This window comes from Rhododendron vialii, chromosome 8a (assembly GCF_030253575.1).
Source record: "Rhododendron vialii isolate Sample 1 chromosome 8a, ASM3025357v1".
NCBI classification, from domain to species: Eukaryota; Viridiplantae; Streptophyta; class Magnoliopsida; order Ericales; family Ericaceae; genus Rhododendron; species Rhododendron vialii.
Genome location: NC_080564.1, coordinates 2183253 through 2311337, shown reverse-complemented (window position 1 = coordinate 2311337; position 128085 = coordinate 2183253). Strand labels below are relative to the sequence as shown.

The 128085-nt window shown below is 38.9% G+C and overlaps 10 protein-coding genes, 1 long non-coding RNA gene and 3 other non-coding genes across 20 annotated transcripts; 4 read left to right on the top strand and 10 right to left on the bottom strand.

Annotated features, from left to right (window-relative positions):
- Nucleotides 1-11895: 11895 nt before the first annotated feature.
- On the top strand, nt 11896-16421 carry LOC131298333 (ras-related protein RHN1). The gene is made up of 8 exons (XM_058323723.1): nt 11896-12074; nt 12167-12244; nt 12756-12923; nt 13434-13482; nt 13863-13936; nt 14195-14288; nt 15210-15329; nt 16252-16421. Exons 1-7 carry the CDS (start codon nt 12036-12038, stop codon nt 15308-15310), a joined length of 603 nt encoding a protein of 200 aa, XP_058179706.1. The 5' UTR covers nt 11896-12035; the 3' UTR covers nt 15311-15329; nt 16252-16421.
- Nucleotides 16422-19197: 2776 nt separating this feature from the next.
- Nucleotides 19198-21445, bottom strand: LOC131298332 (trans-cinnamate:CoA ligase, peroxisomal-like). Its single transcript, XM_058323722.1, has 2 exons — nt 21129-21445; nt 19198-20948 (listed from the first exon to the last, which is right to left on the bottom strand). The coding sequence occupies exons 1-2, from the start codon at nt 21324-21326 to the stop codon at nt 19407-19409; spliced, it is 1740 nt and encodes a 579-aa protein (XP_058179705.1). The 5' UTR covers nt 21327-21445; the 3' UTR covers nt 19198-19406.
- Nucleotides 21446-26810: 5365 nt separating this feature from the next.
- Nucleotides 26811-31517, bottom strand: LOC131336237 (uncharacterized). The gene is made up of 2 exons (XM_058372019.1): nt 31352-31517; nt 26811-27328 (listed from the first exon to the last, which is right to left on the bottom strand). Exons 1-2 carry the CDS (start codon nt 31515-31517, stop codon nt 26811-26813), a joined length of 684 nt encoding a protein of 227 aa, XP_058228002.1.
- Nucleotides 31518-35878: 4361 nt separating this feature from the next.
- On the top strand, nt 35879-36712 carry LOC131298331 (uncharacterized). The gene is made up of 2 exons (XR_009190491.1): nt 35879-36177; nt 36275-36712. It is a non-coding gene; the product is annotated as an uncharacterized LOC131298331 (long non-coding RNA).
- A 4253-nt stretch (nt 36713-40965) lies between these two features.
- Nucleotides 40966-46110, bottom strand: LOC131298329 (glutathione S-transferase F12-like). The gene is made up of 3 exons (XM_058323721.1): nt 45702-46110; nt 45104-45152; nt 40966-41662 (listed from the first exon to the last, which is right to left on the bottom strand). Exons 1-3 carry the CDS (start codon nt 45846-45848, stop codon nt 41217-41219), a joined length of 642 nt encoding a protein of 213 aa, XP_058179704.1. The 5' UTR covers nt 45849-46110; the 3' UTR covers nt 40966-41216.
- Nucleotides 46111-51911: 5801 nt separating this feature from the next.
- Nucleotides 51912-55867, top strand: LOC131298328 (protein SET DOMAIN GROUP 40). Of its 3 annotated transcripts, none has more exons than XM_058323719.1 (6): nt 51912-52132; nt 52283-52430; nt 53388-53483; nt 53593-53733; nt 54003-54302; nt 55065-55867. In XM_058323719.1, exons 1-6 carry the CDS (start codon nt 51990-51992, stop codon nt 55722-55724), a joined length of 1488 nt encoding a protein of 495 aa, XP_058179702.1. In that variant the 5' UTR covers nt 51912-51989; the 3' UTR covers nt 55725-55867. The 3 variants fall into 3 exon arrangements, with proteins under 3 accessions (XP_058179702.1, XP_058179701.1, XP_058179703.1); XM_058323718.1 differs by having other exon boundaries at nt 51913-52132; nt 53352-53483; XM_058323720.1 differs by lacking the exon at nt 51912-52132 and having other exon boundaries at nt 52304-52430; nt 53338-53483.
- Nucleotides 55868-56460: 593 nt separating this feature from the next.
- LOC131298325 (exocyst complex component SEC5A-like) lies at nt 56461-77161 on the bottom strand. Of its 4 annotated transcripts, none has more exons than XM_058323713.1 (22): nt 76929-77161; nt 75843-76353; nt 73982-74130; nt 73206-73300; nt 72104-72298; nt 71784-71911; nt 71527-71685; nt 70618-70722; nt 68654-68728; nt 68165-68302; nt 67875-68069; nt 65923-66066; nt 63996-64122; nt 63710-63920; nt 61222-61337; nt 60901-61135; nt 60422-60515; nt 59262-59339; nt 59113-59169; nt 58745-58894; nt 57441-57656; nt 56461-56941 (listed from the first exon to the last, which is right to left on the bottom strand). In XM_058323713.1, exons 2-22 carry the CDS (start codon nt 76263-76265, stop codon nt 56717-56719), a joined length of 3315 nt encoding a protein of 1104 aa, XP_058179696.1. In that variant the 5' UTR covers nt 76266-76353; nt 76929-77161; the 3' UTR covers nt 56461-56716. The 4 variants fall into 4 exon arrangements, with proteins under 4 accessions (XP_058179696.1, XP_058179698.1, XP_058179699.1 ...); XM_058323715.1 differs by having other exon boundaries at nt 67875-68066; XM_058323716.1 differs by lacking the exon at nt 73982-74130.
- A 4334-nt stretch (nt 77162-81495) lies between these two features.
- On the bottom strand, nt 81496-81590 carry LOC131299336 (small nucleolar RNA Z103). The gene has a single exon (XR_009190720.1). It is a non-coding gene; the product is annotated as a small nucleolar RNA Z103 (small nucleolar RNA).
- A 1209-nt stretch (nt 81591-82799) lies between these two features.
- On the bottom strand, nt 82800-82893 carry LOC131299333 (small nucleolar RNA Z103). Its single transcript, XR_009190716.1, has one exon. It is a non-coding gene; the product is annotated as a small nucleolar RNA Z103 (small nucleolar RNA).
- Nucleotides 82894-83096: 203 nt separating this feature from the next.
- On the bottom strand, nt 83097-83193 carry LOC131299334 (small nucleolar RNA Z103). The gene has a single exon (XR_009190717.1). It is a non-coding gene; the product is annotated as a small nucleolar RNA Z103 (small nucleolar RNA).
- Nucleotides 83194-84571: 1378 nt separating this feature from the next.
- Nucleotides 84572-90063, bottom strand: LOC131298326 (NAC domain-containing protein 54-like). The gene is made up of 7 exons (XM_058323717.1): nt 89935-90063; nt 89485-89816; nt 87917-88200; nt 87026-87379; nt 85895-86332; nt 85496-85574; nt 84572-85351 (listed from the first exon to the last, which is right to left on the bottom strand). The coding sequence occupies exons 2-7, from the start codon at nt 89639-89641 to the stop codon at nt 84762-84764; spliced, it is 1902 nt and encodes a 633-aa protein (XP_058179700.1). The 5' UTR covers nt 89642-89816; nt 89935-90063; the 3' UTR covers nt 84572-84761.
- A 2592-nt stretch (nt 90064-92655) lies between these two features.
- LOC131298324 (PH, RCC1 and FYVE domains-containing protein 1) lies at nt 92656-102869 on the bottom strand. The gene is made up of 9 exons (XM_058323711.1): nt 102517-102869; nt 100989-101075; nt 100127-100216; nt 99857-99943; nt 99545-99739; nt 96878-98983; nt 95863-96009; nt 94795-95210; nt 92656-93642 (listed from the first exon to the last, which is right to left on the bottom strand). Exons 1-9 carry the CDS (start codon nt 102565-102567, stop codon nt 93558-93560), a joined length of 3264 nt encoding a protein of 1087 aa, XP_058179694.1. The 5' UTR covers nt 102568-102869; the 3' UTR covers nt 92656-93557.
- Nucleotides 102870-118666: 15797 nt separating this feature from the next.
- On the top strand, nt 118667-122152 carry LOC131298322 (protein ALTERED XYLOGLUCAN 9). 2 transcript variants are annotated; one of them, XR_009190490.1, is made up of 2 exons: nt 118717-120106; nt 121916-122152. XR_009190490.1 is itself a non-coding variant. In XM_058323709.1 (1 exon), exon 1 carries the CDS (start codon nt 118880-118882, stop codon nt 119981-119983), a length of 1104 nt encoding a protein of 367 aa, XP_058179692.1. In that variant the 5' UTR covers nt 118667-118879; the 3' UTR covers nt 119984-120351. The 2 variants fall into 2 exon arrangements, 1 of the variants encoding a protein (XP_058179692.1); XM_058323709.1 differs by lacking the exon at nt 121916-122152 and having other exon boundaries at nt 118667-120351.
- A 129-nt stretch (nt 122153-122281) lies between these two features.
- Nucleotides 122282-126907, bottom strand: LOC131298323 (expansin-A13). Its single transcript, XM_058323710.1, has 2 exons — nt 126284-126907; nt 122282-122855 (listed from the first exon to the last, which is right to left on the bottom strand). Exons 1-2 carry the CDS (start codon nt 126793-126795, stop codon nt 122546-122548), a joined length of 822 nt encoding a protein of 273 aa, XP_058179693.1. The 5' UTR covers nt 126796-126907; the 3' UTR covers nt 122282-122545.
- Between the last annotated feature and the right edge of the window lie 1178 nt (nt 126908-128085).

Genomic DNA, 128085 nt, shown 5'->3' with positions numbered 1-128085 from the left:
GAAAGGGTGATAGGGTAAATGTAGGAGAGTGGGGGAACATCCCTGCCGAATGTAATCATCAGGGGAACTGTAGCCTACGTCAGGGTGGCACAAAAGTCCCGCCCAAGTGGCTGAATAAAGTTGATTTGACTGGGTTTGACTGGCGTGCGCCATTTCTTACTGGCGTGCGCCAGTATAAGCTGGACCACTGGTCGATGACTGACACGTGGCAGCTTACTGGCGTACGTCACCAAGACACTGGCGTATGCCAGTTGGGTTTTGCTGGGGCCGTTTGGCTCTGGTTTGAAAGGTTTGAAATGGGTTTTGGACGCTCAAGGCTTAAGCACACCCTTGTCCTTGATCTGTTTTCGACTATAATCATCATTGGGGAAATAAAAGATCGACAAATGACATTATCCGGACAGTCCAGAATGGGGTGTCTACAGAAGCCCCCCTTTGACGGCACTTGAAGCACCATTGACTGGAGACAAGTAACGTCAAAGGTTTTCTAGACACCCTCTTCGAGGCTATCCAGAATGCATGAACTTTAAAGGACCTGTTTGATTTGAAGTTGGGGCGGACAGACCGCTGCTTTGTTGTCTTTGACCGATAGATCACACAATGCGAACTCTCCTGGGGAACAATCTTTTTTGCAACAGCATCGACTCTGTTGGGGAAAAAGACTGTGGGACGGATAGATCGTCGTTGATTTGAAATTGGACGGGTGGACCGTCGTTGATCTGAATTTGGACGAGTGGATTGTCGTTGATCTGAATTTGGACAGGTGGATCGTCGTTGATTTGAATTTGGACAGGTGGATCGTCGTTGATTTGAATTTGGACGGATGGACCGTCGTTGATTTGGATTTGGACGAGTGGATCGTCGTTGATTTGATTTTGGACAGGTGGATCGTCGTTGATTTGAATTTGGACAGGTGGATCGTCGTTGATTTGAATTCGGACGGATGGACCGTCGTTGATTTGGATTTGGACGAGTGGATCGTCGTTGATTTGATTTTGGACAGGTGGATCGTCGTTGATTTGAATTTGGACAGGTGGATCGTCGTTGATTTGAATTTGGACAGGTGGATCGTCGTTGATTTGAATTTGGACGGATGGACCGTCGTTGATTTGGATTTGGACGAGTGGATCGTCGTTGATTTGATTTTGGATGGATGGACCGTCGTTGATTCGGATTTGGACGGGTGGACCGTCGTTGATTTGAAGTTGGACGGGCAAACCGTCGCTCGTTTGATTTGAAAGTGGACGGGCGAACCGTCGTTGAGTTGAGAGTTGGACGGGCAGACCGTCGTTGATTTGACTCTGCTTAGGGAAATGGTTTAATCGCGGAATGATGAACGTTGTTGGGGACCAAACCTTATCCGGCACACAAAGAACTCCAACAATCACGGGTAGGTCGCGTCAGGGAGGTTAAATTCCATCTGTTGGGAATCAGAGCCAATCTCCTTATCAAGGACCATCCGAGACAGAGCAATAGGACTGCTGGAAAATGTGCTCTAAGCTGGTCTGAAATAGAGGTAGTCATACAGAATGGATGGACCATCGTTGAACATGGATAATGGATCATCGTTGAGGATGACTCGGGAACTATCGTTGATTTGAGACGGTGGGTCATCGTTGAGGACGACTCGTTGAACCATCGTTGATTTGAGACGGTGGGTCATCGTTGAAGGACGACTCGTTGAACCATCGTTGATTTGAGACGGTGGGTCATCACTGAAGGACGACTCGTTAAACCATCGTTGATTTGAGACGGTGGGTCATCACTGAAGGACGACTCGTTGAACCATCGTTGATTTGGGACGGTGGGTCATCGGTGAGGATGACTCGTTGAACCATCGTTGATTTGAGACGGTGGGTCATCACTGAAGGACGACTCGTTAAACCATCGTTGATTTGAGACGGTGGGTCATCACTGAAGGACGACTCGTTGAACCATCGTTGATTTGAGACGGTGGGTCATCGGTGAGGACGACTCGTTGAACCATCGTTGATTTGAGACGGTGGGTCATCACTGAAGGACGACTCGTTAAACCATCGTTGATTTGAGACGGTGGGTCATCACTGAAGGATGACTCGTTGAACCATCATTGATTTGAGACGGTGGGTCATCGTTGAGGACGACCCGTTGAACCATCGTTGATTTGAGACGGTGGGTCATCGTTGAGGACGACTCGTTGAACCATCATTGATTTGAGACGGTGGGTCATCACTGAAGACGACTCGTTGAACCATCGTTGATTGATTGAAAAGACGATATTCTGATCATTGTTGATTGATTGAAAAGACGATAGGACGACATGGCTGATCGTCGTTGATTTGATTGAGAGGGACGACATGGCTGATCATCGTTGATTTGATTGAGAAGGACGACATGGCTGATCGCCGTTGATTTGATTGAGAGGGACGACATGGCTGATCGTCGTTGATTCGATTGAGAGGGACGACATGGCTAATCGTCATTGATTTGATTTGAGAGGGACGACATGGCTGATCGTCGTTGATTTGATTGAGAGGGACGACATGGCTGATCGTCGTTGATTCGATTGAGAGGGACGACATGGCTAATCGTCATTGATTTGATTTGAGAGGGACGACATGGCTGATCGTCGTTGATTTGATTGAGAAGGACGACATGGCTGATCGCCGTTGATTTGATTGAGAGGGACGACATGGCTGATCGTCGTTGATTCGATTGAGAGGGACGACATGGCTAATCGTCATTGATTTGATTTGAGAGGGACGACATGGCTGATCGTCGTTGATTTGATTGATGGCTGATCGTCGTTGATTCGATTGAGAGGGACGACATGGCTAATCGTCATTGATTTGATTTGAGAGGGACGACATGGCTGATCGTCGTTGATTTGATTGAGAAGGACGACATGGCTGATCGTCGTTGATTTGATTGAGAAGGGTAGCATAAGCCATTGCTGCTTTGAATTGTATTCTGATTGCCAAAGTGTGCTCCAAGTGCTAGTGGAGTGAGACAGTGAGGCTGTGTGCTTGACATTTGCCATGGAGAAATAGACAAGGAGAACAGCATGTGGCACCCCCCCTTACAATTGCACTTTCCCAGAGCAGCGGCTTCGGCTCCAGTTCCAGTAGTGACTAGATCCCACGTATGAACCCCCAAAATCCTGATTACTTGCTGCTTTCGATACTGGACAGGCATGCTTTGACACTGGATAGATTTTCCTGTTTTCAACAGTTGATATACAGTATGCAATGATATGTATGGAATTGAATGCATAAATTGAAAATGCAAGGGCAGACTATGGCGGCTTCTAGAGGATGGTGGCCTAGAATGGCCACATAAACAAGAGTTACAGAAAGTGGTACTGTCACCTTAGCCACAGCTCAGAGACACGAGAGCAATAGATAACCAGCGGCTAGAGGTGTGCAGTTGAAAGAAAGGCCCATAGAAAGGGTGGCTCGCGCCAAAGAGTTTTTTAGAGGCCCAGAGAGAGAAGTCTGAGAGATTAAGAGAGAGTGAGAGAGAAATAGTCCATCAGCGAAAGCCTCCTCAGAAGAGGCGGATGGGATAGGAGCCCCAGGTACTCAAGGAGATCAAGAGTGACGACAACGACGAGAACGAGGCTGAGCTCTACCACTGAGGACTACCATTGAGCCTCTTTACTTTACTGTCCTTTGCTTCTGAGATGTGTCCTTAGATAGATAGACGTTGAGCGGGCCAGCATGCCTCAGTTGACATTTAGGAGTGGCATTGGGTCGACGTACCCCTTTTCTTTGATGCTGGGGCGGATGAGCCCCATAGATAAGCTTTACTTGGCCTTGAGCCGACATGCCCTCGCTGCTCACAAGACTCCACTGCTTGTGGACCACAGATGGTGGAGTAGCAATGTAAATTGCATTTTTCAGTTTATTTGACTCTCTTTTGAGAATGTCTAAAAGAATGCATAAACCAATCACTAATATCTAATTTGCATTGACAAGCGAACTGAATCGACAAACACACACATATGTACAGACTCGCCTAGCTCAAATGAGAAAGGAAGAAGAGCCCCGGATATGTCACGGACTCCTAAACATATGGAAAACAATGAAATTTTGGGCATTAATGTGCCAAAATTCACAGTATCCCTTAGACAGGTGAAACTGACACTTGCATAAGGTCCAATAAATGTACATTGACCTGTACAAATTGGTAAAACTAGGAAAAGCATCCCGACATGACAATGGATTGAAGAACTAGAAACGTGTCGCAAAGATGGACAAAAGACGCAAATGATGACTCATATAGGCCCAGACTGAAACCGACACCCCTGTGCAGCCACGTTAGGACCATATGACCTGCACAGCATGACAAAACTTGGCAAAGGCCCCTTGAACGAGATTTGAGGTGCTTTGAATTTGAAATGTACCCCCATGGGTCTAAAAAAATCTCTTTTAGGCGTGGTAGTTGCCTACCGCTGTCTGATACAGGAATTGAAGAAGCGCGCGCAGGCTTGAGACCAACGCGCATCACTTTTGTACAAGTGCGTGTGAACCTCAGACTAGCGCGCGAAATTGTAAAGCTGCTGCAGCCGCTTAAAATAAACGTTGCTGAACCTAGAATAAACCGTGAGCCGTTAGGCCTTATAAGCATTTCGTTCTGTTTTTGATGCTTCAAAATATTTTAAGACTTTTGCTCAGCCTTGAAATCGAAGTAGCAGCTTGCATTAAACTTGAAAGACGAATGGTTTCCCCTGTCTGTTTCTCCAATGAAGCTTGTCTTGTTCTCGACTTTTCTTGACCCTTGATGTGCACCAAAACGTCAACCTTGGATCCAATTGATAGAGTATGACCGAGTCTCGAAGAGAGACTGCCTACGTATCCCTTTCTGGGAATCAGGTCAAAACGTAGTTCAGGAAAAGGTTCACTCGTGTGTTCTACCTCTCCTTTTATGCTCTAACTTTTGCCTAGTACCGCCTTTTCAGGTTTTCGGTCTAGCGAGCTTTCGACTTTTCGCCAACTTTTGCCTAGACCGCCTTCATAGGTTTTCGGTCTAGCAGGCTGCTCTAACTTTTGCTTGGAACTGCCCACCCTTGGGGTTTTCAGTCCAACGAGCTTCTCTCAGGAAAAAGCAACACTTGTGTTGATCCATGTTGACCGAGGTATTGATGTGCTACCGTCGAGGTCGATGATCTTTGATTGTAGCCCCAGATAGAACGGCTTTGATAGTGAAAGGGTCCTGACTGCTACAATTGGGAATGCCTCGCTCTAGGCCACTTTTGTACCTCTTTAATGTGTGTTTGATGGAACACTGTTGTTATTGTTTTGAGCATGGTACGAGGCCTGGAGCCTTCTGAGCTTCTGCTTTCTGGCTTGGCATCCGGCGGCAGGGGACTTGATACTTCTTTATCCCATGATCAACGCCAAGCGTGGCTTTGTGAGACCATGCCAAGATATTGTTGAATTCTTTGAACAAGTCTCAACGGGCGCAATACTCCTATGGGGACAGCGCTGAACCAATTTGAACCATCCGGGGGTCTGCCCCATCTTTCAAGTTTATTTGAAATTACTTCTTCTTTTTAGAGGCTAAGCATGCCTTTCGTCTTCCCTTTCGGCGAGGGAACACATTTCCTTGGGGATGATCCCATCGAAATCTATCCCTTCGTCGTCGGGGTCGACACGGTTTATTCAAAAGCCAGCAAACTACTTAAAAGCAGGATAATGCATATCATAAGAACCCTCGGGGTTGCCAAGTACAGCAAAAAGACTCAAATTGAGAATAGAAGCGACGACATGGAGGGCCAAGAGGCACGAGCTCCGACTCAGAGCTAGACTTTAACAGACACTGCGTCAGACTCAGACTCGAAAGTGTCAATGCAAAAGAGACGCGATTTGAAAATGCAACTTTTATAGTTATCCTTGACTTCCTCGCAGAGAGGTGGGAGCTAGAGGACAACAGGCTCGAGCAACAGCACTTCGGCTTCTTCAGCTTCTTCGTCCAAACCCACCTGAGAGAACTCCTTGAACAACAGCCCCAAATTCTCATGATTGAAGGGTCCAAGCCAGTCCGTTTTCTCCTTTGATTGATTAAGCTTCCTCTTGAGTTCTTCCTTTGTAGACTGCTCATCACTGTCAACCCAGGTATCGGCGGTAAGGACCTCGATTGCACCTATGGCCATCAGGTTAACCTCAAGTTCCGATGGGAGAGACAAAGTTGGCTTGGTTTGATTTTCTGGGCTAATAAAAAGGGTTGGGTTGAATATGGTGGAGCTAGGTTTGATTTGAGTGGAGCTTGAGTTGATTTGAGTAGAGTTGATGGATATCTGGTTAACACATGGGTTTGAAACGTGTTGGAGCATGAAGTTGGATATGACGCTGGGCTTTGATGGGAGTGGAGCTTGAATGGTGCCATTGTCAATGAGATTTTGAACTTCATGTCTAAGGCGGAAACAGGCATCGGTGAGATGGCCAGGCATTTGATGGAAAGCACAATAGGCGTTTGGGTTGTAGGATGCCGGGAATGTTCGAGGCGAAGGAGTTGGAAGGAGTGGCTTGAGGAAGCCAGCTTCGAGGAGCTTCTCATAAACCGAGGACAAAGGCGTGGAGAAACGGGAGAAGGTCCTTGGTGGGTTTCGGCGATTGGATTGGGGGTTCAAGGTGGAGCCTTTGCTTGCTTTGTAGTTGCACAACATTGCACCATCAACAGGGTGCACTCTTTTGCCCTTGGGATTGATTTCTTTGTCGCACATATCCTCCCTTTCGGCGTTGGCTTTGAACAAGGATTCAACATTCTCCTCCGGGTGAGTCCTGGCTTTATGAAACTCAACCAGGTCTTTGAACACGTCTTTCGAGCACAGCTTGGTTCCAACCGCAGGAGCGTGGCGGGCCTGAAGAGGTTCTTTGACTAGCCCCAAATCTGTCTTTGAAATGACAGAGGCAAAAAGGTCAACCAGTCCCTGGACCATAGCCATTTGTTTGTCCATTTTCTGGTTCATTTCTTGAACAAACCTCTTTAGCTCAGCCAGCTCTGTTTGTGCTGCCATTTTGGATTAATGGTTGAGGAGGGCGATATGGCTTTGGAAGTGACAGTGAAATAGCCCTGGCAGACGCTCCCAAGTAGGTTTGGCTCTCTCCTTCAGTGAAATGGCCTAGAGCTTTTGACAGTAAAGTAAATGAGAACTCAGTGGCGTTCCTGCAGCAAGCTTTTTGAAAGAATTTGAAGGAATGCAAAGCGCATGTCATCGTCGTCGGTGTCCTCCTAGACTCTATGACTAAAGAGTGTCTATCTCATGACATTTGGACGTTGCCATGAATCCTCGGATATTCTTTTCGAGGGTGTATCCTTGATTGAATCGACTGTCACTAAGAGATGCCAAAACAGCCTAAGTCTTTGACTTTTCCCTTATCGAAGTTTCAACTTCGGAGTTTTCTGTTTGAAACCTCGATCGGGCGTTTAGACAAGGACTTAGAAAGTCTTGATTTCCCAAAGTCTCGTTGATCCAAGGACTTTGAAAATTGAAAACATGCACCATCGAGATGCATGACTCGTCATCGGGCCAAGGCAACGTCGAATGGGCGCAAGACAGACTCGACAAAAGATATCCTAGAAGCCGCCCTAGCATGCTCCTACGCAAAAACGGTCATGAATGTATGTACAAGCATGCGATAGGAAAAGCAGTAACACATAAACAGGATATGGGGTTAGAAACAAGTAATCCTACCCTGCGGGTTCCTGTCTTATGTTGAAAGGTTCTAATGCTTTGTACACGCTGTAGAGGCCGGTTTTGGCTTAAAGGGGTTCCTCTGACTAGAGCCGCAATATACCTCCCATTGCAACGCGTAGAGCAAAGCAATGGTCGAACGGTAGTACGACTCATCATCGTCCAAGGTTGTTGGGCGTTCGAGGACCCCGGGCTCCAGTAAACTGTGCCGGTTACCCAAAACACCTCAACGGGGTTGACCAACCATCAATACGAACGGAGAACACCGAAGAATGATTAAATGAGAGAGAAATGCAACGCTTTGAAAACAAATGCCTTTTGAAGCTTGGCCCACTTTTGTTAATTGATACTTGTAGAAAACTACACAAGAGAACAATAATGAAAGCCCCAGTTCGGACTGGTCGGATGCTGAGATCCTGTTACGTTACCATTCCGTTCTTCAGCAGCGCGAAGCGTGCTGTTTTGACAAGCTTTTGAGAATTGTTCAATTATGTATTAATCGCCAAATATCAATCAACGCAATCGATCCCCAGCAGAGTCGCCACTGTGGGCACGCGCCCCGAAAATCGTTCGATCTTTGGGTTCCCTTTTTAAAGACTGAGCGCGGCCCATTTTGGAAAAAGCGCGGCGAAACGCCTCGATTCAGAGTCGCCACTCGGGTTTTAGCGGTAGGAACACCCAAGGAACCGAACTCGAAAACGTTTTTGCTACGTTTGTTTGATTTTGAAAAGGCGTAGACCGGTCCGTCGTCACCTTCGATATCTGAGGTTCGGGAGCCAGGTTACGAGAGGGGAAGGGTTTTATGGCACCCCCTCTCGCCCAATCCGGAGATCGGTCTCTACTCGGGCATTTCATGAAAACCTTTGCATTTTTCTCTCATTTTATCATTTTTTTAGCCAGTTAGGGCGGGGGAACAGTTAATGGGGACGAAAGCGGTAACAAATTGCAGTTTATGTGACAAAATGCTTATGAATGATTTGATTGCGATGCTAAGTATAGATTGAGAACAAGCACTGAGCATCCCGAGCAAACTGCAGTACGCTGTCACAAGGTGACGTGAGCAGATTCTGCCAGCATGCACTGGTCGAGCCACTGCATGGTGATACAACCTGCGCACGCCACATATAAACTGGCGTACTCCACTTGTTGGATCTCTCAGTCTTTGTTTGCAACCCTCTGGGCTCTGGAAAAGGACCAGCGCACACCCAGGGCAAACCACGCAGTTTAATATAGAAGAATATACACAGTCACAGGCAAAACGAATGGCTTTAGGCCATGAAAGAAAGCAGAACACCCCAAAACAGTGTGGGACAAAAGATAGGCCTAGCTTTCGCTTCAGATGCAAGGGCCAGTCACTGGACCCAGAAGCCTACTGCCGTACGCCAGTATATTACTGCCGTACGCCACTTTGCCTTTGATTCCAGTGTTTGGCTTTGCATCATCTGGGTTCTGGAACATGACCAGAAGGATCCCAGAGGCCTTTACATGACAGAGATGAAAAAGATAGGATAGTACCACTAAACAGTTCTAAATATGGAAAGCAGTAAACCGGTTATTAGCATGCTAAGGTGATCGACAGAAAGATAAAACAAAAGGAATGACGATCCATGATCCCCACGCCAGTTGTGCTCATACTGCCATGACTGGCGTACGGCATGTAGGAACTGGCGTGCGCCAAGTATCGTCGCATACGATTGTTGTATTTTTACCAGTTCAAGGCCAGGACTAGTATTGTTTACCAGCCTGGGCCTTGCTGGTTCCCCTCAGGGGCCGAAAACAGAAAGGAATGCAAAGGTGGTATACCTTTTGGGTGTTGAAGTTTGAAGGTGGTTTAGAGCCTAGAGGTTGAAGATGGATGTTGTATGGTGACTGGATATCAGTGGAGGTATGTGGAAGTGGGCTTCTTTCCTTTCTCTTTCAATGGAAGAAGAAGAGAGAAAGCAAGAAAGGAGGAAGAAGAGAGAACTTTTCTTCTTAATGAGGCCAACCCTTTTGTGAACTTGGTAACCCTTTGCAAGAGTGTGAGGGGGGAGTATATATAGAGGAGAGAGGGGTGTAACCAGCCAAGTAATGGCTGGTTGGATTGGTTGGTTTTTGGAGGGAAAGCTTGAGAGAGAAGAAAGGGTGATAGGGTAAATGTAGGAGAGTGGGGGAACATCCCTGCCGAATGTAATCATCAGGGGAACTGTAGCCTACGTCAGGGTGGCACAAAAGTCCCGCCCAAGTGGCTGAATAAAGTTGATTTGACTGGGTTTGACTGGCGTGCGCCATTTCTTACTGGCGTGAGCCAGTATAAGCTGGACCACTGGTCGATGACTGACACGTGGCAGCTTACTGGCGTACGTCACCAAGACACTGGCGTATGCCAGTTGGGTTTTGCTGGGGCCGTTTGTCTCTGGTTTGAAAGGTTTGAAATGGGTTTTGGATGCTCAAGGCTTAAGCACACCCTTATCCTTGATCTGTTTTCGACTATAATCATCATTGGGGAAATAAAAGATCGACAAATGACATTATCCGGACAGTCCAGAATGGGGTGTCTACAATCCTCACATATGTGAAATTGTAATTTATGACTTCAATCAAGTGGCCATTCTAGTGGCCGTGGGACGTGAAGTGGTGACCATTCCGTTCCTTCTTGAAAGGTTGTGGCTCCCAAATCAGGACCGCTCATCAGTAGTATAACAATTCGGATCCTTAAGCACCATGATATTAAAAAGATTACAATCTGTCTTTTATTTCAAAAATCATATAATTTACAACTAACTCTAAAGTAGATAAACAACAACACACCCTTGCAGCAACTTAGACAAGCTCGCATCACCAGCACCTGACCCGCTAACTACCTTGCAAGCTGGAGTCCAAAAGGACCCCAGAAGTATGTGAGACTTAATAACGTGTACAATATCAATACTAAATTAACTGCACAACATCAACCACCACGTACTAACACCAACCACGAATATAACACATTCCACGTAAATGGAATCACATATCCAATCCCTCCTCAGTATGTGACGGGTGACGTACCACCTCACTAGCCTCACCATAGCCCATTGGCCAATTTGTCTTTTGGCATAACTTATTAGTCTAGTCATTCTGTCACATGCATACCAAATAGTTCCACGACATATAGTTACCGCACATAACACAATTAACAAAAACCCAACATTAATACTGTACAAAAAAATATGTATCTCACACTCGCTTTCAAATCGCTTTGCCATCACGCTCCGAAATCGCATGCAACACCGTAAAAGCTTCGCGTCCAACTCCCAAGTACTTGGCCTTCTAGCTCTTGGCAGAATCTCACCGAAAACTTATTTGTCCTTAAAAGAAATCCTTTGCTCTTGTTTTTACACCACCTGCTCAGTAAGCTCACATGCAAGGTGTCTAATCAAGACACTTGTCCATCCACCACTTAATTCATTTCCTTGTCATTTTATACCATAGATGTTAAGTATGTGCCTCACATGCATGCACCCGCGTACAAAATCACCCACCAATAATCTTTTTTCTCTTTTAATAGTAATTCGCTTATCTTCATCTTTTAACTTCTCCTTATGTAAAAAAAAAAAATTCATATGAAAGACATATAAAGAAGAACTTATAAACAGTAAATGTATAAATTAACGAAAATGTACAATGGGGTATTACAATAAGATTGAATGGTTCAGATTTTCTCATACACTTTTATCAGTAAGAATACACTATTACACGTAAAAAGTATAAAAATACATCCAAACCGCTGATTGCAGCAAATGAACGGTCTCGATCAAGACTTCATTGGTAGATTTAATGATTTGGATTTTCTCATACACTTTTATACACTCTTACCGGTAAAAGTGTAAATACATCCAAACTGCTGATTGCAGCAAATGAACGGTCTCGATCAGGACTGCATTGTTAGATTCAATTATTCGGATTTTCTCATATACTTTTATCGGTAAGAATACACTCTTACCCGTAAAAGTCTAAAAATACATCCAAACCACTTATTGCACCAAATGAACGGTTTCGATGAGGATTGCCCTCCTCCAGTCCAAAACGTGGACTAGAAAGCATCCATTTCCATCTTGAAATCATTCCAGCAGGAAAACCAAACAATACACTGTAGGTAAAAGAAAAAACGGCTTGTTGCACATTTTAGAAACCTTAGGGCAACCAGTGCAATTACCCCGAAAGCAACCGCCATAAATACAGTTTAGCCCCCCACGCTTCGTACCAAAAACAAACCCCCCCCCGGCAGTTACACGTCTTCCGTTTCCAAGCCAAAACCTCTCTCTCTCTCTCTCTCTCTCTCTCTTCAAATCAAACTTCTTGAAAACGAAAAACCTCTCGATCCGTCGACCTCTTTGATCCCATGGCGACAACTGGGCACAACAGTCTCAACGCTAAACTCGTGAGTTCCTCTGCATAGCCTATACGGTGTACGCGATTGTATGACTCAAATTGATCGTTTTTTGAATTCCGATGGCGATTTTGATCATTTAGGTTTTGCTCGGCGATATGGGAGCTGGTAAATCGAGCCTAGTCTTGCGCTTCGTCAAGGGCCAATTCCTTGAATTCCAGGTATTACTTGATTGCTCTTATGAAGATCTTTTCTTTTGACTTTCTAGGGTTTTGATTGACTTGGTCTTTTTTATAAAATTTCGAGGTTATAAAAAATCTCTAATTTGATGCCAAGCAACCTATCCATAGCCACCCTCACCCCATTTAAGCCCCCAACTATTCTTAACCGTATAGAACAAAATGCCCCTAAACATCCCATATCCAACTATCACAACAGCATGAAAACATTCAGTTGTGATGTCATTCAACATTCAAAGTAGTTGCGATCCCAAAGTAAACTACCTGGAAAAAAAATATTAAACATCAGTTGCGTAACTTTTGTGATTTTTTTTCAATCTATTTGAAGACCCTTACCGATCTGTGAGCCAGGATAGACTTGTAACATTTTATCTCCCCTGTCATGGGATGTTTTCGAATTTTTGCAAGAATCGCTGCTGCCTGGTGCTCTTCCTTATTCTGCTCGTATTTTTGTAATTGGATATTTGGATGTTTGGATATTATGATGGTTTAGGAATCAACGATAGGAGCGGCGTTCTTCTCGCAGACGCTGGCAGTGAACGACGAGACGGTGAAGTTTGAGATTTGGGACACCGCTGGACAAGAGAGGTACCACAGCTTAGCCCCAATGTACTACAGAGGTGCAGCTGCTGCTATCATTGTTTATGACATCACTAACACGGTTAGACTATCTCCCGCTTTTGCGAGTGCATACAAATGCATTTTGTATATGTTTATACATATATGGACTTCAAACTTGTAATGGGATGCTGTTATTGAAAATGAGATATTTGGTTTGATTCAGTATATAGCGCCTGCCGTAGCAGGGTGGTGAAGAAGAATTCGTGTAACCGACCCTTACTAGTCGGGACACGAGGCTCGGTGTGGTTTGGTGGTATTGACTTGAAACTAGTTATGAGTTTGGAATCTTTGGATAGTATAAATGTTCTTCTGATTCCTTTGCCAGAGTATTTCAATTCCTATCCTGCATTGTGGGTACTTGAATGAGAAGTACTTGCCACTTCTCTTTATTTGTTGGGTACTTTTGTTAAAGCTGGTCGTTTTATCATCTAAGTAGATAGTGTCTCTAGGACGTGGGTGCAAGAACCTGCCCATATGTGTCTCTCAAGTTTGATATCTTATTCTTATTTTTCATATCGCTTAACTATTTCTGCCTTTTTGAATTGATTAGGATTCATTTGCGAGGGCTAAGAAGTGGGTGCAAGAACTTCAGAAGCAAGGTGCTTATGCTGGGACTTTGTTGAGTTCATTTAGATAGTGTGTAGAGTAGAGTGTAGTGGGTTTTGATTTCCCTTCCGCACTAGACCTATTTGCTTCAAAGGAACCGTTTAGATAGTGTGTAAAGTAGAGTGTAGTGGATTTTGATTTCCCTTCCGCACTAGACCTATTTGCTTCAAAGGAACCATCGGTGAAGAATATATGAGTCTCTCCTTAGACAAACCAAAGCCTTAATTTAATTATCTATTGACTTAACATGTTAGTGTTTCTTTATGGACGTGAAGCCGGCTATTATTATCCTGTTCATATAGACAGGAATACTTCTTCTGGCTTAGATCTTTTTATATCACAGTCATGTGACCATTTTATGTGGTTAATATAGGTAATCCTAACATGGTGGTGGCACTTGCTGGGAATAAAGCTGATTTGGAGGATAAAAGGAAAGTGACAGCAGAGGTAAGGTCTACATGGTGTGGATGGAAACCATCATAACTTTGCAATTGTTTTCCACCGCCCTTTTCATTTTTTAGCACTTTCTAACTCTACGGTTCTCATTTGCTCTATTATTCGACGCCATCATACTTTATAAACAGTGACTTGCTTAACTCTTTGTAGCAAACATCTATACAATGGAAGATTTGATTTCCGTGCTCTCTTTTACTTGTTACTGTTAGAGTTGCATGTTTAATCTGTTTGGACTAAATAACTTTGCAGGAGGCACGTGTGTATGCAGAGGAAAATGGTCTATTTTTCAAGGAGTCCTCTGCCAAAACTGCTGCTAATGTCAATGACATATTCTATGAAATAGGTTTGTTTCTAAGTCTCTTTGCTGCTGAATGGGGACAGGCCCTTATTATTGGTTATGGACCTTAGAACTGGAATTTGATGAGGAGCTGTGTAATTACTGCTATACTTTCTGGATCTTACTTGAAATTTGTTTGACTTATTTTAGTTCTTTATTAAGTAGTCCTTAGTTGTGCTATTTTGCTCTGTTTTGTTGTTATAAGGATTGCACTATAGGTGTGCTACTTTAATTACAAGGAGAACATCCTTCGTGCATCCTCTGTTAATGGTCAAGACAGGAGAAGAGTTTGCTTGCCTGTTTTTTTTTTATTATGGATTAGTATAACACAAGTATACATTGCTCGAATGCATCATTACACCTTCTCCTCTGTCCATTGGTCAGCTGATATTAGAGCTGCAAGTTGTATTATTCGTCTACTGGAATTGAATTACCCTGGTTGGAGAAAGTACCCTTTTTTTCTAAATGTAAAGGAACTAAGGCACTGAAAGAGAGCTGGGAATATTGTTTTAGGTCATCATGATGCTTCAACAAGGAGTAAAATCCGATTCAGAATTTGTCTGGTTGGTGTGCTTAGGTAATTTTATTTGGCTAGGAGATTGACGAATTTGTGGTGAATGGATCATAAAGGTACAATCATAGCATTTACCTATGCACCAGATTGAGTTTGCTATTTCCTTCTTTAAAAGTCATAGTTGGATATGACGTTGAAGCTAGTTCAGAATTTACCGTTATTTAGAGGATCTATTATAACCACATCATCAACTCATACGTTATTGCCCAGGATATGATTCTGTATGATTCTGACATTACCTGTAGCCTCCTGTTAATATTATTTCTCGCAGTTTGATGAGGTGAATGTTCTTTCTTAACTTTTTTTGGTGCCATTGATCCGCTGATTGGAATCGTTGTCGTTCTTGTAAATAGCCAAGAGGTTGCCTAGAGCTCAGCCTGCTCAGAATCCAGCAGGGATGGTTCTTGTGGACAGACCAGCAGAAGGATCCCAAGCTGCCTCATGCTGTGCCTGAGGATAGTCTTACAAAGCCTGTAATCTTCTTTCACTCATATTTTTCCCCGTCTTCGTTTTTAATTATTGTCTTTTTGTTTTGGTTATTCATCATCCTATAGATGTATGGTTTTAGAAATGAGTCATGCTAACAACTACCCACTAGTCGGTGGTTGAGGTGCAAATAAAGCCTGAAAGTTAAAATTTCGATATACGCTTCAAACCTTTCAATTCACTTTCAAGCACGTCAGTATATTTTATCAAATTCCAACACACTTTTTGTACCGTAAGTACCACTGCTGCTGTGCTTAGCATTTTCCTTTGAAAATCAGAGTACTTTGTATGATTTACTTACAATTGCAATCATTTTCATAGGAGAAAATCGCATGGTTGGCGATTGTGCTCTACCGTCTGAAATGCACTTCAAGTAATGTATGTATCTTGGCGAAGGTGGCATGAATGGATGATTAAATAAGAGTTGTCATGAAACATGCGTCCTGCAAGTGTTGGGGTGTCTGCAAGTTTGCAACTCTGCATTTTTTTTTCTGATTTTGGTTGATGTATAATATTGTAGTGTATTTCTTCAATCAAAGAAATATAATGCTATCTCCCCACTTGATGCGCAACATGAGTGTACCTGCATAAAATTTGTTTGTCGTTTTGCCCCTCGCTTTCCTGGCAAATAACTCGTTTACGAACTAGCAATCTCGGTCCTAGTCAGGCTAGAGACTTCCGAGTGCAGAAGTGTTGCTAGATTCGTAAATGTTGAAGGTTTAGGGTGGGTGTAGAAGGGTCACTATTTACCCTTTTAGTTTTAGTGAGAATGGTTTGGTAAGAACCTGATTGTTTATTGTATGATTTCAATTACTTATTGTGGGTTCTTTGTGTATCCTTTTGTTCCCATGTGCTGAAAAAGCTCTTCTTTCTGGGTCATAACATGATCAACATTGCCTTGTTTGGCAGGAACATGATGCTCTACGTTTATTATACACAGGAATTGCAGAAATCTCGGTCGCCATTGCTGATCACTGGAAATGGTTAGTTGCTTTGTGTGTATGAATGACTGGGTAAGGAGTTGTTGATGTAAACTATTGGTCATAAAGAAGTCGAGAAACAATTTCATTCTCATTCCCCTGTAGATGACATGTATAAGGATTTTTATGGATGCTTTCATCCTGAAATCTAAAAGTTAAAAAAATCTCCTCTCTCTCTCTCTCTCTCTCTCTCTCTCTCTCTCTCTCTCTCACGCACGCACACACACACAAACAAGCGCGCACGCGTATTTGTGGTGATAAAGTTTCAGACTCTCTGCAGTCTTTACATGTCGTAAAGCTTCAGCACTTAATATGTACTCAATATAGGAAGTAGTCAGTAGAAGTATTCAACATTTGTTCTCTCTTCTTTGTGGACCTGTTTTGAACTTCCACAGAGGAAGGTGAATGAAATAATTTGCTGTCTTGTTTTCCACACCGTGTGGCGGCATGGAGATCAGGTATTGGCTTTGGTGGTGGTATATTAATACGTTCAAAGATCGAAAGTTGAAGCAAACCCAAGACTAGTAATTGATGCGGTAGCTGGTTTCATTGACCTTGCCACTCGCAGTCGCAGACCAGGGCAGGACCAGGATCGGTAGCCTCAGTGATGTCGTAAGCGCGAACAAAGTGGAACCCGAGCTGTCTAACCTTCTTGAGAAGCGGAGCCGGTGGAGTCACTCCACTAGTGAGTATCTGCAAAGGGGTAGTCATATCCAAGAGCTTGTTAAGCTTGGCCGCGAGGAGGATGTGGAAGAGTATTGGCGCACAACACATATACGCGTGACTTTGTGCATTGCTATGTTCGAGTAGGCCGTGGTGGTGCGCATGCACACCTTGGTCCCATCGTGTGTTGCCCCTCACCGGTACAGGGCCACCAGTTGCAGTGGAACATTGGGAGCGACCATAAGTTAAGGTCCGCTTTCCTATTTCCCAACCTTAAATCAGGCATACAGTGCTCAGGTAGGCACCTCTACAACTGTAGACATCTCCCTTCTGAGCTAACGTTGTCCCGGATGTGTAATTCAGGGTCATTGGGTCTCCCACCCATTATCGATCTCGTCCGGGATAAAAGATGGATTGCCACATTTGACCAACTGCTCGTATTCCAACTCTCCAAAGCAGACCCCGGTGGGCGATTGTCAACGGACATAGTAAAATTGACCGCCGGGTGACCTTGCAAGTCAGCTGTCACAGACAGCCACGCATACTGTAGTCGACGCATAAGACCTTAGCTTCAGAGTGCTCGAGAATGTAGGCAATTTTCTTAGCATCTAGTCTGGTGTTCAGGACTGCCCCAGCCAATGGGTACTGAAAAATTCATCTCATACATTGCTGGAGCATTTGGTGCCAGTATTGATATCTATATAAGGAAATCACAAAAAAAATTGTCCAACAAAAGCAGTAATTAAACAAAGATTCCATAACAACTATTCCCTCCGTTCCTAAATGAGAGTCCCTCTTTGGAATTTCAACTTTTTTAGGGGACATGTAATCATTACAGCTACTTTCCATCATTACCCCTATATTTTACTTATTTTGCACCATTTGTATTCAAATAAGAGGGACACTTTTGGAATTTTATCAAATTTCCACTTCTATTTTTGGAAAGGGACAATCATTTTGGAACATCCCAAAATAGAATAAGGGACTCTCAATTTGAAACGGAGGGAGTAGTAAATAAGAACTTATAGTTAGTTATACCTCTTACAAATCTTTTGTGGAATATTTGAATATTGAGAGCAAGAGGCTTTGAGAGCCCAAGGATTTCTGTCAAGGCTTCCCCTATTGCTCCATATTTGTCTTATTTTCAATAGATTTTGTAGAGATTGCCCAGCAAAGTGTTGGGGTGTTTTTGTGGTGGAGATTTGAAGTCAAACTTAATTGTATAGAGTGCTTCGAGTCAATAGAACTTAATAGTCAGACAAGCTGTTGTACTTTCGAGGAGACAGTACTGCATTGGTGGAAAATATTCATTACTGTATTTTGGAAAAATATTGTAATATCCATTGTGATTATTTTGAAAAAATATGTAAGTGGATATCTGTACGGAATCACACTAAGGTAATTCCGTTAGACACCTATGATAAGTTCATATTATCTTATACAGTCAATGTAAGGATATCTTTCTAAAAAATGAACGATTTGCATCACATATAATGTATATATGATGCTTCAATGACTATTATTAGCATCATATAAGACCACAATAGACTTTGGCCAAACTATTATTCTTTTTAACGAAGGAAAAGCTCAAGACATAATTTAATTAATAAGTAAATACATATGCACATAACATTATTCTTCACACTTTTACGAACAACACGCAACAACAAAAGTAGACTCCTCTTGAATAGTGTCACTCCAAACTTTAAATTCTGGCTCTGCCACCGACTTAGATTTATTAATTCTAATGGATGATGCTTTTGTGGAATAGGCAAATTTGGCTAAAACCCAATTTATCCGTACCACATAAAAATCTTGGTGTGTTCTTGTGGTTTGATGCATTGGCACAATATTTATCAGACCACCAACAGGACCTAATGTCTCTAAGGAGTACAATTTTTCCCCACAAATTTTATCTCGATTATTTGATTAGGACATGGTAATCAACTAGTGCCATAACTCCAGTTAAAAAAAAAAAAAAAAAAACTAGTGCCATAGCTGTTAATTTCTGAATGAATGGATGCAAGACAATCTCATGTCCTGCCATTGAATTGGTGGACTTTTTTCATTACAGCGCTGTTCAATGAATGTGTCAAAGTCACGTAAAGCGGCATCTACTTAAACGTGGTCGTCGTAGCATTGCCCGGCAAGTGAACTTTAGGTCAATCGTAACCGTCGTTTCCCCAATTTTTGTCCTGCTTAATCAACCAACTAGCTTAATTCGAACTTCAATAAAGTCTTGAAAAAAACACTGCTAGTATATGTTAATATCTTACAAGTTACAACCAAACTTCCCTGGAGAAAAAGGACAATAAGCCTCCCCCTTATGCTACAATCTAATACCACGTAAACATATAGAACAAGCTCTGTACACTCACTTATTCCAAATATTGCTTTAAATCTTGCAGTAAATATGGGCTTTCAAAGGCGGGACATCGCTAGAATCTGTTCATGAGGTTGATCCCTGTAATGGGTTGGTTGAGATCCCCTGTTTACTTGAGTGGAGGATTTCCTTTTGGGCAACTCATTGCTCTCTGTAACCACTAGTGTCTTTGCCAAAACCCTTAGTTCGAATTTCTGAATCTTGCCATTTGCATTCTTGGGCAGCGCTTCCATGAAATGCACTTTCTTTGGCATCATAAACCGGGCGACGTTTTTCTGGAAATGCGCGAGGATATCGTCCTTCGTTACGCCGGAGGAGTCCTTCTTTAGCGCCACGAAAGCACAAGGGCTCTCCCCCCAACGAGGATGCGGCATAGCCACCACTGCCGCTTCGAGCACGCTCGGGTGGTGGTATAGTACCGCCTCCAACTCAACGCTGCTGATGTTCTCGCCGCCCGATATGATCACGTCCTTGGACCTGTCTTTTATTTCCAGGTACCCATCGGGGTGAATGACACCGACGTCGCCAGTAACGAACCACCCCTTGTGGAAGGCTTTCGAGGTTGCTTGTTCGTCCTTGAAGTACCCTTTCATGATGCTGCTACCCCGAAGGACGATTTCTCCCATCGTTTTGCCATCGCGCGGCACGCTCTGCATCGTATCCAAATCCTTCACGTCAACATCGGATAGCGTCAGTATGCTTATCCCCTGCCGCGCCTTGATTTTCGCCTGTTCTTGGCGCGGTAGCTGGTTCCACTGGGCCTGCCACTCGCAGACCAGGGCAGGTCCAGTGGCCTCGGTTAGGCCATAGGCGTGAACGACGTGGAATCCTAGCTTCTCGATCTTCTCGAGGAGAGCAGCTGGTGGCGGCGCCCCACCGGTGAGCACTTCCACGGGGGTGGCGATTGCCACACGCTCGTTAGGCTTGGCCTCCAGAAGGATGTTGAAGACTATTGGTGCGCAACACATGTGCGTAACCTTGTGCAGTGCTATGCTCGCGTACATCTCTTGGGCCGTCGTGTTGCGCATGCACACGTTGGTCCCGCCTCGTGCTGCCACTCCCCACGTGAAGGTCCAACCGTTGCAGTGGAACATGGGGAGCGACCATAGGTAAACAGGTGCGCTCCCCATTTCCCAACCGAGAATCAGGCTCAGAGTGCTCAGGTAAGCACCTCTATGGCTGTACACAACCCCCTTGGGAGCCGAAGTAGTCCCGGAAGTGTAGTTCAAGGCGATAGGGTCCCACTCGTCTTGAACTTCGTTCGGGACAAACCTCGGATCACCGCTAGATACCAGCTGCTCGTATTCCAGCTCGCCGAGGCGGACCTTGGTGGGCGAGTCTACATCGTCGATGACGACAACAAGGGGCATGGAAGACTCGGCAATCAGCCGGAGGGCGTCTCTTGCCAGTGGCACATACTCGTAGTCCACGAAGAAGATCTTGGCTTCAGAGTGCTTGAGAATGTTGGCAACGGTCTTGGCATCCAGCCTGGTGTTGATGGTGTTCAGGATTGCCCCAGCCATGGGCACTGCAAAATGCATCTCATACATTGCTGGAACATTTGGCGCCAACACTGATACCTATACAATAAAAAAATCACTTACCATCAGGAATTTTGTCCAAGAGGAATGACATGTTGGATTTTTATTTTTTTTTGAACGACAAAGAAATTTTTATTAACCAGAGGTTAAAGGAAAAAGTACTCAAGAACTTATATCGACGGGCAAAATTCGATTTGGATATGTTAGAAAGAAACTTACGACATCGTTCTTGACGATGTTGAGGGCCCGGAGGGAGGAAGCGAGGCGGAGGCAACGGTCGTAGGTTAGCCGCCATGTGAAACGCGTTCGGCCGTATATGACCGAGGTCCGCTTGGCGTAAACCATAGCGGCTCGTTTCAAGAAAGTGAGAGGAGTGAGAGGCACATAGTTTGCTTCACATTTTGGTAGCCTATCCATTACAGAATGTCTTTGGTCCTTTTTTTGTTTGCCTATTTGGTTCTCAAGAGTTGCAAAGAAGATTTGCGAGAGAGAGAGAGAGATGGGAAAATAGTTTTGTGAGTGAGATGGAGAGGGAGGGAGATATATATACACAGAAAATTATGGTGGGAATTTATAGGAAGGCAGCAGTGTGGGGCCAGTGCCACGTTATTCCTGAGGGGGGAGATCTGCATTGTGTGGAAATTGAGGGGGAAACTGCTATGATAGTTACAAGACAAATTGATAGTGTTTTAACAAAGACCATTTATGAGTACAAAGAAAACAGTGGTACATGGGTTCCATAAGCCAGAAGCATTATATTAAGTCCGGTTGGTTAGTGAATTTGCTTCTCATTCAATTGATCATAATTTGATTCTAGGAGTCCTACTGTAATAAAGTACTAACTTCTTATTAATTCTGTAGTCACGGTATGGCCTGCCATTTGACCGGATCGAAAAGGTGATTAGTTGAAGTTTGCGTAAGTTGGTCCCGGCATCCTAACTATCGAAAAAAAGAGTAGATAAATGGGTTCCCACTTCCCATTCCCCCATTATGCCACGGGCTGCTTGACTTGAGAGACTTCACCCTTAATTCTTTTTTCTTTTTGAACCGAGAGACTTCACCCCTTATTCTTTTTATTCGGAAGTTGCAAACAAAATATGAGTAGTTACAAAGTGGAAGCGACACCACGTTCAAACAGGAAATGGTGTAGAAGTTGAAAAGAAAGTAGTTGGGACTCTGCTTGGAACCTCCCCGTTGCCCTAATAGAATTTTCAACCATAGGAAAATATAGAAAGACCGACGCAGAGGTAATGAGTCGTGTCCAGGGAATGATCCAGGAATATACCCTAGTGGGGGGCACTTGTTAATTACAATGGCTAAAGTTTATTTTTTTTAGTCAACCATAGTAAGATCGTACAAAATTAAAACATACATTACTAATTACAAAAGTTTATAACGCGTACTTTAAGATAAATTAGGTGAAAATGAGCACAAAATTTTTGAAGTATGATTTAAATGAACATCAACAAATTTTAGAATGGTCGAGCTAGTTTTGTTAATGCCTTTATTTCAAAATATTTCTCTCAGACGGTTAAAAATAAAGAGAATCAAGAAAGAATAGCTCATAATAGACAAACAATTCGTAACATAACAAGTATAAATGCATCATCTGATGAAATTCATGCATAAAACTAATTTTATATGTGTATTTTTAGGATATATACAGTGTGTATGTTTATATATTAGTACACTTTCATAATTATGCTAATTTATGCATAAATATTTTCATAAAACTAATTTTATATGTGTATTTTCGGGATATAGACAGTGTGTATGTTTATATATTAGTACATTTTCATAATTATGCTAATTTATACATAAATATTTTGAAAAAATATTTTAATTTCGAGCGGGGGCACGCATTCGAGTGGGGCATGTGCCCCCGCGTGAATCGGTCCCTGGTCATGTCGTGTTATTTTCGTGCCTATGGTGTTTTTTGTCGTGCCAAGGTTGTCTAGAAAAAGAAAAAGTAGGTTGTCTAGCTAATGGGCACACCACAAGCCATGTCATGTCGTGCCTAGACGTATCATGTAAAGGTAAATTGAAAACTAATACACACTATGAACAAATATTTCAACTCAAATATTTTTCTTGGAAGTTGGAATAAATAATTTTCAAATATGAAATATCCATTGTCTCAATTATATTAGAATGATTAATTTTGAACTTTATTTTATTGTTTTTCAATCGTGCATCTCGAATTACAGTTATGATGATGCAGAAGTAAAAATAAATAAAAAAATCAATGATTTAAAACTATTTTTTTTTGAAAGGGATTTAAAACTATTCAAGTTATCTGTCTATCATTTTTTTTCACTTTAAGGGGTTGTTTTTTCTAACACAAGCTTTAAACCACAAAAGCAAGCAACTTTAAAGGATCTCGATTCACAATTCATAGCTCATACATACAGTTGTAAAAACTGCAGTCTGTATGCGCCAGTATATGTTTGCGTATAGATTCGGACATCGATAGTCATTTTCAAATGAGGAGGTTCTTATTTTAGTTAAAATAAAAACCTTCTTATTTCTCCTATTTTTCGATCGAATTTCGATGATCCGAACCGTTTAATGTGTACAGAACATGATTTTAAAGGTACCTTCAAGAAATATGCAAAACAAATTACCAGAAAGAGCTTTATCCGAGCATTTTTTTGTTTGAACCGTTCGATAAAAAACAAACAAAAACTGCTCGGATGAAGCCCTTCCCGGTCTTTTTTTTTTTTTTGATCTCTCGCAAGTACCCTTAAAATCACATTCTGAACGCATTGAGCGGCTCGGATCATCGAAAATTCGATCGGAAAAGGAAGGTTCGCATTTTATTAAGTTAATATGGTCTTTACAGGAAGTGAACTGTATATATAGAATGGTTCCTACAAAAAAATTAAGAGTTCGGGTAAATTGACCCGTTACAGAATATGTCTCATCCGTATCTCTATCCGTATCCGAAATCCAAGTCCCAATTAACTTTCATTGATCCAAAACTCTAGTCTTGCTGGAATCAAGTACTAGTAAAAACAGTAGAATCCCAACTCATGGCGTGGCGGCTTGACCCGCAGAGATTTTATTGCCTTTTTCATCGTCTTTCTGTTTGGTACTGTATTATATAAAAGGTGCTTACTCCAATAATAAATACACCGACCACGCCACAGAGTAAAAACCACATTCTGCCGCATAAAAAACATTTTTAACAAGTGGGATTCTTCTCTCTGTACGTCTCTCCTCAAAATTTGTGGTCAAGAAAAGGATAGAGTGAACGATGAAGAGAGGAGTACACCGGCCTCATTAATTCATTCATTCACACAGTCCTTATATATAATAATGGTCGTTCTCGTACGTATATACTTTGTTTGTGGCCAACACTCACGTACACGTACCTTGACGTGGATTTCTTCAACATTTTTGCTTAACAGACTTTTGAATTTTTTTAGTCTACTAGTACTACAACACACAAGTCTTGGGGAAATGTTGAGGAAATCGTGATACATGACTATTGTTGAGGGGAAAACTTCCCAGAACCTTGCTCGAAGAAAATGGCATCATCATCACTTAACTGGAGTATTTTGTTCTCTTCTCTTTATTTTTTTTTACTCTTTCTGTTCCAAAATGAGTGGTCTTTTTGAAAAAGCGTGTCATTTTCAATTGTTTATATCTTTTAACATGAGTGTTAAAAAATATGCAATATGTATCTTGTTTGATAGATTTTAATTAGTTCAATTAAACAAAGTTTTCAAAATCATATAAAACTTCATAAATCGAATGATAAAAGCATTTTAAAATGGCACGGAATCCCAAAAAGGCCACTCATTTTGGAACGGAGGGAGTATTATTATTTTCCATTGAGTTTCTTCTTCAACAATTAGAGAACAAAAGAAAATTAATGCATGCAACTTATCTCTTTTCTACAACTATGTTTCTTCCTGGTAAAGAAAGAAAAAGTAACATTGAGCATCAAAACCTTGACCATTTGTTATTGGATGGTCATATGGGTTCAGTTTATATGGATCAGCTTTGTTCTAACTTTCCTCGGGCCATCTGCTAGTAGACCGTAAGTTTGGTGATCCCTCAAAATTCGTGGTCGATAGCTGGCCCGCAGAGGAACGCGCACGCCAAAAAAAAGTTGTTGAGGTTCAATTGTTTTCTAATGCTAATTACTACTATTACTAAAAAAAATAGGTCCAAGGAGTAAATTGCAGTTTGGGTGCGCTTGATTAACTAGTTTTTTGCTTGATACGTACAAGTACAAAATAAGAAAATTCTCTTGTTTGAAAATTCTCGATAGTATGAATAAGGGTTGGGATTTTCACTAGTCATTTTGACTGGACTGGACTAATTCAAAAATCAAATGAAAGGAGTTTTCTCAAGAGACACCACACCTTTTTCTAGTTGTGTGTCTTTTCATTAGTTTACATATTTAATTTAGAGCTGTGCTACGTGCACAGACTGCTGTGCACAGCAGCTTTTTTCTCCCGCCTCGGGTCGCACAAAGATGATCGGAGCCGCTCATTTTGTTCAAAATATATCGTTTAAGGTCTCTGTAAAAAATGAGCTTCGTTCGATATCGTTTGAGGCGTTAACAAAACACCCAAAATCACTTCCTAATTTGTGCACAGCAGTCTGTGCACGAATCATTTCTGTTTAATTTATACTACTACAAAATAGTACTATATTTGGTTGGTTTACGATTTAACAGATCTTAGAAGTTTTTTTAATATTATTTTTTGTCAATATTATAAATATCAGCAGGGTTTATGGAGAAATTAGTAAGTTAGTTCGCAGAAAATTCAAAAGCTATCCAAAGCACTGAACCCACAAACCGTCCACAAGGCCACAACGGAGCTTGAACTATAATCTTCCACAAGAGAGAGCCATTGGTGTTCTTAGAAGTTGAGCCCGTTACCTTCTACAATTGCCATGGGATTTTTAAAAGTCTACTGTTTCCTTATTTTCCATATGGGTTTTTATTATAAATTAAATATTAGTACAGTACTAGTTTGCAGAGATCACAAAAGGCACCATTGACAGGTTTCACATGTACGTACATGCAGTAGTTGTGATGGTTTTTATTTTGTTTTTTGCCATCTTAATTTTATACTCCTAGCAATCTGTGCATGTTTCAGTTAATTTGTTGTCCTAATGGTGATTAACAACTTTTTACATCCAGAACCTTGTTCTTGATTTCTTCTTCATCTTCATAAAAATTCATGAGTACAGAGTTGACACTGCATTACATGGACCCAATATGCATTGAACGACTCATATCCACTTAAAATAATAAGTCTTGCAAGTGGTGAGCCATATGATTATATATATATATATATATATATATATATATATATATATATATATATATATATATATATATATATATTAAGGTCTAACTTTTTTTTTTTTTTTATTAATCCGATGTGGGACTCAATCCTTCACGCATGTTCTCAACACTAACAGTCATGTTTGGTAGTGCTGAGATGGACTTCGGTTAGATATTGAGTATAGTAGTCGGGCTCCGTCATAACACATGAATTACTTAACTCCACGCATAAGGAGCCCTATGGTACACTACCCACCTAATGAGCAGTATGAAGATTACACGAACTTTAGTTATTGGAAACCCAATTAATTTCATTTATTGTATTCAGTAGGATATAATCAAGGGGCAAACCATTGTATCGAAACTCTTTTTTTACTATTTTTGTTTTGTACTTGGGGAATATTATTGTATCCAAACTCTTGTTTGATTACATGGACTATAAAGGGAGGATTGGGATTGGGAACATGGGGACTCACATGTTTCCTTTACTTTTTTTTTTTTTCGGTCAAGCGGAAAATTCAATAAAACTTAAAGAGAGTACCACATAGGAGTACAACCAGAGTTTTAAAAACTAGAGCACAAGAACTCGCAACCTAGTCAAGCACTTGCCTGATATTCAGGCTATCTCTAATTACAAATTCCCTTATCGCGATGGGCATGTCCATGACAAACACGAGCTCTTCGGTGCGTTCCGCACCCATCCTGGCAAGGTGGTCGGCGCATTGATTGGCCGAACGATAGATATGCCCAATCGTAGTGTTAGTCTGAGTCAGAAGGGCATGGATTTCATTGATCAGCACACTCTGGGGGTGGTTGCCTGGGTTTCCTTCCATGGTGAGGTTCACCGCTACGAGAGAGTCAGATTCAATCTTCACATTTTCCAGCTTCCTTTCTAGTATGACTTCCAGCCCCTTGTATATACTCCATAGCTCTGCCTCCAAGCTTGAATGAAAGCTTCGCTTGCCATAGTATCCCATGATCCAATCTCCCATATGATTTCTAAATAATCCTCCAAACCCTCCTGTTCCATTCGATTCATACCAGCATCCATCCGTATTCAGTTTGACATTTCCTGCAGATGGGTTAGTCCAGTGTGTGTCAAAAAGGGCGACTAGATAGCACCAGTTTATCTCATGAAATCTTGTTTCGTAAATACATTATTTTTAAATTTGAATATTACAAATAAGTAGTACTTATTTTTTAAAAACTCTTAGCAAAAGAAGATCACCAAGTGGGGATGAGTCATTATTGTTTCTTTTTTTGAACGGTAGTCGGTAGAGGATTAATTATTCAATGATCTTGGGGCACCACCGGTGGATGAAGGGTGAGCTAGCTCACATAAATCTCAAACACAAACTGCTTAATTTCATGGTCACTGAGGATCAAATATGGAATTAACATTGACACTATATATATTTTTACGATTCCTTGTATAAAACCTTAATCCTATCACTACCTAAAGATAGTAGTTAAGACAGGTCGGGTGCCGGCTTTTAGGTCAATAGTGACAAAAGTATTTTCAAAAATTTTCGCATATGAACCACTAAATTTTAAAGACAATTTATTTTGGTTGAAAATTTATCGGGCCTAATTTTTTTTTTGTTTTTTTTGTCTCATTAAGCTATATGATAGACCTACTCACAAGTAGTGCAACCGCCCTTGGTAGGTAACTAGGTTAATTAAAAATGTGCTCTTGCCTTGTCGTCAAGTGAATTAACTACATGCTCGAAAGTTTCTCCAAATTGCCATTCCCACTCACCAACCAAAAATACCAAGAGTGTTTCAATTCTTTAATCTCAACGGTGACTAGTTTTTAGCTGATCCCACCAACGAAAACTATGGTGATTAATTAAACCCTTAGAATTGACCAAGTTTCTACAGTCAAAAATAAGATAAATTATGTGATCCAAATTGAACTGACACATATGTAGTCCCTACAGAGTACTTCAGTAATCCTCTGAACCATTCAATTGAGATATACTAGAGACAATTTTCTTTAATTTTAAATCAAAAAAGTAAAAGATTTTGTTTGTCCAAAAAGATTTTCTTGATGTTTCTATGTGGCAGTTACATAGAGTTAAAATCAATTACTACTAATTTAAACCCTCTAAGAATCCAATTTCACGAAAAAAAACAAACAAACAAACAAACAAACTAAAAACCTCTCTACAAATCCAAATAGTTTTACGTTTGGACTTGGAAGCAATTTGTCTTTAACCAGAACAAATTCTACTAACTTTTTTTTGTCTTTTGATTTTGCGATTTTTGTTCATTTTTTTCCTGAATTTTTCTTAGATTGGTGTTGTATTTCTTGGATTATATCATTCGTCTCATCGAAAGAAATCTAAAAAGTAAAAAATTATGACAAAAAAAAAAAAGGTTCACCGAAGACAAATATAAATAAACATTTGTCTTTTTGTCTAAAATGTCGTCTAATATGAACTTTTTTCACATTCGGTTTACATTTTTATACCTTTTTGGTTTCTCTTGTCGTGATGAATGATTATTTATCCTAAAAATTACTACGAAAAAATGAAACAAAAAAGTAAAAAAAAATACCAATTGTTGGATAGGAATTATGTGGATTTTACTAAAGTTAGCAACAAAAGTAGTTGGGTTTCTTCATTGATTGTGACCTAAGTACCCACTTTTTAAAAGTTGTACACTTGGGGCCTGTTTGGATGGAGTAAAAAAGGGAGGGAAAAAATAAGAGGGGTATAAGAGAGGGGTCCACCCTTTTTCCCCCCGTTTGGCAATCCCCCCCCCCCCCCCCCCCCCCCCCGCCAATTATTTTTTACCCCCTTTTAGTTTTCCCCAGTTTTAGGAATTCCCGGGTATTAATTTTGGGCTCCCTTTGAGCTCCCCAAAAATAATCCGAGTTTGGAGGGGTATTTTGTGGACAAAAATACCCCTCGTTATCCCCTTTCTCCATCCGTCATTCAACCAACTTCTACTCTCCATTCTACCTAAAATCATATTTTCCATTCAAATTTATCCGAAAACTTCTTATTTAGTTTCAGGACTCTCTTCGGATGCTCATTGAAAGGCCTTAGAGCTAAAAATCCATTATGACCATTTAAGATAAAATGATCAAAAAAATAAGATCTTCGCACCGGTTCAAACAGATTGAAAATTAGAGCACTTAATTTTTAACCATATTTTTTATAATACATCAACGGTGTAAAAATTAAGTGTTCCAAATTGCAATCCGTTTGAATCGGTGGAAAGATTTTAATTTTTTGATCATTTTATCTTAAATGATCATAATTAAATTTTGACTCTATGGCTCTCGTTGATTAGCCCTAAGAGATATTTGATTCTACGACTTTCTTAAGACTAATCAATGAGAACTCTAGAGTCAAAATTTAATCATAATCATTTAGGATAAATTGATCATAAAACTAAAATCTTTCCACCGGTTCAAACGAATTGAAATTTGGAGCACTTAATTTTTTTTTTTACAAAAATCAAATTTTATACCAAAAAAATTGTTTAATAATAATAGTAAATTAGTTAATTTGTTAGTAGAAATAAATATTACGGCTTAAATTGTGAAAGAATAATTAAATTTGCTTACATATAATACGTAATACATAATAATTTAGGGACTGCACAAGGGCAAAAGGGTCATTTGATAGTTTTTTTATATCATCCACCCTCCTTATACCCCCTATTAATCCTCCATCCAAACGAAATATTATTTAATCCATATTCTCTAATACCGCATCCAAACAACCTACTATTTAATCCCACATCTATAAACATCACATCAATGTGGGTCATCCCTTATTAACTAATACCCCCTACTATCTTATCCCCCTTATTAACTAATACCCCCAATTTTTTTCCCGCGTCCAAACGGGCCCTTGGGATCCTAAATTCCAAATTACTGTAAAACATACAACCTCAGTTCTCGTATTTTGTTCCATGTGCGGTAAGCTAATTTAACATAGCATTCTTTTAAAAAGGAGAGGGGATCCTCGTAATGCGCTGACGTAAAGGAGCATAATCAAAATTTCATCGTCGTGATCTGAATTGTTCTGTTTACTATAGTATATATAAATCGCTGAACACTACATTTGAACTTAAAAATCATCGTCGTGATGAATGATTATTTATCCTAAAAATTACTAAGAAAAAATGAAACAAAAAAGTAAAAAAAAAGTACCAATTGTTAGATAGGAATTATGTGGATTTTACTAAAGTTAGCAACAAAAGTAGTTGGGTTTCTTCATTGATTGTGACCTAAGTACCCACTTTTTAAAAGTCGTACACTTGGGACCCTAAATTCCAAATTACTGTAAAACATACTACCTCAGTTCTCCTATTTTGTTCCATGTGCGGTAAGCTAATTTAACATAACATCCTTTTAAAAAGGAGAGGGGATCCTCGTAATGCGCTGACGTAAAAGAGCATAATCAAAATTTCATCGTCGTGATTTGAATTGTTCTGTTTACTATAGTATATATAAATCGCTGAACACTGCATTTGAACTTAAAAATCATGTTAATCATACATTGATTATATCATATAATAATCAAGGACAATATAATTGGTCATAGAAATTATGGTGGCGGTCAAAAATAAATTGGGTGACTTTGACCTAAAGACAGAGGAAAATAGGCCTTGCTAGTCCAAAAGAACTATAAAAGTTGCACTAAACCTTTCGGTCCTCATCTTTATCATCTGCTGTACTAATAGTACTATGATGCCTTCCACCCAAGAAAAGTAAAAATAGTTCCAATTTCTAAGGAGCGCTACGCAACAATATATGTTAGTACCACATACTCCTCCTATGTGTTTTCTTATGACGTTTGAGATGTTGTTTCTGTCAGAAATTAATGTTGTTTGTGACAGAAATTAATCTGTGTTCCAAGTTCCAACCACCAAAGATCGATGTCCTTTTTCAATCCGAAGGTATGAATAAAAGTTTGGTAAGGCAAAGGGAATGCAATTAAGTATTGATTTATAATCACGCACAAATACACAAACTCTTCTCACTTGAGAAATGGAGCCCCACAGACAATTGAGGAGTTTGTGTATTTGTGTGTGTAAGTGTGCGTGGTACAGCGTGTGTGGGCTCCACTTCTCGTGTGAAAGGAATTTGTGGAGTATCTGTGTGCGTAATAAGTACGTGTGGTTGTAGGAGAGTTAGAAATGAATGGTAGAGAAAAGTTCATGGTGCCCTTCTTGAATAACGTGGGGTTGAGTCTCCATTCCACGCCAATCTCACCATCGGGGTCTTTCGTGGAACAACCATAAAATATTGGGATCAGATTTCCATCATGCAAAAAGAACATGTCTTAAAATTATGTCTTAAAAAAAATTATGCATTCTACCGGTTCCTCGTCCTCCATCCTCCAATTTTGCGGGCTCATTCCAGACCCACAACCATTATTCGAATACTGAATTCCCGTTCAGAATAATGGTGATCATTTTTTTTTGGTACTTCAGAATATTATAAAACTAATCGATGGAAATGTTATGCATCAAATGTGTGAGCATAGTTAAATTACCACCGACGTAGATGTCTAGCCCTAACTAATCAAGGAGCTGCCTTCAATTAATTGCGATCACAAAGCCAGAATTCCCGAGGGGTACGTAGTTTGTCCATCGAAACCACTAAGTCTTCATTCTGCTCAGTTTCTAGCCTTGCCAAATGGTCAGCACATTGGTTTGCCTCCCAGTATATGTGTGTTAGCGTTGATTCTGTCCGGCTTAGGATAGCATGTGCGTCATCGATCGTGACCCTCTGAGGGTGGTTAACCGAATAACCCTCATCAATCAGCTTCACGGTAATGAGGGCATCAAATTCAATGGTGATTCCTCCAGACATGCTTTTCTCTAGTATTATAATCAATCCTCTGTAGATTCTCCAAATTTCCAAGCTCGTCTCGCATAGAGTCTTGCCATAGTATCCCAATATCCATTCTCCCTTGTCGGAGACACTGATTGCAATCCGTAATTCCTCTACGAACTCCGAGGAAATTCGTAGGCAGTTTATTATTCAGCAAAATCAACCACACAATAGTTATAAGAATTTCCAGAAGCTGTGGAAAACATGGGAATATTAGCACCGAGGATAATGGAGTAGTAATTCTATCGATCATATCATCTACTGTAGTATACGATCGAGCTGTATTATCCACATTCCAGCTCCCATGCATTCTCAATTATTAATTTCAGAAACACTTTACGAATGGGATTTATATTCCAAGGAAAAACTCTCAGCCAATGGTTTTGTGGTCACACCACCAGACACCATTGAGTACGGTACTCTTGATCATTATAATTTGTTGATACTACGTAGTATTTTTCAACACTAAAAGACACCCATCATTATTTATTTGAAGTTCCGGTACTACTCAACTCATGACCAAACCTGATCCTTTCCAAATGAAAGTGAAGTATCCTCCATGCAATGAACATATGACCATGTTGTTTTTGATGGATTTGGACCACATATTCGGTGGAACGACAAGACAATAAATATGTCCAGGAAGTATATACTTATTTCGTTTTAATTTGTTTATTCAATTGTCGAAATTCGTATCTTTTAAAAATATACTTATAATATCTTACATTTTATAATATTTTTTATGATTTTAAAGATTTTGTATAATAAAATTAATTGAGATCTACCAAATAAAATTTATATTGCACATTAAAAATATTATGAATTTAAAATTATAGATAATTTTTTTAAAAGTCAAAAGTTCTAAAAAAGTTGAAAAGGAGACAAACAGGACGAAATGAGTAGTATTCAATAATTGTGCGTCAATTTCTGACGCAGATCCTCTATGCAACTCTCTCTGCCCCATCCTCCAAAACCTGCCACGTTACCCACTCTCGCTCTCTTTTACGTAACTTCGAATGTACTCTGCCCCACTCTACAAAACCTGCCACGTTTTCCACTCTCCCTCTCTTTTCACTTCGAGTTCTGCTACAAGTACAACAAAGGCTGTACAACAGTCGTGTATAGATTTCTTTTGTGCCAGTCGTGGGTCCTGCACAGATGATCGGAGCCGCTAATTTTGTTCAAAATATTTTTTTTAGGATTCCCGTAAAAAATTATCTCAATTCGATATCGGAAATGACGCTTACGAATCATCTAACTTTGCTTCAGAATTTAGGCTAAATTTTAAACCAAAGTTGGATGATTAGTAATTGCGCTTACCGATATCGGACTGAGATGATTTTTTACAGGAACCTAAACAAAATATTTTGAACAAAATGAGCAGTTCCAATCATCTTTGTGAGACCCAAAACGAACGCAATAGAGATCTGTACGCAGTTGTTGTACTCCTATCTTTACTGTTTAACTTCCCCTTAACTCTCCAAGTTAACCCAAAAGAGTATCCACAATACTATAATAAAAAATAAATTTTTTTTAAAGTTATCAATGTTTGTATAAAATATGACTCACAATGCTATAATTAAACTTAATAACCTCCTTAGAAATAATCAAAATTTTGGTTTTGAATAATCAAAACTAACAACATTTTGACAATAACCAAATTTAATAAACCATACGTATTCTCAATCAAATATACCAATTAATCATTATACAAAAATGTTCTATCTCTCTTCCCTCTCTCTCTCTCTCTCTCTCTCTCTTCGAACAATATTTTCGGAAAAAAAATATTTTATGAAAAAATATTTTTTTTAGAAAACAGTTTTTTAAAAATAGTTTTTTTCCAAAAAAAAGTTTCAAAAACTATTTTCCATATTTCTAGTAAATAGTTTTTATTAGTTTCAAAATTATTTTAAAAAAAAATTATTTTCTATTGTTCACAGTTTTTGGTTTTTATAGTTTAAAAAGATGATGTGACAAGTTTTAGTTATCCAATTTTGATTATGCCATTGTAAACATATACATTGCTAACCTTAGCAATATCTTAAATGAATAATCAAAAGCTGATGTGACAATTTTTGATTATCAATTTTTTATTATAGCATTGTGAATACCCTAACTCTATTCCCTTTTAGTTCCCTTATATATCATATTACTATACATATGACGAAATTTCCCTTTCACATTTTTTTTTTTGAAAATGATTTTCACACCCCTTTTTTATTTCTACACTTTTTTTTTTGTTCTTTTAGCAAATATATATATACACTTTGACACTAAAAAATAAAAAAGAGAGTGAAAATCAAAAAAGGGAGTGTGAATGTGTACGAAAATTTTTGGAGACAAAAGTCTTAGGCTAAGGCCTATTTTGGCCTAAGAATCCAAATAGATTATTTTGTCCTTATTAATTTTTTTAGTATTTGTTAATTTTGTGTCAATTTTTTGAGGATTCTTATTCAATTTTTCGCATTTGTTAATTTTGCGTCAATTTTTGGAGGATTATTGCTTCGTCATGACGATTCGAATCTAAAATGCTAGTTTTTTGGGCTTCATCTTGGATATTTTTAAAAATTATTTGCATAAAATTATTTTTTTTTTTCTTTTCCGATTCGTTCTGACAAGACGAATCAATAATTCAGAAAAGATAGGCGCAAAAATAACAAACACGAAAAAAAAAATTGAATTAAAACCAAACAAGAAAAAACCCAAAAAAATCTTTAGCCGAACTTAGCCGCAGTTTGTTTCTCTACGGTTTATCAAAGTTTTAACTGGATAATGCATGTGTTCAGTTCTTTTTTCGGTAAATAGTGCATAAATGTTCAGTTGAGTAATTAGGGGTTAAGTAGAAGAGTTAAGGAGAAGTTGAAGAGAGGGAGGGTGGGGTGGTATCTCTTACGCAAAACAACAAAGAAACCCTTTCAAGATAGACATTTGAGGCCCAAATCTCTCTTTTCTTCTACGCCTATTTTGGTACATTAGGCCCAAATCTCTAGCCCGCAATATTTCGGGCATTCATGTTTAATGAGGGGTTCTGACTAGCCAGCTCTATTTTGTCACATTTTATATGTCCAAGTCCACAGCATATCAAGTCTATCTTGAATGAGCCCTGTTTTAAGTAAATTATCGAAAATATCCCAGCTATTCAGATTTCTTATTGTCCCGCACGCATGACTTAATTGTCCTCTACTACACCACTTGCTTTACGAAAATGCCCCTTGAAATCATTCCGTTTATTTTGCAAAGCAGGTGGTGTAGTTGAGGACAATTAAGCCATACAATAAAAGGTACACCTTGAGTTTTGGCAGAAACAAAAAGGGTTTTGGCAATATCTAGCTCCCTAAAAATTTAAGCACTAATAACTTTTGTTGTGCATATCCAATTTTGGGAAAAAAATATTTGTCCAACCTATTCGATGAGATCTTTCAAATAAGATCCATTTTGAATATGAAATTGTGTACACGTAAAAAATTTATACCTTTGATCAATAATTCACACCCCATTTCTAAATAATTCACATCGTCAAAAATGAAAAAATTTACACATCTTAAATGTAGAATTCACACATCTTCTACACAACTCACTCTCCAAAATACACAATTAACAATCCAAAATGCAGATTTCACATCCCCTATAGTAGGTAATTCACACCCTATATAATAGATAATTCTCAACTCTTCCCTAAACTCATGTTGCACACAATTCGCTCATATTCAAACAATTCAGACCTCTGTTATACACAATTCACCCTTAAATAACAATTCACACCATATATAATTGATAATTCACACCACTTAAACTTCTCTTGTACACATTTCACACACCAAAATGCAACATTCTCACCCCTAGTAATTTCCCGGTTTAATGACATGAAGGCCCAAAATATCCATGGGCCTCATCTATCTAATGATAGATTTCCTGACACAAGAATCGAATTCGAGCCCGCTCAAATTCTAAACCGTTCGCTATAAAAAATCTCTCACTATTTTCTGGCACCACACACACACACTGAGAGAGAGAGAGAGAGAGAGAGAGAGAGAGAGAGAGAGAAGCATGAAGATATTTGGCAAATACATATTCCCGCGGCAAATTATACTCTTTGGTTCGGGGTATTTATCCTGTCTCTCTGAATTCTGATAGGGTATCCTGGATTCCATATCTTACTACTTGTATCTATATATACGCAAAAATAAATTGATGATACAGGGTTCTGTTCTTGGCATCAACGACGTACGACGTGCACAGATCCATCAAGAACAACGAAACGCCGACGTCCAAGGAGCAAATCGAAGGGCTGGAAGATTACATCAGGTCCGTCCGTCGATCTCCTTGATTGAAGGTTCAGAACTCGCCACGTCCGTCTTCGTACCAAAATAATCTGCTGCTACGTACCGAATCTTGTCCAGGTCCCAAATTCATGAAATTGCTCAATTTTACAGTACGACTTTGGAAACGATTTACTATGGGGTTAAAAAACAATGAAGAAGAGGGTGGAAATGCAAAGAAGAAGACGCTTCTCTTGTTGTATATCCTGTGAATCACTCGTATGATGAGTGGTATATATGTTGTTGCCTATCTATCAGCTTGTTTGATTCTATCGAATTTTGGATTAGAGTTTTAAGCAGGTTTATTGGTTGTTAGAAAGCATTCCTAATACTAAAAAAGATCATGAATCGAAAAGGTTGGTTGAGTAGGAGCATAACTGCAAGTAAGAGTTTTAATGTTTCCAAATTGTTCGACTCTCACCGCCAAGGATATTGAAGGTTTTGCATGGTCATTATTAACTTCATGGACCCTGAGATTACTATACTACCGACTCGTTAAGATGAGCACAAGCTGGCAAACTCTTAGGCTGTAGAAAAGAAATTGCTGAAATGATAATGGTAGTAAACCCTTGCAACTCTGTTCAAAATAAAACTAATTGCCTTCAATAACCCTAAGGATTTGGCTGGATGGGCATGACACAGCAAATAAAGGGTTTGCAGGAAATTTAGGAGCCACTAAAAGTTTGTTTGATCGTTAGGTCCTCAGGATTAGTTGAGATATTTCTTTTCTCTTCTATATCTATTGCGTATATCTTTTAGTAATCTATAGTGTTTTTCATGATTTCTCCACATTCAGCAACAACAAAAAGACAAATATAGAATGAATGTGATCTTACCAAAAAGCCTGAAATCGCCATCTTCTATGGCATGCAGGAACTTGTCCAAAGGGCTACACAAGAGGAAATAGTTTCCAAATTAGTACTATAAGTAAATTAAACTCAACGGGAAGCAAGAATTCAGCTGGCTCTACTAGGGCAAAACAATATATCATGAACTCACCTTTCTAAACTGCTTAATTCTATGAAGAGTAGTTTGCCATTCGTTTCGAACGAAAAAACTTTTCCCTAGAGATCGAAAAATATAGTATACGAGAGGTATTATGCAATGCAACAAGAATTTCTCTCTTCTCTCGAGCAGGAAAATCCTTACTTGAAAAAAAAGTTAAAAAGAGGAATCATAATTTGTAAGGAGACTAAGAAAATGAGAGCTTTGTACAGTACTTTAGTACAGACAATATGGAACAATAATAGTACTTGGTTATGGCCTAATTAAGGAAACCCTATCCGTAGTCCCAACGAGGTTGGTTGGGTGCCAACTTAGTTGGGATCATAGGATGCTTCTATTTGTTGTAATCATGCGCTTTGCTCCTTTTCCTTCGATCTTATAATTTCTTTAAAGAATAATAAAATCCTTTTTTTTTTTTGGCCTTTTTGGAATAGTCCCGAAGCATATGTAGCATATACGCGCTTAGTTTTAACTAATGAAGGCACGTAAAAGTAGAAGAGAGACATTGGGACGACATCTTTGTTTCATCCTTTCGATTATCAAATGATCCTAGCTAGCTAGCCAGCCTAAAAAACTATTTCTGAAATAATTAATCTCGGCACGGAGACACGAAAACTTATACGTACCGAAGAATTAACTCTCACCTGACAAAGAAGGAACTCGGGTTTTTTATGCTCTCCAGATTCAAGATCCACTGGAATAAGCTCAAAATCCACTCCCATTTCAAAAGACAAACCATCACCCTCTGTGGGCATGCTGCCCTAATTGAGCCATATACTTTAACAACCATCTTCTCTCCCCAAAAAGCTCACTTATTAAGAATATCACTCATCACATTACTTTTTAAGCTAGAAATTAAGAGTCTGAAATGTGTATGAACTAATTAATAGGATGGAGACGGTTAAAAAAAAACACTACAGGATGGAGTGTGTATATATAATACGTATATAGTTGGGGCCATGAGGGATCTGTCCTCACAATTAAACAGAAATTCTTTTGAGGAGCGGGCCTGAGTGGCCCGAGATCCTCTGTGCAGAAAAATAGTACTTTACCCCTGCATCAAGTGCATTTTCAGCTGTTGGACCATACAAAAATTTTAAGACATAAAGAAAGCTCACACAACTCAATGACCCAAATGCACTCTGCACATCATTTTTCGGCACAAAGCATCTCGATCCTGAATCTGAACAAAAATGCTATTCACACAACCGCTGATGTCAGCACAAAACAACGTCGTTTTGGTATAAATAAATAAAAAAAACAGGTAGCAAACAGAACAACTTTCCCTTCCCCTTTTCATGATCGAAATACAGATAGCGAGAGAGGGGCTACCACCACAGTCACCACCAGCGACGACGCTCCACGCTTCCCACCTCCACCACCAAAACCCAACCCCAGTGCTCCCAACCGCCGGCGACTGCCACCACCACCAGCTTCTGGGCAGTTCGATGTTGTTAATCCCACCACGAAGGTCTCTCTCTCTCCTTGAACTGATTGCTGAGTTGCTCCACCATAAATTGAGTTTAGGTCTCTCTCTCTCTCTCCTTGAACTGATTGCTGAGTTGCTCCAACATAAATTGAGTTTCTTGAAGAAAAAAAACCCCTAATTCAAAAATTAGGATTTTGGTTTTTTGCTAATCATGGGCTTTGATGATGGAGGAAATTTCTGTCATTCTGCGTGTGGTTGTTTATAAATGATTATCTTGCGTTTGTTCATATGCATACATGAAAATGAATGCCTTTTTTTCAGTTGGGAATTCATGCTTTCGTTGAAATGTAGGTGTACGTGGTGGTCGCCGGAAAGGGAAAGTTGTTCTGTTCGCGTTTTTTGAATGCTTCCTCCGTCCCTAAATAAGTGTCCGGCGCGCAAAACTAGGCCTTACAAAATATGCATATTTTTCATTAAAAAATTTAATTTTTTTTCACAATCTAATAGAACTCATTGCTATCTATTGATTTGTGAAAAAAATTTGATTTTTTTAACGAAACAAATGCATCTTTTTGAAAGCCTAAGTTTGCGCGTCGAATACTTATTTAGAGACGGAGGGAATAGTATTTTTTGAGTTTGAATTCTCTGGAGTCCGGACAAAGCGGGGGTTGCCACGTGAAACTGTTTGTGTTTCTCCTATGATTTACGGAGTAAATTGTTCTGGTTTTTCGGTTGGGATGTTTTTTTTTTCCTTGTACATGGTAGCTTTTGGGGGTTGCCACGTGATTAATCAATCAGAAAATAAATGCTATGCATGGGTGAGTAGGAGAAGTCGCGGCCCACCCAACTTTGAGGTCCCGTTTGAGCTTTTTCTTGTTTTTGTTCGTATTTATATTTTTTTTTAAATTTTTAGTTTTGCGTCAATTTTTTTTTACTTTTTGATTTGTCTCATCTCGTCGAGACAAATCGAAAAAGTAAAAAAAAGTTATTTTTACCTAAATATTTTGAATAAGGACCACTTTTAAACTAAAAAAGTCAAAAAAAAGTCGACTTTTTAAGTTTAAAAGTGGTCATTGATAAAAATATTTGGGTAAAAGTAGAAAAAATTTACTTTTTCGATTGGCGCAAAACGAACAAATGCAAAAAAAAAATTAAATAAAAACAAATATGTGAACTTTTAGAAAAAGTTAAGTGGAACGGGGCCTCAGGGGCTTGATAGAGTCCCTGACATGAAAACATAAAAATCTCCTTGATATAAAAATGAACGGTTTAGATTCACAACACTTTCCAATTTGAGAACCAAAAATGCACCTTTAGCTTCACAAATGTGCTATACTACATCTACTTAGTTACATACACAATATTGTGGGCTCCCACACCTAGATGTGTGCAATGTGTGTAAATGGGTGTTGTGGCACCATTTTTGTTAGCTTTATGGGACTTTTTTTTTTGTCTTTTCACAACTAAAAATGTATCGTGGAATATACTTGCCCATGTCTTTATGGTAACTTTTCTAACCAGTCAGATCTCTTTTTCGGGTAATTTTGCCAACAACATTTGTACTATATACTAAGCAAATGTAGGTAGGCTATATTGTTCCACCAACACTTTTTTTTACTATAATAATAAGTGCACGTTTTATTTTTATTTTTTATTTTTTCTGCGTTTGTTAGTTTTGCGTCAAATTTTTGTGAATTACATATTCGTCTCGACGAAACGGATTGAAAAAGTAAAATAAAAAAATACTTTTACCCAAAAAATAATCACTTTTAAGCAAAAAAAAATTCAGTGTGATAAATCCTAGATCCATCCCTAGCGTGCGGTATGGTTGTTGATATGGGTATTTCAGAGGCAGGTGTTTGAATTTGATTGCAGTGTGGTGATCGATCAATTGATTAAAGCGCGAGAATTATCAATGCATGCCAATGGGAGATATCTGCAATGGTGGAAAAGCTCTTGGCAGAACAGAATGGCGGCCTTAGCTGCTGCTGCTTCTTCTTCTTCATCTTTTTTCTCCTAGTTCATGGTTAGTCTCTCAGTTCATGGTTAACGTGTTAGTAAAATGTCTGGCTCAATCCCCCGAGCTCATTCAGTTTGGATTTTGACAGAAGCTTTAAAGTTTAATGAATAAAGAGAGATAAATAGAAAAAAATTATTGGAGACGTTTGTTTATATAGTTCTTTTAAAAACTTACAATAACAAATACTAAGTGGAGATCTTCATTTTTTATCCCACACAATAGTAACCAAGTTTACCCATTATTTTACATCGAAAAGATCATGAAAATAACTTATTAAGTTCACCCATTATTTTACATAGAAATAATAAATTAAAGAAGAGCCAGCCAGCCAGCTAGGCCTTCCAATAATTCAATAGTATTAAAGGGCCCCTAATCCATAAGCTTCATGACTTTCTTCCAAGCAGGCCTGCTAGAAATTACCATCCACCATGAATTCACATTCTTCCTGTTCCTCACCATATGCCCCAGCCCGGCCTCGTCCATTAGGTACCTGAGGGCCGGGAGGTGGCTGAGGTCCGCCAGCGTGAAGGAATCTCCGGCGAGGTAGTTGCTCTTCGACAGCCTCTGCTCGTAGATATCGAGCACTTTCTCCAGCTTGTTCTCGCAGTTGTGGACCAGCGCCATGTCGCTTCGCTCGCCCATTCGAGGGAGGATCACCAGCTGGAGGACCAAGTTGTAGACCAAGTCGTTGAAGTTGTGGGCTTCCACCTCGAGCCACTGGTCGACAAGGGCTCTCTCCTCCAGAGTGGTTCCGAGTAGGTTTGGCCCGTAGTCCGCTTTCTTTGCTGCGTAGTACCTTATGATTGCCCTCGACTCTGGAGTAGAGGGTAAAAATAGTGATCAAATTGTGCATTATCACATACAAGTAATGATGTCGAAGGTAGGGTTTTTTTTTTGTACGGATGGTCCCAAAATATTTTTGAAATGTCAATTTTATCCCCAATATACAAATTGCGTCTATTGCATTCTGAATGTTAACAAATGCACATTTAAATGGTCACTGGAACTAACTCTGTCCGCATTTACCGGTTGGGAGGTGACAGGAAAGATGAGGTATGGCGGTCGAGGTGGATGTGCGGCAGTTGTTAAGGTTGTGCATGGGTAGGAACAAGATTATTTTCCCACAAAGTGTTCTTGCCGCAACCCATTCTGTTCAGTACTCTGGGTGATTTTTTTTGTCATCAAAAAGTGAGACGCGATTTGTATGTTGGGGGATCAAATTGACATCTTACTAATACTTTGGGGACCATCAGTAGAAATTAGCCGAAGTTTACTGACGAAATTTCATAAATACTGCTGCACTTGAATGTGAATATAGACGGAGTTAGTCTCGGGAACCCTTTAAATGCACTTTGTAAACGTTGAGGATGCAATATACACAATTTATATATTGGGAACCAAATTGATATTTCGAAAATATTTTGGAAACTATCCGCGCAAATAAGCCGTAAATGGTAGCAAATTGTACTCCCTCCGTCCCAATACTTTAGTCCCTTTTAGGAATCCGTGTCACTTTTTAATTGATTATATCTTACAACTTATAATTTTTTAAGTGATTTTGAAAATATCATTTAAAAGAGCTCATCGAGATTTATCAAATAAAATCTATATTACATATAAATAGTATTACCAATTAAAAGTTATATTTAATTTTTTATCTAATTGAAATAGGACGAGAAACAAAAGAATGATAACGGATGGAGGACCATTCTACTGTACATAGTTACAGTGATTCCAAACATTTTATATTGTATTGTAATGCTCCCTCCGTCCCAAATTGGATGACAATTTTTGAAATCTGTGTCAATTTCAATTCCTTATATCTTTCAATATGAATCTCAAAAAATATGCAATATGGATCTTGTTTGATAGTTCTCGATTAGTTCTATTATACAAAGTTTTCAAATTCGTGAAAAACATTATAGATTGAAAGATATAAGCAATAAAAAATGGCACAAATTTCAAAAATTGTCATCTAATTTGGGACGGAGAAAGTACTAAACAGTATTGGAACAGGGTACAAGTACAACCTGTGATATAAGGAGTACTACTAAACAGTATCGGTCATGATGGCGTAATTAATGAGTGTTCTTCCCAAGAGCATACTCGTACACTTTGTATTGGACCCACGATAGATAAGAATGTTGAAACACCACGTGACAATGACTCGACACCACCAAATAATCTTTCAACATGGACAATCTTTTTAAGGGCTAAAATTGAAGTACTAACTGGAACGAAACATTCGGGATGGAGATAGTGCTTTCGGGAAGGAGGGCGTGTTGCGCACTAGCGTACAACATGATACTAGCGATCTCAACCGTCTAAAAATGCTATAAAGGATTAAAATTTTATAAAAAAATTCCGGGAAAGAGTTTGACGGAGAGAGTACTTTCAAGATGGGGGGCGTGTTGCGCACCTAGTGCACAACACGATGCTGTGCAATCTCAGTTGTCCAAAAGTGTTATGAATAGTACAGATTTTTAAAAACTTTTATGAGGAAAAGTTTTAAACTCTTTCCCGAAAAAATTTTATTTTAATCTGAACAAATAATTACTGAGACGAATGGTCCAGATGATGCACAGTATAGTCTCCACTTCCGTATTTTCAAGGCAATTTTACATGGGTGGAAAAACAAAGATATCAAAATCTCTCTCTCTCTCTCTCTCTCTCTCTCTCAACAAATATATACTCCATTATAGATCAATTAAAGCAACTTTCCCTATCGTTCATTCATTCGTGTCGTATCGCATCTGTCGGTAGAGTTCGGGTGTGCTGTGCTTGGTTGGTGGACCCTATAAATGATTCCCTAAATGGAGTATATATACTGTACGTGTACAACCTCTAATAACACTCAAAACTTGCTACTAAAATTTTCCTTCGGTTAATCTTTTTTAATTTTAAGTTAATTTATTCAAAAAAAAAAATCTTCCTTCGTCCGTTCCAAATTGTTTGTTCTTTTTTTACCATTTGGAACCTTTCAACAAATTATCTACTCCCTCCGTCCCTTTTTTTGTATCCAGTATTTCATTTTGGGCTGTTCCTTAATAAGTGTCCATTTTGTAAAGTTAGGGGGGTAAAAGTTGGTACATTGTCTATTTTGCCCCTAAAAGTATATTTCATTTTGAAAAGTTAATGAGTAAAAGTGTAATGATGATGGGTAAGTAGGGAAAATAGAGAAAAAAGTTGATGTAAAAAGTGTAATGATGATGTCTTTTTAATAAGTTGGAGTTACGAAGCAGGACACTTAAAAAGGGACGGATGGAGTATATCTTTTAATTTGTAATACTCCCTCTATCCAAATTCTTTAGTCCCTGTTCGTGTCACTTTTCAATTGATTATATCTTGCAATCTATAATCTTTTAAGTGATTTTGAAAAACATTGTTTAAAAAATCTCATTTGAGATCTATAAAACAAAATATTGCATATAAACAGTATTACAGTACTAATTACAAGTTATGATTAGTTTTTTATCCGGTTAGAATAGGACGAAGGACAAAAGAATAGGGACAGAGAGTACTTTTATATTCAATATGAATCTTGTTTGATAGATTTCAATTAATTTTATAATATGATGTTTTTAAAATTATATAAAACATTATAAATTTTGAGATATAGATAATTTTTAGAGTGACACGACTGCCAAAAAAAAACTAGCAATTTGGAACAGAGATAATAGTACAGTACTAGGCAGGCTTGAGTCTACTAGCCAACAAGTGGGTTAAAAGTTTAAACTTAATTATTTTCTTCATTTTGTGTGTTTTGTTTGTTTTTTTCTAAATTTTTGTTAGATTTTCGAGTGATAGTTTTTGGATTATTCATCCATCTTGACAAGAGAAATCTAATAAGTATAAAATTATGACAGAAAACAAAAAAAAAAGTTCACTAAAGACGAAAAAAGCATCAAATATTTGTCTTATTTGTCTAAAATATTGTCTTATTTTTATTTTTTCAATATCTATCCACATATTTACACTTTTCTGAAACCCCAAAAATTATGACGAAAAACTAAATAAAAAGTCATGAAAAAATAAAAAATAGCGAAATAAGTTTCAAACAACCTTAACTAGAAGGATTAATTGTTGGGTGCACCTGCACCGCACCGGTCGTAATGTCGGGTCAGGGGGTTGATGCATGACCCATTAAAAGGGAGAATTTATCACGTGTGACCAAAGAGAGAAAATAATACAAATTCAGGCAGCAACAAGGAATTGAAGGAAATGAGAGATAGAGAAGGAAGGGAAGGTGGTCTTACCAAAAAGCCTGAAATCGCCATCTTCTATGGCAGGAACTTGTCCAAAGGGCTGCACAAGAGGAAATAGTTTGCAAAAAAATTAAACTCAACGGGAAGCAAGAATTTATTCTGCTGGCTCTGCTAGGGCAAAACAGTTAATACTCCATGTCAAGAACTCGATCGCCTTTCTCATGAACTCTGCTTGATTTGTAAGGAGATTGCGAGAATGAGAGCTTTTCTAGCTACCGTGCATGCACCACTTGTCATTTTTGGAAACAATATATAGTAGTACTAATTGGTTAATTATTTCCTAATCAAGAAAACCATATCGATAGTCCCAACGAGGTTGCTCTTTGCTTCTTCGATCTCCTTTTTATCTTTGTAATTTCTTTAAAGAATAATAACATTATTTTTTTGCCTGGAATTAAATAATCATTCTAATTGGAGGTATCACGTAATGAGAGAGAGAGAGAGAGAGAGAGAGAGAGAGAGAGAGAGAGAGAGAGAGAGAGAGAGAGAGATTTGTTGTCATGTTAAGCGGTGGAGGATTATGGAATGTTTTCTTGTAGATTTGGTTGCTGCGTTGAAAATGGGATTTGATTACCGAAGTAACTCTCACCTGACGAAGAAGGAACTCGGGTTTTTTATGCTCTCCAGATTCAAGGTCCACGGGAACAACCTCAAAATCCACCCCCATTTCCAAAAGACAAACAATCACCCTCTGTGGGCATGCTGCCCTAATTGGACCATACACTTTAACAACCATCTTCAATTCTCTCCCCCCTTCAAAAAAAAAAAAACCTCACTTTCTGTATTAAGCTAGCTAGAAAATATTAATTAAAAGAGTCTGATGAAATGCATGGGCATGTGTGAATGATTTCCAATAGGAATGTATGCATGTATATATATACACAACTAAGCAGAGGTTGGTTTTTGGAGAGTGAGAGAGAGTCGGAATACTCTCTCTCTCTCTCTCTCTCTCTCTCTCTCTCTCTCTCTCTCTCTCTCTCTCTCTCTCTCTCTCTCTCCCTCTGTAGTCCGGACAAATTAATTCAGTGGGGGTTGCCATGTGAGAAGTCCCCTCGAAGAAAGGTTTTTCTGTTTTTCGTTTCTCCTCTGCTTTGAATCGTTGGTTAATTTGGTTTTTTGTTTGGGTTTTTTTTGTTTGGGGGGTACTACATGGTAGCTTTTGGGGGTTGCCACGTGATTAGTTTGTTTATGGTTAATCGAAACCAAAAGCTGGTGGTGGGTGAAAATGAGAGAATTAAGTCGCCGCCCGCCACCATAATTTTATGGGATGAAGAGTATATCTCACGATATATTTTTTTTCAAGAAAAAGTATAAACTTTCTTTATAAATATAATAGTAGTATTATGTATTCTTTTCTTCTATATATGCACAATACATTATGTAAATGGTTCTGTAATTTCTAATTTTTATTTTTATTTGTAACTACAACACCCATGTATTCAGGCTCCGTTATACTAAGATTCTTATTTTTTAAATACTTATTTTTCATTTTACGAGACAGATCATTCTCTTTCAATACATCACTTTTAATTCTAAAATAAATACTCTGTACTACTTATTTTAGTTATTAGTGGAACGGGGTTGGTTTACATTTGGTTATTGTTTTATGAAATACTACTAGTTAGAAGAAATTGTTTTCAGATCAAAGTATAAGATTATTTGAATCGGAGAACAACCTAATTATAGTTATAGTACTGTTAGAACTAATATTAATTGCTTATTTATATTCTAGTAACTATTTGGATAGGGAGCTAATAATGCCAAAATCCCTTTTGTTTCTACCAAAACTCAAGGTGTGCTTTTCATTGCTTAACTTAATTGCCCTCCACTATACCACCTGATTTATGAAAATGCCCCTTGAAATCCCATATCATAAGGTGTGTTGGATGATAATTAAGTTATGCAATGAAAAACACACCTTGAGTTTTGGTAGAAACAAAAAGAGTTTTGACAGAAACAAAAAGGGTTTTGGCATTATCAATTCCCTTTGAATATACATTAATTTTCTTTGTAAAAAAGATAGAGTTATACTGTTACTAAAAACTTAGGGTGAAGAGGCGTTTGAAGGAAAAAGGCGAAATGTGAATCGTCTCTTCTACAGCTAGCAAAAAGTAGGTTGATGGCACTTTCACATCTTGTTCCTACCAAAACTCAAGGTGTGTCTTTCATTGCATGACTTAATTGTCCTCCATTACACCATCTCCTTTACGAAAATGCCCCTTGAAACCCCATATCATAAGGCGTGTTGGATGACAATTAAGTCATGCAATGAAAAACAAACCTTGAGTTTTGATAGAAATAAAAAAAAAATTAACAGAAACAAAAAGGATTTTAGCATTATCAATTTCCCTTGGATATACGTAAATTTTCTTTGTAAAAATGATACTCCCTCCGTCCCAATTTAGTTGTCACTTTTTGGAGTTCGTGCCACTTTTCAATTGATTATATCTTGTAATTTATAATGTTTTAGATGATTTCGAAAACATTGTATTATAGAACAAATCGAGATCTATCAAACAAGATCCATATTGGATATAAAATTCATTACCAATTTAAAGATATAACTAATTTTTTAATCCAGTTAGAATAGAACTGAGACAAGTAAATTTGGACGGAGGGAGTAGTTATTTTACTGTTACAGAAAACTTAGGGCGAAGAGGCGTTTGAGGTAAAAAGGCGAAATGTGAATCGCCTCTTCTATAGCTAGCGAAAAGTAGGTTGATGGCACTTTCACATCCGTGGTTGTGGAAAGCATTAAATATGTACTTTTCAAAGCTTCCAAGTAATTATAAGTGAACACGTGACACCCACATCATCACCATTTCGTTCGTTATCTAGTGTAGGTACATCCTCCAACCATGTGTCCCCATCCCTTACCTCACACCGTCAACCATCAAACCCTATCAGGGAACTATTAGGCTTGGCTTTCCACCTGTCATTTGTCAAAGTATACGTTCTTGATGGCATTAGTTGTAACATCCCGCACGAGGCTATAAAGTTGGAGAAATTGTAACACCCCGTCTCACATCGAAAGTTTACATGGATGATCTTGGGCATATAACAAATCTTGTGGGCTACTACTAGTACTTTGTGCTTAAGCTTTTGGGCCATGTGGTGTGACTTGTGGATCAAAATCAAGGTACTGGGTCAGTGGTCTGCTCGGGGCGTTACAAGTAGTATCAGAGCCATCCATGTACACGACCGTGTGGGCCCTTGGAGTTTGGTTTGATTTATAATGGTGATTATGGTGCTCAACCCCTCGCGAGGGCACGAGGCTATAAAGTTGGGGAGATTGTAACACCCCGTCCCACATCGGAAGTTTACATGGATGATCTTGGGCATATAACAAATCTTGTGGGCTACTACTAGTACCTTGTGCTTAAGCTTTTGGGCCATGTGGTGTGGCTTGTGGATCAAAATCGGGGTACTGGGCCAGTGGTCTGCTTGGACCGTTACAGGTGGTATCAGAGCCATCCATGTACACGACCGTGTGGGCCCTTGGAGTTTGGTTTGATTTGGTTGTTGGTTTGGTTTATAATGGTGATTATAGTGCTCAACCCCTCGCGAGGGCGCGAGGCTATAAAGTTGGGGAGATTGTAACACCCCGTCCCACATCGGAAGTCTACATGGATGATTTTGGGCATATAACAAACTTTGTGGGCTACTACTAGTACCTTGTACTTAAGCTTTTGGGCCATGTGGTGTGGCCTGTGGATCAAAATCAGGGTACTGGGCCAGTGGTTTGCTTGGGACGTTACAGGTGGTATCAAAGCAATCCATGTACACGACCGTGTGGGCCCTTGGAGTTTGGTTTGATTTGGTTGTTGGTTTGATTTATAATGGTGATTATAGTGCTCAACCCCTCGCAAGGGCGCGAGGCTATAAAGTTGGAGAGATTGTAACACCCCGTCCCACATCGGAAGTCTACATGGATGATCTTGGGTATATAACAAACCTTGTGGGCTACTACTAGTACCTTGTGCTTAAGCTTTTGGGCCATGTGGTGTGGCCTGTGGATCAAAATCAAGGTACTGGGCTAGTGGTCTGCTTGGGGCGTTACATTAGTTGCTAGAGACCCAGGATATAAAGTGCAATGCGTATCTTCAATTCTTTTCCATTTTATTATTCATATTCAAAATTTGAGTGAAAAACTTAAAAATTTATCTTCAATGTCATACCCATTTGCCAACTCTTTTTCGAGTACTATCCATTTTATCACCCAAATTTTGGGAAACTTAAACCTATATCCATTTCTTTAAAACCCTCTTTTCACTCTCATTAATTACAAGCGTGCCACTCAATTACATATGTGTCATTCATTTGGGTAAAAATATGGATTTAGTATTGGAGATGCCTTACCCAAATCAAACTTCTCACCAAAATCTTTACCCAAATTTGGGTGAAAAAAGAGTAAGAATTGGAGATGCTCTTAGTGGCGTATTGGGAACTAACAAAAATAAATGTATATTAAATGCACCAAAGGGGTTTCGTCAAGTGAGCATGAGAAAGCAAATAAGTGGACCCCTAGAGGGTTTGTACGGTCGTTGACTTTAGGACCTTGAAATTAATCGAGATACATGCAAGCTGGTCTGGACATCCGCTCATTTAAAAAAAATTACGAACAAATGCGAATATATTTTAGGTGCACCAATACTTGTATCAGTTCGTATGGTATAGTATAGTTCGTATGGTAGAGTATGTTACTCTTGAGGTGTGCAATAATGTGTAAGTTTGATCCAAAATCATGCAAGTATTATTGGGCCGCTTTCAATACAAACTCAAACTAGAAGGTAGAGAAAGTTAATGGGAAAATGATGGTTCAGGACGTGTTTTGATAATTAATATCCATCAAGAATATGCTGAGAATATTTGTTAATTCTGAAAATGTCCTTAACGAATATTAATTATCAAAACCATGTCTTTGCCGTAATTTTCCCAAAGTTAATTGTAGAAACCTAGGATTTTATTGGGCCGGTCAATAGCCCAGTCCAGCTCCTCTCCTCTCCTCTTTTCGAGGCAATCTGTCAACAAAATGGGTCAAAAAGTCCAGGACCCCCCAAAAAAAGACTTCAGCCGAGTTTCCCTTCGCGCTAGATGGAGCAGAGAGGCTTAGAGCCCGTTCCAGAAAATAAATAAGAACTTATTTTTTGTCCAATAATAAAAGTTGTTCCAAAAAAATAAGAAGGTAGTACTTATTTTTTGAGAATTTACATAGGTACCAATGGGCGCCGAGGAGGGAAATCGTACTGACGGCCGCGCCGAGCCTTCTCCGGCCACCGGACGGCCGATCCGAGCCGTCCAAAAATTCAAAAAAAAAAAAACCGAGGGAGCCTACGTGAGAATCAACGACATCCGAGGTGTGTAGGGTGCTTGATCCGAGCATCCCTTTTCTGTGTAGTATGCTTGATCATATATACATGAAAAAGGGATGCTCGGATCAAGTACCCTACACACCTCGGATGCCGTTGATTCCCGTGCTCACCCCTTGTTTTTTTTTTTTAGAATTTTTGGACCGCTCGGATCGGCCGTCCGGTGGCCGGAGACGGCCCGGCGCGGCCGCTGGTACGATTTCCCTCTTCCGACGCCCATTATCATAGCAATAGTCTTGTTTTTTGTATAAGGCAACTTCAAGCTCAAAAATTATGTGTTTATGCAAATAATTTTCCTACTACTATAGATCTTATTTGATAGATCTCATTGAGATCTTTAATACGGTGCAAAAAAATTGAATTTTTTTTTTCATTTACATTATTTTTGAATTTGAAAATGTGAAAGAAACTTTTTATTTGGGTTTTGTGGAATAACCCTTCTTATTTTTGAATGAGAAGTGGCAAAATAAGTACTTATTTTTTAAGAAGGTTTTCGGAACGGAGCTTTATTTCCCTTCTATTTTTTTTTTTCAATCGATAAGATCCTTTTACATCATTTATGAAAATACAAAGTACAAATTCAAGACACTGTATCAATTGTGAGAATCTAAGAGACAACCAAGCCCAACAACTTCCCATACAACAAATAAGCGCATTATAGGGTAGAAACAAAAAAAAGAAAGAAAAGCTCTCTAAGAAAAGAACACTCACACATGCAAGTGGGAAGATTCGAACTCCTAACTTTATAGTGAGGTGTAAGAGTCTTGACCATTTGAACTAGCCTCAGTTGGTCTTAGGAATAGTTTTCCAAAAAAATCCAACTTTGCTTTTTTGTTTTGTCCTCATTCAAATTTTTTTGGCATTTGTTAATTTTGCGTCAACTTTTTGTAGATTATTGATTTATCTCAACAAGAAAAATTTGAAAAGTTAAAATTATGACTTTTACCCTCTCTTTTTTTTGGGAATTATGAAAATATCATAAAAGAACTTAAAAAGTCCATCTTTTCGAATTTTTCCAGTTTTTGTTATGAGGCGAATCATTAATTCACAAAAAAATTGACACAAAACTAACCAACACCAACAAAAAATTGAATAAAGAGAAAAAAAAAAACAAAAAATGTTCAAAAAAAACCAAGTGGCTTTTTGGGAAAACTGTCAAAACTGGTTTTGAAACTAAGGCCCCGTTCCAGAACACCTTCTTAAAAAATACTCCGTAAGTATTTATTTCATACTGTATTTTCAAACTCAAAAATAATGTAAATGAAAAATAATTTTTTAATTTTTTTTGCACCATATTAAAGATCTCAATGAGATCTATCAAATAAGATCCATATTAATAGAAAAATTATTTATGTAAACATATAATTTTTAAACTTAAAATTATCTTTTTAAAAAAAAATAAGTATTTATTTATCATTCCGAAGGCTAGTCTTTCGTCTAGCCACTGCAGTGCAAATTCATGAGAGCAAAAAAAAAACAGAGAGAGAGAGAGAGAGAGAGAGAGAGAGATGGAAGAAGAAGAACGAGAAAACCTGGAAAGCTTCCTGAAATGGGCATCTGAGCTTGGAATTTCTGATTCTAACCAGCCACCCGAATCCTCATCCTGTCTCGGTCAATCTCTCTGCGTCTCATTTTTCCCTGATGCCGGCGGGTAATGATTTCCCAAATCTATTAAACGCATATTTATGTGGAAATATATGTATGTACGTTTGTAATTAGATATGGAAATCAAGATATATTCTTGATTAAATCAACTTATATACCCGGAAAGAAAAATGGAAATTTTTTATGTATGATGCAGGAGAGGCTTAGTAGCTGCCCGTGATCTTAGAAAGGGGGAGTTAATTCTTAGGGTTCCAAAATCTGCCCTAATGATGAGGGAGAGTCTGATGAGAGACGAGAAACTTTCCGTTGCTGTTAATAAATACCCTTCTCTCTCCTCCACTCAGGTTTGTATTGGCTAATCTTTACTTAATTGGTGAGGAAATTTGAGTAGCCTGTCGTGAGTTGCATATATGTAGTGTTTATTGTTTAAGTACTAGGATGTACAGGCCCCTGCTTGTAGACATTGAGATTGGTCCCAAGATTAGTCGAGGTGTGTGTAAGCTGAACGTGATATATCAAAAAGTACTAGGATTTACAATTTGAAGAATTGAATTATTATTATTAGCATAGTTAAAGAAGTATATAGAAGCTGACAACTCCTTTGGTTGGTGAGGAAAGTAAATAAAGGAGAGGTCTTTCGCTTTGAAGAGATGAGTCGTTTTGGATCGCTAGAAGAGACGAGAAATTGTTAGAAAAAATGAAAAATAAACAAGAAAGATGAATCTTTATTGGGTCGTTTTGTTTCTCATAAAATCTCATCACTTTTGGTGGGAATTGGTGAGAAACGACGACCCTTTCTTTTCTCTTCCTTTCTCACAGTCGGAAGTGCCTATAAAAGAAGAAAAGAATTCGCTACTTTGAAGGTGGTTAGATATGTAAGGAATTGTATTTTGACCTTATCTCAATTCAAACCTATTGTTATTGCGAGACCCATGGAAAGAGGGGTTACTGTATACAGACCAGAAAATATCAAGAAGGGATGCATTGCTGCCACATTGCATTTTGGGACTTCTTGTGAAGTTTAGGCAAAAGGGCACCATAAATCTGAGTCTAGGCAGATAATTATAGGAGTAAAGGGAAACCAAAATACTCAGCAAGACCAAGATCTATCTGCTAGAAGAATGAAACTTCCCATTTATGGGATTGTATCAGGCCATTTCAATTTTTTCTCGGCAATTCAATGGAATTTTAATTGATTTACAATTGGTCATGTGGTTGAGTCAGTCTGATCTTTGAACACTTTCTAAACAGTTTCTGAAATGCAGATATTTACTGTTTGTTTGTTGTATGAAATGAACAAGAGAAAGAGTTCTTGGTGGTACCCTTACCTGATGGAGTTGCCCCGCAGTTATGACACCCTAGCATGTTGGGGTCATTTTGAGACAGAAGCTTTACAAGTTTGTTTTCCAACTTTCGATTTTTTTGTACTTTTGTCACAAATTCAGATTTTGTTTTAGTAAAAATGAAGGAACAAAAAAGATCCTGAAGTATTTGATATGATTTTAGGTCGATGTTGCCATTTGGGCTGCAGAAAAGGCTACATCGAAGGCTGAATTCAGCTGGATAGAAGCTATTTCCCTCATGAAAGAACTTAACTTGAAGAGTCGTACCCTTACTTTTAGGGCTTGGGTTTGGGCTTCTGCAACTGTAAGTGGATTTGATGTTCAACTTCACAGCATAAAAATGTACCCCATAAGTGTGTTGATCCTAATTCCTGAATCGATCAGTCACGTCAGAAAAACTTATCTAGCCATTGACTGAGCTGATGCTCAAATTATCCATTAGGCCAAAGCCAAAACTCTTATTGATCAATTTGGTTATGTTACTAGCTTGAAGTCTTGCCATATTGTGAATCTTAGTCCTCTGCATTCGCTTCCCAGTTGTAATAATGTGATACTTTGGGCATATGAATGAAGATATCCTCCCGTACATTGCACATACCATGGGATGATGCCGGCTGTTTATGCCCCGTGGGGGACTTGTTCAATTACGCAGCACCTGGGGAGGATGCCTTGGATTCTGAAGATTCCTTTGTCACTGATGGCCGAAGTAGTTGGAGAAATGCCTCTTCTTCTTTATGGAATGGAGAAACCACAAAACAATATGATGTTGAGCAGCTTGATGTAAATTTGCTAAGGTTAACGGATGGGGGCTACGAGAAAGATGTCTCAGCATATTGCTTCTACGCTAGAAAAAACTACCAAAAAGGAGGGCAGGTATCTGTAATCGTTCTTGTTTTCATTTAGCTCATTGCATTTTTACGTCACTTAGGTGCTAGGGGAAGCTTTCTTGGTCCTTTAATAATCCACTTCATTAGCGCTGATTTGTGGTCTTGTAGTATTGCTTTTGCTATAGGATACAGATGTGTTTGTATATGCAAACCAAACGGAGCCAAACCAAAGCCATGTGTCCAAGTTAATTGGGTCTGCTATATGTATTCATTTTCCGTTCCGCTTCGTTAAGATTAGATGCCCTTTTAAAATACAATTTTCGGACATAATGTCCATAGCGCTCTTACCGATTGCCCCTTCGTTCAGCTTATTGTCAATTGGTGATACTTCCGTAAAAGGAGGTGGATGGATCATGGATCCACCCACACAGTGCAGATGCATAACGAACAACCGTATTTACCACTTTCAAGCATAGAGGCTTCTCCTCATTCTCTGATGAAAATATACAATAACCTCAATTCACAGGAAATTGGAAATCTAACTCTTCACTACGTGAAGTCAAAACAAAGTAGAACATAAACCAGATGAAGCAAATACTACAAACAAAATGTTTTAGGGAAAAAGTGGACCACATGCCAGTTGTTGGTTGCCATTTGCTCGATGATATGCTGGAATGTTGTTTTCCATATAGCCTTGAAGTGTTGTGTTGCTTTTGTAGAATGTGACGTTTGCACAACAGTTTGCGTTTTCTTTCGTGACACTGTTCTGGACATGACTGCTATACTTACTGTGGCTTGTTGATTACAGGTGCTTCTAAGCTATGGGACGTACACAAATTTGGAGCTTCTTGAACACTATGGGTTTCTCCTAGATGAAAACCCAAATGACAAGGCTTTTATTCCCTTAGAACCGGAAGTTTATTCCTCTTGTTCATGGCCCAGGGACTCACTATACATCCACCAGAATGGTAAACCATCCTTTGCCCTACTCTCAGCTCTACGGTTATGGCTAACCCCTCAGAACCAGAGGCGCTCTGTTGGACATCTCATTTATTCCGGATCCCAACTATCAGCTGAGAACGAGAAAATTGTCATGGGATGGATGGTAAAAAGTTGCAAAGCTGTTCTGATGAATTTTGCAACATCAGTTGAGGACGACAAATTACTTATCCGCAAAATTGACAGAATGGAAGATTTTGGAAGGTCGGGGAAGCTTGAGAATGTCCTGTCGACATTTGAAGGTGAGGCCCGTGCTTTCCTAGAAAATAGGTGTTTGATTAATGAAGAAAGTGGTGTGAAGCTGCGTGAATTTAGGGTGATAAGGAGATATATGGAGAGATGGAAATTGGCAGTTCAGTGGAGACTCAGGTACAAGAGGATTCTAGCTGACTGCATTACTCATTGTACTGATGTAATCAACAGAATCGTTTCTGACGATCGTTCAGCCATGAGAACTAAGCACCCATAATTGGATGTGAAACATTTCAATTTCTTCATTACAGTAGATCCCTTTTTTTTTTTTTATGTAGATGCTTAGGAGTAGCAATGTTCCATCTATCCACTTCTCTTGAACAGAAAAGGAAAAGCACCTATTTCTTTGTTTCGTTCCAATTGTATCGGATGTCCCTGAAGGGACAAAAGAAGTACTACCTATTTCTCATCCTCCATAGAAGCTTGGATATTGTCTTTGGAAATTTAGACTAGTTTCTAAAAGTAATGATTTTACCACCACCACGAACCTGGGAAAATATGTCTATATGCGTCTGTTTCTCCTAAAAAGAAAAATCATGAAAAAGACATCTAACCATTACCATCAGGTTTCCCTCTTCTAGGAGGGAAAATGGGTAAAAGGGAACTCCCAAGGCTATCCTTTCTCTATGTTCTAAATCCTGTTCAAACCCCGGCAATCCTCTGTTTTTTCCTCTCTTAGATTTATAAAGAATTTGACTTAGAATCCGAATAAAAAAAGGAGCTGTGCACAGCAGGCTTAAATTCTGAAGTGATTTTGGGTGTTTTGTTAACGCCTCAAACGATATCGAACGAAGCTCATTTTTTACAGAGACCTTAAACGATATGTTTTGAACAAAATGAGCGGCTCCGATCATCTTTGTGCGACCCGAGGCGGGAGAAAAAGGCTGCTGTGCACAGCTTGCTGTGCACGAATCATTTTTGTAAAAAAAGTATACGTGTTAACTGGAATCGTATTTCAGAGCACTACTACATCAGTTGATTAAGTTGAAAACTATACATTGTTTTCGATAACTGCTGGAGAGTGTAATTCACAAGCTCGGTACCCAAATTATGAGAGCGGCAGGCACATGAATTCATCATGGACAACGTGTATTACTTTCAACACTAAAATAAATGAATTAATACAATACAACACCACACCACAAACAAAAATGGAGAAAATCGAAAAACAAAAGAAACAACAAAACTTGAACAAGGGTATGAACAAAGTCATCTACGTCTTTGGCGGGAGAAACCTGGGGATCCTACAGGCTGCAAGTTGCCTCTGAAGTTCCTGCTGGGGGAATCCATTGATCCTCTGAAAGAAGCATAAGCGGCTCTGGCTGATTCTGGAACTGAGTCGAGCACAATTGACTCCACAAAGCACGCAGTGTTAATCCGAGTTCGCTCAAGCTCCCCTTGAAGTAGTTCAGAGCTATACTGCTGGGCCAGGGCCTAAGAATATACAAACATGCATGGAGCAAAATGAGAGATATCATCTAACCAAATATTAAAAGATTGAACTTGTCTAATAAATGAAAGCCATAATGAATTAGGTTTAAGTAGTTTTCATCATAGAATATCACTAGACGTAGATTTACAGATCTTCCGGATATTTTCATTTTTTGCAGTATTTAATGTCATAAAACTCTGTATGACTCCATATATCTTTGTCCAAATTCTTCAGCATATTGTAGTTAATATCGTTAAGACTCTTTTCGGATCCTGAATTTTTTGAGGGATTTGCCATAAGGAAAGAAAAAAAGGGATAAGAAAGGGGAAAAAATTGCTTCATAAAATCCCTCCATATATGCATGATCCAAACCGAGAACCTAGCTACTGAAATTATTAAACAAATTAAAACCAACATAAACACATCAACTTCTAGTCAACCCGAATATCCTCAGTACTAAGGACATATCAGAGCTATAGATTAAATAAAGGGGATCCTTACAATGAGGTCATCAGGTGATACAGTCATCCCTTGCTGCCTATCATCCGAAAGAGCATCCTCACTCCCACGGGTGGGCCGCCGGTGATGACTTGGAGTCTCTATAGCCTCTGTCACACTCTCGGTCGCTTTCTCCAAAAGCACCCCTTGTAAAGACTTGAGAGACTCCCTTGCATCAGATGTAAAATGTGGATTCAATATGGTCTCGAAATATTCAAGCTGCAGAAGATAAATTCCAATTGTAAGCATTTTGAGTGAGAAACCATGTAGGTTTTTCAAGAATAGCTGAAAGAAACCATAAGATCGTGTCCGGGCATTTAACACATCTTTTAGGCAAGAAAAAATTGAAAATACCCTTTCACAGTTTCACTATTATCGAAGCATCTTCAGGAACTGTTCTGTTTTCAGAACAGATAAAAAGGCAATAAAACACACACAATAGTTCTCAAAACAGTTTACTGACTTTCTAAATTCTTGAGTACACTAAGAAATGGAACAGTCCCAACGCAGCCATGTCACAATATTCATTTTCCGTTTCCAAAAAATTTGAAGACCAAAATAGACCCCCTAAAAAAAATACTAACCAGGCCCTTGGCCTTCACGTTTTTTCTTATGAAAAAAATTATTGTTTCACATCCATCCAAATGCAAGGAGGGCTAGTAAACAAAATTCCCAACTATGGTTGGCACAAGACTCCAGCGTATCATTATAAGGATATATATTTGTTGTAACAAGGTGCTAAGAGCATCCACATTGTAATAAGCAAATTGGTAAAAAAATACCTCACATTGTAATAAGCAAAGTTACAAGTCTTTTAGCAAATAACCAAATTCCACTCATTCCATAACCAAACTTAACAACTTTTACCAATAACCAAAACTCAATAACCAAACCCAATAACCAAATTCAAAACTAAAAAATTAAAAAACCTCACATTAGAATTGTTTCATCGAGACGAATAATTTGGTGTGGTCGGGTGCGTGATTGAAACTCGTTTGCAATTGGACATAGGTGCATTGCGTATTGTGGGGGTTTTTTTTATAGGGATACAAAAATAACCAATGTGGAGGTCAAGTTTGTTAAGTTTGATTATGAACTAAATAGATAATCAAATGCTGACGTGGCACATTTTGGTTATCGATTTTGATTATTCCCATTGCGGATGCTCTAAACATATAGATAGATGCACCAAGTTAATCAAGTAATTGCTAAACTTTAGCAGCTGCAGGATATAAATACCTCCGCCAGAAAACAAAGTACCAAATTTAAGACAATACAACCAAGCAAAGTGGAACACCATTATTTACCTCGAGCATGAGCTGGCAGAAACCATTTGCATCAAATGACCTAAGATCTTTGGTTTTATTTTCATGGAAGAGACTGAGGAAAGTATCAATTAGACCTTCCACAAGTATACCAAGCGTCTTGTCCAGTAGGGGCTTACAAGCAGCAAAAACCTGAGTCGAGGGAATTATTTCATCTCATAAGATTAATTAAGCAACTAAACAAAAAATGGTGACCAGTTGATGGCTTAGTTGGGCTTAAAGATTGGCCTTAGTAAAGAAATCATAAATGCAGTGCAACAAATGCAGGTAAAGGAAAAGACAGTAGTAAAAACTTATTAGCAAACAAGAAAATGTGAAACATGAACCACGCAAAGCATGCATTCAAGTACCTCTGCATGCACAGCTACCAGAGTATGCAATAACTCTACAGCAGCATCTCGCACACCCTACAAAAGTGCAGTACCATTTTATAGGAATTGTTGAGAGATTGAACTTAGAAGGAGAAAAGAACCAATAATTGATTTCTCTAATTCCTCACCTTGACTGCAGGTGCTCCCCCCCATTGAACTCCAGAATCCAGTAAATAGTTCGTGGCAGCTGTTCTGATCAAACTTGCCTAACAAAAAGACAAGGATGCTGATTTAGAAGGGCCAATATTTAGGGAGACCACAGTAAGAGAGTTTGTCTTTGGTTTCATCAAACAATTGAGTGGTAGCTATGTGTGCATTCTGTAAAAAAGCAACTTTCCACATCACAAACCCATCCCAATTAACTTTACTCAAGGTTACTGAATAATTTTATCAACACACAAACAATATAGGAAAGTCTGTTGCTATTTGACTCGACGATATAAACATCAAAGATACCTCGACCAGCTTATCAAGAAAACTGAAATAGACAAGACAAAAGATAGCCAGGTATTGAATTCTAACCCAACATTGCAGCCAGAATGTCAGAGCAATAAAAATTTCACAAATGTTTGTAATCACAATGTGGAAATTGACACAGTTTACTTGCAAAAGAAGATGATGAAGATGTCTAAAAAGTTTGTAATCAGGTTAGGTTATTCTTCCGTTTTCATGGAAAATTGCTGTATCCTTCAGTGCACTCCCTTTATTATCCATTTCATTGGTAATCTCATTTTCTTTCAAAACTTTCCTTCTGGTCTTTCATAATTCAAGTAATCAAGCAGAGGAGCAAAAGTAATTTCTACCCAAAGAATAATTTCAGTTGTCATCAGCTTTTGCAAATTCTGTAAAAAGTGTAAGGCAGGAGTTTTCTTGTCATAGCAAAATGAGGGAGCTACCAAAACGATTCATCATGCTGCCCTTTAATGCTCAAGTATCATTTCGGTTATTGAAGTCCATGCCAAGTTCTGCAGGCTGCAACTCATGCTGACTAATGTTAATGAAGCTCTCCTCGTAGTTTTTCCTCTCAGTTTTTCGCGGTAATGTCAATGACTTAACCTGATTAGTACACTAGCTTCTGTTACACAAGGATTTAATACTTGCAGCTGTAAGGAATGTCATCTAGAAGGCAGAGATTCACAACTTAAGGTTTCACCCAAATGGGAATTAGTTTAGTGCAAAGCCTATTTAATAGATGGCAATAGAAAAAGAAAGAGATAGGAGTCACATGATGTGTGAAGATGTGGAGCAACAATAATCTATTCGAACGAAATCAAATGCTTAGATATACCTTCACAAAAGTGTACTGTTCAAGGACCTTCTCTTCAAGTCCAGAGAAGGACATAACCAAATCTTGCATATCACTATCCTCTTCATCCCTTCCTCTGCAGTAGAAAAGATAATATGCGGCTTGAATTGGCATTCAACAATAGAATAAAATGACAAACGACAAAATACCCATAACCCACAATCAAAGGACAACCTGTTTTGTACCAGTAACCTCATGGAATGCCAAATATTACAACTAAATTTGTAGAACAGTGTAGGCTGTAGCCACATGCCCACGCATGGGACAGAAAAGGAGCAAATGTGATGTGTGCAGAGGTGGACGTGGAAACACAAATCAGTAAAGTAGTCCACATACCATATTACAGCCAGATGTCTCAAATTGCTACCAACTCATTGACACTAAAACCAAAGCTATTGACCCTCCACAACAGATTTAATATGCTTCCACTTCAAGAAGCAGCTGAAGTGCTGACTACATACCCGGATTGTAGCCAGATATGTCTGTATTTGTAGTACAATTCACGAGAAAGTTCATCTTTGCAATATCCAATGTTGCTCAAAACCATCAAAAGTTGTTGGTGCGGATCAACCACACTTCCAGGGACAGGATCAGAATAGTTTTCTTGTAACTCGTGAGGATATCCATTTTGCAAATGCAGGTTTCCTTTACTGGATCCATTCTGGGCAAGATCGCCACCACTACGCTCCAGATGACCTAATTATTAATGTGCAGTAAATGGAAGTCACAAGTTTTTTCTTACTGTGGAAAACAGAGTCAAGACAATAATACATCCATCATACCAGCAAAATCCAGCAAACAGTTCAAAAAAGCAAGTCTAACAGATTCTTGAATTTCTTGAAGCTGCGCAAAAGTATCTTCTGTTTTTGTAGCCTCGCTCCTTAAAGACTGAATCATCCTGAAAAGTACAAACCTTGAGAGTGCACTTAAGGGAATCAAATTTGTGCATCCAACAAAAGAGTTGAATAGTGTATCAAACAGCTCACATGGATCTACAAGCCACAAAGTTCTAAGTTCTGCTCAGAAATGCTGCTCTAACCAAACATTAACTTTTTGTATCAATTCCATGCTAATATGATGACCTTTGACAAACGAATACGAAGGGTGGCAGTTTCGAACTTGTCTGCCCGCCGTCATAATTAAGAATTAGCCAAGACATTCGTAACATTTGAATCCATTGGCGGGGTTCAGATTGCTAAATCATCTAAGACTATCATTATCACTATCTAATTATTGATGAGTGATAATAAATTTTGTTACCAGAGTAGTTTGTAAACAACTGCTCCCTTTGTCCTTTAATTTTGGTCCACTATTCCAATTTGGGATGTTCCACAACTTCAGTCATCTTTATATCCTATGTAATATCTTGGTGTTCTACAAGTCAGCCTAGGCTAGGCGCTAGGCGGTACCCCGCCGCCACGCCTTGGGGCCTAGGCGTTTGTCTAGGCGCCGGGCCGATTAACCGACCGCGAGGCGGGATTAATCAGCAATTAATTGGCTAGGCGGGCTAGGCGGCTAGGCAGATTAGGCGGGATTACGCGCTAGGTGGGTAGGTGATGTGATTTCAAAAAATTAAGGGCTTTAGTGTCGTGGTAATATAATACAAGGGGCTTTGGTGTAGTTTTACTACGATATATATAGTTCTCTTACACGATCAAAAATCTCAAAACTTGGGAGGGGGTAGGAGAATATTCAAAAATGGAAAAAATGGAAAATCCGCCTAATGTTTAGGCGTTGCCCGCCTAACTGTTAGAATCTTGATAGGACATTACCTGTTAGATATCTTGGTGTTCCTCTTTATATCCTCTAAAACTACAGCAGCACATTGATCTCCTTTGGCGGATTAACTAACTGCAAAGGTTAAACACTGGTCTACTAAACCCGTCATATGCTGGCAAGTGGAGCTCATTAAAGATGTGCCGTTCACCATCCAACTATATTGGAGTATGCACTTTATTCTCCCAAAATCTGGATGCCGTCACACTGAACGATTCTGAGAACATTTCTACAGTCTAGTACAAAACAATTCTTTACAAAACGTCTCGGAAATAACTTGTAGACCTAGGATTGCAATTCTTTACAAAACTCCTCGGAAATTATTTGTAGACCTAAGATTGTTCATTGGAATCATGCTACCATGATGTGGCTCTGGACTGCTTTGAATTTGGAGGAAGCTCTTCAACATAAGAGTTATAGCTAAGCCTTTTGTTAAACCATAGGAGATGGTGATTCCACATTCTTCGCATGATAACTGGCATATCCTTTGAGCCTCTCATTGATCACCTTGATATGTAATTTGCTTCAGCTACTGGTATCCCTCTAGTTATGAATTCCACATTCCTCGCATGATAAATGCTAAGGCATTAGTTATGATATGCAATATAGATGCATTGGCCCTTTGTCCCAGTTCTACATCCTTTAACTCCCCGCCGCCTACCATCCTTTAATTGGTAATTCAGTGCGTATCCCACACCGTACCCGTGTCGTGTCGACAGGAGCACTTCCCCCAAAATTGGGGATCCAAGTAACATAGTAGGAATGACCAGGGCAATTGTACCAACGGGCCACCTCTTATAACTAGCCTACGATCCACAAAATCATCATCAGGTTCAGTTTTGATTCCTGCAGTAGAGGACATGAAATCAAAGTACTGTCCCAAAGACACGGCCTATACTTTTGTCTGGGGCAGAGTTGGGTAGACAGTATCTGTTGTAATCGAGAGCATGGAATTTAGGAGAATCTATAGTAACCTTAAGTCCTTAGGGTTTGGATAGGAACCAAACTCATGGATGTACATATGTTTCCTTTTGAGGATGGCACATGTAGATCCTTGTCCGTGAAAATACGAGGATGACCGTCTTCCTATCCATGACACGTAGCAACTATAAGGAGTAATTTGCAGTAAGTTAGAATAAATTAAAATTTACGTTTTCCGAATTTGCAAAAACAAAATGAAGCAAATAATTACGGACTAGAGTCTTTGACACCAAAGATAGGCTAGCTGAGCAGCATGGGCAGTTCATTTAGCTAGCTAATCACAGGAAATAAGGGTAACAGAGCACAGGCCCGGAAAAGATCATTTACACCCGTGTGTTCAAGCGTAAAAATAGCATTGTCATCACTACTTGTTAAAGATAGACAATGAACTTCCAGCAAACTATCCACCCAACTCCATTTTGTGTTACTTTCTTTACAGAAATAGAAAAATAGGTATCATTTTTCTCCTATCTCTTTTAATGCAAAGCAGTTAACTAGGCTCTGAAGGCTTACATATTTATTTGTTCCATTGCTGAAGCCATAACTGAACGGAACACCAAGGGCAATGAAGAGATTGTGTACGGAGACTTGTTCCTTTCAAGGATAGAAACTGGGACCCATGATTCCTCTTTAGATACTTCTTCTGTTGAAGCCCGCATCCATGAACAAAGCCTTAGTATGTAAATCTTCGTTATCTCAGACTGCAGCGTCCACAGTGCTGCAACTGTTGGTCACAGAAACTAACAGTCAAAACAATTTTAGAGGACAATAAATAACAACAGGAGCGAAATACGGATACCAGCAATTGGAGGAGCTGATTCTTTTGCTTCAAAAGCTTGGCATGCTTTAGATATTTCCTTTATGGCATCTCTCATAAATGGCTGAAGAATATTTGACTCTTCAAGATCACGGAATGTGTTGTGGACCTGCAGCAGTAACAGTACAAACATTTAGATCCACTCTCGTTTTCCAAATCAGTATTTGAAGATGGAAACATTATTGCTGAGAAAAAAATGCGACCAAGGCCAAACATGATCAACTAAATTAAACAGGAAACTTCATAATTGTTGCTTCTCCCTACGCATGCCAGGTTCTCACAGTCAAAACCACCAGACATCTTCAAACGTTGATGTACATGAAATAGGGAGGTTTCTGGACTAAATGAAGAATGTAGAAATTTCTCTGCCACACCTCATGTATGATGCATGCGTCATATCTGTTAAGAATTGGTTTAGGCAGAAGACTAGTTGCTTGATTGCCGCTTGTAGTAAAATCATTGAGGCTAAAGCAATTTCTTATCCACCGTACTTATGTTTAACAACTAACTCCAATTCTGTCCATGTAAGAAGATACGCATATTACTTACAAGGCCTGAAATACTAACCTCAATCATCCCTGAAGTGTGAGGAAAAGCATTCATTACTACTTAAGCGCGAAAATTCTAAGGAGGATCATGCCTGAAGTGCGAGGAAAGCATTGCATACCAATTATACAGGAGAAATTTTAAGGAGGTCCATGCCTGAGGTGTGAGGACAAACATTACTTGATATGAAAAATCATGTTTAAGTATTTGTAACCATTGATCAGCTAAATGCATCCAAAATCGGTTAAAAAAAGAAGAAAAAAGTGAAGACAGGAAGGCATGTTAAGAAAGGATTTGAAGAAGAACAAATGGAAAACAAAAGCAGAAAAAGAAAGAGAGAACAAGATTTTAGAACGGAAACAAGAAAAAGCAAAATGATAACTAACTGAATCAATCCAAAAAAAAAGATAATGTAAAAAACAAAACAAAAAATCTTAGATTACATATAAGCCCAGATGCCATATAGCTAAAAACCAAAAGGTTAAGAATAATATGTCACAATCAACAATGCGCCGTCAAAATAACAGCTATAGTCGAGAGTTTCCAATAGTAGGTGACTTTACATTAACACCACGTGCAATGTACAAAACTGACAAAGTTGCCAGAGTGATTCAATTTTCTCATCTGAAGAGCAAACTGGGAATCTCATAATAGACTTCAGACATAAAATTACCGAGCTCAACTCAAAGGCTGGGAACAACAGTAGCCAGATTGAAGATCACACAAGGCCATAAATAATAGATGCTAAGCATTAGTTCACCCAGAAGATGCATTATAGATGGTCGAGTATTTGGCATACCCTGTCAATCCCGTGTTTTAGAAAAGAAAAGTAAAGCAAAAAAGAAAAAGAAAAAGAAAAAGAGAAATCTCTTATCCATCTTTCCCCAAAATAAAGACCCTAGCTTTAGTTGCCTGATTGGGCTGCATAAATGAATCACTATCCTTTCCATGTGAAGAGCCACAATCACATCAATCTGTTGATGATCATAGTACGCCAACGGGTGTATTCTACTTAGGTCAACAATCAGATTAAGAGTAACTATTTTTTGGGATGCAACAGCATTGACAACCCATACTTAAAGATTCAAACACTCAGACATATGCTTCTAGAATAAAATATTGTTTCAATGCTAGACAATACACCATTGGACATAGTTGCCAAGCAAAAAAGAGTTTGCATGAATGTGTGATTATCTATACAATGCTCAAGTTATAACATTGGCATGTGCAACCAACATGCTCCAGCTGGTAAAATACATCATTACAATCACCAATCCTAAAGCATCTTACTAAGGTTCATTTTCAGAAGTACCATAACAAAATGGTATTCCATAGTGCCTGTAACAATAGAGAGCATATTTACCTTTGATTCATACACGGATATAGTAATCCGTATCATTCCAGAAACTTCATCAAGAGAATGACTTGAGTACTTTCCATCTCCAACTTTTTCCTCGCTTTTATTTGCAGAATTATTAACATTGGAATCAGCAGAAACTTGGGAAGACTGAACAAGAATGATGAATACTTTTAGATGAACACAGAACAGATTAACTGAGCTAAAGCCAAAGAAAGGAAATAATTCATGCCCCATTAAACTTTAAACTTTGCAAGAAATTTCCAATTGTCCTCATTAAAGGATGAAAGAATACATTTCGCTTCTGGTTTCCGGTAAATTTTCCCAGCCTCAAAGCCCGAGCAAGGCCATTTTCTTAAAGGAGAAAATGCAGATCAGTGGATTATAAAACAATTGCAAGCAGCAATTGAAAAATGAAACAAATCCAATTCGCCATGATGGCATGTATTGTCCCACACTGGAAATTTGCACAGGAGATCTTATGTACATAACTAGGAGCAACATACCCAAATGGCATCCCTTTGGATAGCCTTTTTGAGCGAGCTTCAGTGTTTGTTTGGCTGGAGGGGCAGTACAATGGGTCACTATTCTGGGAGGACCAAGTGCTCATCGTGGTATTAGGATTGAATTGGGGCCCCTCGTGTAGGGGAAAAGGGATTGAGACGACCCCAATCCACATGGGACTCACATTGGACGTTTAATGGGTGATGCCACCATATCACAGGAAGCGATTCTTTTGAATTTAGGTGAAACTCCCAGATTCATCTTATCTTCCTCTTTCTAACACCTTTCCACCCAATTTTGGCCTTGTTTTTAAAAACCAAAGCCTTTGTAGGTTTCTGTCCAGAATTTCTAGCAACAACTGCTCTTCTGTAACTCCAGCGACCAGCCACTTTAGAAACAGAGCCAATTTTGAACTGCTCTATCCAACTCCTATAACTGTGTTCCTTACTTTTAAGAAGTGAACTGCAAGCTCTGCAATACTAGCCCACCACAAAATGAACTTTGGTATTTCCAAAGTTCTCCAGAGCCCCCCTAGATTTAATTCGTTACTGCTTCAAGTGATGCTTGGACACACTTGTTCTCTCACTGATGGCTGTTCCCAGCTTGACAAACCCTAGTTTTTTCTTGAATACTGAAATAGCAATTGAATATTGAAAAAAAAGCATAAAATTAGTGAATTTGCCACCAATACAACTTGCAACAGATAATGGAATAAGGAACATCCGCCACAGCACACCACTTTGCATTCGAAAGAAGAAGAGAGAGGATGGGGGTTCGGATGATTGGGTAGGGTGGTGGTGGTGGTTTTTTTGGAGGGCACAATGCCAAGTGCACATCAGCCCTGGCTGCAGTGTGGCTGTGAGTCACAGAATCAGCCTCTAAAAAGAAAAGCACGTGTAAGGCTGCTTGCCTGTTAGTTCTCATGTGCAGTGGATACAGCCTTTAGTTGGGAGCTTATACAGCAGTCAGTAGTACAGTTTTATGCTGATTTCCCCTATCTCCATGCACAATGGAACTAATTGTCCCCCACCCGTCCTTAACCCTTCACCAGTTCACTAGCTATTTCTTCTTGAAACAAAAAAATTTGCAAGTAGCAAATTAGCCATTTTCTTCCCAATCAATAAACAGCACTAAGTATGGTTAGAATGACTCTAGTAAACCAGAACCTCAAATAGTGAACCATCAACCTTGGATAAAATATATGCATCAGGATACAATACAATACAAAGTGAAGTGACCAATTTGTTGCTTATGATAACAGCACTCGCTTTAGTTCCAAATTCAATAAAGACACTAAATTTCCTGGAAAATCTTAGTTACTTAAAGAAGGGGGAAAAAGTACAAAGTACAAGGTACATCTTATAGATGTTTGACCTTACAGAAAAACAGACAATGTTTAAGGTACATATTAGACAACATGTTAGGACCTTAGATTAATAGAATCTCCAAGATACCTTTGCGAATTTGCCGCTGGAAACAGAAAGTGCTACTTTCCAGAAGGCAGGTATATGATGGATAAGTACAGCAGTTAGCCTGCGGATATACTTTCCCCTAAGAGCGTCAATTTCTGCACCATTAAAGTCTACAGGCTCTGAATATCCCAGAAGATGGCTGTTCTTCAGAGAGAGAGAATAGTCAACATCTTCCTGCTAAGAGTACACAGGAAAATCATCGCTCTTGATAGAGTACTAATCAGGTCAGATTTTATACTAGCAGAAGGTTGTCCTTTAGTTGTTGCACTTACAGTCTGATTCAAATCTTGCTGAATTTGTTTCCACTTTGCATCAGATAATGCCTTTTCACATATCTCATTCTGCAAAAGTTCCATCCGTGCTTCATGGTCTAAGGTGCATTTTTCAAGCAAACCTCGAATTCTGTGGTTCTGTCAGTAGAAAAAGCAACATATCAAATTAGAACTAGTAACAATGTGGTGAACGAATCAGAAGGAAGGGGGGGTGAGGGGGGAATGCCAACAAGAATTTAAATGGAACAGCAAGATTTTGGACACTGGTCTGTTAAGACTAGAGAGAGAAAACATAGTAAGAATGGAAATTGATGATCCAAGTCTACAGAATGAACTCCAATGACCTAAGTCACCTTTACCAGCAAGGCTAAAGGCATCTTTCGAGATCAAACAAACAGGGTAACTTAGATAATTATCCATTTCAGTTAGCCACCTGAATATTCCTCGCGAACAAGTCAATACTGTAGTACATTTCATATTTACGCTCACCTGGATATTTAAATAATGCCACACAGGATCTGAGTCAGGTTCCAGCTCCAACAAAATTCTAACGATGTTTTCAAGCTACATGAAGCATAAGATAAATATTAACTGCTAGAGTTTTGAAATTAAACCGAATAACAAACATACACATAACAATGGCACTCAGTAACCGCCATCAAAAGTAATATATGCGCATAGATGAGCTACATCAAGGTGGCACAGTTGTCAAGGTGTTGCCAATGCAACTCCAGAGGGATTGCCTTGGCTAGCTAAACCTCCCATCCCCCAAGAACTACATACGAGGTGGTAATGGTAGCTATGCAATGCATAAAAGACATCCAGGCAACAGAAATTGTCGCAAGCGGTACACTTTTTTAATTTACAGAAACAATCTGTTCACAAGTTAGAAAACTGAATCGAGGAAACAAACTTATAAATGACAATTGAAAACGTGAGAGAGCAAACCATATTGCCAATATGACCCACTAGGCCAATAATCAGTACCACTTACACTTATCTTGTGATGCCAATTGTAAGAAAAGGCATCAAACTTAAGCAGTCACTCCCATAATTTCACCTTCTTTTTCTTAAAATCGGTCAACCACAAGCCTTATGACCATCAAGCGCCCATTTGTTTGAATATATCACCACAGAGGATATAAAATCACATTAGACAAATAGCGAGGGACCAATAATATACCACACCCCATGGTAGTGTACATACTATATCCCATCTTTTTTGGGATACAAAATCCGATGGATATTTCATCCAGACAGTAACAATTTTAACCAAACACTAGATATGTGAGGTCCCCTTCAATGTATAGTCCATTCTGATACTCATACCCAGCGAAACAAACATGCTCTAATAGCAAGTTCACCCGTTGATGTCAAAATGACATTGCCATAATTAACACACAAAAAAAGAATGCCAAAGCCATTTTTTAGCTCGCTGCGGTGTCAAAAACAGCAATGTTACTACACCAGTTTGGCGTTATTTTGGCACAATCTCAAAACCAGAAGATTGGATTACACACCTCATTTTTTCTGAAAATCAAATGGCTTGGATGATGTGGCAGGTTTAGCAATTGCCAAATTGGGCACAAAGAATGGCATTGCCAAAGTTCGGCATTGAATTTGGCACAAGGGTGGAGAGGGTTTCGCCACTCTTGGAGGCAAAATTTTGGCTCTGACATGAAATTTTGGCACAAGGGTAGACTCGCTCTAAGTTCATATTATAGCCCCTTTCATACGTTTCAACATGTTGCCTTGAGTGAATATGTTAAATGTGCTCTAAGGCAAGGCGAAAAAATCAAAAGAGGAGAGAGGAGTCCCTTGGGGCCAGGCTTGTGAGTCAACTGTCAAATGGTCCCACCATGAAGGCACCCAAACCTAATATGGTGACCTTAACCATCATTTTGGGTACACATGGACTTTAATGCCATCATAGGAAGGGTTGTTTGGGGTGAATGCATACAATACATTTTGTGTTTGAAAAGGCACATTTGTAATCATCCAAAATCCTGTTACCACAGTTGTGCATATGGTTCAAATTATGGCCAATGGAACTCAGGGGCAAAAAAGGATTTGACTAGGCGCAGAGAAAATGTAGCCGCAACAGACAACATATCTCTTCCATTCATTTATGAAAACAGGCAGGGGAAGGAGAGGGGGAACTGGCACTTGGTCACTGGTAAGGGTTAGGTAAGTTCTCGTCATGGTACAGTATCATTATTTATATCGTCTACGGCATCAACTAGAAACAAAGACATGAACCCCAAACCATGGGATTGCTCAAAATAGCTGTTAGATCAAACTCGCATTGTTTTGAAAGAAAAATTAAGCAGCAAGCACATTCTTATGTTGTATTTATTTGATAGGGAAAGCAAACAAATCAATACATTTGATATCCTTTCGGCATGATAGGACAATACTTAACTATATAACATGTAGGTGTATGAAGAACATACATTTCTAAACTCTATATTTGGATCTTCCAAGGATTTGTAAAGCATGCCTTTAAACTCATACATAATTTTTTCAACCTCCTCAAGAACACGTTTCAGAATACCCACCTGAAAAGGAGTTATAGCATAAGTACACATTTGTTGGGGCAGGAAAAAGGAGAACATAATCAAACTAGAAAACTTTAAGCAATGATACATGACAAAAACAAACATGCTACAAAATGAATAAAAGCAAAACCCGTCGAATTTTCATAACAAAAATGCATAGTCCAGGATAAATGCCTCCAAACTATTGTCGGAGTATCATACCCCTCTAAGAGCTCAGGTAAGAATATGCACCAACACTAGATCCTCCTCATAAAATGGTTGCTCATTGCTTTACCATGATGGTAATAAAATGGTTGCTCATTGCGTTACCATGATGGTAACTAGTTCCAAAGCTAAAAAGGCCTAATAGAGATACCTCACAAATATTAACATGAATGCTAGTGTGGGAACCAAGTAATTATTTGAGGCTAATCACAAATCATTATAGTGTCCTATTGTTTTTATCAAAATGATCCTCAAAAATGTAGTGGAAAAGCAACACATCATCCTCACAAATTGGTAGCTCGTTGCATGAATCATTACCTGCCTGAGGAATTCCTACCAGCAGACTTTCTAATAATCAAAGCAAAGTAACCAGAACAAGTTAGAAGAATTTTAATTGACGGGCTAGCCAAATGCTGCATAAACCCTTTCAACCATGCTCTTCCATTTAGAAACAACAGGTATAGAATTCAATCTAGACAAATGTGCAGTACTGGCAAGAAGACAACCCAGCTACAAACACATGCATGGTGTGCCTAAAATCAAAAGTGGATATGATCTTTGGCAACCAAACATCATTAAGTGAGACTAGATTTTCTGTACATGGGATGGCAGCACGATTGACTTGGCTTTCCTGTACTCCCTAACTGCCAAATCATATTCACCCTTGCTAATGCTCCCACGGATTGAACTAGGCAAATTGAATAGTGTTCGGAACCTCTGAAGCATTCCTTGAACAGACCTGATCTTCTCAGCTTGAGCCTACATAAAATAATTTTAAAATTAATAAAATTTATCCCAACCTTATTACACCTACAAGAAAGAACTCCAGATATATTGCAAATCTCAAACCTACTAACCTGTCTCTCAAATAAAGGCCCAAAAGCACGATTAGCCTGTGAACTGACTCCTTGAATACAATTAAATAAGTGAGAGGTTCCAGAACCTTCAGGGTCTTCTTCAATCCGCTTCAATTTTGACTCAATGTCTGTACAATAATCAACCAAGGATCCTCATTTTACCACCCAAAAAATAAAGTTTTATATGCATGAGAAGAAGAAGGAGAAGGAAAACAGGGACGGAGAGATAGTAAATAGTAAGATTGACTCGGAAGGCACTGGCTAACAAGCCATCACAAAAGATAATGTCACTTCCCTCATCTTATGAGATGGTAGCTTACCATCAATCGTAGTTTTGCAAGAGACAAAGCAGTCAAAATTTTCTTTGACCAGCTGTTTTTTCTGTTGCGTCCGTCCTTTAAGATCAGTTTTTAAAGCAAGACCACCAGCCTCCAAGTCTGCTCCGCTTGTTTCTTGGTGTATACGAGAAAGGAACAATTTCGCATCAAAACTTTCAGAGAAATACAGCAACTTCTCTGCAAGTATTCATGTTTAAAATGTTGTCAGCAAAACAAGCACCCAAGAATTACCTCCACTGGTAGTGCTACAAACTCCCAAGTCAGAAATCCTAATATCTCACCAATGAGGATGCCAACAATATCCATATACAGCAGTCACATATCATGTAAATTCACAGAAAAACATTTAAGCAATAATGTTAACGGAAGAATATGCCAGCCAAAGACCAACCCGCACAGCCTCCCTCCACCCCAACCAGAACAAAAGAACAGAATAAGAGAATAACAGCAACCACAGTGCTTATCTTATAGTCACACATCTAAAACACAGTATATAACAACTAGCAACCAGTAACCTAATCAGAATGGAGTTTCAAATATCCTAAAAACCAATCATCCACAACTACAGGATAAACACCAATCTTCTAATAGTTTCAGAAATAAAGCAGGAACCTCCAACAAGTGTGCTCAAGAGACCAATCCATCAAAAAATCATGGGGTCCACCATGGCAAGCTGGCAGTCGATAAGCCACCCACCCGTCTTAGAACATTTCCCCAGCACTATCTAGTTTGATTTGTGGCCACAAATCAAACACGATTAGTTGTCTTCTCTGGATCATATCTATGGTAAGAAGAATGTTACCATGAACTACAGTCCTCCGAAAACTAAAGAAAACAAACCTACCTCAGGGAAGCTGCCAAATCTATTCACACACATCTAATCTTCAAGTAGTAGATAAGTGAAAACGAAAATAATCCTGCCCACGAACAATATGACCATGATAGAAAATTTGCCCCACCCCAAAATCAATGTTCACTAGTATTGGGAAAAAGGAATTAACATGTAGACAAGGGAGCTTTAAAACTTGATTAAGAAAGCTTCACTATGAATCAGACTAGTCAATAAAAAAAGAGAGAATCATACCGCGAATGTTCGAATCTAGATAATCTTTGTCAGACTTCGCAGGAGAGCTTTCTGAATGCTCAGTAATCAACTTTAGGGTCTTATTGTCTATTATTCTGTCACATGATAACTTTATTTCAGCATAAATGGCAAGAAGATAATTTAAAAATATACAAACAAGCCTAGTGATGGTTATTAACTTCAGCGACCAGTCTGAGATAGTAAAATAACTCTTCCACAGTTAAAGCCTCTCTTTTTTAATCGGCAAAAGTAACATCATATTAAGAAAACTTGATAAAGGGTACATCAAGTTGGAGGTAAGGGAGGGGAATACAACCAAAGGTTGGATGGGAAAAAACACCAATTGGAAACAAAGCCCAAAGCCCTTTCATGGTATTAAGTACAAAGCTGTGTACCATGAAAGAAATTGAAATCTTTTAGCATAAAAGGAGAAATATAAACACGAATTTCAAGAAAACAAATTTAATACCCATACTTTTCAACGACCGTAATTCAATGACCAAATCATTACATGAACATTGGGGTCCCCAGTACACCCAATCATCGGATTACCGGCGTTAGTAAGGAAACTATCATAATTTTTTTTCAAGTTTTAATCAATACATAAACTAACTATAAAATAAGTAACTTCAAAAAGACAATATAATCCCTGAAAGAGTCAATGACCAGTTTGTAAGATACTAGGATCAACATGGTGAACAATAAGAAGACCAGTTGACCCAGGTTACTTGATTACTATGGAATGAGTAACATGCAAAATAGATTGAAGAGCTCACCCGAGCCCTAGTGGATCTACACATTCCAAACCACGTGGAAAGGACTGTAAACTGTTAAGACCCGGTCTAGCCGTTGCTGGCTTCTGCTCAATTTTTGGAGCAACCACAACTGTTCGGGTCTCCCGCATCTCACGAACCCTACGAGCAAGCTACCACAATAATACAACCTTAAGATAATGTTGTCTGGAAATTTTGCATCAAAAACACATAAAAATTCAAGAAAAAATAGTCCCAGATACTTAGACTGCATTCCACCAATTAAATATCTATAATTCAAGTCTCCCCAAGTTACGGTAGTTACCTATCAAAAATTATGAAAATAATGGTGACTGGCGCAATAAGGTGCATGCAATCTTCCGAAGACGAAATAGTTCTAAATTAAAGACACGTAGTTTTTACATATTTCAAACCCATTATTTGCCCTTGCCCAGCAATCAATGACCTTTAATATCAAAACATGGTGATGCAGTCCATAAACAACTCGAAACAAAATTAGAAAAAAAAAAAAAAAAAAAAACACCACCAAAGTGAAGATATATCTCTGCTATTCACACTCTTTGAGAATTGTAAGATTAATTCCACCATGGCTAGAATGCCTATGAGTCTATAAATTGGTGTACCACCCTTTTATTAATATTGTCTTCTACTCTTAAATTTTGTTCCCTTATCTGAATTTTTTCTATTAAAACGGGACAAGCACGGTCAAAAGACATGTCTAGACAAATTATAGGAAATCTACCCAAACTAAGCTCCATTTTCAAGGACATATCTATTGTTAGATCAACATAACATAGTTATGACTCCAGGAATTTTCCTCGCCTAAAAAGGTTCTCCACAAGAGCTACTTAAAAGCAAGGGCCAGGGCATCAACCTCCCCGACAATGTACACTTGGCATTCTCTTCCCACACCCATGCTGAGGAAAACTCATATACCGATATACGCATCCAGCCAGCTCCATAATAGAACTAGACATAATTTGGTGAACCCCTCAATTATGCCATGTCCATGCTCCCTAGCAACCTCACGAAGCAATAAAAATTAACAAATTATTCTCTCAATACTACATGATAAACTCGAAAACGCTTCCACAGCGCAGCTACATAATATACTCAAAACCACTTCACATCATAACAAACTCAAAGACTTGCTCTTGCTCTTGAATTAATAAACTCAGTTGCTGCCAAGTCTTTGCTTTTTCTTTTTCTTTTTATTATCGGTAAATCTTTGCTTTTGTTGGGTTCCATTGCATCATTGAATGAAGGTTGCCATCACAGGCAGCTAAAATGGACCTTCATGGTCACATCTTTGATATGTCAATCCCTGACATCTTAAGGTAAAGCAATACACAACATAGTCAGTGCATTCCAACTCCTTATCATAAAGACACTAAAACAGGAATTGGTAGTTTTTCTAGCATGTAATTCTAGTAAAAGTCCTTTGTAATTGAACTATCACATACCATTATTGCACGTTGGGGATTTTACTGTTGCTAACTTGAATGAAGTATGACGCAATAACTTCAGCCTCGGGAAGAAATGTGTTGGAATATATGGCAAAAGTAAGTCAAAAAATTTGATATTTATTGTAATGTGTGAAACGTGCATACAGTTTTAAGTGTTAAACTGTTAAATTTGGCAATATTTGCGCATAAACTTCACTCGTTGAGCAGTTGTTAGTATGGCTATGTGATATAAGACTTCCTCAAATTGATATGAATTGAGTCATCTTGGCAGAGCCCAATTTACACTCCCAGACACCACAAAATCTCATCAATAACCAAAAGATAGCAAGTAAATGCAAAAAATTCAACTTCTGGCTCACGTTCGTAAGTAGGAGATGCATGTAAACCTATATTCGTACCTCGGCCTCATCGACTCGCTTCCAGCTATCAGGCTCTCCGCCATCCCAGTCACCATCATCATCCTTCCCAGCCCTCCTCCCACCACTCCTGGCCCGATTCCGCGACTCGGAACCCCGGTCCTTGGACGATTCCTCATCTCCCGATGAAATACTCAGCATCTCGACCTCCGAATCATCATCATCATCTATCGAACCGCGCCGCTGCTGAGCCCTCTGTGCAGGTTGGGCGTTTGTGTTATGGTTCTTTGGCGGTGCCGAAACCCTCTGATTTGCCGCCCGTTGTGGCGGTGGCTGCACGAAGTTGGAAACCGGCCTCGATGGCTTTGAGGATGGTTGTTGATAATTCACATCTCGCTGAGATTGCTCCTGCAGTGCCATCTGAAGGAGCTCATCTTCGTCTAGGTCGCCACTGTCGCTCGACATTTCTTGATTTTGTTATATATGTAGCCAGACGTATACCTTCTAAAGAAGAGACCTCTCAGAGATTGGAAGAGAAAACTTTTGTTAACACCTGCACAAGAAACACCAAATATGGCCTGAAAAGATAATGCATCCCTCGTCCTTGCAATTTCACTTCAACATATGATAGACACATTTCCAGATAGGTTGGGGACCTGGGGTATCATCAAACTTCAACTATGTGAATAGAGAATTCGGCTAGTTTTTGCCATGGTATTCTCAACTCCATACAAGATTCCAATTCTAACCACAGATAATAACACATTTTCAAATTTTTACTTCAAAATCAAGTAAACTTACCTGATACGAGAAATCAAATTGACACCTGCTTTTCATTTCCACTAGCCAATTGAATGAACATAAGCAATTCCCATAAATCTAAAACCAATATAAGTAAAGTAAAGCAATCCCAGAAAAGACAAAAGAAATTCGCAGTATTCTCAAACAGCAGGATAAAAATCCCAATTGCAGGTGGGGTCGGCACAGGGATTCGGTCGGGCATAGGGTTTTGAGGTTGTGGGAGAATGCACAATTGGGTATTTTCGGCCGATTGGGAGTTGTAATTGTACAGGTAAGGCTCGAAACACGAGGAAGGGGTAAAGATTTGAGAGAGCGATAGATCCGTACCTGTTTATCAAGTGTGAGCTTGAATTAGCATCAGATTACAAAGGAGTGGAGTCTTTGGGTTGCGAGCTTCCGATCAGATGAAGAGAGAATGGCGTGATATTGTAGAGGGAGGGAGAGGAAGACAGTTTCCCGGTAAACTTTTTGGCTTAACGACCTTGCTAAAGCGTGTAGCTGTGACATCAGTGTCGAGAGCCCAAGACAAGAGCCATTCAATTCAATACAGAGCGCGTTAGAATTTTTCGATGCAACCCAAACAAAAATAATATACTGAAAAAAATATGAAGCGGACCGTCAATTTGTAGAGCTCGATGAGATGGACGGTTTACTGTGTTCATATTCGGTAAAAGTGCGCTCATTATAAATTTTGTTTTGATGATTCAAATTAGGTCCTTTATCAAGATCTATTTGTTAAGAGACCGTACAAAAATTAGATAAAGCGAAAATCGATGAGTGTTTGATCTAAAGGGTTTTTTTTTTTTTTTTGGTCATGCAAAACTTTGGACTCCGAGGTGCCCCCAGAATTGGCTGCCATTGCTGTGAGGTGCATGTTTGGTTGATATGGACCATATGGTGTTGGGCATGGAGAACTATTGCATACGAGGGCTTATCCGTGCCTACGGCACTACTCTTCTCGATTGGAATTAATCGAGAAGTCCTCAACTTATACACGCACATCAATTAATCCAGAAGTCCTCAAGTTATCAAAGCAAACCACTGGTACTTTCAAGAGTTTTTTACTGTCGATGCGAGTCTAACCTGCATGCTCAGATTGATGGAGATAGGAATGCATATACTAGAGGGCTTGAAGATATCATAGTAGTACTAATTAAATTGCAACAGTTATATTTTTTCTTTAGCTCCCAAAATCAGTTTTCAAAAACAATGCAGAAACTGAAGTGTTAATACAACCTCAAGAATTTCAACCGATTGTTCTTTTTTATACATACACATTCCTCACATGAACACAGTTAAAACTTGACCACACTTTGAGCATATTATAACTAACAGAGTTTGTATGGAGTTGTATTGTCCAAGAATCCAAAGATTTTAGGCCTCTCTGCACATTCATTTCCCGCAATTTCTTCCTCCGAAAAATGTAATGATCCGGATTCTCAAATACCACAAAATAAAAATATCAACGACTACGCGACGTCTCACCCAATCTTATCATCTCACCCAATCTTAACAAGTAAATTAACAAAAACCTTCCCCAACTTACTATCAACACGTTGTCTTAGGTTTTCTTTTCCCCCCGTAGTCTCCCCCTTTTGTTTGTTTTTTTCCTTCTTTTAAAAGAACTGATTACGCACCAACATGGTATTATATTTTGTCCATTTGCTCTTATTACTTTCTTTTCTTCTCTCACATTTCTTTCACAAACTCCACTGTCCAAAAATCTCATTTTTTATTTTATCTTCATGATCGAAAATATTACTGTAATGGATTAGAACAAAAAGGGGGGAGATTCGGAAAAAAAAAAAAACATACATCAGCCATTGGAAGCGTTGGGCAGTAGACAATAGGTGGAGATTCGAAAAATGAAGCTATGATCGAGAGAGAGAACTTGGTTGTGGGTGCAAACTTACTGGGAGGAGATATGCGGCGAGCAGAAAACGCTGTCGTAATGGGGAATGAGTTGAGTTTATGACGGCGGACGGTGGTGGGAATGCTCTAGAAGTAGGGGGATGCACAAAATAGAGAGAGAGACCCAAAAGCCAGTGCTGGTTTTTTTTTTTGGTGATCCTAAGAGCATCTCAAATCCTTGCCTATTCTATTACCCATGCCCAAAATTTAAGTAAAAAACTTAAAACTATCTCCAATATTATACCCATTCGTTTACCCATTTTCTCACCCAAGTTTGAGGAGACTCAAATCCATACCCATTTTTTTAAAGCCTATTTTTACTCTCATTAATTATAAGTGTGTCACTCATTAATTACAAGTATGTCATTCAAGACTAGATTTGGGTACAAATATGGGTTTAGCATTGGAGATACTTTACCCAAATCAAGCTTTTGACTTAAATTTTGACACAGCGAAATTCACGAGAGACTAGTTAGCGTACTAGTTCAAACAAGATAAACAATTCGTCACAACGAGCAAACCTTGCGTACAAGAAAGGAATAGAGAAACGCTACACTATTATTGATAAAAAAACTGCATAAATTTTAGGTTACAAACCCTTATATATGCCGAAACCCTAGAAATACTAAAAATAAACTTGGACAATAAAAAGTCGCAGAATTTGGGTTTTTTCCTAAAACTGAAAACGGAAAAAAAAAAAAAATACTTTCTCAAAAAGAATAAACTTAAAAGGAATTACAGTCTAAGAGATGTTAACGAAACAAATCTTTCCTAAAGCGGCAAAATTACGCAATTGAAAGCCTAAATGAAGGAATTAGGCCGAAAAGCACCATCAATCATCAACTTAAGGTTCATGAGTATTGACCGGAGCGCGAAAATAAATCAACCGACCAAATTTGGGCCTATTCCGAGCCCGTCCAAATTTTGCCAAATTTTTTGGGCTTTTGGGCTTTCGGGGCTTGGCTCGGTCAACCCATCAAATCTGAAATTAAACACCGTTTGGGCTTTCGGGGTTTGGCTCGGTCCAGCTGATCATGGAATTGGGCTTCCACGTGTTCTACATCAAATTTTTACCCAAATTTGGGTGGAAAAAAAGGATAAGGATTAGAGATGCTCTAACGACAAAAGTTGATGACCAGTGGGTAAAAAGAATTAATGTCATTTTTGTAAAATATTTGACAGAGTGTAGACACTTGTTGAAAAGCATACATCAACCCTTAGATCAAATGAATCTTAACCCATTCCAATAACTTATCTTATAATGGGGTCCACACCATTGTGTTTTATCAGTAAAGCTAGAGATACAGCAGGTTGTGTACAGCAGCCGCGCACAGACCGCTTTTGCGCCCGTCTCGGGCTCCGCAAAGATGATCGGAGCCGCTCATTTTGTTCAAAATACTTCGTTTTGGGTCTCCATAAAAAATCAGCTCAATCCGATATCGGGAAGGGTGTTCCTCTCCCAATTAGTGGAAAAGATCAACTCTCGTGAAAATTTATGCAAAAAGAAAGAAAGAAAGAAGAAGAGATCAGCCACAAGGCATGATTCTTGACCAGTAAACCAAACCTTTACATTAGTTGGGAATTCTTCACTGATTTTATTTATAACCTCTCTACGTTTTTTTCTTTTTTGGGGGTATTTCTTGGAGCGGGAGTAGCACGTGCCACACCCCCTACTACGTACCTCCGCCCCTATGCAGAGCAATTGAAACTACTATAGAGGGCAGATTTCAATCATCACCATTGCTTATGGTGAAGTTAACCTCAGCCCCGGTTCAGGTTTCCACCTTCTAGTGCAAGGATAAACTGGGGGAAGATAGAAAGTTACACAGGCTATTGTGTTCAGTTGTAGCAGGCTAATTGTTGAAGCAATGACTCTTGGACACACACATGAACTCTGATAACTGAGAATCCAGTAAAAAGTTGTTTCAAAACTTGCGGCCGCCGAACCTACAAAATAACAGCAACAGAAAGAGATCCAACAACAGGAGCCAACTACTTTGGCAGATTCACGGTGTTGAATTGAGTACATTTATTTTCATGGCACATTTTCACACCAATTTGGTTTGATAATACTCAATCTATGGGTTTTAAACTGCAGAAAGTATCATTGATTTCCACTAGAACTTGATGAGAAACCATCATCCAGCAGCAGAGAGAAAGCTACACACAACCATATGCTAATGTACATAAGCAATGTCCAGAACTTACAACAGGCAAAACAAACAACCATAGTTAGAAAAACCCAGTAACCAAATGCTTGAGTTGGCATTTGACATATTTAAAACCAGACAACTTAGCAATCACATACTCGCAAGAACATCTCATCTTATCATTGCTGAACATTGCTTACGAACATTCCAGTACAGGGTACAATATTTTTGGCCAACACAGCAAACAGACTGCTTGCAAACAACTCTTCGATAAATGAAAGTAAAATCCTTCAAACTTTCTTTCCAAGGATGCAATTGCACAATACATTTTCAAAGAGAACATGCAAGTTTTACCGTCTGCATTTAGCCCCAAATTTGTTAAATGTTATCATCTTCCACAGCTCCAGTTTGTGAGTTTATTGAGCCGACATTTGATATTAGTGCACATATATTGAATGACAAAACAAAGATCCACGTACCTTGAGCATCCTAAATAAAGGATTTAGAATACATAAACAAAAGATTGACCAGGGACACAATTATCATTCTTATTGAATGGGCTTCAGTGTGGAATTGGAACAAAACTTTGAAGTCATATTCAAACAGACAAGAATAACATCCATATTCGAACGGATTCAGTGGCAAGTGTACAACAAACCAAGAAACCATAGCAAAGTTTAACAAAGTTCCCAATTTACGTTGAGGTTTCCATTCGCAGTAAAAACATTAAATGCAAAAAAATCAAAATGAATGCGCAAGACAAAAGTTACTATAAAATCCAAGAATATGGAACACAATAACCATAAGAAAAAAAGAACAAATTTATAAAAAAGATGAATCAGATGTCCTGGCTTGGATTTCTCAAAATTGAGAATAGCGCTCAGTAATTTCATTGTTGATCATCTGGGGAAATAATCATCACGTCCATCTTTCATTGATTTCTCAATTTTTGATCTAGTTCATTAATTAATGCTGGAAAATCAGTCAATACCCTAGAATGTGTACCAACACAAGCTTCCCAAATAAATTCCAAGACGAGCTAAACAAAATCCGTATCCTGGGATTATTTCTCATTGTTCAATCTATACAGAACATTATCATCATCCAATCATCACATCCATCTTTCATTGATTTCTCAATTTTTGATCTAGTTCATTAATTAATGCTGGAAAATTAGTCAATACCCTAGAATGTGTACCAACACAAGCTTCTCAAATAAATTCCAAGACAAGGACTAAACAAAATCCGTATCCTGGGATTATTTCTCATTGTTCAACCTATACAAAACATTATCATCATCCATCATTGAAGGAATTCTATTTCAGTTCATAAAAAACCAGCAGTCTCATTCAAAGAAACACCTTATCCAAACCGAGCATTATCATCATCCATCATTGAAGGAATTCTATTTCAGTTCATAAAAATCCAGCAGTCTCATTCAAAGAAACACCTTATCCAAACCGAGTTTAATTAATCATCTACCAGCATCCAGTAGCCAACATCCAAGCTTTCCATAGAAAATTTATCTAACTTCCCAACTCATGCTCAAAGGTCACATCCATATTTCCAACAAACTTTCAATGATATACAAACTTTCAATAAACCATCTTAGATAACATCCAAACTTCCATCCATAACAAAGTTATCACAGAACCATATCAGGTTCACATTCACCATATTTCGCAACAAACTTTCAATAACATACACAGAAAACCATCTTAGATCTGAAAAGGGTCAAAATCCACGAACCATTACAAGGTTTATTGGGCAAAACCACGAACCAGATAAGCAGACACCCAATTAAGAGTGAATCAAAACCAGCTTTGGAAATCATCGAATGAAGCATACTCGGGTCAAATTCCAACACCAATTTAGAGCATAGAGCCTTTTAAAACCCAGGTATTTTCCCTTTCATAGTTAAGCAGCAAATATGTTATGGAACAAAGACTACTCTCGCAAAACCTTGAATCAGTACTTGAGAATAAAACCCATAGTTTTACAAGTACACGAATACTAAAAACAAAATACAAGATCTGTTTCAAAATTCATGCCTATAATAAAAGTATAAATGTAAAATCCAAACACAAACTAACACAATCATCATTGAAATACAAAAGACCGAAAATTTATGACAAAGATGGATCAGATATCCTGGCTTGGATTTCTCAAATTGAGAATAGCGCTCAGTAATTTCATTGTCGATCATCTGGGGAAATAGTCATCACCTCCATCTTTCATTGAATTGAAACTACCACACTAATTACCAGTGAAGTTTATAAACTACACATAGAACAGATAATAGACCCAAATAACAGTAAACCCAGAACCCTAACTGGGCTACGGAGATACATACACGTATTAGGGGTTGCAGGGTTTAGGGTTTTAAACATAAACAGTAATTCAAAAACAGAAGAGTAAATAAATGGAGAGGCAGAAGGATCAGAGTATCCTGGCTTGGAATTTCTCTAAAAAGAGAAGAGCGCTCAGTGATTTCATTGTCGATCATCTGGGGAAATACTCATCACATCCATCTCTCTTTCCTTTTTGAAATCGCAAAACCAACACCACAAACTTTAAATCAAAAAAAATAATATTGAAACAGAAACAACGTGGAATTTCTCCGATTCTGGTTCGAAAGGACTCTATCAAAGAGGCCCTAAATCTAGGTCAGAAACGGAGTGGCGAAAAATATGGCGTCGGCTCATACTCAACGCCAATTTTTTTTTAAAAGCGCTGGTAATCAGTATTCGACGCAAACCCTATTCCTAAATCAGATAATAACTACATCTACACAGCCAACCCAAAAAAATTGACGTAAAGAGGAAGTTGAACAGAAACCCTAGTTACGAGACATTGGAGCGCAGCTGAAGAAGAAGACGAAGGGGGGATTGGGAAGACAGAGTTGGGGCGGTGATTATATAGTGCAAGGAGTAGGGCTTGGAAACCCTAGTTCCGTTGGATCGGGGAATCGGTGGCTGGAGGTTGACTGCTTTGCCACGTGTACGGAAGAGATTCAATTAGTAAAAATATATGGGCCTGGGCCTTCTTCGGTTCTACTCCTATTTAACATTCGGATCCGTTTTGTATGGATTGGGCTTTCTTCGGTCTATTTGGTAGGAGTATATTTACCATCTATATAGTCCAGTAAAATCCATTTTGTAAGATAACACATGTTTTTTTGTTCTCTCATTTTTCGGGACAATAGGATTTTAGGAGTAGTTGTTAGTACAAGTTAAATTACTACAAGGGTCAACCTCCTGTTTACAGGAGTCGAACCCCTAGACCTGATGCCCCAAAGGAGCATTATGCAACCATTGGGCCAATTTGAGACCCCAAAAAAGTCTCACATCGGAAAATTTGGAAAATGTAGAATGATATACAAGGCTTTGCAAGTAGCTACTGTATAACTTAAAATTAACCTTTTGAGCCATGTGGTTAGCCTAAGGGGTTAGCAGATCAGTTGGCGCGGGTCGTTAACCCAGGATAAAATTTGGTTAAATATTGTTGATTGATTTCTCTCCATTTTCCTATTTCCATGGGGTTTGGTTAGGTTTTTAGTACAAGATTAATAATGGAGCGTCCAAAGAAAATATTGGGTTGAACTCTACAATTTCTCGAATTCGTATTCTATGGTTTAGATATTGGCTGAAACATTCAAATTTTTTTGGCCATAATCTATTTCGTGGAACTTATGCATAAGAAATTATGTTTCAAGAATTTTTAGACTCTGAGTCTGTTTTATTAGGTTAAACATTTGATAACACATCGTCACCTACCTATTCAGAGTTTCAATGAATGAAGGGAATTACAGATTATATCATCACAGCATAACTAGCGTAACTTATTCAGTCTTAACACCACCATAGTCAATCTCCGATGCAGATAATAGCATGACAACTAAGAAAAATATACGTTTCAATAATCTGCTTAAATTACAATGTTAATATACAGAAAAAAATACAATTACACCAAAGATACAAATTCTCCATTATTCTAGGGTAAGACTGAATTATGCATTACCCTCTACAACAGCTATGGTTAGGAGTCAAATAATGTGGTCATTTTTTTTTTTTTTGGAAATAATAATGAGGTCATAAAGTTAAGGGGAAGGTGCAATATTTTGCACCCAAATGCTACAAATAGCCAAAGCTATGGTAATGCATGCCCATATCTTGTTCAAAACACCACTAGAAATTCTCCCTCCTATCCTTCCAACAAACCGAGTTTTCGCCGAACCTCCTTCGGCGGCCGGAGCTCTGTCTCTTGATTTTTCATCATCCAAACATTCCCCGAAGCACAAGAAATAAGTCCAAAGGAATGCAACGACGCCGATGGCAGGGCTCATTGTTTTCCCCCATAGCTTCATGATTCCTTTGCTTCTCTTCGAATTTTCCGATGAATTTCCATTCTTGTGCTTTGTTGGTGAGTCTGTTTTCGCCGATGGGTTTAGATACACTTTGACAGTTTCAGAAGGCACTGTTTGGTGGAAGAATGTCTCGGATACTTGTCGAGTTGAAACCAACATCCCGTGATTCACTTCGATTTTCTCATCAAATTCAAAGTCCGGCGAGCTGGATAAGTCATCAACTAGAAAGTTCTCATCCGGGTTATCGTCAGTGAATCCGAATGGGAAGTCATTTTCATCTCTATCGTTGGATTCGTCGAAGTTGTTACGATGATCCATTGCCCCTGCAACCAATCTGTTATGTTAGAGAACGAAACAAAAACGTCGACAATATATGTGTATGTAATATGTATCCCTCTGTGTCCGTATTTATGGACCTTATGGTATAAAAATGAAAAGGAAATATGAAACATGTGGAATTTTGGTACCTTGATTCTCATGGCCTTCTGTTGTCTGAAAACACGAAATGTTTTCTATCAGAACACTCTTGAATTCATCCGAGAAGCTCTGAAAAACAGAACAGAAATTCACATTAGCATTCTAAATTGAACATATCACCAATGTTTTCTCCTATTTAGTACTCCAGCAAATTACCTGATCCCAATAAGCAAAATCTCTCCTTTCTATTTACATTCTGGTGATACTATATGTTAAGCGACTATATTAACTAGGAGTGCCACACACTATTTTTTTTTTTTTGGATAGTCCTAGGGTGGGCCACATGTTCGCGCCCAAGGACCATCCAATAATCAGCTATCCGGGAAAACATATCATTTTTTTGTAAGTTCTTTTGGGAGATAACATGATCGCGTGCAAGTAATTAGTACCTTGTCGAGATCTCTGCTAGACATTCCAACCCATCGCAAGTTCTCCGCCATTCTTTCAGTCCTGAATCCCTCATCCAACCCTCCAATCTCTATACTCGTGGTATTCTGATCTTGGTCCCCTGACCTCTCCATCAATCTTGGAAAATTAGTACCCAGGCCATGATGATCACCAATTTGGTGTTCAGAATAAGGTTGGAACGAAAAATCATCACTAGGGGCATAGCTTCCACCCCATGTGTCTTGATTAATCAGTTGCCGAGAGGCCTGAGCCACTGATAGAATTTCCTGCAAAACGTCACCGTGACCACTGGCAGGGGTAGAACTGGAGTATTGCAGCATCCTCGGGTCCGGGAAGCCGCCGGTGGGGAAGTCGTGTACTTGCAGCGGTGGTAGGGAGAGCTGGTGCTGCAACCTTACACACTCCAATGCTATGTCGACCTGAAAAAAAATAACAGCAGAACATTTATCAGATTCAGTACGCTAACAATTCTACACAAACAGATTTTCAGTACACAATAGTATTTGATAACAATGAAGTTGTTCTCTTTTTATTTGGAAGCAAATTACTGTTGAGCTGTGAAAACTGTTCTCGCTGACGTCGCTGAAAATCCCGCCCGGGTGGCCCGTGCCAGGATGAGCAGTGGCGATCTCAGTAATTTCCGTCCCGAAAGAAACCCATTTCCGCCCGGGTGGTCATCAGGGCGCTAGCACGCTACAACTAGCCTAGTACACAAAAATTTACTGCCATGTGCAAAAGTTTGTGGCCAAGTGCAATAGTTTGCGACCAAGAGTAATAGTTCATTCTTCCCTCGAAAGAAGTAATGAAAGGGAAGCCCCTCGAAAGATCTTTGCAAAAGTTTGTGGCCTGGTACACAAAATTTACGGCCAAGTGCAATAGTTTGTGGCCTGCCAGCATGGTACACAAAAATTTACGGCCATGTGCAAAAGTTTGTAGCCAGGTGCAATAGTTTGCGACCTGGTAAACAAAAACTTGCGGCCAAGCTAGCATTGTATTGGGAGCCATTCAATGCGTGTCGTCGGTACATTCATAAGACTCATGTGCATCGGACGGTTTTGAATACATTTGTGTCCAAACTATTATTAGGAAAAATATTATACCAGTTATATTACCTTGGATGGAGAATTTGGAACCATCCCATAACTTGGAAAAGATGGATTTGAGAAGCCAAATGCATCCTCTGATAAGTAGCGCATCCAATTCCCATCAGTACTAGCACCGCCGCCGCCGGCGTTACCGGTAGATCCATGGATGTTAATGTTGGGTACTGAGCATCTGTCCATTGGGAATTGATGGTGATCATAATTCTCCAGATCATCACACGATCTTCCCTCGGAATACAGGTCTACACTTGAGGAGTGGTTGCTGGATATCTGGTTAGAAGATGAGGCACCATAGTATTGCTCTCCTCCAGTCTTTGGTGCAGTTATTGTCTTCTTGAATATACGGCATAGTGCATAGGCATCCTGCAGCCAATCCATAATCAAAGGAGATTACTATATGATCAGTGCCTTGAAATTTTAGTAGTAATGTTTTTTTCTAAAGAACTTTAATTCGTTGAGAGGGAGGATTCATGCTGTGGTTCTTTCGTTTCAAGTTAAAAAATTCAACTCAAAAATTCGAAAAGGATAATTCGGTGTGTTTCCGCTAAGTTAAATGAACTAAAGAGATTAAAATTCACGTTTCACGGATTTCTAGACAAGTCATTCTCCTCATGTACGTCAGCTAAAATACACACAAAAAACTCAAACTTTCCGATGTGGGAAGCCAACCCGTTATGCATGCCCGAAAGCCTCATCCATCCTTTGGATAGGTCCAATGTTAGATATTACTTAGTAAATTTAAGAAATATTTAACAAATCTAAACTATTAATTGTCAATATGTACTATCCATATTGGGTTGTACACGTTTGCAAAGGACTTTTTCAATTGCCACGACTAGAGTAACCAGAAAAATCTCTATATAGAAGAGAGTGCATGAGAGAGAGAGAGAGAGGTATTACCTGCAAGCCTGACGCAGTTTGAGACTCGCACTCTCTCTCATCAAGCCTATATTCATGCATAACCCAACCCGTACGTGCCCCATGAGGTGCTCTCCCTCTGTAGTAAACTAGGGTTTTCTTCATCCCCACTGCCCTCCTCTCCGAGTTCACTTTCCGATCCTTCCCCGTGGCTTTCCAGTAACCGGCTTTCGTTGCGCGGTTAGTCCTCGACCCGTTCGGGTATTTCCGGTCTCGGGGACTAAAGAAATACCACTCCAGATCCTTGCTTGGCAATAATGCTTTTCCTGCACCAGTTTCGAATCTCGTTAAATGAATTCATACGAAAAAATTGTGTAGTAATCGGAAAGTTTCATCATACGGATGTTAATATATCAGAATTACACGACAGTCACAATTTTCAAATTGTAAGCCACGATATTGGCTTATAATACAGTGCTAGGGCCATAAACATGTGTTGTGGCCAACTTATGTGCATCTCGATTAATTGGTCAGGGCCATAAACACTTTGAATACACATTGTACCATTATGTTTTGAAACATTATACCGGATCGGCTCGAGAATAGTTAAGACTTTTCATTAGGGTTTTAAAATATGTTTATGCAGCTCTTACCAAATTGGGAAAAGGAAATTAATGCATCCATTAAGTTATGTATGGTCATGAATTATACCTTTCTTCGTACTCACTTTTTAATCTTTTGTGTTATAGGTTTCTTCATTAATATATCATATAGTATTTATTTGCAGATATATAGATGTACATCACGTCTATAATCAATATATATAACCCGATTCATATGTGGACTTATGTACAGTTTCTTATATATCGCAGTATCTGGCTCAATGAACCAAGTAATCAGGGCTCAATCAAAGCATAAGCTAAACCACGCATGAAATGATCTAATGTAGAAAACCCGGGATCCTGCTGACCTCAAAGGTTAGCATGTGTGTTGTCTCCAATCTGGACCGTCCATCTCGACAATTTATGGTCCAGATTTAAAAAAAAAAAAATCCCTGGAAGAGTTTTTTTTTTTAAAATGTAAACCATTTAAAATACTTTTGGACTATCTAGATGGGAAAACAACACACATGCTGATTGCTGACCCTCAAGGATCCGCGTTGATAGAAATGTGGTTGAAAGCTCTATTTCTGGAGTTCCTAGCTAATTGCCAACTAGCTCTCATTGTGCCAACCATACAAGGTTAACATACGGGTGGTGGACGAAGGATTTGTGTCTAGCAAGGGCCCGAATAACTTGTATTTTCAAATTCGTAATAAATAATATATTTATATGTATATATTACTACTTGCAAGGTCCGAAGAAAAGATGATATCACATGTACGTGTATAGCCGCTATTTAATTTTATACATTCAATAACCTATAAAATGATTGATAACTTGAATTTTTTGGAATTTTTACCCACACATATCGAAATTTTAAGAAAATTTTCCACTCAAGGAATTAACTTGTAGGGCCAATAATCCCAAAGAAAATGTCTTATTTAACCTGAAAATTAATACAATTCGCTAGAATATTTAGAATTGTACAGGACCAAACACGAGATATACCTGGTAAGTCCCACGGCTCGCACTTGTAGAGATCAACTTCGGGTATGATCTCAAGCTCGATTTCATGGCCGTTAATCTTTCTCCTGAGGTAGTAACCCACCAGTTCCTCGTCCGTCGGATGGAACCGGAATCCCGGAGGCAATGAAACAGGTGCCATATACGGAGTATATATATTCTCTCCTTCCTCCTCCTTCTTCTCCTAACTTAAAAATTCTGATCAATCTTTGTCTAGTCAATTGAACTCTAACGAAAAGGTGGGACCAGCCTCTTATCCAAAAAACAAAGAGCTAGACCAGCCTTTGAAATTAAAATCAAGAAGCTATATGTACAAACTGCACAATAAAAGACACAAAAAATTTAGACAGTTATTACTCTTGGCATATATATGATCTAATCATTGGAACATGCAGAGAGAGAGAGAGAGAGAGAGAGAGAGAGAGAGAGAGAGACCTTGGAGAGAAGATGCAAAGAGGAGAGAGAGGGAGGGAGAAGTGGGGGGGGGTTGAGGGGGATTGATAAGGACTGAAAAGAGAACAAAAAGAGAAAGGAGGGAGGAGAGAAAAGCAAACGAGGGGGAGGCTGCCACCCCCGGCCCCCCTTGCCTTTTATAACTTTGAAATTGCTTTTTGCCCCCACATAGCAGATATATAAAATATTTATACTTTTTATGATGCTTGTTGTCTTTCATTCCAAGCTCTGTAGAATACGGAGTATTCACTAAAATCCCCAGCAATATTGTTATGTAGTATTCCTGAAGTATCTTGTAACATCGTCATGTAGAATTCCCTGGTTGAATGACAAATATTCTCAACACAAACAAAATAATGTGGGTGATTTTTATTCTTTCGATGGTCGCGCGGGGTGTCTGAGTCTATCTACGATTTTACGCGATTTAGACAAATCATCTCTCCAATCCGATCAAAGAAAAGCCATCCACGTCTGGAACTTGGAAAGCGAGAAGAAATTAATTTATTGCGGCTTGGTCCCAAGAATCAAATACTGGTCAATTGTGTGGAGAGCAAACTGATTAACCAACCGAGCTAACCTCGGTGTATTTTTGTACCAGTACTTGTGTATTTCACCCCATGCACTTTTCCAGCTTTAATACTTTTTTTGCATTTTATTAATTAATGATTATTTCGCAGAATGTTTTATGTTTCTTCTGTCTCCGATTATGCTATGCTTCTTAATCGTCCTTTCTTGGAATCCGAGCTCCAGGTGGTCACACCTGATTCGTTGCATTACCGACAGGTATTTCTGTTGAGACAAGGATCTTACGTTAACGAGAAACCGTTGTGTAGACAACGAATTGGCGGCTGGGCCTTTTCATCTCTCTCTCTCTCTCTCTCTCTCTCTCATGATCATTTCATCAAATTACTAAAGAATGTTCCTCTGTCTCTCTCTCCCTTCTCTCTTTTCAGTTCTTTGGATCACCCCCAATCTAGAGAATGTTCCTTTCACATAATCAATTGACTGGTAGCCAATTCAACTGCCGGTCCACCGACAAAAACTCTCCCTTTTCTGCGGGGCATCTCTTTTTCACAAGAAGTTTTTGGGTGTCGAGCGGTACCACACACATGGTACTCCGTCGGCGATCCAGCCATCTAAACGTGATTTAGACAGTCCAAATGTTAGACGGAGAGAGAAAAAGATCAACATAGTTGGCATCGCAATTTGATCGTTTAGTCGTCTAAGAAAAATGGGCTTTTCCATTGTATGACAAGATTTAATATTTCATAATGATCGCGCACCCATAATGCACGAATATTGTTTTATCACTAGTGATTACAAATTGATCCTGGAACACTGTCACATAGTATTCCACAAACCTTCCTCACCACGTATTGCTATTGGTATGGGCACACATGGGCCGGGGGATCCTTCCTCACTCAATGTTTAGGGTCAGGCCGCAATGAAAAATTTCTTGTGAATATTCCTTAGTCTCGGCATGAATAATGGCTAGTCTCTGACCAAACTAGAGAGAGAATTAGTCGAGATGCATGTAAACTGATCCGGATACCCGCCGAACCCAAAAAGAAAAAGTTACTTAATGACATGCTAGTATCCTTTATTGAGTTTTAACTTAGCAAAAGTAGGGTAATGGGATCGCTTGGGATCTCCCTTTAAAAAGGGCATGAGATAGTAATTAACTCCATTCTCACTTGGAAAAAATTCTCAACTCAAGCACTTTTACAATCACTTACAACTAAAGCAGCAGATAAAAATGAACATAAATGTGTTCTAAGTGTGTTTTTTGTTTGTTCAACTGAAAGGTTGATAAGGTGCTCCAGAACTTGTGATGCTGGGGGCCAGCTTTTGCCACGTGAGTTAAAAAGTTTCGACGTGGCACGGCAGGATCCCTTGTGTGGTCTTTATATTCCTCTCTCCCTCTCACACTTTTCCTTTTCATCAATCCATCTTTTTGTGCTTTTCCCCTTTTCTAGGGTTTACGTTTCTTATTCATTCTTAATATAATTCAGTATTGTTTTTTGTTTTCTCTAACCGGATGTTCGGGTCAGTTTACGCATATCTCGACGAATTTCAGAATCCTGAAGTTAAAGGTCGGGCAAACCTCCTGTGACCTTTTAAGATCTGAAATGTTTGATTTCCATGGTATTCGAACTTGAGGCATTTAGAAGAAGTCTTTTAGTTGTTTTCTCTTACTCACTTGACCAAACCCGTTCACGTATACCTATGGAGTATAATACTTGTTTAAAACTTTAAATTCATTGATCTCACAATTCGCATAACTTCTGTCAGGCTCAGGTGTGTGGATGGATCCTTTGGTTTCCATTACTTATTTGTAAAGTTGATAAACAAACTGTATAAACAAGTTAAGGTGCACTTCGTCCCACGTCGGAAGCTCCATCCGGAATTTATATGGATAATCTTGGATATACAACAAGTCATGTAAATTACTAATACTTCCTCCATCCCAATTTAATTGTCCCTCGTTTCATTCTAATCGGCTAAAAAATTAGTTATATCTTAATAAATCCGTAATGAATTTCATTTCAAATATAGATCTTATATGATAGATCTCAATTATTTCTATAGGACGGAGGGAGTACAAATTTGGACTTGAGCATTTTAGGTCATGTTGTGAGTCTCCAACAAGTTACTAGACAGTGGTCTACATGAGACGTGACACAAACAGTAGATCGTTCGAAGTAAAAGTCATTACTAAATTTACTTTTGTAATCTTTATCTGCCTTATTATCCACGAATTCAATTATCCCCAGCCAAAGGTAGGGATTAGTTGTAAAACAGAGGGAATATAAGTCAAATGGAGAACAGGCAATATTTGGTTACCACAAAGCCAAAGTTCAGCATTAATTCCAGCCCATATGTCAATTCACATCCATGCTTGAACATCAGGTCTCTGCAGGACATGCCTGCTGCAACGCCACTGCGCCGACACACTGGCGAAGTACGCAACGGTTGATCTTGAGGGTCTACATTTTTATGCTTCTGTTCCGGAATGTGTTTCATCTTTGCTAGACATGGATTTGGTAGGGATCAAGTACTATATTACCGGAAGAGAGAGAGATATCTATGAAAAGTGTAAAACTATACAGTTCGATGAAGTAGGCAAGATATGCTCCCTATGAACAAGATGAGGGCCAGGTTTTTTTTTTTTTTTTTTACACCAAAAATCACTCTCATCCCCTCTCCAATCACTCTTTCCTCTCCACCCACATCGTAAAAGCCTATTAACAGTCAACGCAATATTTCACACAATAATCTACAGAACATGTTCACGTGGCACTGTCTCGTTAGTGTTGAAAAATACCATCTCATACAACCGCCAACAAACCGTGCCACACGAGCATGTCGTGCACATCGTTATGCAAAATATTGTGTTAATAGCATTACTAGGCAACAGTAACTAACTTTGAATCACCATCTTCCTTCTTACTTCACCATCCACACTTCCACCATGTGGATTTAGCAAGACTCCACCATATGAACCCATATCTGCTTTGGCCCCAAGAAGTGAATGATTTTATAGTGTGGAGGTAAAAAGCCAAATCAGCCACTGGTCTCCCATGATATTAGTTTGAGCTTATGTTTTACTCAATCCCATACTTCTGGTATACTGCTAGTTCATTCTCTTCCCACCATCTCTCTGCTTCCTTCGCGGTGAATTTCTTCCGGCTGCAATTACACAATTCCAAGGCCCAAATAGTCATTCCAAGTAGATTTAGAGCTCCAAAGAGTTTGGCTTACAATAATGTCAAATCATATGAACACCGATGGAACTAACACAAACACATCAAAACTAACCATGCCTGTTGGTGAAATAACAGTTTATTTTCTTAGGTTTTATCAGGAATTCCTGATACCTATTTAAAAGCTCCATCCCAAAGGAATCTGATTTTAACGCTTTAGGGTTCTAACATTAAAAAGACTAGAGCAGGGATTTCTAGGAGTAAATTCGCGTTGTTTTGATCTAGTCGTTGAACTCAATTCTCTGAATTCATGCTTAAATACTCGTTCTTTTGTTTTCTTCATATTTTCGTCAAGTATGTGTTTCAGGCGTCCAAGCGTGTGTGATAGTGTTTGTGCTTCTTAGTAAATAATAGTTTGCCAACTACAGAATAAAGCATTTTCTTCTTTTTTTTCTATTTTCAGTCACTTAAAAAAAAACTTTTTCCATACATGGCCGGTAATAAACGGAACATCATAGTTATAAGAGCAAATTTTCGTAGTCGTCCCTCTAGTTTTACGATTGTCTCAATTTCGTCCCTCTAGTTTCAATTGTCTCAATTTCGTCCTTGTAGTTTGTTTTATGTTCCAAATTGGTAAAATCGTTAACACCGTTAATGAAACTAACGGAAAAAATATGATTAAAAAATTAAGTGTTCCAATTTTCAATCCGGTTGAACCGGTGCGAAGATCTTATTTTTTTGATCATTTTATCCTAGATGGTCGTAATGAATTTTTTGCTCTAAGGTCTTTCAACAAGCACCCGAAGACTCGTTATTTAGTTTCAGGGCTCTCTAAGGGTGCTCATTGGAAGGCCTTAAAGCCAAAAATTCATTATGACCATTTAAAATAAAATGATCAGAAAAATAAGATTTTCGCACTGGTTTAACCAAATTGAAAATTGGAGCACTTAATTTTTTAATCATATTTTTTTCCGTTAGTTTCATTAATGGTGTTAACAATTTAACCAATTTGGAACGTAAAACAAACTACAAGGACGAAATTGAGACAACCGTAAAACTAGAGGGGCGACTACGAAAATTTGCCCTAGTAATAAACTCCCATAGACATAAAAGAGTCGTTATGGATAAATAGAATTACCTGAATCTCACTCGCTTGACGCCCTTCTGCCCGCTTGGCAGGGTAATGAACGTGATATAAACGCCGGGTTCACACTTCTCAACCCATTCATACTTCAAGGGGTTTAATCCATTTTCTACAGAAGCAGTTTTTTCGACAATTGATTCCTCTGCTAACATAGGGCCGCCACGGTAGAAGTCTCCATCAGAAATAGATTGTAGAGTATTGGAGAAAAAGATCTGAGGACCACATATACTGTCAACTTTTTGCCCTTCCAGAGATCCAACTTTGGTCGGCAAACGCGTAGGAATTAACATTGTGTTCGCATCCTTCAGTGATGGGGTATCTATAGGTACGGATGTGATTTGAGGGAGATGAGCACTAACTCGATCTTTGAACTCCTTTTCCGCTTTAAGTTCCTCTGAAGTAGTATGGAGCTGCGACAAATTACAGATACTTCATTTCTCAACCTATGCAAAGATATTTTACTGGTGGAGTTGATCGTTTTTTTTGGTTTTGTCACACAAGTGACAATTAAAATCGACACTGAAGAACTTGGAAGCACGTACAGTTTTTTTTTTTTTTATCAACACTTGGAAGCATAGTTTGATGATACAAGTATGACTTCAGCTCCACTTGGAGCATCTCCCATGGTTCAGTAGCTGAATGACCAGCTATTCTATATTCGAGCAATACATATTTTTCAAAATGCTACGTTTTATCAGTGTTGCTCCAATCTCGTTAGTATCTTTCTTCTGTTTTTCTCTAAAAAACATGCTAAATGGAATTGCTATATGTGGCTCCCGTCATGAGAGAGGTAGAAACAAATGGAGTTCTTGCATTTTTAGCGAAAGCTACACCTAGTGCCAAATTTGGCACAAAGTTCTGCTGTAGGCTGACATATCATGTATTTTACATTCCCAGAGAGGACAACTAGGAACTTCATGCTACAATATAGCTATAACAAGTTAGCAACCTATACAACTTACTGTTGAAGAAGCTCTTTCAGGTATATTCTGCTTTTGAAAAGCCAAATCGAGATCATGGGACATGCAGCATTTAACAAAACAAAGAGAGCAGAGTCGTTACCTTCAATTTCAAAACATTTATAAACTCCTTCGCTGCTTTAGACTTGGCAGCTTCCTCCTTCGCCACAGACCACGCTTCTTCAATTTTCTGTTTACATTCTTTTATTTCCTCGTTCCTTGTCTCACATAGCTTTTCAAGACTCTCAACCTATTAAGAATGAATGAGACTCAGAGATAAAAATCCATTTTCATTTGGACGCAAATGACAGTGGGACATACATGATTACACAAATCCATTCAGATCAGAAGATAATGATCTCATCTCAAAAGGAATAAAAATTGTGGCTCTATCAAAACATCAACAAATGTGTGCACGTTTCTGGTGTACATGCAAAATAGAGTACAAAAGTACACCTTTATGATGTATACTGTCTCATTTTGTACGCGAAGAAGCAAGTGGAACATAGCTTGTTCGTAGCATTCCAACTACAATAGTACTGACATAATACAAGTACACCAACATAATTCAAGTGTATTGCTCTGTGCATAATGGAACAACTTGTAATAACAAGCGCACTCCACTAGAAACTCTCATTTTGTACCAGACATAGCTTGTTCGTAACATGCCAACTACAGGAATCCAAATATCACTTACTAACGTCCCTAAGGCTTTGTTTGGAACTTAGGGGAAGTGAGAGAAAAGAAAGGAAAGTTAAAAATTTTCCCTCCAATTGTTTGGATTGGAGAGAAAGAGGAGAGAAAATAAAAGAATTCAAGTGTTGTGAATAGTAAAATTTCTCTCCCAATTTCCCTCTCATTTTCTTTCCCTCACTTTCCCTAAAAACCAAACAAAGCCTAAATATGCACAACACTAATTACCGTACAACAAAGCGGTTTAAGAGTTATAAGAACCACCTAGCTTAAACTCCATTGCAACATTTACCTCAGTGAGCAAGATGGAGCCAGAGGAATGTCCACCCATGTGAACTACAGAAACAGTGAAGTATGTAATATGAAATATTCGAACTACATATACATGTATATATGTGTTTTTGCATGTATACAGGAGGAATTACCTCAGCTCTCAGCTCGTGAATTTCTTCAATTAGACAATCGTCTGACTCCAAGAAGCTTTTCTGCGCACTCATGGCACTTGAAATCGGAGATTTTGATCCCAAGGGAATCCGTTGTGAACAGACAGGAGTGGAAGAAAGTTGATTCTTCGGAACAGAAACGAGGGACATTGTGTTTTCTCTGTTGATGTTACTAAATGTTACGGGGCAGGAGACTTGGCCCCATCTGGGAAACCCGACCGAACAAGAAGAAACAGTGTCTAAAAGCTGCTGATTTTCCCCTTGGCTTTTCACATTCTTCCTTTCATGCAATTGGCTAATCTCTTTATAAAATTTTCTGGTTAAAACCATTTGACGTGGTGTACTAACTGCCTCTCCTCTCTCTGCACTCTCTTCCAAAGATGCCTTCTTTGCGGTCAAAGTCAATCTTGGACTAGGACTTTCAACCTTTGGCAGCCTATCTGAATGTGTAACCCTCTTCAAGGTGTTGAAGCACGGATCACAAACTCGAAAATACTTACTCTTGGTAGGTGCCAGGTCAGCATTCGTGGCCTTCTTACCACTACATGCATTGCAAAACAAAAGACCACAGTTATAACAGTTGTGCTTCTTCCTCGTAAACCCAAAAGCCAATCCGCACCCTTTGCAAGCCGATTGATCACTACTTGAAATAGACTTGTGTAAGCAAATCGCAGCTGTGAAACTGGACCCACAAGTTACACTTTCTACCTTCCTATCTCTCAACGCCTCCACCAAAGTTGGAGAGTTCCTGTCTTCGGTGTCACCTAATCCTAGTTGCCCATTCAAACCTTTTCCCCATGTATAAACACCCCCACTTGAAGTCAAGGCAGAAATATGATAAGATCCACACGAGATCTCCCTAACGAACTCGTTTTTTATCTTCCCCTGAACGATAGTAATCGATTTGTCTTTGCCATGTGGATCCCCCAGTTGCCCATGCACGGCACTCCCCATTGTGTAAACCTTACCTCTGTCAGTTAGTGCAACAGTCAACATTCTTCCACATGCAACTTGAACAAAATTGTGGTCCACTAGCTGTAGGACACATGCTGGTAAGAGTTTCCTCTCTTGATCAGCGTGACCAAGCTTTCCTTTATCCCCATCTCCCCAGGTAAATAATTTACCACCCGGATCGTCAAACTTACATCCATCAACCATGATTTCCACAACTGCTGCTGTATGCCATGACCCACATGCGACAGATTTCACCGATAAACCCTTGAGAGATTCAATTTGTTTTGGTTGAGATATGGTTTGAAGATTCCCATGCCCAAGAACCCCAAAAGTCCCATCTCCGTATGTAAATAACTTTCCAGAGGCAGATACAATTGCCGTGTGCCACTCTCCACAAGAAACTTGTGATATGATTACACCGTCCAAAGAACCAGAGATTCTATGCGGAAGCCACTGGCTCCTATTATTATCCTCACCACCTAAATCAGAACCATAACAATTGTCTCCCCATGTGTAAACTTCGCCAGAAAATGTGAGAGCGCATGTTTGATATTCACCACAGACAACTGATTTTATACGGACCGCGGACAGTGATTCCACAATTTTGGGTCGTGTAACATCCATGTCAATTTTATTTCCCAGTCTTCCGCTGCTACCGTCACCCCAACAGAAAACTTCCCCTTGTTTGGTAACTAAGGCAGCATGCTTTGTTCCTAAAGATACTTTGTGTACATCTAAAGCCATGGTAGACTCGAGTAATTTGGGTAACAAAGCGTCCACATGCAATTCCTTAGGTTTACAAAACTTATCAAACCCTAACCCCAAACATGCACCTTCCATACGTTCTCCCCAGATCAAGACATCCCTCAAAATGGTTTTCTCTATTTGTGGGGAACCATGAACACGTGTCTTAAAACCACTACGGAGAATCTCAGTATCAGTTTCTGTTACTGTTCCCCTCTTCTTGAGATCATCTTGTTCAACATATGGAGAATTTGGAGTAAAAGTATCCATGACGTTTGGTGCGCTTGGAAGACTGGATTCCGAATAAAAACTATTGGAAGAACATGATAGGGCATCAGAAAAGCACTGCTCTGACATTGACCGAGTGGGACTACCACATAAGCTGTGCACCTTCATATTGGAATAAAAAAAGCATCAGAGTATTGAGAAGGCTGAATATATACATTTCGACATTGTATGGAGGCAGGGAATAAAAATAAAATAGAGCTGGCAGCAAAATGAAACTCATCCTCAAAGAGAACAGAATCTAAACGCCCACAAACAACAGGAAAAAAGAAAAGAAGAAGCAGCTCGGACTAAACTTTCATTTATAGGACCTAAGCGCTTATTGTATTTCATTGGATATCCCATCACCAAGGCACCACATTCTTTAATCATACTGACAACCTTTGGTCCAAGATAACAAGTTCTGGAGAATCACCTATAAGAATAAAATAATGCCGAGAGATTGACACCGTAAAGTTTATGTCAAACACCACCTTATTGTTTCCCCCACTGAAAATTTATGAATTTAGTTCCAATCTCATCCTCCTACTTATAAGATCAATCTACATGGTAAACTATTATTCCTTATTGTTCCAAAAGCAACTGTTAAGAGGATGCAAGCAAGGGACAAGCAACTCAATCATTGGGGAAAGAAACTATCAGAATTCAGAGGAAACCACAACAAACCTCAGAAAATTTGGCGGTCTCCTCAGAAATTCCCAGATTATGTTTCCTTCGCATGTAACTAGCTGGGCTATAGATACAAGATTGTGTCCCTCTTTGGTGTTTCGGAGCACCCAGTAACCTGGAATGGTGGCACCTGGATATTACAGCTCTCAAGCCTAAGCACCAAGAATCAGCCTGTGCTTTGTCCTTGCATATCTGTATAAACAGAAAATAGGGACACAAATGAAACTAAGAATCTTGGAAAGGGACATACTTCTACTTAAAATACGAAACAACAATGTGTATAAAGGACATAGAAAGTCCTAAGGTTACCAGATCAAGAGACTGTTGACCATTCGCATGTACTATCGAAATGGACTGACTTTCTCTCTCTGGTTGAAGTTGCCGCTGAAAATTTGTCTGTCAAAAGAAAAAAGGCATTACAGGGGAATGAAACATTGAAACTGGGGTCTTAACTTGGGGCAACTATGGAGCAAAGGCTAAAAATCCCCATCATTTATCTCACTCACACGTATGCACTAGAAGCATGCACACACCCCTAACTTCATAAATCACTTGACGAAGTAAATTTCATGTCCTTACAGTCTTCTGTCCACGAATAATCTTCATGGTTGAGCTTAGCCGCAGTTGCTTTTCCTCCTCACCAGAATACCAGATCAAAAATTTCTCATCCTGAAACCAAGAAGTGAAGCTTACTCTACATACAAATAAGATTCTTTTCATACTGAAAAGGAACATTAAGTATCTGGATGATGACATTAAAGAGACAGTGACTTGGCTTGAAGAATATTGTGACTTGTGTGACGAACGTCTCCATGAGTCGTACTTCTAATAACGTGGTTATAAATTCGTCCTAAGTATTCAGCTCGAGAGTTGGTAAAAGATTGCACCTTCAGATTTAACTACACTTTAAAATATTAATTCAAGTCAAATTTCTGAAAGACTGGGTTGAAATATCAACTATTAAATTGCAATTTGGAAAACATCAAAAGTTGGTCAATATGCAAGAAGAAGTAGAAGAGAACTATGGATAATGAACCCAAGAAAATGACATCATCAACATCTGATCCAAAGCAAAACTCGATGGGAAAACCAAGTAGTAATAGAGTGAAACCCTGTCATACCATCCCAATGCTCAAGTGTCATCTTCCCTATATGAAAAACTACGAAAATGGCGCTCAATCTCTGATGGAAGGAAAGAGGTGTACAATTGAATTAGGAACTTGAGCACTAACATCTAGCAGAGTAATCGATATTATGCATATATGAGCCAACCATAGAACCGGTAACAATGAAGTGAAGGATGAGTTAGATTTAGTTAGATACTTCTCAAAGATTTGAACTGCTCAAAGACACAACTTTCTTGTTCAAATCCATAGGATATTCTAACGCATATCAAAGAATTCCAAAATGCTTTTGTTCACTCTTTTCTCGAATTTCCTACCGTGGATAGCCTGAAAGGGCAGAATTTCGGCTTCCCTCGTTGCCCATACTTCAAAAGATGGGCGCCCTTCTTTAAAGCCACAAGTGCCTGCAAGATGTTTAAAAGTCATTTGAGAGGAGAATTACACATTGCATCAAACAAAAACCAGATCAATAACAGTAAATTGGCTCCATAATTCATACAAGAAATTAAAAATAGTTCTCAATCTGATAAATGCGGTAATCTCACAAGTGAAACTAGCAGTCATTATGTTTTTCAGATTAAAACAGATTTAGACTCCCTTTCTGATTTGATCAATAAAATAGTTACTGATAATGCAAAATCTTGATTAAACCAAGGTAACCAAGTCGAGAAAACAGAAAGTCTAAGAACTGAAGTGGGCAAACTCAAGCATAGGAATCAAAACAGCTACTTAAGCCAGAGAGCTTAGGGGACCACCATGGTATATGCCTTAACCATGCCAAATGCGATGCTAAAGCGGAATTGGAGTTCATTCACGAAAAGCCAAGTCTCCAAAAGGTTTGCCTGAGCAGTGAGATATTTGCAAAGCCAAATGCACCATTAAAATCCATGATTTGCGAAAAGTGTCTAAGTCTTATTTTCACTTTCGAATTACCATCAAAGATTAAATCTTTTGTTAAATTCCAACTCAAAAGTGTAAAACCCCCCATCAAATGCAGTGTTCTAAAAGGCGGCCTAGGCGGCGGGTTACCGCCACGATTTTCCCCTAGGCGATTTGTTTAGGCACTCGGGGAGGCTAGGCAGCCGCCTAGGGTCTAGACTCTCAAAAAAAAAAAAAAAAACTTAATTGCAAGGCAGCGCCAAGGCGCTAGGTGGTGGGTCGCCGCCCAACTAGAGCCTAGCGCCTTTTAGAACACTGATTCAAATGGCACCACCCAAAAATCTCTGAAGACTTCAAAACTAATATCAGCTTATGTATCTACCCCCAAATTAGACATCCATAAACCCAATAGAATCAACAAGCTCTGCATCTATTGTCTGTGAGGGTTTCTATGAGGGCTAAAATGTCATCAACTACAGGTCTCAACCTATTCAACAAAGAACCAAAACTCAGCTAGTGGACGGTGGGTTTATATAGTCATAGGATTAGTCAAGGTGCACGTATGCTAGCCCGACACCTGGTTATTGGGGGAAAAAAAAAACAAAGAGCAAAAACTATCACACTTGACCTAAAATTGCAGGTTTCCACAACACAATGCACACACAAATCAGAAAAAAAACTAGTAAGAAAATAAAACAAGGTACCCAAACCAGAGTACAAAGCAATGCCTCAATTATGCATACAACCAAAACCTCAACTTATATACATTATATACTTTTTGAAATGGGTTTTTGAAAATTTAGCTAATCATCTCAGATCATGTCACTTCAACTGAAGTACAAAGTATCAAAAGTAAAATTTGGGGTAAATTAATGACAAGGATCTAGACACACATTGTACACAAATAGGAGAAGAGATAGTGAAATTTGATTTTGAAAAATCAAATTTCAGTAAATGGGTGTGCACCTGTTCAACTGCTCTGTCAGAAGGAACTGTTGCAGGGAACTCTTCAGTCATTTTCCAGACTAGTTCATGAGAGAGAGAGAGAGAGAGAGAGAGAATGCAATGACAAGAAAAGTAGCAGACAAGAGAGGCAGTGAAGGGGAAGGCTTTGGTGGCCTCACAAGGGAACCTTAACAAGAGAATGTGTGTGAACCAAGAATTCAAGCTCTGCTTTGCAGAGCATGAGAGAGAGAGAGAAGGGAAGGGGTCAATTAGCCTTTATTTGATTCTCTCTCTTTTCTGCTTGGGTGATTGCGATTCTATTCTTCTATCGGGACACTATTGTTTTCTTGGTTGTTGTGCAAACAGGGGGGAGAGAGAGAGAGGAAAGAGAGTATTATGGTGATTGATTAAACTGATGACTGAAACCCAACCACACGTGTTGTCCATTTATGTACAGAGACAGTCATTTGTTTGTCCTTAATTCCTTGAGTCCTGCTAATGAAGCAATTAAGCTGCAGTGGATCTGTGGATGTTTGGGAGCACTAAATGAAGCAATTACGCAAATTTGCATTAGGCTTGTTTGGCAACCCATCCAGTGAAAGTCAATATTATTTAAATAATTAAATTAACACATTGAAAAAGAAATTGAATTTTTGACCTTCATTTTTCTTAACACTTAAATACCCCTGACCCCATTAGGCCAGAGACCTCTTAACTGTTTGGCAGCACATTCCCAGAATCAATTTTGCCAAAATGCTTTTGAATAAATGATTTTTGAGGGAGGAGTAATAAGTGAACCTAGATTGACAGAGATATGTGAGTAATTTTTATTTTTATTTTTTTGAATATGTCATTAAATCATGGGCTGTGCTACGTGCACAGCAAGCTGTGCACAGCAGCTGTGAGCCTAAATTCTGAAGTGATTTTGGGTGTTTTGTTAACGCCTCAAACGATATCGAACGAAGCTCATTTTTTACAGAGACCTTAAACGATATATTTTGAACAAAATGAGCGGCTCCGATCATCTTTGTGCGACCCGAAGCGGGAGAAAACGGCTGCTGTGCACAGCTGCTGTGCACAGCAGTATGTGCACAAATCATTTCTGTTAAATCATACCCGAAGGCAAAAATTACATTGCAATAACAGGAGTGCACCAAACAACCTAATCTGAAACACGAGTACTGCATTAAGCACGATAGGCTACAGACTCAAGGACACCCTGCAAAAGCACCCGGCACAAAGGTCGGCCTAAGAATCCCGTCCGGGACTAGGCAGAGAGATACCAAAACGGGATCCCAGCACAAACCAGTAAACAATAAGCACAAATGTGAGTAATGAGTAAGGAGAAAACGTACTAAAAATCATGCTAGAGAGAGAAGGGGTGGTTCTAAGAACAATTTTTGTACAACCATAAGCATTCAAAATATACTTTCAATTTTCAAATAGAAATTGATTTTCACACTCCGCTTTTATCCAAGTGCATTTTCATTTTTTGTCTTCATTCATGTAGAATTATCAAACTACCATTCACATATTTTTTCCATCACATATGGATAAAAGGAGGGTGTAAAAATCAATTTCCTTTTCGAATATGAACATATCGTTGTATTACTTTTGCATATTCTTGATTTTGAAAAAGGAAACTGCTATAAAGAAAAACATTATTGTACTTCTTCCTTTTAGGAAAGTAATCAAGGATAGAAACTTATATGTTCAAAGCTAATCAAATTAGATAGTGACACGAATTCTGTGTAGGAGTTCTATGTTAAAAGATCACTTATCATTCTCCAAAAAAATTAGAAAATAGAAAAAAGAAAATCTCCTTTGGTTATTAGAGAAAACAGTTGTTCAGTAAATTGTAATTACAACCAATAATGTCGACTAACAAAAGAGGGAGAAGAAAATAGCAAAAATATAAAGTACTTAAGCATAAAACAATTTGCCTTCCACTTTAAATTAGCAATTTTCTTTTTCTTCCTTCGTCTTAAGCTCCAAATAAAGAGAAAATCTTTTTTCTATTCATTATGTCCTTCCCAATTTAAGCTTGATTCAATTAAGACCAACAAAATCTTACTCTTCCTTGAAACAAGGCCTCTCAGTCTTAGACCTTGTTACAATTAAGACTTTTTAGGACTTTTTGTATTTTGTTCTTATTTAAATTTTTTTTGCATTTGTTAATTTTGCGTCTCACCTTTTTACTTTTAAAAAGATAATCTGTTGTGCATAAGGTTAGCTACAAGTTTGACTCCATGATCCAATAAAGCATAGTCCCCACGAGTGTAGTTAAAACTAGGGAGATGCGCTCACGGAAAATGACTGTGATACGTTAGATTTTTAAGTTCGATCACTGAAAAAAACATGAAATGTAGAGTGCCGAGTTTTAGAGAAATTTGAAAATGGTGGTAATTGTAATGGGTATTCTTTTCGGAAGCTAATTCATTTTTCAATTGTTACCAGCATATAAAGATATGATCCAGGATGCTACCGAGCAGCTCTCTGCCAAGCAGGTGCAGAGCAGTCAATCCGGCCGTTCACTCGACACATGCGGCTCGAATCCAATTTGAACACATACAAATTTGAATCGTCCATTTATTTGGTTAAAATTCGTGTCATCGATTGTCAAGACTCTGAACCGCGCTACATGGAGTTGCTGAGGGAGCTAATCTACAAGACTCAACTGTCGAGGGACGAAAAGTCAATCACATCTCTTGTTTATTTTTTATTTTATTTTATTTTTGTGGAATTGACCTTTTGGTTTAAATCTACAACCATTAATACAAAAAAGTCATCCTTTTTTCTGTTGCCACGAAGAAAAAACTCAGATTACAATAGAAAATAGTAATGCCTCACCAGATCACTGTTGTAGTTGTCAACTAGTTGTCAGGAAGGATTCATTGATGTAAGCAGCTCTGTTTCTATTTAATTCTTTTCTTTCTTTTTTTTGATAATGTTTCTATTTAATTCAAGTGGAACCAAAATTAGGTTTACTTAAAGTCAGCTAAAGTGTGGCACTGCTTTGCTGTTCATGTAGGACCCCTTCAAATTCACCAGCTTGACTACTGATCCTCTGTCCTCAATGGCACATTTCAAATAATTGGATTTGAAGATCACACCTACTCCTCTTCTTTTACTCCTTTTTGTTTTAGAACTTGGGAGTGTTCAAACTGGTTCACGCACGTCAATACTAATTTCACAACTTGTAGTGGCTCCGAAAATGGGGTTCGGACCATTCACCGAGCCATAAGGTATGGAGTGGTACCAATTGGACCCCAGCCCGTGGTGAACAAAAGTCCCAAGGGACCTTTGGGGTCCCCTCGGAACATCGCTCGGTAGATAGAATCCGGCCGGGCATTGTCGTCATCAGAGGGCGCAGACATGTCCGACCCTGACACCCCAAGACTGCATGAAGAAAGACGGTTACGCCAGGAGGATAATCATTGGGAGCTGACTTGGCCATGTGCTCCGTAATCGCCTTATCCTGTGCATCACATATGACTTCACTCGAGGTAGTTACCCGAGCGTATCCTCCACGCGCTTGTTTGGAGGCCAAGCCAAGCAAGGTCTATAAAAGCAAAGAGACTCTAACCTAAAGAGGTATGTTATTCTACCCTAACCCTAGACCTATACACTTCTCCCTCAATCTTAATTGATCGTCGGAGGGTCACTGGCTTCCACAGCCCTAGTGACTTCTTGCAGGTCCGACGACGGGCGCGCGGAGCAGCAGAGGAAGGAATCAGAACCCCCCTCATGGTCAAGATCCCGATAATCCGAACCCCTACACAACTTATTGTCTAGGCAGTTTTTTGAACAATTATACCTTCTCTCCTTGTTACCCCTTTCAATCTTGCATTTCCAAAATTTAGATTTCATAAGGATTTGATTCTACTATACTCTTCTATAATTATTGATTGGGGGATGGTAAATTAAGACATATAATCGAGGCTCATTCAAATTTAGGGCTGCAACCGAATTGATTTCTTCGCAAGTATCTGGGGGGGGGGGGGGGTCAGCTCGGTTTATTCAGTAAACAAGTCGAGCTCGTGTAGATAAGTTCGACTCGCATATGTGAGCTCGGCTCTTTTAGGCACGTTTGTCTAGTAATCAAATCGAGCTCGAGTTTAAATATATGTGCTTGATTCAAGTTAGAGCCGAGCTCGAGCTCATCAAAATTTTACATAATTTGGGCCCAAGCGAAGCACCCTAAAACTTAACTCGTTTGCACCCCTACTAAAAAAAACATAGAGATAATTAATTATCAAATAATGGCTCTATTGGTTTTGTCAACTTCGTTCGATGGCGTCTATCTATAGTTGTGCTGCTTCGAGCCCAGGACATTTTACACTAATTTAATTAGCAAACTTTTTGTTTATAAATTGCTTACTTTTTTGGTTCCTAACCTCATGAATCACGATTAACGAAATTAATATGAACAACTCCCAAAACCCTATGCATGTTAGTACCATTTTATTGATTTTTTTGTTTATTTTTTAATGTTGTTTTGCATTGGGGTGAGAAAAAACCATGGGCTTTGTGAAATTTAGAAATCAGAATTGCAACATTGTTTAGTCCTACAAGTCATCACCGATCGATGGCATCTATCGAAATTTAGTCCCTTCGAGTGTTTTAGATATTTTATAAACATAGTTAGAAATCAGAATTGCAACATTGTCAATGGTTTTGGAGAATGGTTCTCAAAATTTATAATCCACACCACACAAATTGATTATTTTTATTCATTAACCACAAATTCAAATCGAATCCGATCCATTTTCACTCTTCAGTTTTGCAGTATAATTAGTTGCTTGTCTATTTGTTTTTTGTTTTTTGTTTTTTTTTTCTTTTTTTTGGGTACATTGTTTGTTTTTTCTTTCTTTCTTTATTCTTTGACAGCTCCAGAACATAGCCACGTGGCTCACACTAGCCTCACCACGTGGCTCACACTTGCTAGGGTATACTTATTTTCAAAAAGACTACGGCCACACTAATTAATTAGATTTATAATTACATAGTAATATCCTAGGGCTAGCTAGACCAGATGATCTTAAAACTGCATGAACTTTTTATAGAACTTTGTTCCAAGTATATATTATTAATTAATGTCTTAAAAGCCATTGTGGGCTACGTACCTATCAAGTTCTTTTTTAGCAACTAAAATTAGCTAGGGATTTAACTTTATGCATGCTCTAACCATTTATAGTAATTAAAAATGTACGTATCTATATATATTTCTATGTTATTTTATGGATTAATATCATCAGTGGCGGAGACAAGATGAATGCTTAGCGTGAACAACATTAAGTTCTACATTATAAAAAAAAAAAACATAGATTGTATAAGTATATATCGTCGCTTGCAAAGTCTGATGAAGAACGAAATTATGAGCATGTAGGTAATCGTTATTTAATTTTATGCGTGCAACAAAAAATGATTGATAGCTTGAAATTTTAAAGAGATTTTTATGCAACTAATGGACTTACTAGGGCCAATCCATAAAACTGTTTTCAAATTAACTTGAAAAAACTACTTGCGAGAATATTTGGAATTGTGGAGGAACCCTGGCACCTGCTTGTTTCTACCACCGAATATTACTTAAGTACATGTACTATATATTTCAGGGAAAGAAAAAGTTGAAGGGTGATTGAAAGAATAAAAGTAATCTCACAGAAATTTCTGAGAGTTATTAGAATGCTTCACTAACAAACGTGCAATGTCATTGTCTACTCAAATGTTTACATGCTTATAATTAAGATGGACATTAAAAAAGAAGAAGCACAAAATAGAGCTCATGAGAAAAAGTACAAATGCATTAACATTCAATCAAAGTGTTCGTTTACAGGATCGACAGACCAAAACTAGTAGGACCCTTTAAGTTTAATGTCGAAACAAGTCGTTATAAGTTACCACTAGATCGAACACAAATTAAGCTCAATATTCCAATTTCATTTCTTTGCGGTTATTGATCTCAAATGATAAAGGAGGGAAAATGGAAGTTGTAATTCGTATCATTGAGCCTGTGTCGAACCCGAGCATTACGCCGTACATCAATTATTTGGCAGATTAATGGTGAATTCTCTATTAGGAAAAGTAGTTTGTAATTATTGTGGAGAAAGTCAAATTGGGGGTCGAAAGTGAAACTAATAAATCATTTCTTGCCTTCGGAATGAGTGAAACTCAATGTCGTGCCATGTGAAACTAAATCATTTCTTGCCAATAAAAAGCAGGGAGATTTTTAATTATGATTTCTTGTGGACTCCCCAGTCAGTCCAATAGTAATCGATTCACTGATTATTGTTGAATTCATTGTCTAATTGAGTGCTTAAATCCTATTAGGTCGAGTAGGGGCATAACAGTAATATAGGGTTTGCAATCGTGAGCATGTTTGAATTTCACTGTCAGCGTAAAAAAAATATTCGGAGTCACGGGCTTGTTCGTTTGGGGGACTCAAAACCCCTGTACACGGTTTTCAATCATTTTTCTCTATCTTTCTCCCACTCATTACACTTAAAAACCTCCCTCAAAACCCAAATCGAACAAGCCAATCGTCTCGTCATTAATTTCATTACCAAATTGGAGGATGGTGCAGAGCACGATGTTGTTCTCATCTGGACCATCCATCTTGTTAATCAACAGTCCAGATTGCATGGCACTGTGCGTAATCTCAACCGTCCATCCATCTCGACAATCTGGACAATCAATTGCCGAGACGGACGGTCTCGTGTGATGAACAGTCTATAGTCTCCAAAAATTCTTGTAGCTAGGTAACAACCAAGACATAATAATAGTTCACTACTTACTTTCGAAGTGAAGTGACTAATTGAAGACTGAGTTGGTCACTTTCCTCTCTAGATTACCCTTTTTAGGAATGGTGTGTTAGCTCAAATACAGCTAAATTTAGCCTTTTTAAAATCTTGTGGTTGGACACAAAACACAAATAATCTTTCTTTACAAGTGGGGCATGTGGGCTTAGAAACTGCCTTAACACATCCGTCCAAGATTATAATCAAATCAAATACAAGAATCCACATGGGCATAGAAATTAGCTAGGCTCCCATAAAGTAGTCAACAGAAAGACACCACCTTGGTCCCTGTCATAAAGTGGAGAGGGTTACTCTGGGTCACTTTCTTTGTGATAGGATGGTCCGATACTAGGAAGGACTTTCAGGTCATTTGAGTGTATTATATATTAGATCTTAATTCGAGCAACAAACGGTTCAGATTTTTATGCGTTGAGATAGATTCGAGCAGAGATGAACGGCCGATCCTGCCAATCGAAATTGCAAACATACTACCAAAAGAGATACAAGTACACAATATTGGGCATACATTTTATTATATTCTAAAAGAAAATTAAAAGAAGCTAGTCTTACATCTGTTTGTAAAAATTAGAATCCGGTTTTTATTTGTAATGGAATTTGGACGGGCGGGTGCCAGATAGATAGACAGAGAGGAAGATTTGATTGTCACTCTTCGTCGGGATCGCAAAAATGAATGGGGTTTGGTGGACTAGTTAGAGTTTTGGAACATTTGGAAGTTGAGATCCCTCGTGTTGCTTTACCTGTTAGAATTGGAAGGTGAAGTCTCTAATCTTCAAATGAAATGAAAAGTAAATTGTAAGTAAATTTGGCAACAATCACTTAATTTCAAAATTAGCAGCAGGTTTTAAAATTAGCGGCGGGTGCCAAGTGCAAAAGTTAACCTTCGAGTACCAAAAAAAAAATTTTTGAAATATATTTTGGACCATCAAATTTAACACAGAAGGGAGATTTTGTAGGTTTCACTCATTTGGATATGTCAAATTGTTATGTCAACCTTTAAGAATTTTCGGAATCTCCAATTTGAAGCTGTTAGGATCGAAACACACACACACACGATTCACAAGTATGCAGTAAAGAAATCGACACAGCAATATACGTGATTCTCCAAAATCAGGTACATCCACGGGAGTGAGAAAGCAATCTTTTATTGATGATCATAGTACATAGAGTTTTACAATAGAGCCATATTTATACCTCCTCTATTCCTACCCTAATAACACCGTATCATATTTATTCCTTGCTCCGTTCCGTTCTGCTTCGTTGCACTTCGCTCCACTACGCTCGCAACTGGCTCTTATTGTAGAACTTCTCGGTACCGCTTATAATATGAGCCACAAGCTCTAACAGAAGCAAAGGTTGGGGATGTGGTCAACTACAATATTAGCCAAATGTGACCATGCGGTGTACATTTATGATCCCTCTTGTATTTTGCGGCACGAGGGGCCGTTCGCCTAGCGGCATGGGGAGTGGCTTAAATGATCATTACGGATGTCTCAAGTTAGACGAATTGAAGTTGCATCAGGTTTGTTTTGGAGAATGTTACTACTACGAAAAAAGGGAAGAAAAATTAAATAAATAAACATTTTTCTGATATCTTCTTTAAAAAAAAAAAATCGGATCTTCTGAAAAATTCCCACAGAATACTTTACCAAAAAGTGTTCAACAACATTGACTCTGAAAACGATTAGGAAACAAAGACTTAAAGTAAGAACAAGAATTGGCGCCTAAATTAAAGCATACCCCACTTAAATTTGATGTTAACCTCCTTTGGAAAGTTCTTCCAACTTTGACATGTAACAGGGTGCTTGGGAGCCTTTTACTTTTAACGATAAGTCTAGGTACACTACACTAAACTACTATACAGGATTTCGGGTTGGCGTTGTGCAGTAAGATGCACAACACCGTGTTGAGCACCTCTGAGCCGTCTAATCGTGCATCCAACGGCTCAGATCTCATCTCGGTAACCAACGATCAAGAGCCGTTTACGATCACGATCCAACCGCTCGGAGGTGCGTTGCACGGTACTGCACAACATCATCCCCCAATCGCACTATCCATTACATTTTTTGTGGGACTTATTTTGGGTCCCACAAAAATACAAAAAAATATCCATAAATTTTATTTTTATGGAGCCCTGCAAAAAATTAGTTTCAACGGATATTGGTAAGTATTATTTCTAGATTCGTAGGGCGAAACTACTCAACCGCGTAATTTCGCCCCTACAAATCGAGAAATAATACTTAACGATATCTGTTAGAGTTGATTTTTCGCAGGGCCCCATAAAACATTATTTTAAAATTTATGGGCATTTTTCTGTATTTTTGTGAGATCCGGGATGGGCCTCACAAAAAATGTGGTGAATGATGCAGTAATTTGGTGTAGTGTATGTAGCATCTCTTCTTTTAATTCTGTATTCTAAGTTTGAGATTACAGATTTTTTGAATTAGAACGAGAATCTGTAAAAGTGTAATTTTCATTAATACAGGAATATATTTTGCAGAAGGTTCGTTACATGGTAAATTTGGATCGAGAATTCAAAAAGCTCCTCCGGAGTCCCCGAAGGTGGTTTTTTAATTCTACATTCTGCAGTTCAATTTTCGGTAATGCATTTCGTTTTTCCTTTTGGAGGAATTCCTTTTACAGGACCAGGGTGATTAAAAAACAAGGCAGTGTTTGGTAGAGTCCAGGAAGAAATTTGGGTCCAATTATTTCCAGAACAAAGAGGAGGGAGAGCTAACATATTCACGTCAACAACCCGAGGTCCAGGCCAAACAACTGGAGTGAATGAAGAGTGTCCCGATGAACCGAGCTAATCTCTCCAGCTCCTTCCACAATCCATTTGTTAGAATTCATTCCAAAAGTGGCTCTCTGTTGGATCAAGTGATAACCAACTCACCTAAAAGCAACTGCTATTAGGGGAAGGCGCCACTTGATCTTTAAAGGGCAGCGCAGAGCCCTGCACTTAGCAACAGGAGGACTTAAGAGGCTGCGCAATGCTGCCCATACAGAACCGACGGGTGAAGGCAGTTACTCCTCCCAATAAGCTTGCCCTGGGCCAGCAAGAGGCGTCTCAAGTACAGGGTGGATTCTGACCCCCATAAAGCCAACACTCTCAAATACAAGACAGGAGAAGACAAAAAAAAAATAAAAATTTCCAAGATGGAGCAAGGGGCAGCCAGCCATCCCAACGTTATATCAAAGTTATAAATATTGATACAAAACATCCCTTGAGGGTGATCCCATGTTTTAAATAGTAAAAATGCCCAGTAAAACAGGTTCTATGTTGATATTGGCCTTACTACGCTCGCACCCTCAATCATTTGCTCTCGCAAATATTTTACTAGTTTAAGATATTGTTATTGAAAGACGCTTTATCACTCGCGCTCGTGCACACAATAGGTGACTTTACGCCACAAACTCATTCACCATGATCATGCCCAGGTTCTTTGTATAACTGCATTTATTGTCTCCCCCAGTACCCACATGCATGTCTGTGGTGGTGGTGGTGTTGGTTCAATTGGGAGACTTTAAGGTTGCAGACATTGCTGTTTAAAAAAAAAAATTGACATTGTAGGAAAATATTAATAAAGAGGGCTTCAATTTCATGTCTTTTTATTCCTCTTTCACTTTCTGATGCACGGAAGCGTGTTAAAATGTGATATTTGGCAAAACCAGTGTAATTCACTAGGGCTTACTTTGACCCATTGATTTTACTATGAAGCTAATTTTGTAGAGGTTTATGAAATTCCTTAAATAAAAAAAAAAAAAGGGAAGGTAAAGTTATCTATTTTTATTTTTCTAAAAGTTATGGTGGAATCTATTAACTTTTGAAGTGGACAAATTACAAAATTTCTTTGCATAGTAGTACAACTCATCCAACTAGAGACCCTTATCCAAAATTCTCCTAGGGTAGCATTATTGACCCTGCCAACTATTGGATTATTGTACAGTAAACAGCTAGTACATCATAAACAATGCGACGTATCTATGAAGATTGGGTACTTCTAAAACTCCGGCGTAACTCCCCACTCGTACGGCCCGTTTGGATGGAAGATTTGTTTTGGGTGGATATAGAATGAGGGTGGATTTGATGGTGGATAAGTAATAAGGGGTGATATGTTAAGGAGGGTGGCCCCACCTCTTAAGAATGATGGATTTGTAATGAGGTGTTTGGATAGTTTTTTGAGAAGGAGGATATGAAAGGTGGATATGATGGAATTAGATGTTGAATGACTTAATTGCCCCCACTTTGATTTTTTAATGCTCAATAAGTCAAGATTGGTTTATTTTATACTAATTAGAATAATTGATATTTATCTTTAATAATAGAAAAAAACAATTTCATTTTAGAATACAAAATGTTTTTTTAATGAAAACTACAAAATGTTGAAATCATATTTTTTACCCGAAAAATTACAAATGTAGTAATTAGTAAGTGAAAAAATGGGAAAATCAGCATGCATTAGAAAAAATTACATGTGTATATGTAAAGGGGTGTAGATATACACAGATTACTTTCACTCCCCATTTCCCAAAATAAAACCCCCCACCCACAGATCCACTACCACCGCCTCCGCCTCCGCCTCCCTCACTCCCCCCAACCCCTTCCTCCAGCCTCCACTTGACAAAACCCAGCCAGGGTCGCACGGTCCTCGCCCACTCCTGGTCCGATTACTCCAACGCCGACGATCGTCAACCTCCTTCTTCTCCGACGCCGATGTTCTCTTCGAGGTACCACTCCTTCATCTCTCCTCTATCTTCGATCTCTCTGTCTGTCTTCTCTCTCTCTGTTAAATGAGATGAGAATAGATAAACCAAAGGGGGATTTGGAGGGGTAAAACCGTCTCAAAACCTCCCGGATTTGCCAACGACGGGGTTTGAGCTCCCCTTCACAAATCCAGCTTCAGCCGGACATGAAACCTCTACAGTATTTATCTCCACCTTCCAAAAATCTGAACCAAACACCGGATTTGGTAGACACCCGGAGTACAAATTAGGGGGGCTCACATATCCCCCTTCATCTCCTCCATCCAAACAGGGCGGTAATGTACCGGCCTAATGGGTACCATATTTTGCGTCGTACTTCTAAATTTGTACCGGATAAACAAAAATACATACTATGACTTTTCTCTTTGACTTTTACCGTACCCAAAAGTACTCAAAAATATGTCAAGGCATACCTGGATTGGGAGATGTTCTTGGCAGTGGTGCCGAGTGGCCGATCCAACGGTTTATCCTGGCACGAACGGCTCAAATCTAATTTGAGCTCATAAAAATCTAAACCATCTGTTGCTCATAGACTCGCTTGGTTTCTATGCTTCCCAATTAGCATGACTGCAAATAATGATTTGTCTATTGGAGTTTTAATAACGCCATTAGACTCGAATTTGTTTCCTAAGTTTGACGTTAAATTATCATTTGATGGTGGATTTCTTATTGCCCCTCAAACTCGATTTCGGTATTTCCTTTATTTGAAGTGTAATAATTATTAATTCATTGTTCTAAATTACAAAAATACCTTACATTTTTAAAGTTTCGCCGTATCGACGTACCATATTTGTACTCATACCGGTACACATGCTTCTTAATTAATAATTAGTGTGTTACGCCACCAGGTTCGTGGCACAAAATCCACAAAAACAAGACTTTGTTGATGCAAACTTGGCTGTCATCACGCCATGGAATTCTCCAAATTTTCACATCAGTTCAGTCTATTTGTCCAATGTTCTTGTAAACTTTTGATTCCAGTCCAATGTCGAAGGAAGGTAACTATCACCATCTTGGTTAATAATGGTTCACGAAAGAAATTAAAACCTAGATTCCGGGAATAATGTTGCCAAGCACCTTGTTGAGCGCATCCAGATCGTCCATTTCGACAATTAATAGTTTGGAGTGAAAACACTTTTGAACGGTCCGAATGCACCCTGCACCCACTCGGCAGGGTGTTTAGCAGGAACCGCTTGACAGCGTCCCCGAATCTGCATATTTGGTGGAAACTTTAAGAGAAGTTTTCTATTCTCAAATGTGTGTGTGTGTGTGTGTTTTTGGGGGGGTGGGTGGTGGGGGGATGTATCGATTTCTTTTTCTCGAAACATCTTTCGATATTATGAAGTTAAGATTAGACATACAAATCATGTGAATTCTTAAATTGATTTTTGGTAGAAGAGCACTCCATTAGTCCATTAGCCACTAAAACAGTAACACTTCATTTTTTTGAGAGCATAAAGGCCCAAAATAAAGCTCCAAGAGGGTTGAGAAAATCACTCCTCGTTCCTCTTTCTCCTTTTTCCAGAAACATGTTGTAGACATCACACGAATTGGGAGAACATAGGGACCCCAAAGACACCCAGGGGATAGCTCTCACTAGTTTTTAGTGCTACTACTTTGGGACCATGTGGATGTACTGTTGCAAGAGGACAAAGGGGCAATTGTGTCACCTCAAGAAAATACTACCAAACACAGAGCAATGAGCCAAGGGTTGTTTAGATTGCTCGGTGAGTTTGCTTCCCACACAATTGATCAGGGTTCGAGTCTTAAGATCTTAGGCCGCAAGAAAGGAATTTCTTGCTAATTCTCTACTCCGGCGTGGACGGCCTGCCTTCAACCAGACAGAAGAAGGAACTAGTCGAGGTGCCTGTAAGCTGATCCGGACACCCGTGACAGTCGAAAAAGAAATATACCAAACACAGAGAGGAATGTGGGTCACATTCACATGAAGGGTTGTCACTCCCAAAAACCCATTTATGTAATGGGCATATGAACATGAGAACTAGTTCCCCTGAAACATAGGCCTTTATTCAGAAGGGAGGGGGTCATGTCCACATGCCCTTGGAAGATGTTACAAAACATTAGGGCTGGTTGCCCTAATTGACAATGGGTAGGGGACAGTGCTATAAAGTTTGCCTCACCAACCACCATTATTTTGAAAGGATGTTTTCAAATCTTAGATACAAGTCCTTGGCAGTATCCTTGGTATTGACAACGAAATCGGTTGTTGTGAATTGTGATTCTGATTACCTAATCTTTTCAAGCCCCGCCCCCCCCCCCCCGTTTATTTTACTTGCTTAAAAAGAGTAGGTCAAAAGTAAATGTTATTCTTTTATTCCTTAATTAATGAAAATTCAAACTCTAAGGCATCTTGCTTCTGCTGCTATGAGTAGAATATTGGAAGTAGTCCACTTGGTGCTCCCAGAAATCACGTAGAGCTAAATTTAGCGGAGGGGACATGATGACACGCTTCTGTTGAGTGGGAGACAAGGGGTGATCCACATTACATGGGTTGCGATTTCTCATTTATCGGGAGCACGCCGCCGGAACCAATAATGCTACATGCACAACTGTTTACAGCAACTAGCCACAGGCCTACAACTGCTGACTCAGGAATAAGGAAAAATAATAATGCCAACTTTTTTTTAGATGTGCTGAATCAACAGTTGTGGCTGGTTTAGGTAAAAAGTTGTGTATGTATCATTTTTGTTGCCGGAACACCTTGCTGAGTCAGCTAGCTAGTTGTGGTAAAAAGTTGTGTATGTAGCATTATTGCTACGGAATACCTAATATAAGTTCCTTCTTGTCTATAGCCCAAGATTCCAAAAAGCCCAACTAGATAGTATATGGGCCGCACAGCCTGCTAGCTCTGATTGTGTAACTGAAAGTTTGTGTCCAAGTCCTTCAAATGTGGAACAAATACTAGAAAAGACCCAAAAATTGTTGTCAATGAAATCGGCCCAACTTTTGGCCTGGTGTCACATTTTTCCAGACTGATTTGTGGAGTTCGTTTTGTTTCTTTTCTTTCTTTTCTTCAACATAATGGGTTTGGCACCACATCTCACAGATTGGGCCTTGGGAGATGTTTTTGAGGGCTCCTGAGCTAGGCATTGTTTCGTTTCGTTTTCCTCTTGCTAGACGATAGGATATTAGGGATTACTTGTTAGTAATTACAAGGGAAGTCGAGCACCTTGTACGTGATGACTCAAACTCCAGACCTCAGAGAACGCTAAGTGCGTTGTTCTGCTAGGCATTGCTCAAAACCTCTCATAGAGCCACAATATATGTTGTGGGCGGACCTCCATTATATTATAATTACTACGAAATTCTCCTTCCCTTTGATGGACTCTATGCCCAGTTCCTTAGGATAGAAGTTTATTCTGTAATCTTATGATATTTGATCTGATTAGGCCCTTCGTTTGGTCAATTATAACCAATTTTGCTTAAAAAGACAATTTATTTGCTATATGGTTCTCTAAGCAAGAGGTGAACAAAATTTCAAAAAAAAAAAAAAAAATGCTTATGAAAGAATTGAGAATTCAGTGTTTTCGGGTTCCTTTTTTTTTTTTTTTTCTTCTGTTTCTTCCTGTTTTCTTTTTTCTTTTTATTGCATCTGCTTTTATTGTGTAATGGTTTGAGCTGTTTTCATTCCTGTCTTTTGATGTAATCGATGCTGGAGTTGTGCTGGTCTGAGTCTCCCTCAGATCCGGCGGTGTGTGGCGGTGGGCAATAAGTTCTTGGTGTTCGGCTTCAAAGAGTTTTTCAAGGTTTCATTAAGCTGTTTATCTTCGTCTTTATTTAAAAAACTTTGGCTTTCGATGTTAATTTTTTATTTTTTAAATTCTTCTTATCATGATTAAGCAATAATCGATAAAAGAATCGACGCAAAATTAACAAATACGAATTTTTTTGAATAGAGAAAAAAAAAATCTATTTGGACTATTTGGCTAAAATAGGTAGTATAATTTAATTCGTTCCTTTATTAAAATAAAAAATCCAAGCGTGCACAGCACATGTTCACATGTGATTCGGCAGCTCCATTCATGCTAATGATTAACTTTTGCACCATAATTTTTTGATTTTATCCTTATTCAATTTTTTATTTATTTATTAGTTTTACGCCAAACTTTTATATGATATGGATGAATAAAGACAAGAAGAATCGGAAAAATAAAAAATTATAACTTTTAAATAAGTATTTTGAGAAATATTCAAGAAAAAGTAAAAAAACTGACTTCTTAGCTTTTCATTGGATATTTCTCAAAATAGGTTGCTGATTTTGTCACTTCTTTTTTTGTTAACGTTACTCCTCTGTAAATGTATTTTTGGAGGGGAGTGACTTTAACACAAAAAAAAAAAGAGTAACAAAATCATTTCCCTTAAAATATTTGTGTAAAATTTAAATTTTTTAACTTTTTTGAGTCCTCTCGTTTTTACTAATTCGTCTGAATATCACATAAAAATTTGACGTAAGATTAACAAACACAAAAAAAGAAGAAGAAGTTAATAAGACAAAAATTATTCTGCAGAATTTAATCGTAACCAACTTGAATAAGCCTAACCCCCGGCTATCGTGCCGTCTCGATCACCACCGCCTCCTCTTACCTCTCATACCCCAACGCCTCTCTCTCTCTCTCTCTCTCTCTCTCTCTCTCCTCTTCCTTTCTTGTTACCGCGTACCATCGATACCAGCCTGACTTCACACCAAACCCTTGCGCAAATCTGCAAAACGAAAAAAGGAAACATATATAGTACACACATACATACATCTATATCTATTGAGAGAGAGAGAGAGAGAGAGGATGGTAGGGGCCGTCCAATACGGAGCATTGGCGGCCTGCGTAGTCCTCTTCGTTCCAATGGTGATGGCCGGTTGGCACCTCAGCCGCAACAAGATGCTCTTCTTCAGTGGGGCCCTCTTCATAACCCTAGCGGTAGGTGTCCACCTCACTCCTTACTTCCCATTGATCTCCAATTTTGTAAATTCCTCCGCTAAATCTCCTTCAATTGTAGTCTTAGAAAATCGAGATTCTTGCATTTCTTTGCTCCACAACATCGTATACGATGTCAAAATACCCAATCTTGATGATATGATTGAGGGGTCTAATAATGATGTTGATGGGTCTTGGGCCTGGGCTAGATCCGACCCAGTTGCCTCCTGTGGGTTTCAGAAACTGGGTAGGGCCGACGTATCCGATCTGCTTAACGGGTCGTGGGTTGTGGTTGCCGGAGACTCGCAGGCACGGTTGGTGGTTGTTTCTTTGTTGAGTTTGGTTTTGAGGTCAGAAGAGATGGATTCTGTTAAGGTTGATCTGTTTAAGAGGCATAGTGATTATCAGATAGTGGTTGATGAGATTGGGATGAAGTTGGATTTCGTGTGGGCGCCTTACGTGAGGAATTTGACTGATTTGATGATTGAGTTTAAGGGAAATAAGAACTACCCGGATGTTTTGGTGATGGGGGTAGGGTTGTGGCATATGTTGCACATGACTAATTCGTCCGATTATGGTGTTTCGTTACGGTTGTTGAGGAATTCGGTGGTCTCAATGCTCCCGATTTCTCCTGAGCTCGGAACTGATGGGCCCGTGACGGGTTCCGCTTCCATTCGGTCGCCTCACATATTTTGGCTAGGAATGCCTGTGCTGATAAACTCGATGTTGAATTCAGAGGAGAAGAGGGAAAAGATGAGGGATGCCATGAGAGATGCTTATGATAAAGAGTTTTATGGAAGTAAGTTGTTGCGTCGATCTGACGGCCCTCTTTTGTTATTAGATATTCAGGCATTGAGTCAGAAATGTGGGCAACGGTGTACAGTTGATGGGATGCATTATGGTGGACTTGTTTATGAAGCTGCTGTTCATGTCTTGTTGAATGCATTGCTTATTGAGTCTCATCAGAAGCTATGATGTAATGCTTTTTGCTTCTCCTTGGATCTATGAGGCACCAACCTGTTTGGAAGATATAATGGACTTTGCTACCAAGTCATTCCTTGCGGTTGCTTCAGTCCGCATACGTGATTTTTTTACCAGGTTCTTTCCTAGGCTGCAATTAACTTGGTTCTGAATTTTCTTTTTGTAGTTTCACAGGCGTTTTTCTGATTTTTTGCTCTTTAAAAAATGTACGAATATCGAGTTCTCACACAACTTGTATTGTAGTTAGAGAGGGGCATACCTCACATCCAATGTTGATGTGAACATGTACAAAAGTTCTGTACAATGGAGTATTTGACAGGAGCTTGGTTTTAGAGAAGCCATTCAGATTTTTTGCCTGTTCATGCTTGGTTTTACAGTCTTCCATTCAAATGTTTCAATTGGGATATCAGTAGTATGTTGACTTAGATTTTACTTGTGATAGCATTTGGAATAATGTATTGTATAGTGCTTTTGTGGAACTAGTCTATGGCTAGAATATTTGCAATTATGATAAGGTTCTGGTGTACTCGTATAAATATTCCGTTTGAGCCTAAGGGATTATCTTACCAGTTTCCAAGGTGATTAGAAACTCTTTAACATATTCTTATGATGGTTATAAGTTATTATTCTCTTCTCCATAATTGTTGTTCGTGTGCGAGGCATTCTGTAAGGTTTTCAGAAATGTACGCGTCTGAAGACTGAAATCTGTTTCCACCTTCTTTGGATGCATAACTCCAAGACTTTTGGGCGAGTTTCTTTTGAGGAATACCCGCCTATTGAATGCTTTTCCCTTAGCTACCCCATACAGTATTTGTATTATGTCCCATAGCTCGTTTTCGTTCTAACATGGGGGGAGGATTCATGGCACGGACACGGGAAGCAAAAGACGGACAATGTTAGAATTGTAAGAAGTACGTTTTCGATGTTTTATCAGCTTGTTTGTTTTACAGTGTTGCTTGACTGGTTTGTTTAGTGTTCTGTTGAGTTCTATGAGCCAAGGACAATCTTATAGTTTTACTGACATAATGTGTAGAGTTGCGCATAGGTGATACCATGGCTCAGCTTTTGGTCTCATGTATGCTTATTGGAGTATTAGATAGGTCTACAATATCTAACGTATTCTATGTGTAGAGTTTTTTAGTTTCTAGTAGAATTAGGACAACCACCAACATATGAATGTTTAGTTCTTCCTGTATACTATGTAGTTGAGGTTCTGAGACTTTGTATGAAACTTTTAAAACTTTGGGTGATGCCTTTTGCAGTCTTATCTTTGGTAGTTATATTATGTAAAAGCAATGTTCTAAAAGTCGCTAGTCGCTAGGCGCTAGTCGGGCTGTTGGCCACCTTCGAGCGATTTATAAGTGCATATTAATTAGTAATTGGGGATTAATCGTTAGTTGAACCTAATCGGATAGGCCCCTCAAGCGATTAATTCCTTGTTTTAGAACACCGCGTAAAAGCTCTAGCACCACGATTCCTGGGTTACAAATTTGAGTCGGGCTATTGGTACAAGAATTGCACAACCACTCTTTACATACAAGTACGTATCTGTTAACTTAAGTCCGGTTGAATTTGGTTGTCCTTTTGCAGTCTAACATTCATGTAACCTGCTTTCTCCCCATCATTTACATTTTGAAATCCTTATTTGGCATCTGCTCTTTCTTAGTTTCCAATTCAACTAGGCTGCTATGCTTACTCTTTGTGACTGAAGCACTGGCTGTTGGTTAATTCCAATTCAACTAGCCATGCATGGTTGACTTGTTTCAACTTTTTTGTAATGGAAAATGTTATCGTCCAGAATTTGGAATAACAGGTCATCTGGGAAACGAGTCTCAGATGGAACCGAGTTTGATGTTGTCTGCTATCATCTTGTGTGGATTTTTCATACGGCTTATGTTTATCTGATTGATATGTTTGTGTCCATAGTCATGGTGGGATGCCCAAATCAAGACTCAGTATACGGGACAGGGCAGTCAATCTCAGCCATATCACAAGACTCGGTGCAGAAAACCTCCAAACTTAGTCCCTTTGCATTGCAGCATTCTATGCCGCAGCGTATCATCCTCAGTTTCCATGTGCACCTCCACTTTAACCCTTGCTTGCTTTGCCATTGTGTGTCGGTGAATCTATTTATTTGCTCTTCAACAGCACTTTCAACGGAGGTGTCCATCAGTGTTTTTGTAGTTTTGTATCTGTAGGCATTGATAGGTTATATTGGTGATCTTGTTGTAAGAGTTGCACGCAGTAAGTGTGTTTTGTTGTTTGTTAGGATAACGCTGCCTCCACTCTGGCTAGAAGAAAAAAGAGAGAAGAGTTCCATATCAAAATACAAACTTGAGTGTTAAGTTTTTTGGACTACATCGTGATTTAAGTATGATTTTTTCCATACAATTCTAGTTGTTCTCCAGCACCATTTGTGCCCGAACCTCTAAACTCCCTCTTCCAGCATCATACACCGAAAATTAAGGGAAGACCCCCAAAAAAGTCATACGCACCCATATTTTCCAACCCAATCAAAACGGAAAACAAAAACAATACCAACTATTGTCATGGCATTTACGCCTGGAATTGCTTGCCTTCAAAAGTTTGCCCATGGCTCCAATTTTTTGGGGCAACATTGTACGACGTAAGCGTGACCCCATCGCTGCTAGTGATTTCAAATGAAAGAGGCTGATTCTTCAAATCGGCATTTATATGCCAGTTTTGGCCCCAATTTCTGCCCATAGGAAGCCATCCTGTTCTTGAACCCTTAATTTTGACTGCCACTATGTCTCCAACTCCTGCAACATTGCTGATCAGAACAGACAGGAACATTCCTGCACCATCAACTGCAAATCTAACTCCTCCTTCCTTTCTGCATTTAATCCTGTCCAAAGGCCAAATAGTGAAATAATGAAAAGCAAACTAAGAAGTTACTATGAAGATGAAATCACAGAAACGTTATAACAATCATTAAATATACTGCAAGAAAATATTTTCTTGATCTACGTGATCAAATGCTAGAAGTTGCATAACTTGCATTTGATCAGAAGTTCTCCAGCAAAATGTACTAGGAGATGTTACTTTTAATTGTCCTGACTATAAAACCCCTAACCAAATTCAATACCAGTCTATGATAACATTCGTTCCACAGAAATCAAACCTAAATGCACCCTGTTTTAGGGATGAGTTACATTAATTCAGTTTTGGGTCTTCGTTCTCCAGATGGGTAGCAGAGACTATGACTTGTATTGTTATCATGTGTCACACTCTCACTCTGACTAGAATGTCCTTGATTCTCCCTCAAAACACTTAGACACCAACAATTCCAAATGCAAACATGCTGAAGGCCATCATCCCTAGGTGGGAACTGTGAAGTAGTAATTCAAATTCAAGAACTTGAAGAGATATGAAACAATACAAAATATTTTTTTTGATGCAGTTTGAAGGATGCCAAATATGAGTCACTCTAAGCTGATATGGCAAAAAACTGCGGAATTACAAAATTTTAGGTGCCAACTACCAAGGTTAACAAAGAGTGGGTCAAGTTCACTTTGTCAAAAAAAAAAAGAGTGGGTCAAGTTCATAGACACAGTCGCACAGTAGAATGACAAAGGAGGCTCCTGAATGGTGAGGCGGGTGTAGATTGAGGAGTTCTATAAAAACAAGGATCTTTTGACTTCATAAAGAGGCGGCTACTTCTAGGGGTAATGTCCTTGGGCTTCTATGTCCCTGTCATCATCGAAGGAAAAGATAAATCAAGCTTCTAACAAGCCCGAAGTTCAAAAACTAGCGACGATTCAACCACAATGAAAAGCTACATCCCACAACTCTAGCAACTAGACAGAGGAAGAAGTGATCAACAACTAACATACAAGCAGCACAACCAAGAAATAGAATATTCTGTGTCAAGTAGTCACCCTCCAGTCTTTCAAGCCTTTGCACTAACATGCAAAATTAACTTTTATCGAGCATGGCTCTGAGGACTTTGATCGAGCAAGAGTCAATACACTCATTTTCTGCCCCAATCCATGCATCTGGTGCCTGAGATAATCTGATCCAAATGTTCGCATCAATGGAAGAATCTTCCCAGTAAATGTGTTTAAGGAAATCTGCTAGAGTTCATTTTCTTTCTCTGAGCACAGGGCCTTTGATTAACAGATATAGAAATAGAACGGATGGGGACAACTTGTTTAGCAAATGTTATTCCGTTTTTGAACAGATCATAGGTTAATATTCCAGCCCCCTCCAGAAGTAGGAATGATAGGGATCCGGAATTAACATTCCAGTTCTCCTTCGGGATTCATGCTACAAGCCTAAATATAATATCGAGATCAGATGGCTTGAACTTATCAAACCATGGTAATCTCTATCACTTACTTTGGCATGGAGAACTTCCCCAACGTTAGCCAAACGTATAAAACCCCAATCTACACAAGCACCATTTTTGAAACTTATTCACGGAGCTACCGTGAACAGGATGTTCACGGAACCGCTCAATCTCGCGCTACAATTTCGGCTTTGGACGGACTAGATTTTAATGAAACTTTTCCGGGCAGGCCGAGATCGCGCTCCGTAAAAATTTATTCACGGAAGCCTATGAATAAGTTTTTCTCTTCATACCAACCCATTTTTACTCTTACCCGAAAGAAGTACACCTAAACATATACTTTACCATAATTAAATGCCACCACCAACAACCTCGGAGTCTTGGACCACTACCAGCTATGGCCCAAGCCCATTTAACTCCGAAATGGAACCAGGTGTTATGCATGACTTATTGACTTATAACGACATTACTTCACATGTCCGCATCATCAAAGATACATGGCGTGTGCTGGCATCAACATAATCAAATCCAATTATTCCGGTACTCATCCAGTTGTAATACCAAATTTGCCCCTCGTCTCTACTAAAGTATTTTCTTAGCCAATCATCAAACAATTGCAAAAACTCACCTGCCCCTTTGTCTCTATTTTCTTCGCCAATAATGATTGTATTAATAATGCCACATCCCGTGACATTGAATACCCACATTTTGCGAATTTATATACTCGGGACAGGTTAATCTGGGTCATAAATATTTTAACTAAACACGGAATATTTGATCAACTTGAATTTATAGCCCAATTTGATGCCCATTTCCGGTGAAATAAACAGGCTCATAACGTTTTAACCACGGACGGGGACACTGTTGAATCGAGAATGAACCACATCCTAACCATGGACAGGGACACTGTTGAATCGAGAATGATGAATAAACGACTGGAAAAAGAAGGTGGGGTAAGGGCACCGACGTTGCACGTTAGCATGTGAGAGGAAAAGATGAAGTAAGAAAGAAGAAAGACAACAACAACAGCAGCAGCAAAAATGGATTTTGGATCACTAAAGTAAATTGGAAAAACATCAATGAAGAAGAAGAAAAAATGAAAGTTTTCGTTTCTATTCAGCTTTTAGGCTCCATTTCGATGTAAAATGTTTTTCATATAAAATGTTTTTTCAAAAAATAAATTTCAAAATTTTATTTTTCGGTGTTTGGTTGGCACTTGAAAATAATTTCGGAAATCAATAAAATAGTGTGGAGGGAAATGTAGAGTTAAACGGCGGAGAAATATGAGATTATTGAAATTGAACGTGGGTCAGAACTGATGATCAAGGAAACTGAGCAGTGAGAACAAGATTCATTTCAGAAAATAACTTACGAAAGATTTAAAGATTTAAAGGTAAGTCATTTTCATCCACTCAGTGAAAAATGTTTTACCTGTAAAATATTTTTTTCATTTTTTACACAACCAAACACAGAAAAAACGTCCAACCAAACCAAACGAAGCCTTAGTGAACAAGGATGAAAAAAATCACCTGGTACTAGTACAAGAGAATATTTCGGGGGGGGGGGAAGAGTCCAAAAAAATACCAGATCACCTGTATCGAAAATCGTTTGTACCTCGACTCTATGCAATTTAAGCAATTTTAAAGGTAAGATGACCAAAAAAAATAAAAAAAATCTGGTACGATGAGTGCTAAGATTGCACGAAAAAATAGGGATTTGACTCCGTCCCAAAGTTACACAACCTTATTAAAAACTTCTTCTTTGGCAATGCAACACCTTTAAAACACAATTCTGAACGTTTCAGAGTCATTAAATGCACATAAATCCACATGTCCAGATACGATTGTATTCCGAAGTGGAGTAATTTTTTTTGTTTTTTTTTCCCATTTCTCTTTTTGTAATGGGCGGGAACGTTGAGTGGAAGAAAAGGATAATAGTCAAAAAGATAAAGCAAAATTAGGGCTAACAGGTATTAAAAAAAGTACCTCCGATACTGTATAGGCATATTCCCCGCCTTCCAAATCGCGATCTTCTCGAACGCCTCAATCGGCAGCACGAAATGGCTGTTCGGCGGGTTACAATTACCTCCCCCGTCCGCCGCGAACCCGTAATTCGGCGCACAAAAATTCGTCGCCGTCACGATAATCGACGTACCCGGAATGCACCACCGCAGGTCCTCCACGCACCTCACCTCGAAGCACGCGCCGCAGATCTGGCCCCGCTCGAACATTGCGCTGCTTAACCCCGCCGTCGCCATCCCGTATCCACTTTGCACAAGATCGCCGTACCCGCACGCGCCGCCTACAGCGTCGCGGGGGTCCGCCGCGGCGTAGTAGGTGGCGTGTGCGGGGTTCCAGTCGGAGAGGGAGGAGGGGGAGGAGGAGGAGGGGTAGGGCTGGGAGGAGGAGTAGTGGGCGGTTGTTAAGGGGGGTGATGTTGATGCTAGTGTGAATAGGATTAGTAGTAGTATCAGATTCTGAAGTAGACAAGCTGACATCTTTGAGAGAGAGAGGAGAGAGGGGGTGGGGGGGGGGGGGGGGGAGGGGGGGTTGGTGGAGAGAGAGTGGAGAGTGGGGACTGGGGAGTGGTAAAGGGTGGCCTTTAATTTGTTTAACACGATGGCGTAGGAATGTTTTGCTCTTTATTTTGCCTTTAATGATGTTCTGAAGTTTGGGTCTCAAATACATCATTGGGGTTCTTTTCAAAAAAATCATCATTGGGGTTCATTGTATATTGTGAAAAATCTCTAGAACCATAAACGGATTCATTTGCTCTAGTGACTAGTGTGTGTACGCCTCACAGAACATGTAAATGTGTTTGTGTATATATTTGTGGTTCTATTATTGCTCACGTGTAAACGAATCGATCTGTTTTATGAGCTCGTATTTTGATCTCATTTAATAATCAATTCGAGCTCAAATAGTAAACAATTTGCACTCAAGTTACTAGGACACTCAGTTTATTTACAAAAACTTGGCTTGTTTTGTGGAGACTTGACTAGTAGAGTCTTATTTAGTAAAAAAATCGAGTTTGAGCTAGGCTAGTTTCGAACCGGTCAAGCTCAAACACTGCAACGCTCAGCTCTTTTACTGCTTTGTTTGCATCAGACGACTTCATATGCATCTGAATACATTTATGTTTAGATAAGTGTTGAGCCATTTGTGTTCGTATAGTTACTCCGCTTGTTATTCATTGGTCCAAGTTCAAAATTCAAACCCGTTGTGCCAAAACCCGGACCCCTTTGATCTCAAGCCTCCAAAGTGATGAGTGGTCCCAAGTTTCACCATTTTTCCCTTGGAAATTACAACTAGTCTGAATTGATGGGTAACGGCTTAATTCCCAATTTTGTGAGGCCCTCTGGTCAATCCAGCCCTTTTGTGAGTGCTGCTGTTGGAGTCCTTTGTTGTGCACTAAGCCCAACCCATGTCTAGAGGCCTTGAGTTTTGGTATGAATTGGCAAATACTAGAACATGGGAAAAGTATGTTCATTTGAAAGAAAGGAAATGCAAGTTCTTGTTCTCCCACAAGCCCAAATCATCAATCCCTTTTACCCCCCAATAGGAAAAGGAGGGTTAGGCTGAAAAACAGTACAAGTATTTTTTTTAAAGGCAACAAAATTTTATTAAGAAAATTTGACAAAGGGTCATACATGAACGCAGCCTAATTTGCTTGATTATGCAACCAACCAGTTGTGTGGGGGAGAGAAAACCTTGTTAAAATTTTGCTTTTTATAAAACTTTGGAGTCCCTTAACATATGATCATGCTCTTATTCTTACACAAACAAAC

What these genes read in the sequence shown, in the direction of transcription:
- LOC131298333 (XM_058323723.1), top strand. Translation starts at nt 12,036, where the DNA reads ATGGCGACAACTGGGCACAACAGTCTCAACGCTAAACTC. An exon ending in GCAAGAACTTCAGAAGCAAG is followed by an intron (nt 13,483 to 13,862) that starts GTGCTTATGCTG and finishes TGGTTAATATAG; the next exon opens with GTAATCCTAACATGGTGGTG. An exon ending in AAAGGAAAGTGACAGCAGAG is followed by an intron (nt 13,937 to 14,194) that starts GTAAGGTCTACA and finishes ATAACTTTGCAG; the next exon opens with GAGGCACGTGTGTATGCAGA.
- LOC131298332 (XM_058323722.1), bottom strand. Translation starts at nt 21,326, where the DNA reads ATGGATAGGCTACCAAAATGTGAAGCAAACTATGTGCCTCTCACTCCT. An exon ending in ACATCGTCAAGAACGATGTC is followed by an intron (nt 20,949 to 21,128) that starts GTAAGTTTCTTT and finishes TTTATTGTATAG; the next exon opens with GTATCAGTGTTGGCGCCAAA.
- LOC131336237 (XM_058372019.1), bottom strand. Translation starts at nt 31,517, where the DNA reads ATGTTCTTTTTGCATGATGGAAATCTGATCCCAATATTTTATGGTTGT. An exon ending in TAACTCTCCTACAACCACAC is followed by an intron (nt 27,329 to 31,351) that starts GTACTTATTACG and finishes GGTGCTATCTAG; the next exon opens with TCGCCCTTTTTGACACACAC.
- LOC131298329 (XM_058323721.1), bottom strand. Translation starts at nt 45,848, where the DNA reads ATGGTTGTTAAAGTGTATGGTCCAATTAGGGCAGCATGCCCACAGAGG. An exon ending in CCGAGTTCCTTCTTCGTCAG is followed by an intron (nt 45,153 to 45,701) that starts GTGAGAGTTACT and finishes CCTCTTGTGCAG; the next exon opens with CCCTTTGGACAAGTTCCTGC. An exon ending in TGGCGATTTCAGGCTTTTTG is followed by an intron (nt 41,663 to 45,103) that starts GTAAGACCACCT and finishes CCTCTACTCCAG; the next exon opens with AGTCGAGGGCAATCATAAGG.
- LOC131298328 (XM_058323718.1), top strand. Translation starts at nt 51,990, where the DNA reads ATGGAAGAAGAAGAACGAGAAAACCTGGAAAGCTTCCTGAAATGGGCA. An exon ending in TTTTTCCCTGATGCCGGCGG is followed by an intron (nt 52,133 to 52,282) that starts GTAATGATTTCC and finishes TGTATGATGCAG; the next exon opens with GAGAGGCTTAGTAGCTGCCC. An exon ending in CTTCTCTCTCCTCCACTCAG is followed by an intron (nt 52,431 to 53,351) that starts GTTTGTATTGGC and finishes TCTGAAATGCAG; the next exon opens with ATATTTACTGTTTGTTTGTT.
- LOC131298325 (XM_058323713.1), bottom strand. Translation starts at nt 76,265, where the DNA reads ATGTCGAGCGACAGTGGCGACCTAGACGAAGATGAGCTCCTTCAGATG. An exon ending in AGCGAGTCGATGAGGCCGAG is followed by an intron (nt 74,131 to 75,842) that starts GTACGAATATAG and finishes TTATTGTGGTAG; the next exon opens with CTTGCTCGTAGGGTTCGTGA. An exon ending in TCTAGATTCGAACATTCGCG is followed by an intron (nt 72,299 to 73,205) that starts GTATGATTCTCT and finishes GAATACTTGCAG; the next exon opens with AGAAGTTGCTGTATTTCTCT.
- LOC131298326 (XM_058323717.1), bottom strand. Translation starts at nt 89,641, where the DNA reads ATGGCACCTGTTTCATTGCCTCCGGGATTCCGGTTCCATCCGACGGAC. An exon ending in TTCCAAATTCTCCATCCAAG is followed by an intron (nt 86,333 to 87,025) that starts GTAATATAACTG and finishes ATTTTTTTTCAG; the next exon opens with GTCGACATAGCATTGGAGTG. An exon ending in CTAGCAGAGATCTCGACAAG is followed by an intron (nt 85,575 to 85,894) that starts GTACTAATTACT and finishes TCTGTTTTTCAG; the next exon opens with AGCTTCTCGGATGAATTCAA.
- LOC131298324 (XM_058323711.1), bottom strand. Translation starts at nt 102,567, where the DNA reads ATGACTGAAGAGTTCCCTGCAACAGTTCCTTCTGACAGAGCAGTTGAA. An exon ending in CTGACAGAGCAGTTGAACAG is followed by an intron (nt 101,076 to 102,516) that starts GTGCACACCCAT and finishes AACATCTTGCAG; the next exon opens with GCACTTGTGGCTTTAAAGAA. An exon ending in TTCACGAGCTGAGAGCTGAG is followed by an intron (nt 96,010 to 96,877) that starts GTAATTCCTCCT and finishes CATTCTTAATAG; the next exon opens with GTTGAGAGTCTTGAAAAGCT.
- LOC131298322 (XM_058323709.1), top strand. Translation starts at nt 118,880, where the DNA reads ATGGTAGGGGCCGTCCAATACGGAGCATTGGCGGCCTGCGTAGTCCTC.
- LOC131298323 (XM_058323710.1), bottom strand. Translation starts at nt 126,795, where the DNA reads ATGTCAGCTTGTCTACTTCAGAATCTGATACTACTACTAATCCTATTC. An exon ending in ATGCCTATACAGTATCGGAG is followed by an intron (nt 122,856 to 126,283) that starts GTACTTTTTTTA and finishes GCCTTTGGACAG; the next exon opens with GATTAAATGCAGAAAGGAAG.